We start from the raw sequence: 144,179 nt of genomic DNA on the forward strand, positions 1-144,179 counted from the left end.
GCAACGGACTTTTGATTCACCAAAGTCTGACGGACTTTAGAATATGGAACATGCTTCAAATTTTCCCGAAGGAACTCCGCCGGACCCGGTCCCCTTCGAAAACTCCGCTCGTGTGTATGCTACTCCGACGGACTAAAACCGACGCTAGGGCAGCTATTGGCTACTGGCTATGAACTTCCTTATTCGAGGCGGGTCGTACGTCATCACGTTCGAATTCGTCGGAGTTTAGTGTGATTGTGTGTGGCCAAGTCCGTTCGGCCGAAAAGTCTGTCAGAACTCCGTCGGAATTCCAGCAGAACTCCGACGGAACTCCTTTGGAAGTCTGTCGGACTTAAGTCCGCTCGTGTGTACGGGGCATAATCCGTCTCTACTCCGTTTAAAACAAAACAAAAAAGTTTTGCCTTTAGTTACACTTTTATCACTTCCCATCCAGCAACATACCCGTATGTCGCTGGAATTCCTTTGGTTATACCGGGATGATGCCTGCAGCTGCAGACATCACTCCGGTATAGTTTTTTTAAAGCTTGTAATAGCAATCAGAGAAGCTTACCAGCCGCTCGATTGCTATTACAAGCAGCGGGAGGAGACGCCCCCCCCGCCACCTTTCGCAACTTTCTCAGGCTCACCCACCCCACCGCCATCGTGCAAACATGTGTTGGGCAATGTTACCCAATGCAGCTGGTGTGAACAAGCCCTTCAAGAAAATCTCTTCTAAAAAACATGGAATGCTAAAGTTAATGTTTTTCTGGAAACGCACAATAATAATTAATCTACAGACAGTATAGTCCACAATGTTGCATGAATAAAAAATAATAAATTTTTGTTAGAAACTGTAGACCAGGGTTTCTCAACTGGCCTTCCATGTATCCCTAGGGTTCTTCCTAAGGTTGCTAGGTGTTCCTTGAGCAATGAGCAATTTCTGCCTCTCAGATAAGTTTCCACTGATGCCATTGATCTTTTTAGCTATCTATAAGTGGGTTATTCTTTCCAATGACCACAAGTGTAAGGCACATTCTTCCCACTGACCATCACACTAAAATATCATGAGTTGTAGATACAGTCATTTTTAGCAGGAGTTCCCTAAGACCGTATTATTTCAAGGGTTCCTCTGTGTTGAAAAGGATGAGAAAAGCTGCTGTAGACATTGTAGAAATTAGTCACATTATTCCATGTCACCCCCCCCCCCCCCCCACTTTCCCATATAACTTTATAGTTACACCCTAACCCTTCAACTGTCACTATTTTCCATTGGGCAGAGCAGAAGAGGACATGTGACACACCAGGTTACAGTTCTCACCTCACTCCACTCCAACTGACACCAAAGTTCCAACTGTTATACCAGTCCTACTCTTCACAACAAGTGTCGCCTACTGGGAGCAGGAGGTGGAATGGCTCCCTAAACGCTAAAATCCAGACTGCTACCTGCCCCTTGGGTGAGTATTAAACAGTGTATGACCCCCCTTTGATGATACAGCCAGGGCATGTAACGTGCCCTCCATCAAAGACTGCCCCAGAATAGCCAAACCCGGCTAAGTGCACACATGCAATGGGGTATGTATGGTGGTTGGTACCACTAAACAGAAGTTGAGCTCATTTCCAGAGTAGATTACATTTGTATATCATATAAAGGCAGGGCTGTCTTATCGAGCGGGCGCCATCAGGGCTCCGATCTAGGTGGATGCAGTACGGAGGTCAGGTGGTATGGTAACTGCACCACAGGCAAGTTACTTTAGTCCGGTAGCATCGCTATGGGGGGGGGCGCAAAAGGAGAGGACTGTGCTGGGGGAAGCCAGAGTGGGAGCCACACTATTCCCCTGTGCCCGTACCACCAGAGAGGGAGCCATGCTGTACCCGTACCACCAGAGAGGGAGCCACACTGTACCCTTGTACTCGCACCACCAGAGAGGGAGCCACGATGTACCCCTGTACCCGCATCTCCAAAGAGGGAGCCACACTGTACCCTTGTACTCGCACCACCAGAGTGGGAGCCACGCTGTACCCACACTACCAGAGAGGGAGCCACGCTGTATCCACACCACCGGAGAGGGAGCCACGCTGTACCCACACCAACGGAATGGGAGCCACGCTGTACCTGCACCACCAGAGAGGGAGCCAAACTGTACCCCTGTAACCACACCACCAGAGAGGGAGCCACTCTGTGCCCACACCACCAGAGTGGGAGCCACGCTGTACCCACACCACCAGAGAGGGAACCATGCTGTACTCACACCACCAGACAGGGAGCCACACAGTATCCACACCACCAGAGAGGGAGCCATAATGTACCCACAACACCAGAGAGGGAGCGACTCTGTACCCACAACACCAGAGAGAAAGCCACACCTTATCCGCACTACCAGGGCAGGAGCCATGCTGTAATACATACATGGATTGCTTTCCAGAAGCATTTGACAGGTGGTGAAGAGGTGATAACTTACCTCCTCACCACCTATTTTAACCCTCTAAATTGAAACCTATTGACCGCAATCTACCCATCAATTATGGCCAGGTGGCAGGTACTGTATAATCTGCTATTCTACTTTGCCAACCCCCAGACTGCTCCTCCCACATTGCAGAGCAGCTCATGGAAGAAACTACCTTGTATGCTGCGCTGACCCAGGCCGGCCCTTCTATCACATCCATCCCAGGCGCCTGTGTGTGAAATTACATGGGATGGATGAGAGAGGAGGGCTGGCCAGGATCTGAGCACCAGGAGAAAGAAGACTCATGTGTTGCTAGCAGTTCCCTTCTCTGCACGTGAGGAAAATGTCTGCTTTCTTGTGAGCCCCTGTACACACATATCACTGCTCTACTAACTAACCTCATCCTCTGCCCTACTTACTGACACCATCCACAGCCCTACTTTCTGACATCATCCACAGCCCTACTTACTGACACCTTCCACAGCCCTACTTTCTGACATCATCCACAGCCCTACTTTCTGACATCATCCACAGCCCTACTTACTGACACCTTCCACGGCCCTACTTTCTGACACCATCCACAGCCCTACTTTCTTACACCATCCACAGCCCTACTTTCTGACACCACCCACAGCCCTATTTACTGACACCATCCACAGCCCTACTTACTGCCACCATCCACAGCCTTACTAACTGACACCATCCACAGTCCTACTAACTGCCACCATACTCTGTCCTATTAACTGACACCGTCCTCTGCCCTACTGAATGACACTGTCCACTGCCCTTCTGACACCGTCCGCTGCTCTCTTGACCCTTATAATCTGTCCTACAAACTGCTGACCCCTGTACTCTGCCCTACCTACTACTGCCCTCTTTACACTGCCCTACCTTTTACTGACCTCTACACACTGCCCTACCTATTACTGACCTCTACACACTGCCATACCTATTATAATAATGATAACGACTAAGCGCACCTGAAGTGTGTGAAACGCATCTCTCAGCTCTCTGTTTTTGTCATTTGATCGATTACGGAGTGCAGCCATTTCTTCTACTTTGACTGCATGCGGAGGCGAGCCAGGGCAGGCACCCCTGGCTATATCATCAGGCTTCCTGTCTGACCTGGAGCAGCGATTCTTCTTGTTTGGATATTCTGCCCTACCTATTACTGACCTCTACACACCCCCCTACCTATAACTGACCTCTATACATTGACTTAACGATTTCTGACCTCTGTACACCATCCTATCTTTTACTGACCTCTATACACTGCCTTGCATTTAGGCCTGAAACTAGTTGCCTACTGAAGTCAACTTTTAAAGTAGGCTAAATTAATATTTTTACAATGACATTAGCTTTATTATAATTTTCCCCTGCTCTAAATGCTAAATCACCTGCCGGTTGTGGGGAATTTGCAGCGCAGATCCTTTTATTTAAACGGGTTGTGTTTGGTGAGTGGTAGTGCAGGCTTGTGGTGGTTCCAGTGCATTACTTTGCCCAGGGGCCCATGATGCAATTAACATGGCCCTGTATTCAGGGTTACACTGGGGCATAGTCTGTGAATTGCAGTAAAAATTCACAGTCTTAGGTCAGATGGGTGATTTATTTGCAGGGATCAGAGGCCATAAATAAAAAACATAAAATGTGTAGGAATACGGTGAAGTGTACTGGCATCTAATGCACTGCTTTGCATTTGTAGACCCAACATATCTGATATTACATATAGATATTGATATTATTATCAGATATAAAACTTAAATAAAAATGGCTGTTACAGTGATTGGTAGCTATGAGTAAAACTTCCCATTCCTCAACTTTTTAGGAGGCTACATCAGCCTTTTATTTGAATTTAAAGTAGACATTGCAAATTTACGCTTTAATGATTCTGCCCTCAATACCTAATCTTTCAGACAAAACTGATAATCGGATTTATTTCTATTGGTAACAGCTCTACATTTGCTCCATTTTAATTAAAGCAGCCCATATTCAATTAAATACATTAAAGCAGAACTCTAGCTGCAGCCCACCCACCCCCACCCTCCATTTCTCCCCCAAGACGTCATTGATGGTGACTGACCTCAACTGGACTGAGCAGAGCTTATGTAATGGCATATGAGCCCAGGAGTACTGTGAGCTGTATGATGATGCACCCCCAGGGGCATAGGTGTGCGTAGCCTATTGCATTAGGGTGTGCACCACGAAGCCCAATCGCGCATGCATGTGTGTGTATATATATGGTGTCAGTAAAGCAGTGGACATGTCAGTAAAGCAGTGGACAGTGTCAGTAGAGCAGTGGACGGTGTCAGTAGAGCAGTGGATGGTGTCAGTAGGGCAGAGGATGGTGTCAGTAGGGCAGAGGATGGTGTCAGTCAGTAGGGCAGAAAATGGTATCAGTCAGTAGGGCAGAGGATGTGTCAATAGGGCAGAAATTGGTGTCAGTAGGGTAGTGAATTATGTCATTTTTTGTTTTATTATTGTATTTTTATAGTATTATTTTACATTTTTTTTTTATAATTTTTTAAGACCCCAATGTCTCAGTTTTCAGGCAGAGAAAGGGTCTGAAGACAGAGATTCCCCAGTCACTTTCTCTGTAGCCTCAGCTGCACTGGACAGTGAATGAATGGTAAGTGCTCTGTGCTGAGAGGCTTCCTGTTCATTCACAAACTGAAGCAAAACAAACATAGTTTACTATGCTTCCATTATGAATGAATACAGTGAGTGATGGTTACCACGATTGTTGGATTGCTAACCTCTGGAATAGGGTGTGCCCAGGCACACTCAGCACACCCCATAGCAACCTAGTTCCACAGAAAGCAGGTCATTAACCTGGAAGAGAAGTGGCACTAGACCTAAGAGCAGTAAGTTTGTGGGGGATAGTTCCAGGGATGGAATGAATATTGCAAAAAGCTGCAGTTTTTTTTAGTAAGCCTATGACTATATTTTAAAACTAAAGTTTAGCTTTAATTTAGAAATATGTATTTTTATTACCTTGCAGTTAAAGGTGATTTGCTCTCTGATTCTGCACATTTCAAAACTAGAACCAGCTATAGATTACATCCAGGTCCAGAATGTGATTTCTCAGGCATCAATACTAGAACCTGTTATGGATTACAGCCAGGTCCAGAATGTGATTCCTCAGGTACCAATACTAGAGCCTGGTATGATTAACAGCCATATCCAGAATATGATTCCTCTGTTACCCATAATAGAACTTGCAACATTAGAACCTGGTATGGTTAACAGTCAGGTCCAGAATGTGATTCATCAGATATCCATACTAGAACCTGCTATGGATTACAGCCAAGCCCAGAATGTGATTCCTCAGCTACCAATTCCAGAACTTTCTATGAATAACAGCCAGATCCATAATATGATTCCTCAAACACTTATACCAGAACCCACTATGGATTACAGCCAGGTCCAGGATTTGATTTTTCAGGCACCAATACCAGAACCTGCTATGGATTACAACCAGGTCCAGAATGTAATTCCTCAGGTACCTGTACTAGAACCTGGTAGTGTTAACAGCCAGGTCCAAAACGTGATTCCTCAGATACTAATACTAGAACCTACTATGAATTACAGGCAAGTCCAGAATCTGGTTATTCAGGTACCAATACTAGAACCTGCTATGGATTACAGCCAGGTTCAGAATGTGATTCCTCAGGCACCAATACTAGAACCTGCTATGGATTACAGGCAAGTCCAGAATCTGGTTATTCAGGTACCAATACTAGAACCTCCTATAGATTACAGCCAGGTTCAGAATGTGATTCCTCAGGCACCAATACTAGAACCTGCTATGGATTACAGCCAGGTCCAAAATGTGATTCCTCAGGTACCAATACTAGAGCCTGTTATGGTTAACAGCCATATCCAGAATGTGATTTCTCAGTTATCCATTCTAGAACTTGCTATGTATTACAGCCAGCACCCGATTGTGGTTCCTCAGATACCAAAACTAGAATCTCCTATAAGTTACAACCAGTTCCAGAATGTGATTCCTCGGGTAACAATACTAGAACCTGGTATGGTTAACAGCCAGGTACAGCATGTGATTCCTCAGGTACCAATACTAGAGCCTGCTATGGTTAACAGCCAGGTCCAGAATGTGATTCTTCAGGTACCCATACCAGAACCTGCTATGGATTACAGCCAGTCCAAAATGTAATTCTTCTGGTATCAATACTAGAACTTGCAGTGGATTACAACCAAGTCGAGAATCTGGCTCCTCAGGTACCTATACTAGAACCTGTTATGGTTAACAGCCAGGTCCAGAATGTGATTCCTCAGGTACCCATAGTATAACTTGCTATGTATTACAGCCAGCTCAGGATTGTGGTTCCTCAGATACCAAAACTAGAACCTGCTATGAGTTACAACCAGGTCCAGAATGTGATTCTTCATTTAAAAATACTAGAACCTGCCATTTGTTACAGCCAGGTCGACAATGGATTTATGCTGGCATTAACTGAGTAAATAAATATGATTGGTACATTTATGTATCATAGATATATGTCTCCACCATAGAAATTAGGATTGTCTGTAACCAAATCGGTACTAAATGTAACTAATTTACATTTGCCTACTAACCTGTATAAGAAAGATATACTTACCCACTTTCAGGCCACTCCAGTCCAATCATGTGATCACCCTTGTGTCAGCCAATGCTGGCTGCATGGAGAGGAGAGAGCGCTTGAGAAAGGCTGGCAATGCCTTGGAGGAGTGACGTCACCCATAGGCTTCAATGGCCCATCTGATGTGTCAGCACTCCCTCCTTTCCCCTGCAGCTGCTGCTGGCTGACACAGGGAAGCCTGATCACGTGACTAGATTGGAGCTGCCTGAAAAAAGGGAAGTACCGGTATATACATCATTCTTACAAAGGTCAACCAGTATAGGTGTTTTTTTTTTTTGGGGGGGGGGGGGCTTTTTTTTAAGATTAGTTAGGTTTATTGTGGAATTGTGCTGGAGTATCAATGTTGATTTTCTAAAAGATGTCACAATAAGTATGGGGATTAAAATCAAAATCACAGTGTAAACCTAAACATTTCAATTAATTCATGATTCATAGATCCTGCTCATATCTGTTTTTTTCACACAGTAAGCAATTAAACCCTGGTAATAGTGCCACTTCTAAATCCCTAAATTATTTAAAGTGGTTGTAAACCCTTACAGCACACTTTGACCTACAGGTAAGCCTAAATTAAGGCTTACCTGTAGGTCCAAGAAATATCTCCCAAACCTACACGGTTTAGGAGATATTTACCGAAAAAAAGGCACTGCTGTAGACAGTGGCGCGCAGGCGCACTGAGCGCGGCACCGTTAACGGCGAATATGCCGTGCGTGGCGGCTCCCGTGCGAATGCGCGGGAGTGACGTCATCGCGGCTTCGCCGAATGACAGCGGCGGAGCAGCGAAGACCCACCGACAAGATGGATGCGCCGGACTACAGGGGACAGCGGTGACATCGCTGGCTCCTGTGTCAGGTAAGTGGCACATAATGGACTACTATGCGATGCATAGTAGTCCATTATGCTTTACCTTTGCAGGGAATGAAAGAGGAAGTAAACTCATCAGGGTTTACTTTCTCTTTAATTGTACTTAAAGCGTAACTAAAGGTAAAAATACCTACCTTCCAACTGTCTGATGTCAGCGAGGGCCCTCACCAGTGCTGGCATTTTCTCCCTGGCTTTTTCCGAGTGCCCCTTTGGCCATATTGTTGGCTAGAGCGGGATGACACTTAGGGTTGCCACCTCATCCCTTTAAAACTGAACACATATGAATAACACAGTTTCTGTGGCTGATTAAGGTGGTAATTAAACTTGACTGGCCCCTTATCTGCATTAAATTAGCCTCAGAACCTGTGTACTTCATATGTGTTTGGGTTTACAGGAAAGAGATGGCAACCCTAATGACATTACTTTCATGAATATGCAGCTCAGCATACATTCAGAACCACAGCAGGCGGCACCTGACACCTTCTTGATACTGTAATGCCCCATACACACAAGCGGATTGGTTTTCCCAACGGAATTCCGCTCAAGCTTGGCTTGCATACACATGGTCACACAAAAGTTCTCGGAACTTTTGACCGTCAAGAACGCAGTGATGTACAACATTACAACGAGCCGAGAAAATTAAGTTTAATGCTTCAGAGCATGCGTCGAATTGTTTCCGAGCCTGCGTAGGAATTTTGCACGTCGGAATTTGTACAGACGATCGGAATTTCCGATCTGAACTTTTTCCGGCCGAAAAATAGAGAACCTGCTCTTAATCTTTTGCTAGCTGGAATTCTGCCAGCAAAAGTCAGATGGAGCATACACAGGGTCGGAATTTCTGACCAAAAGCTCACATCTGACTTTTGCTGGCAGAATTTCTGATCGTGTGTATGGGGCTTAAAAGTTACTGGGCGGCTTTACAGCTGTCCGGATAATTTTTACATGAAAGCTGATTGATGCCAGAAAAAAGCAACACCGAGCTCACAGTTCCAACAGTAGCAGCTGTGAGCTTGTTTTAATCCCTTGAATAGAAGGATGTTTATTAACGTGGTAAACAAGGGGTTAAACGGTCCCATCTGTTCATTGGTTGATGCTATTTAGTGCACTTTGCATAGTGATGTTAATGAGCAGTAAAGTTACACATCAATATGATATGTAATTACAATAGCTTTATATTGTTGCACCGTGACTTACTAGAGAAGGGTGATTAGGCTATAATTTAGAACCCATTCACACTGGAGGCATTTTTCAGGTGCTTTAGCGCTAAAAATAGCGCCCGTAAAGTGCCTGAAAAAAGCCTCATCTGCAATCCCAGTGTGAAAGCCCGAGTGCTTTCACACAGGAGCGCTGCGCTGGGAGGACAGCAAAAAATCCTGCAAGCAGCTTCTTTGAGGCGCTTTGGGAGCAGTGGATACACCGTTCCTAAAGCGCCCCTACCCATTGAACCCTTTATTTGGTCGCTAACGGGGGTTAAAAGTGCCCTGAAAAACGACGGTAAATCGCCGCTAAATGTAGCAGTGCTTTACCGCTGACTCCCAGATCAAATTTAACTATTTTATGACCATCGTTAAACGAATGATTTACAAGTTTTATTTCATGTCACTAATAGCTTTTTATAAGGAAAAAATAAAACCTGAAAAACAAACCTTAGGCCCTTTTATCCCCTGCTAATGGCCGAAAAAGGGTTAAAAGTGGCAGCAAAGCACAGTTGATTTCAATGGGCAGGGGCATTGTAGGAGCGGTGTATACGCCGCTCCTACAGCGCCTCAAATATGCTGCTTGCAGGACTTTTTTGAGCGTCCTGCCAGCGCACCATTCCAGTGTGAAAGGAGAGGCGCTTTACAGTCGCTTTGTAGGCGTTATTTTTAGCGCTATAGCGCCTGTAAAGGGCCTCAGTGTCAAAGGTGTATAAGACAGCAATCACGACACTACCTGCCTGGAGTTTGCATGTTCTCCCTGTGCCTGCGTGGGTTTCCTCCGGGTACTCCAGTTTCCTCCCACACTCCAAAGACATGCAGGTAGGTTAATTGGCTTCTATCCAAAATTGGCCCTAGTATATGAATGGGGACCTTGGATTGTGGGCTCCTTGAGGGTAGGGACCAATGTGAGTGTGCAATGTACTGGGATAGGGACAATTGTAGACACTTACTCAGGTTGAACTGGATGGACTGGTGTCTTTATTCAACCTTACTAACTATGTAACTATGTAACTTATTTGTCTCACATCGGGGGGGGTCTGGTACATCCTGGTTCACAGTTGCAGGTACGATTTCAGCCTGAATTTTGGGCTGAATTCCGACCTGAAACGGACCAACAGATGCACAGTTTTTTTCTGCAAAACGAACCAGACCTGCTGCAGAGATATGTGAACTGGCTCTATAGAGAGCCGGTCAAAATCTCTATTGCAAATTGGATGTGGGAATACAACCAAGCCATGAACTTCTCCCATTGACTCATTCCAGATATGGATTTCACCCACAAGGACGTTACCGATGCAGGTACCCTGGGGCAGCCACTATTAGCGTTAGATAAGGGAAGGTCATTCTGCCATATTATGTTCATCCTGCTGCACTATAGTAAACGTTTTTAACCGCACTAAGCCTGGTCTGCAGTTACTCAAGGGGTCAACATGGGTTACTGGTGCATACACAGAAGGATCTGAGTCCACCACAGCACACAAAAGGTTCTAGGAACATCACAGCAACAAAATGTTAACTGCAACCAGTCATAGACATGGTACCTGGTAGGGTGACAGGTTCTCCGGTAGCGAGGGGGTCTGGTGTTACAGCTCCCTCCCTAGTTGTCTGTCCCTGTCGGTCCCTGGGAGTGGATTACCATTAAGGAGAATTATGGCCTGATCACTGGGTACGAAGAAACAAGAGTCTATGGGGGTTATTTACTAAAGGCAAATCCACTTTGCACAACAAGTGCACTGAAAGTGCACTTGGAAGTGCAGTTCCTGTAGATCTGAGGGGGACATGCAAGTAAAATAAAAAACAGCATTTTAGCTTGCACATGATTGGATGATAAAATCAGGAGAGCTTTCCCTCATTTCAGATCTTCCCCTTAGATCTACAGCGATGGCACTTTCAAGTGTACTTTCAGTGCACTTGTAGTGCAAAGTGAAATTGCCTTTGGTAAATAACCCCCTGTGTGTTCGGCGGGACCCCAATCTGTTACCGAGAGTGAGATAACAGAGATACACTGACTGATGGAGTGGGCATGGCTCCAGGGGCGGACTGACCATTAGGACAGTCGGACGCGGACCGAGGGCCCGGTGTCCAGCAGGGGGCCCCACGGTGTTTGCAACCGCCCATAGAGTTAACCCCTTTTTGGAGCTGGCCATTAAAATCTATTATGGGCATCGGTGCCCACAAAAAAGATGGCCGCGAGCCGACCATGGAATGGCGCATGCGCTGTTCCAAAGCCGACCGGGCTCGGGAAAGTTCGTACGCTGGGCGGCGCATGCGCAGTAACGTAATGGCACCTCCCGGCGCCATTTTCGAATAGACGATCGGGACACTGGCAGAGGAGCCGAGCAGGGGTGAGTACTGAGGAGGGAAGAGGAGAGTAAAACTGTGGGTAAACTCTGTGAGTGAGAGCGGAGGACATCGCTGGGAGCCCGGAGGTGGCGGAGGGTGAAGCTGTGGCATGCAGGGGAGGGACAGAGACTAATGTGTTCTGTCAACTATCATATTACTTCTCCACATCATCAGTGCTGTGTCTTCCTCCTGTGCCCCTTTCACCTCTCCACAGGTCAGAGAAGCACTGTGCTGCCCTGACCAGTGGAGAGGTGAAAGGGGCACAGGAGGAGGACACAGCACACTGATCATGTGGAGAAGTAGTGATGGTGGACAGAGGAGGAGGCTACTTTGAGGAGGACACTATCATGTCTTCAACCTCTGTCCCCCTCCTGCAGTATGTCCACAACCTCTGTCCACCTCCTGCAGTATGTCCGTAGCCTCTGTCCACCTCCTGCAGTATGTCCGCAGTCTCTGTCCACCTCCTGCAGTATGTTCGCAGCCTCTGTCCACCTCCTGCAGTATGTCCGCAACCTCTGTCCACCTCCTGCAGTATGCCCGCAACCTCTGTCCACCTCCTGCAGTATGCCCGCAACCTCTGTCCACCTCCTGCAGTATGTCCGCAACCTCTGTCCACCTCCTGCAGTATGTCCGCAACCTCTGTCCACCTCCTGCAGTATGTCCGCAACCTCTGTCCAGCTCCTGCAGTATGTCCGCAACCTCTGTCCAGCTCCTGCAGTATGTCCGCAACCTCTGTCCACCTCCTGCAGTATGTCCGCAACCTCTGTCCACCTCCTGCAGTATGTCCGCAACCTCTGTCCACCTCCTGCAGTATGTCCGCAACCTCTGTCCACCTCCTGCCGTATGTCCGCAACCTCTGTCCACCTCCTGCAGTATGTCCGCAACCTCTGTCCACCTCCTGCAGTATGTCCGCAACCTCTGTCCACCTCCTGCAGTATGTCCGCAACCTCTGTCCACCTCCTGCAGTATGTCCGCAACCTCTGTCCACCTCCTGCAGTATGTCCGCAACCTCTGTCCACCTCCTGCAGTATGTCCGCAACCTCTGTCCACCTCCTGCAGTATGTCCGCAACCTCTGTCCACCTCCTGTATCATGTCTGAAGCCTTTGTCCACCTCCTGTATCATGCTTGCAGCATCTGACCATCTCTTGTCTTTTATCATGCCTGCAGCTCTCTGCCCCCATCCCAGGAATCCCCCTCTGCCCCCATCCCAGGGATCCCCCTCTGCCCCCATCCCAGGGATCCCCCTCTGTCCCCATCCCAGGGATCCCCCTCTGTCCCCATCCCAGGGATCCCCCTCTGTCCCCATCCCAGGGATCCCCCTCTGGCCCCCATCCCAGGGATCCCTCTCTGCTTCCATCCTAGGGGTCCAGGGGTTTACACATGTTGCAGCCTCAGCAGAAATTATACACCCTGTCACGCTTGGCATGGGGCTTGCTCTGCAAAGGTTGTGCAACCTTATCCAGTACAGCGACCAAGTGGCTAAAGCAGGCTATAAGGAGGGGTTAACCTGCTTTAACCCCTTGGATCTCACACTAGCATGATGCTACTGCGTGCATTACACATTGTTGCTGGGTGTTTGCAGAGTGGCCCTATTCACTTGATTGGGTCATGATCATCCACCAAAAGCAACAGGGGGTATAATTCCTGCCGCAGCATGTGTACATCCTCAGCTGCTGCCTCTGCAGCTAAAGGGGGTAGAGACCAATGTATGTAATGTGGGCAGTGTGGCTGGGACACAGGGGGGCCCCATGATCTCCTATTGCCCGGGGGCCCCATGAGTTGTCAGTCCGCCCCTGCATGGCTCTGTTCAAATGTGTGTGGGATCCTTGAAAGAATTTCACATGACACTTCACACTAGCGGCTCATCTCTGCATTAGAGGACTGTCCTAATGTTTGACTTTCACATGACCGCAGCCCTTCTCTGGTCCCAGGACTGATGAGCACACCTTCGGTCAAGGTGTAATCCCGATATGGGAACTGACCCTTCTTGTGACTGGTGTAGCTCAGAAGAACCCACCCTAGGGTAGGCCTCCTGTGCAACCCACATTTGGCGCCCAACGAGTTAATGGGGAAACACATGGAGGAGGTGTCATCTTCCTATCACAACACGCACCCTATCCTTACTGGTCATATAAAGTTATAAAATAACAGCGGCTTTGGTACCTAATGGGATAGGATACTGTAATTAAGGACAACAATTAATGGGAATTAGGATTAGAGAACCTGGTGTCCACAGGTCTACAGAAAAGAGCAACAAGGGAAGGGGGGGGGGGGGGGGGATTAGTTCTTATAACTTGTGATATATTTTTTTTTTTCTGATTTAGATTCCCTTTGTTACTGGGACCTGAATGAGTGCCCCCATGGACAATGTGAAAGTGTCCCTGTTTGTCCATTGAGGTAGTAGAATGCCAGTTGCCACAGCTTGCACAATAAAACGATTGTAAACCTACTGTTTTTTTAATAACAAACATGTAAGACTTACCAACTCCGTGCAATCCTCCTCTTCTGGGGTCCAGCACCGGAGCTCCTGGCTCCTCCCCCCTGCCGAGTGCCCTCATAGCAAGCTATAGTCATAGAACTTGTATGTGCTTGCTCACGAGCCCCACTGCTCTGTCCATTGACACAGACAGCGTGACTCAGCCCCACCTCCCGGTGCCCCAGCAGAGCCAGTGAGATGGAAGTGAGGGGAAAGAGCCGCAAATGTGCACAGCACTGGAGGGCTCAGGTAAGTAAAATAAAGGGGGGGGTGATTCAGATCCCTAAACATTTTTTGCCTTAATTCAAGGGACGCATTAAGGTAAGAAAATGTTTAGGCTTTAGAACCACTTTAAATCTGTAGATCATTAATTACTTGTTTTTCTTTCTTTAATTCTAATATTTTTTTACCATATTCATACCTCTGAGTGGTCTTTTCCTCCCTTCCATTTTCTTAGCCAATGAGAATCTTGGATGAGGATTGGGCTATTGAGGGTTCTCTAAGGGGCAATATAATGAATTTGGGTATTTGATAATTCCCATGGAAGAGCATGGGTATGAGATCCCTCCTCTTTTTTTTTCTTTTTAAAGAGGAGGTAAACCCCCCTGGTTTGTTTGTACCTATAGGTAAGCCTATAATAAGGCTTACCTATAGGTACTGTAAATATCTCCTAAACGTGCACAGTTTAGGACATATGTACTGTATACGCCACTGACTAGGTCATCGGTGCATGTGCTCTGAAGCAACGACCCTTAGCTGTGACCGGTGGCTACCACGTGCATGCTCGGGAGTGATGTCATCGCGGCTCCAGTCAATCACAACTCCAGAGCCCGAAAACCCAGAAGAAACACTGGGGTAGATGTCAGACTTCTTAGAGGTGTGTATGGGCGCTGCTGGGAGGGCTTTCGTTTTAAGGTGAATATTTCATAATGAGCTAGTATGCAATGCATACTAGCTCATTATGTCCTTGTCTTACAATAAGATTAGTGCCTTGCATGTTGCACCCAAAATGTAAAGTGCCCCAGACGACATCATTATATGACGAAACGCATGTTGGGAGGAACTGAGGTGCTGATATCATCGTGTGCTGTAGTCTAAGCAGACAGGTGTTCACACAAGCCAGCCAGCTGTTTGTTGCTGTTTTTAAATGTGGATATTGTGTTATTGTACTTTTCTTAATAAATGATGGTCCATCAGAATTGTGCTATGGTGAGTTCCTTTTTTATTTTGGGCAACATCTGAGTACTCTGCTGGAACCTTCTGGCCCGGGGGGTTCGTTCTGCTTGCGGATTATACCCTAGGATCCTATTGAGGCACAGTTTTCCTTATCTGGATAAAGGCCCTGGCTGGGTAATTGGCCGCAAGTGTATTTAGGTTGCCTTATGGTAAGTGCGCATTCTATGTGGTGTTGACACTTTTTTTTTGCGGTGGAGGATTCATTTTTTGTATATACTTGGTTAATGGATTTTGGGTTATGGACAGTTCCACTACTGATGAACAGTTTTAAAACTGAACATTATCCTATATTCATTTGTGTTATCACTATGTGTGAACATTATCCCCTATTCACTTATATTACTATTTATGCAAATATGTTTTAGTAATTTTGTTATTCACTAATCAACAATCATTGTTTGATTTTGGGTTAAGTAGAAATATTATTCATAGTTTGGTTTAAACCCAGTTAATATTAATCAAGGAACGACCTGGAAGAGTTCGGCCTTGTAAACTACTGTTCATAATCTAGAATTAACATTTGTGATGAAATGTCGAAATGCAGCGCACATTCTCATCTTCTTTAATGGGATAATAATGAAGCTGCTTTGTTGGTGATACTGATTATTTATAACAAACGTATTTTAAAAGGCATTTGTTTTGTAGTGATATAAATAATATCAATATTATGGTTGTTTGATTTTTTGGGGAAGTTACCACACCGTTATCCCTGAGTTTTTAAGATCAAAGATACAACTATGTTGGTGTCCCTTGTTAATTTTCCATTGGTGTTGTTTTTAATGTAACTGCCTACTCCCAAACTGTAATTTGAAGAAAAACACATAGCCAAGTTTTATTCTACACAATTTTTTATTGTGCAGAAAAAAAACAACAGAAATTCAATTAGAGATTCTATCTGCCATTCAAATAAAAATAACTTAACAAAGTGCATTCCATGCAAAAAACAAAACAAAGAAAATATAACAAAACAAAACTAAAAAATAAACAAATCTGAAAATTGTGAATCAACACTCACCAAACTTCTACTAACACAAAATTAGAAGAGGAGAAGAGGCCCAAAGGGTGGCGCTCAAGAAATGAACTTCCTCTTTATACTCTCGTAGTACATCACTAGGTTCGTGTTTGTGGAACAACAATTTGCGGATAGTTAGTATGCTAGACAAAATCCTGCACATGCGCTTTTGACAAAAATCAGACGCTCAGTCGTATGACAATCGAACCGTGTGTATGAGGCTTTACTCTCTCTCTCCAGCACAACGCTTAACTCCAGGCACAGCTAGCACATGGTTAGGCCAAACTGCCTTTTGCAGGCACTTCTCCCAGTAAGTCCTCTGCAGGCCCTACCAGCCATCCTGGCTGCAGCTGTCTCACTTCACTGCCCGTGACATTGCAATCCTCACTGGCTCCACACCCAGCTCTGACTGTTTCCTCTCAGTCCTCTCTGGCTTGCCTCTCCAGTCCTTCCGACTGCCCACGTCACTCAACAGCCCCCCTGGCTGCAAACCGGTGGTTCCCTCCTGAAAACTTGCCCAGTAGTATTAGCGCCTGCTGTCCTCTCTGACTTCTCTCTGTGCCTCCTGTTCAGATCCTCCATGCGTTCTTGGAAGGATCCGCCTTGCACCCGAGTCCCAGGCCCAAGATCACCTGGGGAGCTCCCTCAAATGCTCCAACAGCCTAGCACTCCATCCTCAGTTCTTACACTCAACAACTCCTCCCCAGCACGGCTGACTCTGGGTATTTAAGTTAGCCTGCCCCTTGCCAATCCTAGTTAGGGATTGGTCAGGGCTCCCTGAAACACCCCAGACTGCTTCTTCCCACTTCCCCTCCTCTTCTTCTAGAATCCTCTAGAAGCAAGTGGGAGGTAACGGTGGCGTGATGCTCTCTGTGAGCCACAGCTGCTGCTCTGAGCCACTCCCAGCCCACAAAGATCAAAACAAAGAGCTAGGACTGCTTAAATTTACCTGCTTTCACAAAAATCCTAACTCTAGCACCTACCTAAGCAGAAGGTGCTACATATGTGAACCCAGCCTTATAGCGAAATGGTAAGTATACACCTTAACCTGGTGGATAGCACAGTGGTTGGGATCCTTGCCTTATATTGCTGTGGTCCTAAGTTAATTCCCGTGTGATCCCCTTGCTTATGTGGGTCATCTTGTGTGGTCTGGTTTTATGGAAACAATGTAAAAATAATAACGTAGCTGACATGCATGTAACAAGAACAAACTCTACTAGAGCAATATCATCATGATTTGCAACTCAGACAACCTTGCTCAGAAATTGTTATCTAAAGTGAAATGACAAGGACAAGCCTTTACAATGAGTCAGCAGAATTGCTCAGCTTCTTCTGTTTGTCACTAGAAATGAGTAATAGGGGAGAAATAATTGAATTAGTCATGCTTTTAGACAAATCTCTGAGAACTTGGTCTTTTTGTACATTATTTTAAACCGATCTAGAGGCTCTTTGTTGCTGGGCACTCCTGGTAATGCATGCGAAGTGCAGCGCAGGTTTTGTGAACCTTTGTGCTTGTGACATTTTGATATAGTGAACTGGGTTATAATTTAATTCTTTTGTGCATTTAATCAAACACCAGCTTGCAGTGTCCAAAGAATAAACAATGTGGACAGAACTGCTATAAAAACCAATACCACTCAAAAATGAATGCTTTACATTCGGTTGGTTGCTGGAAAGCTGAGTCACAGGCTTGCTTCTTACATTTCTCAGGACTCCTCAGTAAAATGTTCATCAGAATTCTCAGATGTTCTCAACTAACACTATTATTACAAAGCCAAAGGTTGAGTCACTCTCATCCAGTGGATTCTTCATCATGTAGTTGGGAAGTCCACAGACTCATACTGCTGAGTGGAAATTGCATCCCAAAGGAATGTGCATTTGCTTTGTACATATTTTCTTTACTTGTTATGATCTGGACTAAAAAAATTTAAAAAAATTTTTTTTGGTTAGGTAAATAAGACATCTATTTTTGATATTCTCCTTTTGAATCAGCAGGTGGTGCTGTTGGCTAATTTTCACATGTTTCTCTATATCAGCTTTTTTCAACCAGGGTGCCTTCTACGTTCTTCAGGGGTGCCTTGGCAAATGCCTAAAAATTGCCACAAATTGCCCAAAAATTGTCCATAAGCCAGCAAGTGGATAAAGCCTGGTATTTGTTACACACAGTTACCATTTTTTATTGTGCAGCATTAAAAATGTTGGCACTGTGCAGGCAAGCCACTAGCATCCTAACAACCACTAATATCATTGATTAAGGAGGACACCTGGCACGACACAGCATCTTTGTTTGCCCCTCCCCTTTCCCTCTCCTTCAGCACTGGGGTCATGTTAGCAGAGAGGGAGTGAAACTGAGGGAGAAGAGAAAAGCTAGAATACCAGTCAGTACGAGTTTGTGAAAGTAGAGGAATAAATCACCTCTAATGTTGTGTGGCCCACATATGTGAATGCTGCTGTGATTAGTAAAAATATTAGTTTAGTTGTTTACATTTTAGAGTGGGTGCCCCTGACATTGTGCATAAATTTAAATGCTGCTTTGCTTGAAAAAAGGTTGAGAAACACTTCTCTATACCTACTGTTTAAAATCTGTTTACAGAGTGCAATAGCTCAAGCTTTGTCAAAACCCCACAATGTAGCAGGGCAGTAACTCCTCTCCCTATCTCTTGCTACCTCCAGAACCCTTCCATTTGAGGCTTTATTGGGAGACTGCCTGCCTAAAAATAAATAACTTCTGTGCCGTGCTATCTTTTTAGCTACCCACAGTGCTCTCATTGTGTTTTTTGTTTTTGCATAAACCAAGAGAGTCCCAGTTTCTTTGTGTTGTGCACAAGGTTTGTGAATGGGCTCCTGGGATCAGCAACAGGCATCTGTAGGAGGGGAAATAGGGGGTTATACTGAGCGGCGCCTTAATTTGAGATCCCCAAACTATAAAAAGATTGTTTATATAATAATATATATCGCTAGAGAGTAACCATATTTTAACCGCTTGACGACCGCCGCCTGTATATTAACGTTGGCAGAATGGCATGGCTACCTGTACGTCATTTCGAAATAAGCACCGTGTGCATGCACGCACCTGCCACGAGCTCCGCAACTATGTCCACGGGGCCAGCGGACTTGATCGCCACTGGGATACCCACGATCGTGTCACGGAGCTAAAGAACGGGGAGATGCTGATGTAAACACAGCATCTCCCCATTCTGCCTAGTGACAGGACACCGATCGTCTGCTTCCTGTCATCGGGAGCAGTGATCAGTGTCGTGTCACTGCTAGCCCATCCCCCAGACAGTTAGAAACACGCCCCAGGACACACTTATCCCCTCCCGCCCCCTAGTGGTTAGCCCCATTCACTGCCAGTGGCATTTTTACAGTAATCAATGCCAATGGTCCCAAAAATGTGTCAAAATTGTCCAATATTTCCACCATAATGTCGCAGTCATTATAATAATCGCTGATCGCCGCCATTACTAGTAAAAAAAAAATATTAATAAAAATGCCATAAATCTATCCCCTATTTTGTAGATGCTATAACTTTTGCGCAAACCAATCAATCTTATTGCGTTTTTTTGTTTTGTTTTTTACCAAAAATATGTTGAAGAATACGTATCGGCCTAAACTGAGGGAGAAAAATGTTCTTTTTATATATTTTCTGGGGATATTTATTATAGCAAAAAGTAAAAAATAATGCTTTTTTTCAAAATTGTCGCTTTTTTTGTTTATAGCGCAAAAAGTAAAAACTGCAGAGATGATCAAATACCACCAAAGGAAAGCTCCATTTGTGGGAAAGAACAACATCGCACGATTGCGCAATTGTCAGTTAAAGCGACGCAGTGCCGAATCTCAAAATGTGCTCTGGTCAGGAAGGGGGTAAATCCTTCCGGGGCTGAAGTGGTTAAACATGAGTTTAAAAACGTATACACCTAAAATAAAAAAAAACTGACTACAGGCATACCCCACTTTTAAGTACACAATGGGGTTTATTTTATTATTATTATTATTAGTTTCCAGGTTTTATTAACAAAGCTTAATTGAACAAGCTGGGGTTAGAATCTCATTGGTTTCTATGCAGAAGTGAGCCTGATTTTACACTTTCCAGCTTTAGTAAATAAATCCCATTGGGTACTTAAATGTGGGGTATGCCTGTATGGACTGCCTTAGGCCTCATTCACATAAATGGCAGTTTTTTTTGACAACTCTAAAAAGCGATCCAGTAGACAGGCAGTTCAGATGGGATATGTCTCCTAGGTTCATGCACTGCAACTGCATGCATTCGTTGCGGTTGTGGTACAGTCCCTTTCGTTTGAGTGGGATGCGTTTTGCAACAACATGATTGTGATGAAGGGTACAGACATGTTCATGAGCAATGCTAACTTGTCAGTGGGTGGTAGGGGGACAATAAAAATGGAGATCAACTGCCTATTTTATTGCCCATCCTTTGCTTGTGTGAACAAGTCATTACCTGCAAATTTGTTCAAACTAACCTAAGATTCAGGAAACCCTACCAAACACCATAACCAGGCCAATTTTTTTTTCTGCATTGAACAATACAACTTTGACCGTTGGCTCTGTGACAGTGTAGTAGTGCCTGTTTTACTTGTACTGCTTCCCTTTCTCTACGGTTCTGTTTATGCAGGGGACCAAAGTTAGCTAATATAAAGTTATGTTCAGGTACTCAGATTCTCAAAATGCATACAACTTTTTTTTAATAATACATAGCAAGATAAAAGATCATTTTTTTAAATGTATTTTATATATATATATATATATATATATATATATATATATATATATACCTGTAGCTCAGCTTTATGGTGAATAAACTGAAAATAATTTCCTTTATGAAATCAGGCTCACATCCTCCACATTAAACTTATGAAAGCAGATATTTCATGGGACAGCACAAAGGACTCAAGGATAACTGAATAAAGAGACATAACACAATTTATTTCATGTTGGCTATAACGGCCACTACGTTTATTATCCTCCCTGGCGGTACGATTATTTCGGATTTTAGGTGCTAAAAGCGGTACCATTATTTTGCATGAAAATTTGGCGTTTTATATTGTAGTCCTGTAATTCTTAAGAATTAAAACTCTTAAATCTGTCCAAACCAGAGTCTAGCAGACATTCCGGGTATGATAAAGTTTGAAAAATTAAATCATAAATTATAATATAATAAATAACTATAAATAATTGTACCAAATAATAATATAACAATAATAAAAATTATTCAATAATGTAATCAAATCAAAAACACTGAAATTTGCTCAGTTGCAGAATTGTCACTATCATTACTTTTCAGTATTTGATGACGGATCTCCCCACAAATCGTTATCGCTCAATTCTGCGAGTGATTACAATTTATTATCGCTGTTTTCTAGCTGGTCTAAAACCATTTTTGATGTAAAATGACAGTTGGGTTGCTATGGACAATCTCCAGTTTCCAGGCATAAAGAACAGTTTTTATTATATAAAACTGCATGCAGAGCACTGGACAGACAACTAGGGACAAAGGGGATGTGAAATATTTACATACAGCAATGTAATCTGTAAGATTACATTATACTGTATGTATACTGTCTGTTTCACTTTTTGAATTTGGCGCCGATCTCCATCCCCGTGCGTCACAGCGCTCGCAGGGCACGGAGATCGGCTCCGTGATAGATCGAGCGAGACAGGGCTCGCTCGTACAGCGGGGAGACAACGCTGGATCCGAGGGAGAAGGTAAGTAAACATCCTCCTGGATCCAGCGATGCAGTCCCGAGTCTGGCTCGGGGTTACCGCTCTTGGTATAAAAATTCCACCCCGAGTCAGACTCGGGAATACCGTCAGGGGGGTTAAGGGGTTAGCCAAAATGAACAATAATCATCCATAACAGCAAAATATTTAATCTTAAAACTACATAACCATAAATTATTTAATTTATTAATACTATCATGTAGTCCATCCAGAACTGAACTGGATGACAAATCCCACCAGCTGAAAGCTACTCAGAGTGGCTTAAGTCCCCCCAACACCGTGGCCTGCTCAATCATGTTTTGTAAGCTTAAAACAAAAATGTCTAAACCAACATCCAACAGGTGTACAAAATCAATTCTGCATAGACCAGGAAGGAAACCCTCAAAGTCTATGTGGCGGTAAGAAAAACCACCTTAGGAAATTACTAAATTGCGTATAGTTCTATTTATGCATTTAAAAAAACTTAAAAGAAGATAAATCCCTCTTCATCTCGCAAATCAAATCCCAAGTTTTGATCCTGCCCAGGTCATTAGCCCCAGCATGAATTATAAGTATATCAGGAGAAGGCCATTGTCCTAGTAAGAAAATTAAATTATTCTTTAGTTTTCGCCATCTCAACCCCCTTATCCCCCACCATAAAACATGAAATCGTCCTTCGTCCAAACCAAGATTTATTTTGTAATTCCTAGTGGAAGTTCTCCTTTTGGCCCAAAATATAAAGGAATGTCCTACTATCCAAATGACACGCTTGGTAGAACCTAAGGAAAAATAAACAATAACAAGATCAGGACGAACATACAATTTAAAACTATCACTATCCCAACGCTCCGATTTTATTAAACCATAATTAAAGAAACCGAGAAGGCTGGCTTCAGTAGCGGCACCTATCCTGAAAAAATTTGAAGAAAAATTAAAGCCAGAAAGGTTACATTTTTTAAGGAAAGAAGACAGGACAGATGAAAACTGGAATCTTGTTAATGGAGATAGATTAATATGAATAAAAAATGAACCTGAAAAATGGGGTTGAGCAGAAAGATATTTATTAACTCTAAAAACTGGACAGATGATCTGAAAAGGAGCTCTATAAAGAGTTATCCAATGATCCTTCCCTAATTGGTCCATCTTGGATCTACGGAGAAAAATCTTAATCAAATCTTCCGTAGCAGAGATGTCTGAAAACACTAAAAAAAGAGGAAGAAGCTTTATTAGGTGCTGTGAGCTCCCCTATTCTAAAAGCACCAAAAAAGGCAATGACGAAAGCCATTCTGAACAGCGAAGTCTTGAATGAGGAAAAGCAAACTGATTGAAGTGTAGACAACAGTTTCACCAATAATTCAGATGAAATAGGGCATCTAATGTCAATAGCTGGGGAATATCTTCTGAAACCGTTTGGCACTTGTTTGACTGGAAAAAAGGAAGAAAGAGCAGGAAGTCCAGAAGTTTTTAAAAAGAATGAGGCCCCCGCTAAAATCTTGTTAACCGTAGCAGGACTAAGTTTCCTTTGAATTAGAGAGGAAACAAAGCATAAAGCCGTATAACCATTAACTGAATGGAAGGAAAGATTAAACTCTGAACAAAAATTACACCATTTAAACCAGGCTTGTGAGTATTCTTCCCAGGTTTTAGGAGTGATGGAATTCCTTAGATTTGCCTCGATTAGTCCCAAATCAGGCCCCAGAGAAATTCCGGGCATGGGAATCCTTCTTGGTCCGCCTCTGGAGCGAGTTCCCAAAACCTCTGGAACTGCAAACGAGATAATGAATTGGCAATCTCATTAGTAAAACCAGGGACATGCTTTGCTTTAAGCCAAATGTTAAAAGTCATACATTGCAAAACAAAAAAACTGAGTAATTTTATTACTAATTCAGATTTTGATGATAGACAGTTTACAGCAAAAAATACTCCTTTATTACCCATATGAAGGATAACTCGTTTATTCTCAAAATTGTTTTGCCAAATAGTAATAGTCACCACCACAGGGAATAATTCTAATAAAACCAAATTACAGTTAATATCTGGTGACCCCCAAGACTCAGACCATTCAGTAGCACAGCAATGAACATCCAGAAAGGCACCAAAACCAACCGAACCGGATGCATCAGTAAATAAGTGAATATCAAAATCTTTAATGAATTTGCTCTGCCATACTGCGCGACCATTAAAATTGACCTGAAATTGGTCCCAAACCTTCAAATCCTCCTTAATGGGACAGGTAATAGAAACATGGAAAAGAGGATTTTTAAGCCCCCTAGTGGCTAGAAAGTCCCAACAAGGACTGAACATCATGCAAAAGAACCTTTCTTTGTGACAAAAAATTTGAGATAAGTAACCTCATTTTTATAATTTTAGACATTGGCAAATGGAATTCCATGGCGATCGAATCAATTGTGATGCCCAGGAAATCACTGTCACTGGGCCCACCGTTTTGTCGTGGGCTAGGGTAATGCCAAATAACTCACAGATGTGAAAAAACAATCCAACATATCGGAACAAACTTAGACTTCAGCTGGACCTATAAATAAAAAAAATTGTCTAAAAAATGTATAGCGCCACCCTGGGGGGAATTCTGTGACAAAACCCACTGTACAAAATAACTACATGACTTGGAAAAACCCATGGGCATGCTCTTATCAAAATAGAAATGATCCTCAAAATAAAAAACAACAGAATTAAAACCTATGGGATTGACAGGTAAAAAGCGAAATGCGGATTTTATATTCACTTTTGCCACAAAACATGCTTTGCCAATTAGTTTTAAAAGACAAAAACCTTCATCAAATCATACGGCACAGATGACTCAAAATCTGCTATTTCATCATTGAAGGAATTGCCATGAGGAAAGGATAAATGGTGAATCAAACCAAAGGGGCCTGGCTCCTTTTTTGGGACCAGGCCTAAAGGGGATAAATGAGAAGAAAAAAGAGAGAAGGGGGGGAGAGAACCAGGGAAGAGAGGCAGCCCTCTTTACTGTCCCAAGGAGCCCCGCATAAGCGCTAGGGGCTCAGTAATTACTGGCAGCCGTAGGTGAGATCACTTCCCTATCTTCAGTGATCAAGCTCCTGTAAAGGTCACAATTTCTTCTGTAGCCATGGTGTTGCAGTTAGTAACAAACAATCTGCCAAATCACCCCACTGCCAGACTTCATACATCCTTTCCAGAGACAATGAACAGTCTTTTACGGGCTTTGTTTTTGTTGTTTTATTGGGGGGGTGGGGGTGTACAACTTGGATAGGGATAGGAATATGGGATGTCCATAGGATAAGTCTTTGCCATCATATTAAGGGATTTTAGTACACTTTGATAAAGTTATAGCCAGAAGATATAATGTGCATAAAGGATTAAGTATTAGTTTCCTCCTGCATCTCCATACAGACTGTTGCTCCTCCTGCGGCTCAACCCCCACAGACTATTCCATCTAAGAGTTCTCTTACCATCCAACCGTGTGGTGGCAGAGACATCACTAATGACCATGTAAAAGCAATGTTCATAGATCTTTCACCTCCTGCCCATAACTTGTTTCCTCCTGTACACTTGGTTCCTCCTGCACAAACTTGAAGTTACTATGTGGAATATGACACATCCTCTTCTATTGAATAGTAGGGGCCCACTCTGAATAAGCCTCCCTCCTATTGCTCTTGTTGCTTACTGCCACTAGGCCTGAGGCCTGCAGAACCTCTCCCCAGAGGCCCAGTGGGTTAAAAACATATCTTCTAGGAAATATGGACTACTGTTCCCAGCCAGCCCAACTTGCAAATCATGAGCCCACAGGCTACATCGACTTTACACAGATCCTTACAGTCTCTTTTCTGATTCAGGACTCCCCATCATTCACTGTGTGTATTGATGAAGACTCCACTAGTGACCATGTAACTAGCAGAGTTCCCTTCACAGACTCCTTGGCACTTCCAGCCCTTGGTACCTCCAGCCCCATTGTGGTAACACTCACTGACCTTCCAACAGCCCAGAGTCCTTGATGAGGATCTTTGACTGGACCATGCATACTGCCAGTTTCACCTGCCCTTCTGCTCCAGGAGTTCCATCCGACCGTGGGGTGGCACAGACACTGCCAATGACCGTGTAGAGGCAATGTTCCCTCACAGCTCTCACCGGGCTTCTCCTACGATTGGTGCACCCCCCCCCCCAGATAGGGATGGAGAATCACTTCAGCTTATATATGAGGCCCACCCCCCAATCTCGGTTGGGGATTGGTCAGGGCTCACACACAAGCTGCCTGCCACTCCAGTTCTAGGCCCAGCCCCTTTTCCAGAACCTTATCTCTGGAAACAGGGGAGGCTGCTCAGCACTAGAGCGCAGGTGGTCACACCCATTGCTACTCCAAACACTCCCAGCCCCCAGATCAAAACAGACAGCATACCTACCAACTGTCCCTGATTTCGAGGGACTGCCCCTGATTTGGAGCAAAGTCCCTCTGTCCCTCATTCCTCCTCATTTGTCCCTCATTTTGGTCTGATCTATATAGATATATATATAAAATGCACTTTTTATCTATCAAAAAGTTTTTTCCAGTCATCTGATTTCTAAATAGCTGCATTTGTAAAGTCCAAAAGCCAATATAAAGGAATAGTAGTGGTAAAAAAGCACTTGTGGGTTTAACCAATCTTATTTTTTTGTACAATTCTCCTTTAAGGGGGCATGGCAAGAGGTATGTCCTATGCCTGCATACTATTGCTGATAGGTGTCCCTCATTCCCATCTCAGTTGGGAGCATAGGCCTGTCTTAAATTGCCTGTGCTGGAATAACCTAGTATAAATACCTTACTAGCACCTATCTACTGGTAGAGGGTGCTACACTTCCTTCAGCTGAAAATTTTAATTTCAGTGTGCAATCAATCAAATGTTCTGTCTCTGTTGTTTTTGTGAATAAGAGAAAAAAGCTACTAGGTGATAAATCTCTAAAACATTATTTAGCCCATGGGTACTTAAAATAATTATTTCACTAATGGTGAACATCTTTTAATGATAGGATTTTTAAAGTGTCATTCCACTTACGCATTAACCATGCCAAATTGTGCCCCCCCCCCCTCAAGATGTATAAGCATTATGTGTCAGCAAAAATCCCCCCCACCCCCCAAAAAAATCAACCACTAATCTGCATGTCAACCCCCTAAATCCCCCCCCCCAGTACAAATCCACACCTTGCTAAAAACCCTCCCCCCAGCACAAATCTTTGCCACCCCCCTCCCCATTAACCCCAGCTCAAATCCTCTCTCTCTCCAAATATGCCCCCAGTCCAAATCCCCCCCTTCCAAAAAATAATTCCCCCTATTAGCATAAATCCTCTACCTCCTAAATTCCCCCTCCAAGCACAAATCCCACCCCCGCCTATTCCAAACCCCCCCTTCCAGCACACATTTCCCTCCCCCATCCTAGCATATATCATTCCCCCCCCCCACACACACACACAAACATTTCCCTTTCTAGCACAAATACCCCCAATCATCTCTACTAGCACAAATCCCCCCCCCAAAAAAAAAAATCATTTCCCCTCTACCATATGACACACCTCCCTAAATTTGCCATCCTAGAACAATTCTTACCCCTACAGCTTCCCAAATTCTCCTTCACAACATTAATCCCCTCCCCCCAATCTCCTTGAGGTCCCCCTCCCCCCCACCTCACATGATACCATAGTTGCCAGGGCAGCCACCCCTCCTGCCCACCTTTTATCCTGTCCTTGCCCCCACTGTACTGTGTGCCTTCTCACACCCCTAGTTCTCACTTGCTTATATTTTGGTTGCACATACCTGGCTCATCGGGAAGTCCAGGAATGGTGGTGGCAGCAGCTGGCCATAGAGATTAGCAAAGGAAAGATGGCCTCTGCTCATCTCTATGACCTAGGAGGAAGGGAGTGTCGTTGTGATGTCACTTCCAGTTCATGGTAAACAAGGCCAATTTTTTGGGGGGAAAGCATTAGATCAATGATTTTTTTTTTTATCTGATGCTTTTCATTATAGAGGAGAGATGTAGGGTCTTATTGACCCCAGATCTCTTCATAAAGAGGACCTTCCATGCTTAATTGTTGTCACAAGAGATGTTTACTTGCAATAAAAGTGATCCTTTTTTTTAAAGGGACAGTGTAATATTCCGACGGAAAATGTCCAATCGGACCGTGTTGTCGGATAATCCGACCGTGTGTGGGCTTCATCTGACTTGTTCCGTCGGAATGTCCAACCAATAAAGTTTGAGAGCTGGATATAAAATTTTCCGACAGCATGATCCGATCGGACTTTGTCCAATCGTTTGTAGAGAATTCCGATCGGACAAAGTGCCACGCATGCTCAGATCAAATTCCTAGACCAAAGCTATTGGCTACTAGCCTGAACGTACTCCCGTCATAACGAAATAACGTCATCACGTTGCGAACGATCGGATTTTCTGACAACTTTGTCCGTGTGTATGCAACACCAGTTTCAGACAAAATCCATCGGAAAAAGTCAGACGGATTTTGTTGTCAGAATGTCCGACCGTGTGTCTGGGGGCTAAGACCCCTTTCACACTGTAGCGTGGCCTCTAGTTTTAGCGGCGCTTTACTGTTGTTTTAGCAGCGCTTTTAACCCCACGCTAGCAGCCGAATAAAGGGTTAAAAGCACCCGTGTTAAGGGGTCTTAAAGCATCACCTATGGAGATTTTGAAGTACTGTAGTTTGGTGCCATTCCAGTGTACAATTTCAAAGCATGACATGTTAGTATCTATTTACTCTGCGTAACATCATCTTTCATATTTTACAATATCATTGGGTTATAAATTGTGTTTTTTTATTCATTCCTTCAGGTTGGATGGTTTGCACTTGTGAACAGCAATCTTTAAGTCTGACCATAGATTTTCTATTGGATTGAGGTCTGGGCTTTGACTAGGCCATTCCAACACATTTACATGTTTCCCCTTAAACCACTCCAGTGTTGCTTTAACAATGTGTTTGGGGTCATTGTCCTGCTGGAAGGTGAACCTCTGTCCTAGCCTCAAATCAAACACAGAGTGGTACAGGTTTTGCTCAAGAATATCCCTGTACTTGGCACCAACCATTTTTCCCTCAACTCTGACCAGTTTCCCAGTCCTGACTGCGGAAAAACATCTCCACAGCATGACGCTGCCACCACCATGTTTCACAGTGGGGATGGTGTTCTTGGGGGATGTGATGTGTTGGGTTTGTGCCAGACATAGCATTTTTTTGATGGCCAAAAAGTTAAATTTTAGTCTCATCAGACCAGAGTACCTTCCTCCATACATTTTGGGAGTCTCCCACATGCCTTTTCACAAACTCAAAACGTGCCATTTCGTTTTTTGCTGAAAGTAATGACTTTCTTCAGGCCACTCTGCCATAAAGCCCAACTGTATGGAGCGTACGGATTATTGTCGTCCTATGTACAGATCATGAAAGATTTGGATATTTTTTTATAACCTAACCCTGAACTTGTACTTCTGAACAGCATTGTCCCTTACTTGTTTGGAGAGTTCCTTGGTCTTCATGGCAGTGTTTGGTTAGTGGTGCCTCTTGCTTAGGTGTTGCAGCCTCTGGGGCCTTTGAAAAAGGTGTGTATATGTAATGACAGATCATGTGACACTTAGATTGCACACAGGTGGACAAAATGTCACTAATTATGTGACTTCTAAAGGTAATTGGTTGCACCAGAGCTTTTTATGGGCTTCAGAACAAAGGGGATGAATACATACGCACATGCCAATTATCAGTTTTTTATTTCTGAAAAATAGTTTTATGTATATATTTTTCTAATTTTACTTCACCAACTTAGACTATTGTGTTCTGATCCATCACATATAATTCAGATTAAAAAAAAACATACTACAACTAAAGGCTGTAATGTAACAAAATAAATAAAAAGCCAAGGGGGGTGAATACTTTTGCAGGGCACTGTAGGTCTGGTCCTTGAAAGCCTTCAGAGACAAACGAAATGCTCCCTTGCTGCCTCCCCACACTGCAAGGGTTAAATGCTTGCTTAGGATTAGGGGGCGGATAAAAATACTTTTACTTACCCAATCCTTGGCTTCCCAGGCAGTTGGCGTTCTCCTGTACTCCTACACTCTTGCAGTGGATTGTCCCTCAGGACCCTCACGATCAGTGCAGGCCTATAGGCTCTGCATTGATCATGATGATAATAGAAGGCATCCAATCACTAGAATGTAGGCCAGTTGAGGCTGTGAAGATCGGGAAAATATAACTTCTTTTTGTGGCCCTCTGGACTTAAATGTGCATTGGGGCAGCAATTTTTTTCTTTCCCTGGAATGTATCCTGATCCTCTAAAGCTGCTTTTACAGGTTTTTCCTGCTGCTTCAGTAGCCCATGTAAGCTCTTAGTTGCTCTGGTTGGAGATTACACAGGGCTAAGAACACTTTCCTCTGCCTCCACATGACAGCGATGAGGCACATGCTCTTCATACCAGAAAGTACTTAATTATTTCTCTTAAGTCTGTGGCAGACTGGATCCTTTGAAGCCCAACTCCAGGTTTAGTAGAAAAATTCTAATAAATGTGCCCAGGAGCTCCTAAAACATGAAATTACATTTGTGCTGAAATACTATATTTCACCCAGTGCTGCCTCCCATTGACATTCTGCTCTGTGCACTCAGTTTGTGTTATTTGACTCAGTTCAGCTTCTCCTATGGCTTCATGTATACCGCCATACATTATCACGCCAGCCCAGGCTCACTTTACAGATGTGCTCCACAGAATGAAGCTCAGGCTACATGTGTGTGGTTCTATACAGAGGTAAGGACTTCCCACTGCTATAGGAGAGAAGAAGAGGACTCCGCTCCTGGGGGAGTTTAACCCAGAGTTTTACTTTAAAGTAGAATTCCAGCCTAACCTACTTTCTTTTTAAGTCTGGTCTGATCACAATGGCTAAAAATTCCGTGAGTTATAACGTCACTGATAGGCCCCCATTTCCCAGCCGCTGTTGGTGCTCCCTCCTCTCCCCTGCATCTGCTGCTCACTGGCACCGGGGAGCCAGTGCTGTGGGATCATATGGCCGGACCAGAGCAGATCACAAATAGGTAGTATACACAGGGATTTTTTTCTCAGAAATGTGTGCTGTGCAGTAACTCAATCCCAATCCCCCCTTCCCACAAGCACCCTCCAAACCACATCAAATAGAGGATGTGGTCAAATTTCAGTGGGAGGGTCGTAAAGGGGAATTAAATACCAGAAGTGCATAATATCAATGAGTGTAGTGTAGTGGTGGAAGAGACAACCTCAGCGTGGGCTCCTGCCAGGCCACGCCCCCACTAAGCTCTGGGGGGTGGGAGAAAATGTGTTGAGGGTATGGCCTGGCCTGGCGGGAACCTAGGCTGAGGTTGCCTCTTGCACCACTACACTACACACAGGGATGTGCGGCACCGGGGATTCCTTCCTTCCTCTCTCTAGGGGGTCACAGGAGCTGAGACGAGCTTCACTTCCACTGCTGCAGGAGTGCCGGCAAGAAACTATGCACCATCTACACTGCTCCCAAATCATTATACGAGTCTGAGCGGCACAGCAATCTTCTGTGGGTCCCATTGCATAGTACAGTGCATAGTCATTATAGAGTGCAGCGTTCAAGGGTTTTACACACAAAGTGCAGAATTCAGAGTTACACTATGTGCAGAGTTCAGGGGTGCGCTATATACATAGCGCAGAGTTCAGGCGTGCACTACATACATGGTGTAGAGTTCAGGGGTGTGCCGCACACAGAGTGCAGAGTTAAGGCTTCTTCTACAGCTGCTTACTTCTGCATCCTCCATCCACATTTAACGTTCACCCCTCTTCTCTAGTACCTCCCCACATCCTGTAGGTGCCTCCACATCTCTCACGTGCAGGGAGATCATCCAATGGGGCTGTTGACATCCACACTGCCCCACAGGAACCTGCATCTCCCTTGTTTCCATCTTGCACTTATTGGGCACAGCTCAGGAGATCAGATCTGTGGAAGCCGCTGGGAGAAAAGCTGTCACTTGTAAACACAGAAGCCGGACTTCTGTGTTTATAAGTGATAGTGGTGAGCAGGGAGCAGAGGGCCTGAGCTACGGGTGGTAGAACTGAGTTCTATCAAGTTCCAGCTAAAAAAAAGCCCTGAATATACACATCTTTTTTACACAGGTTAGGCAGGATAGGTAGATTGCAAGCTCTAATGAGCAGTGCCTTCTGATTACTCCTGTATTAAATTGTATTGTAACTATACTGTCTGTCCTCATAATGTAAAGCACTACGCAAACTATTGGCGCTATATAAATCCTGTATAACAATATAATAATAGGCAGGAGCGCATGGGGGCATTTTGAAGCATCGTTGGTATTAGACTTTAATTCCACTTTAGGCAAACATTTTGATTTGTAATACACAGGTAAAGTACAAGTTTACTTTAAGAATCTAAAAATTGATTTACAGCTTGCTTTAATAATCCTATATGTATATAGTATTCCATAATGTTCAAGAAAGTATTGTGTGTGAAGGTCAACAATTATCTCTGTAGCAGCAAGCATGAAAAAGCATTGGTAACTATGGTGTAGGTGGCCAGCTACATCAATCAAACAGGTACATAAATGGTTCTGTTACTATGTGCAGACTTATCACCCTCTATGATGCTGCCCCAAAAATCGCATCTGTACTTTGAGCAGAGGGTCTCAGAGGTGTGGATGGGCTCCGTAGAATATACCAAGTGCCAGTCAGAATTTTCAACATTCCTAATTGCAAAATAAAAAACACAGTTGGAAGTGTGAATATACTTTCATAGCAGCAACTGGATATACAATAACGTTTATGCTCAACTTGATTCTTTTTTAATCAATTGTAAAATGAGAATCAGAGCAACTGGAAAACAAGGACAAGAGTGACCCTACAGGAAATGGCACCCTGGCCAACCCTCTGTAGACAAAACTAAACTATAGCTAGTGTAAATACCTGTTCCACCCAACCCCCACCCCCTTCTGCCCTCTATTGTTGTGGTTCTTCCCACCGACTCCTAAGGCACTATAGGACATAAGAGCATTCAGCAGGGGAGCTAGTATTTGAAATACACAGAAATGTCAAGTACCTGCAGCCAGGACTGCTGATAGAAATCACGGGCCCCATACAGCCTACCTGACAGGGCCCCCCTCCTCTGAAAATATCAAATGATATTTTTGCTGAAATATAACAGCCATCATGCTATGCTTTGCAGGCATGGAAGAAATTATACCCCCCATCGAACAAGACCCATTCAAGTGTATAGTGGCACGGAGGCACTATCTGCACCACCACAGTGAGTGATCAGTACCGATCGCTCAATGTGTTCATTCAAGATGGTGTGTTTGTTCAGGATGGTGAGCCCCCCGCTCACCATCCTGAAATAACCACCCTGTAGGTGGGGGAGGAGTGAAACTGGCAGCACTGCGAGCAAAGGGGCACACAGGGGTTCCAGACAGCATGTACTAGAACTGATCCCCCTATAGTGCAGCTGGAGGGAGAAAAGAAAAGTAGAAGCCGGCAGCACCGCTCAAGAGTCACAAGTGTTAGCAATAAGGCAGTACTGCTCTGCAGGTGCCAGGGCCCCCCTTTAGAACTGATGAGGCCTGCGTCCAGTACAGGGGGGCTGGCTGTACTGCCTTATGAGCAGCCCTGCCTGCAGCAGGACTGGGGATCATCATCAACCTAATGGAGTTTGGAAATGTGACCCACTGGAAAAGGTAAGTATACAGCATCTTGTTACAAAGGCTGTCCTTAGTTTAGTTTTGATGCCATATTGACAGGGTCACGTTCAAAAATATTTAAGCATTTACCCAAATATGACATTTAAATTACAGATAGTCTTATAGACTGTAACCCATTCCTTTCCTACATCTCTATTGGACATGTCAGTAATGAGATCTGAAATAAAACTGAGGTGCTGGATTTGACTTTTCAGTGGATCTTGGTTTGAGGAGTTAAAGCAAATTTATACGAGGCGCAATGGTTCTAGTGAAGCTGTTCCCAAAACAAAAATGGGTGCCCCTTAAACCAGGGGACCCAAAGTTTCTAAACCACACGTATAAAGACAAAAACCATTTTGCTCTTAGGTGCTGTATCACTTTGTTTCATTTTTCAAACAACACCCATTTTGAGTCCTCCTAAGTTTATATCATATCTGATCCTTGAAGGAGGGGGTACTTCTGTGCCCATAAAATGTGTTGGCTTTTCTTTACAAATAAATTGTAAATGTAGTATCTTGCGTAGTGATAAAGATAATTACTCAAAAACAATAAGTGACATCCACAAAGGGATTTGATAAAGGGCCTATGTCATAAAGTGCAGATAATGATGTCTCCATCTCGAGGTGTAGACGATAATGCAGACAATAATAAAAAAAGATGACTGGTGCAAAGGAATATGCAATAACAATATAACATCCAAATAATGTGCAAAGTCCTTAAACAAAGTGTATAACTGAAAGATCTCAAAAGAACATAGGAGAGGCACAGTGGTGTAGTGGTTAGCACTCTCACCTAGCAGTAAAAAGGGTCGCCTGGAGTTTGCATGTTCTCCCGGTCCTCCAGTTTCCTCCCACACTCCAAAGAGATGCAGGTAGGCTAATTGGCTTCTGTCCAAAATTGGCCCTAGTATATGAATGGGGAAACTGAATTGTAGGCTCCTTGAGGGTAGGGACCAATGTGAGTGTCCAATGTACAGGGATAGGGACAATTGTAGACACTCACTCAGGTTGAACTGGATGGACTGGTGTCTTTATTCAACCTTACTAACTATGTAACATACAATAAATTCCATCCTGCAAAACAGAAATAGCGCTTTTTTTACACATTTTCTTTACAAACACCAGTATTCAACGTTTTTGGACTCTCAGCTCTTTTTGGGGTTTGTACAAGATTTGAGGTCTGGACATCACAGGTCCCATTTCTCTTCCCACTCCTTATATTATGTCCCTAAAAATATAAAATAAAGCTCAACAGAGAGAGAATTGTTGGTTGCACATCCCAGGAAATTAAGTACAGAAATCAAACCAACACCTGCCCGATGAGAATTCATTGGGTGCTTTTGTAACAGTCACCCATAAGGACTGACCATTAACAAGAGCCTGTGTTAACGGGCTTTGAGCTGTTTTGGATACATCAATCTAACATCGGTTTGAGATACTTCTGAAATCATTCAGAATTAATTGACAGGTGCACTGGACCTGCAGTTGACCTCTCTGACTTTGGTGCTAATCAACACTGCCTCAGGCTGGGTTCACATATGAGCAGCTTACGGCAAGGGTCCGGTGCGTCCTGGTTCACTGTTTCAGCTCAAATTTTGGGTTGAATTCAGACCTGAAACGAACCAAAAGACACACATGTTTTTGTGCAAATCGCACTGGACCCCCTGCAGAGATATGTGAACAAGCTCCATAGGTTAAAATCTACTGCTATTGTGAATTGGATGCGAGAACCCACATCCAATTCGGAATGGTGTGAACCCAACCTAAAGCTTTGTCCCAGTTCCCCCTTATCCACTGGGAGCACCTTAGTGGCCAACATAGTCAGTCCCAATGGATGCAGTAGTGGCAGGCTTGGGGTTAGGGGGACAACCCATTGGCTTTCTGGTAAGCAAAGATAATAGTGGAAAATAGCAGAATAGTGTGGTGCCTGCATGTGGGACTTACTGTACCTACAGTAGCTCACAGAGTAATTTTGAAGTACACCTGTATAAAAAAAAATAGATCTCAAATAACACAGAAAGAAAGAAACTCCATGAAGTGCCACATTATACTGTTTTACTATTTTAAACCCCCAACTGGCCCTTTTTGGAACCAAATCCCTCTGTTTCTCTTTTCCTCCTCAGTTCTCCCTTTTTGGTCTGATGCATAGGCCTCTATAAAAAAATGTGTTATTATGAAAAGAGTTGTGCTACACTAAACCTTTCATGCAACTTTTGAAACGTAGATCAGTGCAGCTCAGCAAAGATAATGTGAACAAGCCCCGAGTGACAGTTAGTACGTGTGGGTTTAAACCATATATTTTTTTTTTTTTACAAATGACTTCTTCATGGTCTATGCATTTTGACCCCTTTTTTTGCCTTACCTGCAAGGCAATGGCATAATGTGCTAGTATGCAATGCATACTAGCACATTATGTGAAACTTACCTGAAAATGAAGCATGTGACTGGCTGGAGCTGCGATTATATCACCCTTACACATTCACATGGGAGAAACCGGTCACGGCACACTGCTCTGAAGAAATGGCACGAGCGGCTGTTGCTAACCAATGATGAATAAAGTACTTCTTACCGTTAATGCGACTTTTGGTGCTGCATGATTTTGCTGATGGCTTTGTAGTCTGGTTGATACGTGGTGCGGTTAAGCTTCATGCAGGCGTTGAGACTTCCATCCGTTAAACGTGGTCGTAGGTTGGTCTTAATGTTCTTTTTTTAAATCAATTAATCGACTAATTTCGATTAATTGTAACTGTAATGTTGTCATCTCCCTCACTGTAATATCCACATCTCCCCCCACTGTAATATTCACATCTCCCCCACTGTAATATCCACGTCCCCCCACTGTAATATCCACGTCATCTCCCCCACTGTAATATACATGTCGTCTCCCCCACTGTAATATCCACATCTTCCCCACTGTAATATCCACGTCATCTCCCCACTGTAATATCCACGTCGTCTCCCCCACTGTAATATCCACATCGTCTCCCCCACTGTAATATCCACTTCATCTCCCCCACTGTAATATCCACGTCATCTCCCCCACTGTAATATTCACATCTCCCCCACTGTAATATCCACGCCCCCCCACTGTAATATCCACGTCGTCTCCCCCACTGTAATATCCACGTCGTCTCCCCCACTGTAATATCCACGTCATCTCCCCCACTGTAATATCCACGCCATCTCCCCCACTGTAATATCCACGTCGTCTCCCCCACTGTAATATCCACATCGTCTCCCCCACTGTAATATCCACGTCATCTCCCCCACTGTAATATCCACGTCCCCCCCACTGTAATATCCACGTCATCTCCCCCACTGTAATATTCACATCTCCCCCACTGTAATATCCACGTCTCCCCCACTGTAATATCCACGTCATCTCCCCCACTGTAATATAAACGTCGTCTCCCCCACTGTAATATCTACGTTGTCTCCCCCACTGTAATATCCATGTCGTCTCCCCCACTGTAATATCCATGTCTCCCCCACTGTAATATCCACATCATCTCCCCCACTGTAATATCCACGTCATCTCCCCCACTGTAATATCCACATCATCTCCCCCACTGTAATATCCACGTTATCTCCCCCACTGTAATATCCACGTCATCTCCCCCACTGTAATATCCACGTTGTCTCTCCCACTGTAATATCCACGTCTCCCCCACTGTAATATCCACGTCATCTCCCCCACTGTAATATCCACGTCGTCTCCCCCACTGTAATATCCACGTTGTCTCCCCCACTGTAATATCCACATCATCTCCCCCACTGTAATATCCACATCTCCCCCCACTGTAATATCCATGTCATCTCCCCCACTGTAATATCCACGTCATCTCCCCCACTGTAATATCCACATCCCCCCACTGTAATATCCACGTCTCCCCCCTCCCACTGTAATATCCACGTCTCCCCCACTGTAATATCCACGTTGTCTCCCTCACTGTAATATCCACGTTGTCTCCCCCACTGTAATATCCACGTTGTCTCCCCCACTGTAATATCCACGTCATCTCCCCCACTGTAATATCCACGTCGTCTCCCCCACTGTAATATCCACGTCGTCTCCCCCACTGTAATATCCAAGTCATCTCCCCCACTGTAATATCCCTGTTGTCTCCCCCACTGTAATATCCACGTCTCCCCCACTGTAATATCCACGTCATCTCCCCCACTGTAATATCCACATCCCCCCCACTGTAATATCCACGTCGTATCCCCCACTGTAATATCCACGTCGTCTCCCCCACTGTAATATCCACGTCTCCCCCACTGTAATATCCACGTCATCTCCCCCACTGTAATATCCATGTCATCTCCCCCACTGTAATATCCACGTCCCCCCACTGTAATATCCATGTTGTAATATCCACGTCATCTCCCCCACTGTAATATACACATTGTCTCCCCCACTGTGATATACACGTCATCTCCCCCACTGTAATATCCACGTCCCCCCCACTGTAATATCCACGTCTCCCCCACTGTAATATCCACGTCTCCCCCCACTGTAATATCCACATCTCCCCCACTGTAATATCCACGTCTCCCCCCACTGTAATATCCACATGTCCCTCACTGTAATATGCACATCTCCTCCACTGTAATATGCACATCTCCCCCACTGTAATATGCACATCTCCCCCACTGTAATATGCACATCTCACCCGGCCCCACTGTAATATGCAGATCCAGGATCAGATGAGGCGGGCGGTGATGATGACATCAGCGTGCCCCTCACCTAGGCTGCTGCCGGGTGTACCAAGATGGCCACGGCTCCGGAGCTAGGCTGAAGACGCAGCTTTTCCTATGGGCTCAATCCGTGGATTGACACACCACGCAATCCACGGATTGAGAGGCGAGAGCCAGATGTAGCCATCAAAAGAGCCACATCTGGCTCGCGAGCCATAGGTTCCCAACCCCTGGTTTAAGGACTGGTAAGCTTCAATATTATACATTCTTAGGTTATTTAGCAAAAAAAACAAAAACCCAGGGGTGATTAAATGTCACCAAATGAAAGCTTTATTTATGTGAAAAAAATATATAAAATGTCATATGGGTACAGTGTTGCACGACTGCGCAATTGTCATTTAAAGTGCAACAGTGCTGAAAATTGGCCTGGGCTGGAAGGGGTTGAAAGTGCCTGGTATTGGAGGTGACCAGTATTGGCTTGGGCAGGAAGGGGGTGAAAGTGCCCATGATTGGAGGGGCCCAGTATTAGCCTGGCCAGGAAGGGGGTGAAAGTGGCCAGTATTGGAGGTAGCCAGTATTGCCATGGACAGGAATGGGGTGAACGTGCCTGTTATTGGAGGTGCCCAGTATTGGCCGGGGCAGGAAGGGGGTGAACATGCTTGGTATTGAAGGTGCCCAGTATTGCCCTGGGCAGGAGGGGGTGAATGTGCCTGGTATTGGAGGTGCCCAGTATTGGCACGGACAGGAAGGGGGTGAAATTACCTAGTAATAGGAGGTGCCCAGCATTGGCCTGGGCATGAAGGGAGTGAAAGTGCCCAGAATTGGATGTGACCAGTATTGGCCTGGGCAGGAGGGGGGTGAAGAGCATTGGAGGTGCCCAGTATTGGCCTGGGTAGGAAGGGGTGAAAGTGCCTGGTATTGGATGTGCCCAGTATTGGCCAGGGCATGAAGGGGGTGAAAGTGCCTGGTACTGGATGTGGCCAGTATTAACCTGGGCAGGAAGGGGGTGAATGTGCCCGGTATTGGAGGTGCCCAGTATTGGCCTGAGCATGAAGGGGGTGAAAGTGCACGTATTGGATGTGGCTAGTATTGGCCTGGGCAAGAAGGGGATGAAAGTGCCTGGTATTGGAGGTATTGGCCTGGGCATGAAGGGAGGGGGAAGTGCCCAATATTGGCCTGGGCAAGAAGGGGTGGAAAGTGCCTGGTATTAGAGGTGCCCAGTATTGGCCTGGGCAAGAAGGGGATGAAAGTGCCTGGTATTGGAGGTATTGGCCTGGGCAAGAAGGGGATGAAAGTGCCCAGTATTGGCATGGGCAATAAGGGGGTGGAAAGGCCTGGTATTTGAGGTGCCCAGTATTGGCCTGTGCATGAAGGGGATGAAAGTGCCCAGTATTGGCCTGGGCAGGAAGGGGGTGAAAGTGCCTGGTATTGGAGGTGCCCAGTATTGGCCTGGGAAAGAAGGGGGTGAACGTGTCCAGTATTGGCCTGGGCAGAAAGGGGATGAAAGTGCCTGGTATTGGAGGTGCCCAGTATTGGCCTGGGCAAGAAGGGGATGAAAGTGCCTGGTATTGGAGGTATTGGCCTGGGCAAGAAGGGGATGAAAGTGCCCAGTATTGGCATGGGCAAGAAGGGGGTGAAAGTGCCTGGTATTTGAGGTGCTCAGTATTGGCCTGGGCATGAAGGGGGTGAAAGTGCCCAGTATTGGCCTGGGCAGGAAGGGGGTGAAAGTGCCTGGTATTGGAGGTGCCCAGTATTGGCCTGGGAAAGAAGGGGGTGAACGTGTCCAGTATTGGCCTGGGCAGAAAGGGGATGAAAGTGCCTGGTATTGGAGGTGCCCAGTATTGGCCTGGGCAGGAAGGGGGTGAACGTGCCCATATTGGAGGTGCCCAGTATTGCCCTGGGCATGAAGGGGTGAAAGTGTCCAGTATTGGCCTCGGCAGGATGGGGGTGAAAGTACCTGGTATTGGAGGTGCCCAGTATTGGCCTGGGCAGGAAGGGATGGAAGTCCCTGGTTTTTTATAGGTGCCCAGTATTAGCCTGGCCAGGAAGGGGGTGAAAGTGGCCAGGTATTGGCCTGGGCAGGAAGGGGGTGCAAGTGCTTGGTATTGGAGGTGCCCATTATTGCCCTGGGCAGGAAGGGGGTGAAAGTGCCTGGTATTGGAGGTGCCCATTATTGCCCTGGGCAGGAAGGGGGTGAAAGTGCCCTGTACTGGAGGTGCCCAGTATTTACCTGGGCAGGAAGGGGGTGAAAGTGTCCAGTATTGGAGGTGCCCAGTATTGGCCTGGGCAGAAAGGGGATGAAAGTGCCTGGTATTGGAGGTGCCCAGTATTGGCCTGGGCAAGAAGGGGATGAAAGTGCCTGGTATTGGAGGTATTGGCCCGGGCAAGAAGGGGATGAAAGTGCCCAGTATTGGCATGGGCAAGAAGGGGGTGAAAGTGCCTGGTATTTGAGGTGCCCAGTATTGGCCTGGGCATGAAGGGGGTGAAAGTGCCCAGTATTGGCCTGGGCAGGAAGGGGGTGAAAGTGCCTGGTATTGGAGGTGCCCAGTATTGGCCTGGGAAAGAAGGGGGTGAATGTGTCCAGTATTGGCCTGGGCAGAAAGGGGATGAAAGTGCCTGGTATTGGAGGTGCCCAGTATTGGCCTGGGCAGGAAGGGGGTGAACGTGCCCATATTGGAGGTGCCCAGTATTGCCCTGGGCATGAAGGGGTGAAAGTGTCCAGTATTGGCCTCGGCAGGATGGGGGTGAAAGTACCTGGTATTGGAGGTGCCCAGTATTGGCCTGGGCAGGAAGGGGTGGAAGTCCCTGGTATTGGAGGTGCCCAGTATTAGCCTGGCCAGGAAGGGGGTGAAAGTGGCCAGGTATTGGCCTGGGCAGGAAGGGGGTGAAAGTGCTTGGTATTGGAGGTGCCCATTATTGCCCTGGGCAGGAAGGGGGTGAAAGTGCCTGGTATTGGAGGTGCCCATTATTGCCCTGGGCAGGAAGGGGGTGAAAGTGCCCTGTACTGGAGGTGCCCAGTATTTACCTGGGCAGGAAGGGGGTGAAAGTGTCCAGTATTGGCCTGGGAAGGAAGGGGGTGAAAGTGCCCGGTATTGGAGGTGCCCAGTATTGGCCTCGGCATGAAGGGGGTGAAAGTGCCCGGTACTGGCCTTGGCAGGAAGGGGGTGAAAGTGCCTGACATTGGAGGTGCCCATTATTGCCCTGGACGGGAAGGGGGTGAAAGTGCCTGGTATTGGAGGTGCCCATTATTGCCCTGGGCAGGAAGGGGTTAAAGTGCCCGGTATTGGAGGTTCCCAGTATTGCCCTGGGCAAGAAGGGAGTGAAAGTGCCTGGTAGGCAAGTGGTTAAGAATATACGTGTATAGAACAGTTTTTTTTTTTTTGCAGTGTCACTTTAAGAAATGCTCAGCCGCACAATGCTACATTTTTGATTTGGGATACGAGTTGTAAAGTTCTTCTGATGTCTTCTCTCACAATGTCACATTGTACTTCTTGATGTCACTAAGTGTTGTGCTGTATCAGTGAATATGAACTCTTTATAATAATTATGGGATGTACTGTCACAGCCAGAGATCAGGCTAATAAAAATCAGGCTCTCCTGATGTCAGTGTGCCCTCCCCAGGGATGGGTTACATCACACCCCAGCCTGACTCTCCCCTGATCATTATTCATGTGAAGGGCAATGACGTCACGATGATGTCAGCGCCAGGCACTAGGACGCACACATGAAGGGGAGGAACAGCTGCGCCCCCTCTGGCCATGCAGTGGAGGGGGGTGACCAGGGTTGGCACTGGGGCAGTACCTGCTGGTGATCTCTTGTAGGACTTGTATCTCAGTTTTTTGGAGGACTACAAGTCGCAGCACAGGGCGGGGCTCTTTACAAGCCTCAGACAGGAGAGGAGTGTCGGGAAATGTCAGCGGAGAGGAGTGGCCCCTGTCAACAACTTGTTGGGGCCCCTCCTCCCCCTCCTCCTCCTGAAAATGGTTTATTCTTCTGCTAATTGGGCTGACAAGACTGACGTCATGTGATTTCCTGGAATCGGGTTACAGCCGGGGAAATGGAAATGTTACACTCTAAACAAGATGCACATTGACGTCAGCAGCCCAGGGCTGACACGGTGATTGTGGGAGCTGCTCTCTGATTCATCATCATGCTGCTGCCTTGCCTGGCCTCATCCACTGTGCAGGGCTAGTGCCTAGGAGCTGACACTCAGCTGGGGGACCATGTGGGGTGAGTGCATCCAATCCCTTCCTCTCTCTGCTCTTACTTCCTACACATCCAGTGTTGCATGCCTCTCATCTCTTCTACGATAGGACTGGCCACCAAGGGGTGTCTGTGATCAAGGCTCATCCTTCTTCTGGGACCTGCCCCAACTTTTCTTTTTTTTCCTCCTTCTAGATACATGGTGGAAAGGGGTTATTCCTTTTTTCTGATTGGCCAAAGGGTTTGGAGGTTTTCCAGTATATTTGATGACCCCCCTCCAGTGATTACAACACTTATACATTCCTGTTGTCACTTACAGAAGTTAACCCATTGACTCACTGATGTGTTACCCCTAAAGGGTGTCTAAACTCAAGTACACAAATGTAGTATAGTGTAGCTTACCATTCTTTAGATGTGATGGCTGCATTCGTTTTCTTATTTCAGGCTAAGTACTCAGCACTAATGGGGTGTCCACAAATGGGCACATAGCTCACTCAGAATGTAAGCTTGGGAGAGATTGGCTTATCCTTCTTCTGGGACCTGCCCCAACTTTTTTTTTTTTCTTCTCCTGCTGGCTACATGGTGAAAAGAGGTCATTCCTTCTTTCTGATTGGTCAGTGGGTGTAGAGGTTTTCCAGTAGACTGGATGATCCCCCCCACCGCCAGTGATGATGACACTCGTACGTTCTTGTTGTCTCTTACAGAAGTTAACCCATTGACTGTTGTGAGCTGTGTTCGGAGTGGTGCTATGGCTTAAAGAATATAAAGGCAAGAACAAGAATGATTACCAGTCTTTAGATGTGAAGGCTGCATTCTTTTTCTTATTTCAAGGTAAGCACTTAGGGGGGTGTCCATAGATGGGCACACGGCTCACTGGGAATGAAAGCTGGGGGGGGGGATTTGCTCACCCTTTTTCTGGAACCTGACCCAACTTTTTTTTTTTCTTATCCTCCTGCTGAATACATGGTGAAAAGGGGTTCTTTCTGATTGGTCAGTGGGTGTAGAGGTTTTCCAATATACTGGATGACCCCCGTCAGCGATGACGACACTCGTACATTGTTGTTGTCACTTCCAGAAGTTAACCCATTGAGTGACTGCTGTAAGCTGTGCTTGAAGTAGTTATGAGATGAAAGGAAATCTAAGGGCAAGAACAGGAATGTATTCTATTGCAGCTTACCAGTCTTTAGATGTGATTGGCTGCATTCTTTTTCTTATTCCAGGCTAAGGACTTGGCACTAAGGGGTGTCCATAGATGGGCACACAGCTCGCCGACAATGAAGGCTGCTGAGAAATTTGCCCACCTTTCTTATGGGACCTGCCCTAACTTCTTTTCTTTTCCTAGTGGATACATGGTGAAAAGGGCTCATTCTTCATTCTGATTGGTCAGTGAGTTTAGAGATTTTCCAATACATTGGATGACCCCCCCTCCCCCCTCCTTTCCCTCCAGCAATTACAACACTCATACGTTCTTTACAGAAGTTAACTCATTGACTACTGTACTTTGGTGTTACAGCTTTAAGTGGTAGTAAGCCCCAGGGCATTTTTATTTTTTTGTACCCTGCGAGGTAATGTGATAATGTGCAAGTATGCGCATACTAGCACGTTATGTTAAACTTACCTGAAAAAAAAAAATCCCTTCTAGTACTGAGATGTCAGAACTGCAGACACTTCCATCTTCACCCATCTTCCTTCGGGTTTACGGACTCCAGGCTGTGTGACTGGTTGGAGCCGCGATGACATCACTCCCATGTATGCATGCAGGAGCCGCGGTTTAAGGCACATGGCTCTGAAGGAACGGCACGAGGACTGGTTCCTCCAGAGCGCATGCACCAGTGATGTCACTGGCTGCTCGTACAGCAAATATCTCCTAAACGGTACACTACCCATAGGTTAGCCTTATGATAGACTTACCTATAGGTAAATGTCAGAGATGGGAGTTTACTCCCACCTTTTAAAGGTTATTTAAAAACAAGAACAAAAATGTAATAGAGTACAATTTACCATTCCTCAGATGTGATGACTGTACGAGTTTTCTTATTTCAACATTTTCTGTTGATCCTGATAGAAATCCAGTGTCCTTGCCACTTCTTATGAGCTGAACTGAAATCCCAAACAATGTTTTCAACCTTAATGAAAGGAAAGTCCAGAGGGCTGCACACTAAACTGAGATCCAAATGCCTTTATTCACATAAAACCATGAGGAGCACTACATGTATAAGCAAGGGAGAAATGGCTTACATCTTTCACACACAAATTGTGCTTTATCAAAGCCCTTTTCAACCTTCCCAGCTATCTTCTGTGAACTGCAAAACCACTCCTACCCATGAAGATGAACAGGGGAGGGGTTTGTAGTCCAAATTAAGTGTGCAGCCTAGGGTGACAACTCTGCTCTTGCAGTGAGTGAGCGTTGTCACTGTAGGATGGGAAATGTGTTATTGGCAGGATCACCAGGTGAAAAAATAGGTAAAAGCCTTAAAAAGGAAAATAATGCAGCCACCACATGCTTAAGGCCAAGATGGGGGGGAAAAGTTGCAGCAGTTCCCAGCAGCAGTTTATCCCCGCCAAGCCTGCACACTGCCTTATTTAGCCGTGATAGTGAGTTGATCTGGCTTTGGTTAGCCATGGTAAGACAAAGCTTCCAGCAACGGATTTATTGCAAATTAAAAGGCAAGCTGTCATCTGTCACCAAGGGGTTGGCACAGTTCTGATTCTGAATCGTGAGCAATGTGACATTACTGGACTATCTATACACATAGAGGAAACCTGCCTGTCATATGCTGGGACTGTCATTCGGCAAGAATTGCAGATTTTGTTCAACTTGCTTCAATGTTTTATGTTCGATAGTCAATGTTATTAAATGCATCACATCCCCAATTGTAAATATAAACCACAAAAAAAAAGAGCCCCACTGTTTTCTTTGCTGTTTTGAAAATAAGTAAAAGCTACAACAAGGAAAATAAGATCAACAATTCGATTTTTTTTATTTTTATTTTTTCATAATTTTCTAGTGAATATTATAATTTTAATCTTAAATCCTAATTTGTTATTACAAGCAACAACTTCTGCCCGTGGCAGTCAATTCGATTTTGTCTTTTTTTCTTTGATCTGCAATGGGAACATAAAGACCCTGACTGGTTGTTTTGGCAAAAGCATCGCTTTTCTTCTGGTTTTCTTATATTTTTCCATATAGTGTGTATAATGCTATTTCTGTTTATTATATAGCTATTCTATGCATATTTGTGTTTTTTTTCTGGACTACATATGTCTATTAATATGCCTTTAAGGAATACTAAAGTTGTAAATGTTGCGTAAACAGCCTCGGAGGCAGTAAGAAATTCTTGCAGTGTGCTGTTGGCATTGGTTAATGTTTAAATAGTGACATTTCAGATGGGAGCTCTCAGATGTATGAGATATGTCGTCACAGTGCTTCTAGAATTTGCTATGTATTGTACACAGGAAATGCATTCACCCGTACCGCCCTCTTTAGCCTTTTGGAGCAAAACAAACCTACACATGCAGAATAGCCACTCCTCCTGGATATTGGCAGAAGACAAACATGGCAAACAACCAGCCTTCCTTGTGACTGAGTGGGCAGCTGTTGGGATCTCATCTCGGTGCGATCGATCATCAAAAACTGTCAAAATCCCATAGATCATAAAAGAAAAGAGTGGGCATTCTGAGTACTGTCCTTACCCCAGCCACCTAAAATATAACCTAAAGGCAAAACTTTTTATTTTATGTGTTTATAATGCAAACTGTTGGCGCTAAATAAATCCTGTATAATACTAATAACACACTTCACAGTGACGGCCCGTCCATTATGGGGGCACAGGGCACCGCCCCCCCCCTCAATCCATGCGTCTGGCCCTCTAATCTACATGTACATTAATTCCAGAGGCTCTAATATTCTTCAAAATAGGGTGGGCTCGGGTGCAGAGCATTGCGCCCAAAGCCCACCCAGTTGTGTATGAATAGTGAATGATGGGTACCACATTCATGCTTGCTGTTTTTTTCAGTGAAATAACTGCCTGACTATGGTATGCTTTGTATATGAAGAGACAGGCTGGCCATGAATGGATGGGTTTTCATCACCCACTGTCTGATCTTTTCAAAAAATGAAGAGATTCCCCTATTCACACAAGCAAAGTAGATGGAGGAATTCTCACTGTGCTGTTTTATTCCGACAGCGAGGACTCCTGTATGGCCAGCTTTATTCTCTGTATACTCCGCTTTTCTGGAGGCCTGTGTCTTCTACTTCTCCTCTGCTCCATTATTGGAGTCTTAGATATGCAACATACCAAAACTGTTGAATGCCAGTGTCCCATGCCATTTGCTAGTGTTCCATCCAATCCAAGATACTGATGGAGACTTCAGTTCTGGGATAGAGGGTAGGTAGGAGACACTGGATCCTGAGAGGCAAGTATAATGGCTTTTCTGATGCAGAGAACTTTGGATTCTTTTTAATGCTCTCCATACTCTAATGCCATGTACACACGATTGGAATTCCAGCCATAAAAAGAACGATGAGAGCTTTTCATCAGAAAATGCGACCGTGTGTATGCTCCATCGGAATTTAGCTGTCCGAATTCCCGCCAGCCAAAAATTGATAGCATGTTCTCAATTTTCCCGACGGAAAAACTTTCTATCGGTAATTCCGATTGTGTGTATGCAATTCCGACACGCCAAAAATCATGCATGCTCAGATTCAACTACGAGACAGAAGCTATTGACTACTGGCTATTGAACTTCCTTTTTCATAGTTGCGTCGTACGTGTTGTACGTCACCGCATTATAAACGATCGGAATTTGGTGTGACCGTGTGTAGGCAAGACAGCTTGAGCCGAATTCCGTCAGGAAAACCGCCAGCGCTTTTTCCGACGAGAATTCCGATTGTGTGTACGCGGCATTAAAAGTGAAATGCTTTGTCTGCAGTAAAACTTTACAAAACTCACATGGGTCACTGAGGCGTAATAAAGAGCCCTTACCATGGCAGAAGTGAACTCTTTGACTTTCTTTGTGTGTGTGTGTGTGTGTAAAAGGCTGTTATCTGATTATCTGTTATGACTGTAGTTAAAATTCATCTTAAATTTGTAGTGGTGAGGGCCCGTTCACACCAGCTGCATTGGACAGCCTTTGCCAGAACAGTCTCACTGCATAGATAAAGCAATTTGCCTTATTACTAATTTAGGTTTGTCATATGGGTGACCACCGCCAGCTCCTTGTAAAAGTGGCAGTCTTTATTAAATGTTTAAACAAGCCAGAAAATAAAACCGCTTACTTGCAGCAAATGAACACAGAATAGTCCATAACTCTGGTTCAAATGGCATAAACAAGGTAATAGTGCACTGGCTCCATACTGGTCCCACCCTTGGACCCCTGAAGCAGATTGGGAAATCCCAGATCCCTAAAGAGGAGGTTTTCACAGCTCTGTACCCATGGATCAATCCCAGGCTTCATTCACCCTGCTCACTAAGGTATGCCCAGCTCTCTCACTGCCCAGTGTCGGTGCCGACTGTTTCCTCTTTATTTTCTGGAGTCTGAGGCAGCTGGGTTAACTCCTTTTTAGGACCAAAAATCTTTGACATTCCAAAATTCTGGGTCCCTAAAGCCCCATACACACTATCGGTTTTTCTGCTGAGTTTTTCCTTCAGATTTACCAAAACCATATAATGTGAGGTCAAACCTTAGGAGTTTCAATGTGTATGCAATCAGGCAGGCCCTTGCACTACATGGTTTTGGTAAACCTAAAGGAAAAACTCAGCAGAAAAACTGATAGTGTGTATGGGGCTTAATATAAACTTGGCAATCTGGGGAATACTTGAATGTCAGTCCTCTCTTCTCTAGCTGGACTACCCCAGAACCCTTCAGCCTGCATGTGCGAGAATCATTGAGCACTCAACATGTCTTCAAATGTCCCCTGTAAAGGGACCACAACCTGAATAGTTAGGAAATATACCAGCCATTCAGGACCCAACCCTGGGGTCCTGCACTCGTTAGATGTCACTGTGACATCACAAAACAAAGGTTACAGTTGGATGCTCTGTTTTTAGCAAATTGCCCTACTCCATGCCGGCATCTGCTTTCTAATACAAGCTGGTATGAAGAAGCCTTAATATTATATTTTATTCCTGGTCCAGAGTCTTTGGCCTATTGCAGACTTTATGTGACGGTCTGAAAGGATATACCAGGCCTCTTTGCACCCCCATAGAAATTGTATTCATACCTTTTTTATATCTGCCAAGCTGACCATCGCCCCAGCCTGGAAGATCCCAGCTGTTACCTTCCAGGGGTTGAGAATCAGAATGACTTTAAAGCCTCATACACACACTCAGATTTTCTGCTGATTTTTGTCTTCAGATTTACCAAAACCATGTAGTACAAGGGCCTGCCTGATTGCATACAAATTGAAACTCCTAAGGTTTGATCTCGTATTATATGGTTTTAGTAAATCTGAAGACAAAAATCAGCAGAAAATCTGATTGAGGGACTCGCATGCAAAATTTCTGAAATTCTGGGAACCATGGATAAGTTATTCTTTTCCGTCCCTACCCTGACTAGCTTGGTCAACTTTAAAGCTTGCTTGTATAGGTCCAGTGTCCGTGGTGCTCATCCTCTCCTGGGGCTGATCTCCTCCTCCTTTTTTCTCTTTTCTTTCTCTCTCTTTTCTCCTCTTTCTGTTTCTTCCTTTTCTCCCTTAATTTTTGATATAAAGGCTATCATTCAGATTGCTGTTCTCCAATGTGATATCTACCTAATACTTAACTTGGACCTCTGTGGTCCAGGTAACATTTTTTTTGTTTTTGTTATGCATTACATGTTCATACGCTGTTTCTTCACATGCATGTCAGTTGCTGCCCCTACGTGGGCAAACCATGGCTTGCTATGATTCTTGAAACTTCAATTGATGTGTGGGTAACACCTAGGCCTTGGAAATGTTAGTGCGTCAGTTTCGTTTTCCACCTAAGATACCAACTCGGTTTCACAATTCAAGACACTTTTTGAGTTTTTGCATGACCCGTTTTCCTTTGAAATCAATGTGTCATCGTGCACTTCCATGCTACCTTGGATCGATGTGGGTTATAACTCTCATTGTGCTGAAATGTAAAGTACAACCAATGCGCACCAACATGTTTTTGGTGCATTTTATGTTTTATATGGATGTTTGAGACAGCACCACTAAGCAGCCCAGGATCCCATCACTAAGGCTGGATTCACACCTATGCATTTTTAGTGCTTTTTGCATTTTGCAGATTTGCACTACAGAACGAGTTCAATAGGAAACCATGTTAAATGGACTGTAGTGCAAATCTGCAAAATGCAAAAAGCACCAAAAATGCATAGATGTGAATCCAGCCTAACACTGAACCCAGGGGTGGTTCATATGCGTGTAAAAGAAAGAAGGAAATGATACTGCGCTATGGATTATATAAAGGAAATGGGGAAAAAATCTTTTATTTGTGCAGTTTTATGCTTTAGGGGGTTGTAGCTGCCTCTACAGTTTACTTCTACCCGTAGGTAGAATAAAGGATGAAAAAGAAAGGAAAGTAGGAATGGCGCTACCCTCTAATTTACTAAAGTGAATATTGTGCTAGAAAAATTATACTATCGGGATACTGTGTCCTTAAATTAAATTGAAAAAAGTGAAATTAAAATTAAAAGAAAAAAAGTTTCTTTTTTTGTCCATACTTGAAACCAAAGTGCTGTGTTAGACCCTCTGTCAGGAGTTGGTGAAATGTGTAATATATGACCCAAGGAAAAATAACTAAATAGAAATATGAATAAACTCACTTTTTTTCCTGTATGAAAGTGCTATTTATTTTATTTTTTTCAAGGGTGTACCATGTGTAGAAAAAAAATATTATTTGTGTGTTAGACCCCCTGTGCTAGGTTTAAGAATGCCAGACAGAATATAATATTTATATTTAGAAAAATGCAGAACAAAATGTATATTTATATTTAGAAAACCCACTTATAAAATACTACCTCTGGTGAAAGGAACCTATTTATTTGGGAGATCACCAGCACCTGACAGAGGGTCTAACACAGCACTTTGGTTTCAAGTATGGGAAAAAAATGTTTTCTTTTTAATTTTAATTTCACTTTTTTCAATTTAATTTAAGGACACAGTATCCTGATAGTAGAATTTTTCTAGCACAATTTTCTCTTTAGTAAATTAGAGGGCAGCGCCATTTCTACTTTCCTTTCTTTTACATATGTGTGTACTAACTGAACTTAATTGTGAGGTCACACACTCTGAGGTGAGCGTATACACATAAGCACCTGTGTGGACACGAGAACACTTTTGAATCACCATTACAAGATTTGACAAATTTTTGAATAGACTTCATTATCCAATTATGGTGTTTTTTTTTTTGTTTTTTTTTGATTCACAAGATTTTCTTCTATTGTATTAATTTTTGCGCATGCCACTTTTTTAGTTCACTGGGTCACTTTATACATTCATGCATGTGCTTGGATTATTAAGCTGTTTGATTATATGCTTTATATTAATTTGATAATTTGATTCACAATAAATATATATATACACACACACACACACACACACACACACACACACACACACACACACACACACACGATCAGTGTCAGAAGCTGTCCAGATAGGAGTTGATATATACTAGTGGTAGCTCGCAAGGTTTTTTTGTTTCTAATGCCACGTACACACGATCAGACTATCCGGTGGACTTAGCCTGGCGGGCAAACCGCCGGAAAGTCCGCCAAATTTCCGAACGAGCGGACCTGCCCACAACACGGGACTTGTCCGCTGGACTATCCGCCGTACTTTTGAAATGAACGGACTTGCCCACACATGGAGCAAAGTCCGTTCATTTTGAACGTGGCTCCAGGTAGCCGGGACTAGCAAAGGATGTCAATGTTGCCGCCTTCGGCGGCGAGATTGACACATCCCTGGCCCCATCACCTGGTATGGACTTAAAGGGGAAGCCCTACGCCAAAAAAAAAAACGACGTGGGAGTCCCCCCCCCCAAGGTCCATTTAAGACCCTTATCCGAGCACGCAACCCGGCCGGTCAGGAAAGGGGTGGGGACGAGCGAGCAGCCCCCCCCCCTCCTGAGCCGTACCAGGCCGCATACCCTCAACATGGGGGGGTGCTTTGGGGAAGGGGGACCCGCGGCCCCCCCCCACCCCACCCCAAAGCACCTTGTGCCCATGTTGATGAGGACAAGGGCCTCTTCCTGACAACCCTGGTTGTTGGTTGTCGTGGTCTGCAGGCAGGGTGCTTAGCGGAATCCAGGAGCCCCCTTTAATAAGGGGGCCCCCGGATACCGGCCCTCCACCCTATGTGAATGAGTATGGGGTACAATGTACCCCTACCCATTCACCTGTGGAAAAAAATGTAAATAAAACACAACACACAAGGTTTAAAAATTTATTGCACAGCTCGGATGGGTCTTCTCGCCAAAATATATATATATATAATTTCTTTCTCAGTTTAGGCCGATATATATATTCTTCCACATATTTTTGGTAAAAAAATCGCAATAAGCGTATATTGGTTTGCGCAAAAGTTATAGGCGCGTACAAAATGGGGGATAGATTTATGATGTTGTTGTTATTATTTATTATTATTATTATTATTTTTTTTATTAGTAATGGCGGCGATCTGCGATTTTCATTGTGACTGCAACATTATGGCAGACACTTTTGACACTATTTTGGGACCATTAAAAAATGTACTAATTACTGTGTAAATGACACTGGCAGGGAAGGGGTTAATCAATGCAAAATATTCCCCTTAGATTCCACAGTAAGTATAACAAGCATGCTTTACTGCATATATAGACTGATTTTACTGTTGTGGGTTTAGCAACAATTTAACCACCTCAATACAGGGCACTTACACCCCCTTCCTGCCCAGACCAATTTTCTGCATTCAGCGCTCTCTCACTTTGACAATTACTCAGTCATGCAACACTGTACCCTTACTTTTTTCCACACAAATAGTGATTTCTTTTGGTGGGACCTAGCATGTGTCTTTTTAACCTGAAGACTTGCATTTTTTTCTGCGATACGGACCGGCCGAGCGACTTGGAGTCGCATATTTCCAATAAGCTCTAGCTACTAGTGGAGTATGGAAAAGGGGCATATGGAAGAGGCGCTGAAGAGGTGTATGCCTGGTCACTGACAGGTGAAGCCGCGTGTTAGTCGTGAGCCTAGCTACTAGCAGGTGACTATCGCCCCCCCCCCCCCCCCCCCAGAAGTCCGGCATGTGTTTGGGGACCTACCTCGGCTGGTGTCCGTCTACAGGAGTGGTGAGCTGTATGTTGTCCATGGCAGCCTTTCTGTGTCATTTTCTGTGTGTTTCTTGTTTTATTGCGGTGTGTCTTTTTTTTCCCCCATACAGCGCTGTGCGATGTATCTGGCTTGCTGGGCGGCTGGTTTCCTTGCGTTCCAGCCACCCAGTTACTTCCTCGTTCACCGCTCGGTCACTCTGCGCATGCGTGAGACCGGCGAGAGGACGAGGCTTGGTTCACGCATGCGCGTTGCGGGCTTCGCGCATGCGCACTAGCGTTTTCATGACGTAATTCGTGACGTCATTAAGGCGGCAGTTTTAAAAACAGAGAACAGCTTGCAGAGACTCTGGGATGCTTGTAAAGCCTGCAGTGCCATTCCTGAGCCCTGGTTTCTTCAGCATTAGGTATGTGTCTTTGATAAAGGTCAGTTTATCTTTGCTTACCCTAGCTGTTCTCTGTGTTTAATTGGGGCTGTTTTATTTCCAGCCCTGATGGATCCTTTGGATGCCTTGCCGCCTGCTAGTGGCCAGCCCTCTCGGAGAAGGAACATTAGGGGATGTTCCACTAACACTGCTGGGTTTTCCCTTTTTCAGCCCTTCTAGGTCTACTCAACGCCGGAGTTCTCACCGAGGAAGTTATTCGTCTAAGTCCCACCGCCGGCATTCCTCTTACAGATCCAGACGACATGATTCTCCTGCGAGAACCAGTCTCCGTAGCTGGGAATCTTCCCGCCCTTCAACAGCTTGCCCAAGTCACGCAGCTGAAGGTTTATGCTGGGGGTGCAGGACGCAGGTTCCTGCTGACAAGTCCCTTTGTGATGCCTGTTATGTTAAAGCGACGGGTGAAAGGAGTGACTCTGACCAACAGCTGAAGTCTATGGTGGAAAGATTGGTCAAGGACAGTCTAAAGAAATTTGAAGCCCCCCAGTTGTCTCCCATAGAGTCTCCAAGGTCTCCAGGGAGGGATGCTCAGGCCCAGGACACATGGGATTCCTCTCTGCCTAGCCATCCGTCTGCTGTCCTCTCAGATAGTGAATCTGAGGAAGAAGAGTCTGGTTCGGGTTTTGACTTTGCCCTGCTTCCTCCTTTGGTCAAAGCCATCAAGGAAACGCTGAACTGGGAAGAGCCGGTAGTGGCTCCGGCGAAGCAAAGAAAGTTTTTTTTTTTTTAAGCAATTAAAGAAGTATTTAGCTTCCCTTTCCTCTCAGAGTTGGGAGAAGTGATCTCGGATGAGTGGAGCAAGGTAGAGAAAAAGAATTCTCTTCTATCTAAGATCCAGAGATTTTACCCTTTTAAGGAGGAAGAAGTTAAAAATTTGGAGTCTTCCCCTCTGGTGGATGCGGCTGTAATGAGATTGGTCAGACATGTGACCCTTCCTCTTGAGGACACGGTCTCTTTTAAGGATGCTCTGGATAGGAGAATTGATTCTGACCTGAAGAGGATCTATCTTACGGCTGGCATGGCCTGTAAACCGGCTCTGGCCTTAGCCGCTCTGTCTAGAGCGATGGAAGTTTGGTCTGATAGTGTTGATGAAACACTCAGGAACATCTCAGAAGATCTGGCCAAGAGTTCTCCAATTCAAGAACTAAGACTGGCTTCAGCTTTCCTGGGAGAGGCCTCGATCGATATTATCCGACTGGTGGCTCGAGCTATGCTCTTGTCTGTAACTGCCAAGCGTGCCCTGTGGCTCCGTCCTTGGCTAGCCGATCCCGCTTCTAAGCAGGTTTGGTGCCGTATTCCTTTTGATGGTTCTTCCCTTTTCGGCAATAAGCTGGATAGTGCTATAACTCGAGCCACCGGGGGTAAGTCAGGGTTTCTCCCCCAGGATAGGCGCCTGCAGAATCAAAGGAGATCGTTCCCAAGAAAGCAGGGTCAAGATCGTGCCAGGGAGGTACGCACTTACAGGCCTGGACGGGAATTTTCCAGATCTTGGAGATCCAGACAGACATCTCTCAAAAAATCTGCAAAGAGCAGTTCAATGGGGGAAAAGGAGCCTACTAAGTCCTTTTGAGATCCGGCCCGTCCAGGCGGTCCGGGTAGGAGCTCGATTGTTCCACTTTCGGCACGTCTGGGCGGCCTTGATCCAGGATTTTTGGACCATCAAGACGGTCTCCTCCGGGCACACTTGGTCGTTCAGCAGTGTCCCCAAACTCAAGTGTGTTCCCACATCCATTCCAAGGTCGGAAGAAAAAAGACAAATTCTTTTAACCTACATAAAATCTTTGTTGGGTCAAGGCGCCACTATTCCTGTTCCTGACAACCAACGCGGCATGGGAATGTATTCCCCTCTTTTCCTGGTTCAGAAAAAGAACGGTACGTGGAGACCCGTAATAGACTTGACGCGTCTAAATCGCTTCATACGAAAGGAGAAGTTCAAAATGGAAACTCTGTCCACGATTCAACAATCAGTGCAGCCAGGGGACTGGCTTGTATCAATAGACCTCAAGGACGCCTATTTTCACGTTCCAGTGGCCACAGAGTTCCAACAGTTTCTTCATTTCTCCATTGGCCAGCTTCATTTACAGTTTACCTGCCTTCCTTTCGGTCTGTCAACCTCCCCTCGCACATTCTCGAAGGTCCTTCTAGCAGTCGTAGCATTGTTGAGAGTCAGGAAAATCCGGATTCATCATTATCTGGGCCATTTACTTCTTCTTGCTCAGGACAAGGATTGTCTCTTGAAACACAGGGATCAAGTCATCGCAACCCTCAAGGAATTCGGGTGGCTCCTGAATTTAGAGAAAAGCCAGTTAGTTCCTACACAGTCTCTCGTGTTCCTCGGCGCTCTGTTCAATACGGCAAAAGGTACCATCTCTCTGCCCGAGGAGAAGATTGCAGTAGTACGGGACAGGATCCACCTGGCTCTCTCTTCGTCTCGTCTCAGTGCTCTTCATTGCCTAAAGATCATAGGCACCATGGTGTCTACCATACCGATGGTGAAGTGGGCACAGTGGAGGATGCGCCCCTTTCAAATGGGTTTTCTTTGCCAGTGGTCGGGAGAAAAGGTCCAGTCCATCGAGATTACTCAGACCATGAGAGGTTCCCTCCTCTGGTGGCTTCATCGGGAGAACCTGTTGAATTGCCACTCTCTTCTTCCAATCAAATGGATGTCAGTGACGTCAGATGCCAGCAACAAGGGCTGGAGGGCACATTGTCTATCGGAAGTGGCTCAGGGCATTTGGGACTTTCCCTCTCGGGGAATAGTGTCAAATGTGTTAGAACTACGAGCAGCCTTCCTAGCGCTGTTGGCATTTCCACATCTGATAGTGGGAGCATCCGTAGTCCTCAGGCTGGACAATACGACTGCGGTCGCATACGTAAGGAAGCAAGGGGGCACCAGAAGTCGGTCTCTGCTGAGGGTAGTGGATCCAATAATGCGTTGGGCCCAGAGGAATCTGGCCAACTTAACAGCAGCCTATGTGCCTGGAGTAATCAATGTCCAAGCGGACTTTCTCTCACGAGTCCACTTGGACAACAACGAGTGGACCCTACATGAAGATGTGTTTCAGTGGGTTCTATCCCTGGAGATGTCTCCAGAAGTGGATCTCTTCGCCTCCCGTTTCAACAGGAAGCTAACGAGGTTCTATTCGAGGTTCAAGGATCCGCAGGCCTACGGGATAGATGCCCTAACAGAGCAGTGGTGGTTCCACAAGGCATACGCCTTCCCTCCAATTCCAATTATCTTTCAGTTCCTGAAGAGACTCAGATGGGAAGAAGTAGAAGTGTTGGCAATAATTCCGCATTGGCCCAACAGGCCTTGGTTTCCTCTCCTATCCCTCCTCAGCTTTCGGGACCCAGTTCCTCTTCCATCCAGACGGGACCTGCTCTCCCAGGGTTCGATTCTCCATCCATGTCCGGCTCACCTTCAGTTGAGTGCCTGGTTCTTGAGAGGGGAAGGCTGGAAGCACTAGGGTGTCCTAAGGAAGCCATTTCCACCCTCTTAAGTGCAAGGAGAAGAAGTACTAATAAGGTGTATGAACGGATCTGGGCCAAATTTGTATCTTATGTGTCCTCCAGAACTAGTTCCTACGTTTCACCCACAGTTCAAGAAGTTTTAGGTTTCCTGCAATCAGGCTTGGACTTACCCTTGTCAGTTAGCTCCCTTCCGGTTCAAGTCTCGGCTATCTCCGCATTTACAGGGGTTCAGTGGGCCAAGCATGCCCTTATCCAGCAGTTCTTCAAAGGCGCAGTAAGATTGAGACCCCAGAAAAAACCCAGATTCCCTAAATGGGATCTGCCTCTAGTTCTGGACTTCTTTTCTCTTTTCAGTAAGGCTCTTTCCATCAGAGAACTCGCCTTGAAAACTGCATTCCTGGTGGCGGTCACCTCGGCAAAACGAGTATCAGAGATTCAAGCTCTAGGAGTCAAGGAGCCTTTTCTAACTTTTTTCCAGACAGAGTGGTCCTAGTTCCAATGTTGGGGTCCAACCCTAAGGTCGCTTCGGTTTTTCATGAAAATCAAGAAATCTCTCTACCCATATTCAGATCCTCGGATTCCTCCGAAATTCATCCACTTGATGTTGGGCACTCATTAAAGCTCTATTTGAAAGCTACAGCTCCATTCCGGCAGTCAGACTGCCTGTTCATTCGGTTCTGTGGGAAGAACAAGGGCACTAGAGCATCAGTCAGGTCAATTGCGGCATGGATAGTTCAAGCAATCCAGTGGGCATACAGAGAAAAGGGCTTGGCTCCTCCTCAGGAGGTGACGGCGCATTCGACCAGAAGTCTTTCTACCTCGTGGGCAGCCTCTTGCCACGTGGCTCCTGACGTGATATGCAGGGCGGCCTCGTGGTCTTCAATACACACCTTTTATGTCTCATTATTGTGTTGAGCCGGCGGCTCTATCCTCAGTTGACTTTGGAGTTAAAGTTTTGTCTGTTGACGGTGTCAAATAAATCTTTGTTAAGCAGCATTTTTGCCCACCCGGGTGTGTCTTGGCGAGTTATTTCCCACACCTAAGCTGCCATGGAGTCTGTCGGGAAAACGGAAAATTTATGTCAAAATACTTACCGTAATTTTCCTTTCCTGATGGACTCCATGGCAGCAGGAGTTCCCTCCCAAATGGCTGGAGTAGGATAGTTACCGAACACGGCCTCTGGCAGGGAGCAAAGATTTATGGGAGTATCGTCCTATAGAGTAATGGAGGCGGGACTAAACCCACACGTAGGCTGCCATGGAGTTCATCAGGAAAGGAAAATTACGGTAAGTATTTTGACATAAATTTTCAGTTTTTTGTGTGGGTTTTTTTTTTAACAAAATTGTCATATTATCGGGTTATTTTTCACACTCCGCATATGCATACAACAAATTACACCCCAAAATACATTCTGCTACACTTCCTGAGTATGGCGATAACCACATGTGTGAAACTTTTACACAGCCTGGCCACATACAGAGGCCCAACATTTAAGTAGTACCTTCAGGTGTTCTAGGAGCATAAATTACACTTCTCATTTCATTCCTGCCTATCACACTTTTGAAGGTCCTTGAGCACGAGGACAATGGAATTGCCCACAAAATGACCCCATTTGGGAAAGCAAACACCCCAACGTATATTCAATGAGGCATGGGCTGCAAATAGGTACTCGGGTAACTTGATGAGTTGCAGACAGGTACTCGGGTACACTGATGGGCTGGTGACAGGTGCTCTGATGGGCTGTTGACAGATACTCGGGTATTCTGATGGCCTGGTGACAGATACTCTGTTAGTCTGATGGCCTGGAGACGGGTGCTCTGATGGCCTGGAGATGGGTATTTTGATGGCCTGGTGACAGGTACTCGGGTACTGTGATGACCTGGTGACAGGTACTCAGATGAACTGTGACAGGTACTTTGATAGGTGGTGACAGGTCCTTTCTATTGGGGGGGGGGGGGGGGCGGCAGCAATCGGTGTGATTGGTGTACACTAAGCGTTAATGAGATGTTACCGCAATCTCCTCCTCGCACACGATTGGTGTGTGAGGAGGAGAACCCGGTAACATCTCTTTACCGCTCTATGGCATTTAGCCGATCACTAAATGTAAACAAACAGCCACCGTCCATTGGCTATTTACCAGCGTCTGTGGCGAGCAGTGTTCCCGGAAATACGCTGCCACCGATATGCGCTGTGCAAAGTGAGGCGGTGACATCTGTGATTGGCTGTGTTTTCACCACGGCCGATCACGTGGTAAACAGCCATGCCCGATGGCTGTTCACCCCCCTCAGAGGTGAGAGGTGTCTCCGACGCCACCGAAGGTACAGGGCTGCGCACACGCGATCGTGTGCTTTCCCTGTACAAATGAACGGATGTCATATGATGCCTGCCCAGAACGAGAGCCATACAGCCTGGCCGTCATATGGCGGGCGGCAAGCGGTTAAGGTCAAAGTGAGAGGTTATGTTGAAAACTTCACCCCCAGCCATTTTGTAACATTCCTTCTCTGGAGTACTTGGGAAAAACCTAGTGTTTATGGGTATTGAGGAACTTGTGTCCTTCTCTCCTTTCTTTAAAGATGCAGTGCCTTGGCTTGATCAGTCAGTCTTTAGGCTTGAATAGCGTAAGGGAGGAAGGGAGTTAGTCATTTGGATTGAATCCTTTGATGTAGGAACTGAGCAGTGGTTGTGCGTGGGGAAACAAACACGTTCCTTTACCAGGCTCGTCAACCTTACAAACCACTCAGTGTCTGCTCCCCCTCTCTGCCAATCCCTCCACTGGCTTCTGCTCACCCAACAAATTAAATTCAAGATACTAACAATAACTTGCAAAGCCATCCACAACTCTATCCCCAGCTACATCACTAACCTAGTCTCAAAATACCAACAAAATCATTTTCTCTGTTCCTCCCAAGACCTCCTACTCTCTAGCTTCCTTGTCACCTCTTCCCATGCTCGCCTCTGGGACTTCCCCAGAGCCTCTCCTATCCTCTGGAACGCTCTACCCCAATCTGTCTATCTTCTATTCTGTCCACTTTCAGATGATCCCCAAAAATACTATCTGGCCCCCACCTAACAACTGTACATTTTTATTTTCTCCATCAGCCCATCCCCTGCAGTTATTACCTTTTTTGTGTCTCTTGACCCTCCCTCTTAGATTGTAAGCTCTAAGGAGCAGGCCTCTCTGATTCCTACTGTATTAAATTGTATTGTAATTTGCCCTGTCTGCCCTAATTTCATAAAGCTCTGGGTAAACTGCCAGCACTACATAAATTCAGTATAATAATTGATTATGGGGAGCTTGAATTTTCAAGAGATTATGTCCCTGAATGAGCAACTGACAGATTTTCTTTAAAGCCGAGTTTAAAGTGGTTGTAAACCCTTTAAAGTGGCTTTCACCCCCTCTCTGCAGTGATCTTTGTGTAGACTTGTTTGCTGAGCAAGAGAAAGGGGCATATCAGACTGGTTAAACATTGCTGCCTTTTGGACTGTGCAGTCACATTTGGAGTATATCTAAAGCCCAAATGTTTTTTTTTTTTTTTTGTTTTTTTTCCATTTGGATAGAGTAGGGGGTTGGGCAAAACCTGCTGTCAACTTTATTTTATTTTTTTGCCATCTGTATTTATTAGAGAGATTTTCCTTTGCTTCCTGTCCTGTAGACTCAGTGTGAGGACATCCTTTTTTTTTTCAATGTAAGGGAAACCCCCCTCTTAGGTGTCACAGGAACAAGTGTCCCCAATAGAAGATTTAAAGTGGTTCTAAAGGCTCAAGGTTTTTTTTTTTTTTTTTTTTTTACCTTCATGCATTTTGATGCATGAAAGTAAAAAACCTTCTCTGTGCAGCAGCCCCCCTAATACCTACCTGAACCCCATCGCAATTTGGCGATGGGGCTCTCTGCTCTTTTGGGACTCTCCCTCTTCCTTGGCTGAGACAGAAATGGGAGCCATTGGGTCCCGCTGCTGTCAATCGCAGCCAGTGAAGAGAGAGGGGACGGGGCCGAGTCATTGTTCTGTGTGTGAATAAACATGCAGAGCAGAAGCTCAGGAGCAAGCCTGCTTGGGTTCACTCATTGCAAGCTGATTGCTCTGGGCTCACTTGGCAGGAAAGAGGGGCCAAGAGCGTCGGCGGGGGACTCGAGAAGAGGATGAATGGGGCTGCTCTGGGCAAAACCACCACACAAAGCAGGTCAGCATAACATGTTTGTCATGTAAACAAAATTGCCTTTTAATATCACTTTAACGTCTATCCATGTTCTGGGGGCACCTCAACATTTTGTTTCACCCTCCTTCCTGGTGATATTGTTGATCAAGACAGTTAGCAAATCTCCAAAAGCTAATACAGATAAAAATAATCCATCACACTATCCATAGCCCAAAAAAAAGTTTGTCTTTAGTTATATTTTAACACATTCCAGCCAGCAATAGCCAGCCCTTTAAAAGTTCATAATGCCAGAGGTGTTACATGGGCTTCCCAGTCACATGATCAGTGTTTGGCTGTCACAGTGGTTAAGTGTTTGGAAGCCCACCCCCATTGGCTTCTGATCATAAATAGCCTACTTGGGTGTTGATTAAAGCAGTTGTAAACCGTGGTTGTTTAAAAAACAAGAAAAAAAACAAAAATGCCTGCATCACATACTAGCACATTAAGAAATACTCACCTTGGAATGAAGCCTTCCAGCGTTGTGCTGTCACCGCTAAGAGGGCTGACATGTTCCCCCCCCCCCCCCCCCCTGGCCTTTCTTCCAGGTTTGCCGTCTAGAGCTGCAATGACGTCACTCCCACGAGTGTGTGCCAGAGCCCTCGGTTCTGGCACGAAGCTCTGAAGGTCCCGGACTTTCAGAGCGCATGCACTGGTGACATACCTGGCTGCATTCCAGGTGAATATTTCCTAATGGTGCTCGTTTAGGCAGGGGTGTACCTAGAGCATTTGGCACCCGGGGTGGATCCTATATTTGGCACCCCCCCATTAAAATGTAAAAAATACCCCACTGTGCCCCCTGCATCCTTCAATTTCTCTTTGTCACTACTGCCTACCCCCTCTCCACAACTGCACCTCTGGACCCCTTTACATTACATAGCACCCTGAACCTCTAGACCCCTTTACATTACACAGCACCCTGCACCTCTGGACCCCTTTATATTACACAGCATCCTGCACCTCGGGACCCCTTTACATTATATAGCACCCTGCCCTCCTGGACCCCTTTACATTACATAGCACCCTGCATCTCTGGACTCCTTTACATTACACATCATCCTGCAGCTCTGGACCCCTTTACATTACACAAGACCCTGTACCTCTGGACCCCTTTACATTACACAGCCCCCTGCACCTCTGGGCCCCTTTACATTACACAGCCCCTTCGCCTCTGTTCCCCTTTACATTACACAACACCCTGATCCTCTGGACCCCTTTACATTACACAACACCCTGCAGCTCTGGACCCCCTGCATTTTACACAGACCCCCCGTTCAGTGCAGCCCTCCTCTTCACTGTAGCCCCCCCGTTCAGTGCAGCCCTCCTCTTCACTGTAGCCCCCCCGTTCAGTGCAGCCCCCCTCTTCAGTGTAGCCCCCATTCACTGTAGCCCCCCGTTCATTGCAGCTCCCCTCTTCAGTGCAGGCCCCCCTCTTCAGTGCAGGCCCCCCTCTTCAGTGCAGGCCCCCCTCTTCAGTGAAGCCCCCCTCTTCAGTGAAGCCCCCCTCTTCAGTGAAGCCCCTCTCTTCAGTGCAGCCCCCATTCAGTGCAGACCCCCCCCCCCCCATTCAGTACCTCAGATCAGCGCAGCGCAGTGGCACATGCTCAGCAGATCCCCTCCCCCTGTTTACACATAAACAGAGAGGAGGAGGAGGCGGCTGCTCGGCTGTGCCTGTGTGACATCAGTGATCACACAGACAGACAGCCCGCGGCCACGAGAGGAGGGGATGGAAGGTGCACCTGTGTTACCCTGCACCTCCCGCACACCCCCTCCCCCTTGTTGCATCACAGCGATAGCTCACCTCTCCTCTCCCTGCCTGTGCCTATCACTGTGTGCTGCCGCCTAATCCCGCAACGCTGCCACTGCTATAATCGCGGAAGGGGGTGCCGGCCTGACACCCCCCCCAGTGTGTAGTACCCGGAGCGGCCCGCACCCCCCGCCCCCTACTTAGTACGCCTCTGCGTTTAGGAGATATTAATTTTACCTAAAGGTAAGCTTAAGCTTTATTATAGGCTTACATGTAGGTAAAAAATCGCAAAGGAGGCTTTACTACCACTTTAGGTACACAAACAAGGGATGCTGGCCATAGACGTATGTATATGTAGCTCACCGTTAAAGCCCACCACTGTGTTGCTGCATATTGGCTTACAGCTGGCAACGTATTAAACGCACTACACAAAAAGTGCAATTTAAGACTATGGCGGGGAGATTGTTAGTAGCGTCTGTTAGTCAAAATTTCTATTTCTGTGATTTCTGGGCCTTAAATCTGTATCTGCATTAAAATGCCCTATATAGGATGTAGGGATATAGTTGTGTGGTCTGTAATTTTGGTTATAGTTTCCTATTTGGTTAGTCCATATAAACAGGAGGCACATTTTGAATGTTGCAATATGTTTAGTTTCCCACTTCTGCTTTTTGCATCAATGCATTGCACCTTTTCTTCCGAAACAGCCTGTTTTGAAATTTTCAGGCGTATTCTTGAAATCATCCCGACCTTTCCCGTATTAAATGTGTCGTCCGTCCATCTGCTTAATGCATGTTATGAAATTTTATGAAGTATTTGATTTGCCTAGGGCCGAAAAAAGACAACTCCTTAAAGCTGAACTCTGGGCATGAAAACTAATTTTAAATAAAAATCTGTAAGGTGAACTTAGAGATTTTACATTGACGTAGATCTTAGCAACCAGTCATGTTGTACCTAATATGCTTGCATTGTAAGAAACTGTATAAATTAGACCTGCATCTTGTAATACTTTGAACATAAAGCTGTATGTTCCCAGCTATTAATAAACCTGCATCACTGAAGTTCTGCCTGGTTCGATACTTTATTATTGTACTTCACTATGCGGCTTCTGATTGGTCGTCACCACCCATATGATGGGTCGACCAATTAGAATGCTCCGTAACATCCCTTCTGAGGGGGTACGTTTTGGAGATTCAGCTGTGGGGATTTCTAAACACCTGACTTCTGATGCGGATATACCAGGGCTCAGAATGGGAGATTGCTGCAAACCAGGTCAGGTCAGCAGGACTGGGGGGTGTGAGGAGGGGATCCTGTGTAAGTTCACCTTACAGATTTTTCTGTAAAGGTGAAGAACTTACCCTTTAAATACATATCTCATGAGCCACTCAGGATATAAATCTACTTTGTATGCACCAAATGCCTTTGCAAACCAAAAAATTGCCTAGTAAAAGTACCAGTGACATTGTCCCTGTGCTGTATATAGCCTGTGCAGAGAGCAGAGCTGTGGGAGGGGACCAGCAGGTCCCACCCACTATGGGCTGCCTGCAGAAAACTACAGGAGGGGGCGGAGTAAAGGCCAGTCACCCTGCACAAGGAGAGAGAACGTCAGTGACCGGGCTTTACAGGAGGCTGCTGCACAGAGGCAAAGTTTCACTCTGATTTACTGTACAGATCTGGAAGAACATAAAAAGTACATAAAAATTCATGCAAGAATATGCATGATGAATGTACAGCAAAACCTTGGATTGTCAGAAGCTTGGTCTGCAAGTGTTTTACAAGACAAGCAACTTTTTATATATATATATATATATAATTATTTTTTTTTTTTTTTTTTTTTTAATAAAATTTTAACTTTATAAACGAGCGAGGTCTTGCAATATGAGTAGGGTCACATCCCATTTCAGTCAATGAGAGCTGTCTTAATTAGCACTACTGAAATCGCTTCATCTTTAGAAAAGTTTCCTGTACTACTTCATAGGCGACTTCTATTCAACTTGTGCCCACAGACTTTAGGCTGTGTTCACACCGCAGTACGGAGCGACTCACAACAGGGGTCCGGTGTGTTCCTGTTCACCATTTTAGGTACAATGTCAGTCCGAATTTTTGCCTGAATTTGGACCTAAATTGGACCAGAAGATTCAAGGACTCAATCTCCTGACATGCGAATGGAATGCGGAGAAACCCAAAGCCCATTCGCAATAGTGTGAATCCAGCCTTAAAGTGGTTGTAAACCCTTACAAACCACTTTGACCTACAGGTAAGCCTAGATTAAAGTGGACCTTCCGTTCATTGGAATCCTCCCCCCCCCCTCCGGCGCCACAATTGGCACCTTTCAGGGGGGAGGGGGGTGCAGGTACCTGTACAGTACAGGTATCTGCACCCACTTCCGGCGTAGATTCTGCAGAAGGTACGCCCCTTTCCGCAGAATCTACGCCCCTTTCCGAAAGTCCCCCGCTGCCTGCTGGGAAACAGACGGATCCCAGAGACAGCGGGGACCATCCTTATTGCGCAGCGCGACTCGCGCATGCGCAGTAGGGAACTGGGAAATGAAGCCGAAATGCTCCACTTCCTGATTCCCATACCCAAGATGGCGGCGGCAGCACCCGAGAGACGATCGAGAGATCGGCTTCGGGTGCCGACATCTCGGGCGCGTTGGGCGGGTAAGTGTCACTATTTTAAAAGTCAGCAGCTGCAGTATTTGTAGCTGCTGGCTTTAAAAAAAAAAAAAAACGGCGGAATCCCGCTTTAAGGCTTACTTGTAGGTCCAAGAAATATCTCCTAAACCTACACGGATTAGGAGATATTGACTAAAAGACAGGCACTGCTGTCTACGGCGCATGCACTGTAGACAGCGGCACGCATGCGCACTATCGCCGTTAGCAGCATGCCGCTGCAAACGGCGATATGGCGTTAGTGGCGGCTCCCTGCTCATGCGCGGGAGTGACGTCATCGCTGCTCCGTAGCTGTGAGTGGCTGGAACAGCGATACCTAGAAGAAGATGGATGCTCCGTACTACAGGGGACAGCGGTGACATCGCTGGCTCCTGTATCAGGTCAGTGACACATAATGGGTAGTAGCCCATTATGCTTTACCTTTTGCAGGGAGACAAATAAGGAGGGTTTGTGAAAAAAAAAATTTAAAATACGCTTATGCTCAAAAAAGCTCAAGGCAGCTTGAAGAAGCTCAATAAAAACATGCACCAGAGCACAAAAAAAGCACAAGCTCAAGCTGAAATAATAGTTTAAAGCGGAAGTCCATCCTAACATAAAAAATCACATTAATATTTTCAAAAATATATCTAAAATAAATTTGGAAACCTGTGTGTGTGTGTTTTTATATATATATATATATATATATATATATAAAAACATATATATATATATATATATATATATATATATATATATATATATATATATATATATATATATATATATAATATAATTTTTTTTACTTACCAGAAACTCCTGTTGCTAGGCAGTCTTCCTAATTTGCCTCTTGTTCCGCGGCACTGTTCCTTCACTTCCTCCTCTTCAGTGAGCTGCCCTGTTGTCTTCTGGGACTATTCACAAAGGGCTGTGCGACTCACGCATGCGCAGTAGGAAACGGACAGTGGAGCCGCAAGGCTCCACTGCCTGTTTCCCTTCGTTAAGATGGCGGCGCAGGCACCCGATCCGATGGATGGCTCGGTCTTGGGGGGCCGACATAACAGGCTCCCTGGACAGTTAAGTGTCCTTTTTTTAACCACTTGCTTACTGGGCACTTAAACCCCCCTCAGTCCCAGACCAATTTTCAGCTTTCAGCGCTGATGCACTTTGAGTGACAATTACGCGGTCATACAACACTGTACCCAAATGAAATTTTTATCATTTTTTTCCCACAAATAGAGCTTTCTTTTGGTGGTATTTAGTTACAGCTCGGAGTTTTATTTTTTGCTAAACAAACAAAAAAAGATGCAAAAAAAAAAAAAAAAAAAAATCATGTTTTAATAGTTTGTTATAAAATTTTGCAAACGGGTCATTTTTCTCCTTCATTGAAGTGCGCTGATTAGGCGGCACTGATAGGCTGCATTGGTGGGCACTGATGGGCTGCATTGGTGGGCACTGATGGGCTGCATTGGTGGGCACTGATGGGCTGCATTGGTGGGCACTGATAGGCTGCACTGGTGGGCACTGATAGGCATAGTTAAGGCGGCACTAATAGGCACAGATAAGGCGGCACCGATGGGCACAGATAAGGCGGCACTGATGGGCAAAGATGGGCACAGATAAGATGGCACGGATGGGTGGCACGGATAAGTGGCACGGATGGGTGGCACGGATGGGCACTGATAGGTACCACAGATAGATGGGACTGATGGGCACTGATAGGTGGCACTGATAGGTGGCTCTGATAGGTGGCACTGCTGGGCACTGATGGGCGGCACTGCTGGGCACTGATGGGCGGCACTGCTGGGCACTGATGGGCGGCACTGGGGTGCAGCACCTTTGAGGCAGATTTTGGGTGGCACTGTGGGTGGCACTGCTGGGTGGCACTGCTGGGTGGCACTGTGGGCACTGCTGGGTGGCACTGTGGGCACTGCTGGGTGGCACTGTGGGCACTATGGGCACTGCTGGGTGGCACTGACAGGGGGGCACTTACTTTATTTCAGGATGGCACTGCGGGTGGCAGGTGGGCACTGGCAGGGGGCAGGTGTCCGCTTGAATTGCTGGCCGTGATCGGGACTGATGTCCCGAACACGGCCGCCGGCGATCGGCTTTTTTTTTTTCTCCTCGCGCTGTCAGCGCGAGGAGGAATACTAGCCGATTACCGGCTCCGTTTTATCACATGATCAGCTGTCATTGGCTGACAGCTGATCACGTGATAAGGGGTCGGGATCGACCCCTTACACGGATCGGTGATCAGGCGAGTCTCACGGACTCGCCGATCACAGAGCGCGCCGCGCGCGCCCCTCAGGGGGCGCGCAGGCCGCTCGTAACCGGGACGACGTCAATAGACGTAGTCCCGGCAATCTAGGTCCGCGCTAATGCCGTCATTCGGCAATAGCGCGGATCCCAAGTGGTTAAAGTCAACAGTTACAGTGTTTGTAGCTGCTGACTTTAAAAAAATAAAAATAAAAAATCGCGACTGAAACGCCGCTTTAAATGCCTGTAAAAAGCAGCTTTTTATTATTATTTTTTTTTTTTTTTTGAGCTGCATTGTGAATGAGCTCTAAGTCTGATTCTCATCTTAATTGATGTCATTTGGATCTGACATTACAGGAAGATTGCCCAGGCATTCCCTGAAGTTGCCTTGAAGTCCTAATCTTTTTATATGGATTATAGACTGAAGGACTTTTGAATAATTGTTGTGGAACAAATCATCGGAGTTTCCATTATTTTTTATGGGGAAATTTGCTTTAATAAATGAGTGCTTTGGATTACAAACACATTCCCAGACGAATTATGCTCACAATCCAAGTTTACTGTATTTATATTTGCTGATCCCAGACTTGAGCTTTAAGTTGGCCATACACAGAAAGATTTCTCTCCTTCAAGCTAAACAAAGTAAGCGAGTAGATTCCTCCGTCCATGCTAAACAGCAAAGATGGAAGAATTTTCTTTGCTGGTTATTTAGCTGCTGTGGGGACCTCACGGCTGTTGAATACCCAAAAAAGTAACTGCATCTGATTGGAAGATGAAACTGTATGGCAAATCATTTTTCAATTTTTCACCCAGCTCTTTCAAAAAAGTTGATTGAAAAATCTAGTGCTGACAGTGCCATCCACTACTTCTCCTTCTGAACTGGCCAAAATGGAAGCTGTATAGGGCCAACATTAGAAAAAGCGATACGAAGAAAGCTAGCCATGCCGGAAAAGAAGTCCCTCTAAACAGGTGGTATATAGGCAGCCTGGATTTACTTCCTTTGCTGCCCCAAGGTCGTATCCTTCAATGCCGCCGCCACACACACACACACACACACACACACACACACACACACACACACACACACACACACCACCACCACCACCATTCTCGTCCTTTATCGACAACTGCTACAATAGATCAATTAAAAACATCACACACGAGAACGCTGAAAATAACTGGCTTTAATTGTGCAGACTGAAAATACTCTGTAATGCAGAAAATGCCTTTTAAAAATTATAGCAGTAGAAACTCTCTACAATTTTTTTAGTTCTAACTTTTCTTTTGGCAAACTCATCGATAATATCTTCGTAGGACAAAGTATTTAAAAGTTCTGACTCAATGGTAAGTAAAGCTAAACTGTTCAGTCTTTCTTGACCCAAAGATGATTGATAACGCTGCCAGTGTGCCCATTATATGCTGCCAGTGTGCCCATCAACTGCAGCCAGTGTGCCCATTAAATTTTAAAACGTTCTACACATGGGGTGTGGGAGCCAGGGGAGGAGAAAGAAGACCTACCTTGTCCTCCTGGCCAGCTCAGCTCCAAATCTGATCAATTCCTCCACACTGCTGCTAGTTTCACTTAACCCCACTCCACTCTGCACCATGGTCAGACTCCTCCTACCGAGGGCTCTGTTCCGCCGAGTCCGATCGCGTTTGCTTGCAGGCAGCATAGCAAGGGGCAGGTCCAGAGCGTCAGTGGAGATCAAGGCCCTGCCCACCCGTGGCCCGTTCCTTGATCAAATAAAAAAACAGCACTGGCACTGCATGTGCTGCTCATGCCGGCTGTCTGTCTGTGACAGACAGTGGGGATTTTCAGCACCGATTTGTGGGCAGCACATGCGGCGCCGTCCCTGCACCACTACCGCCCCGAGGCCTGGCCTCAGTGGCCTTGTGGGAATTCCAGCCCTGTATATAGGCAAATATAATAACATCACAGGTATTTTTCATAACTTGTGTTTGCGTTTTCCATAATAATACAATAGTCAGCTATAGTACTAATCGCAAAACAATCTTCTGACCAAAGGATTATAATCAATCTGTTTCCAACATATCCTTTTCTTAGTCATTGATTCTTTCCCCCTGGTCCTATATTTAACGTACTCTGACCCCATATTTGACATCCCTCAAACATGGTTGTATATGGAAACCTCCCCAAAAAAATATGATTAACCAACACCCCCTCCCACAAAAAATAAAATTAAAAATTAAAAACAAAACAATTTTTTTAATTTTTTTTTTTTAAAAGAAGCAGGCCCTCTTTAACAGGAATCCTATTTATTCATAAGGGAACCTGAACTGGTGGAGTGAGTTGTTGTGCTTAAACATGCAATGTACAACTCATCTGACCACCGACAGATTCCAGCATGATATTTGAGAGCAATGATGTCAGTGTTATACTACTAAAAATTATCCCTTGGTATTATCGGCCTGAGAGCTGTTGGCTGCTACATCTGTGGGTGCTCATGTCATCTGAATGATGCATATCCTGATGTCAGACTGGCAATCTCTGCTCACAACAGCATATCCATATCTGCATGTGCACAAAGGACCAGGGACATATATGGACACTATGGGATATTTGTGAACTGTTCCCAGACAACTGGTCTATTTCTATAGTCAGACTCTGTACAAGCCAGCTTATTTTTCTTTTTCTATTTGGGAATGGTGATGTGCATGAATTCTGTAGCCTGGCTGCGACGTGTCCCAAATTAAGAATTGTAAAAAAGACTGGCAATAACTGCTGCAAAAGGAGAACAGAGACTGTCACCCTGTAGTCTCCTAGGTAAACTTCAGGCAGATAATAAAATACTAGCTTATGCAGTTTGTTTTGTTTTTTGATATGAATAAATGTCAATGCATATTTATAGCTAAACTCATGGGATAGGCCCATATAGGCTCATATGTAGCACCCAGATAGTAGGCAGGGTTGCTAACAAATGAAGCTACTAGGTGGTAACTAGCCTGGCTGATAGGGGATTCACTGTTTTTTTTTTTTTTTTTTTCCTAACATTGGATTTTATGCACAACTCTCTTCTGTCACTAGGTGGCATTGTTGCCTGTGGCAGTGGAATGTTAAGGGCATATGCCATAGGGAATCCAGACTAGGAGTGAATAGTTTGACCCCAATTGGTAGGAGTCTCTTTGGTCCCTTGGCCTGCTGGGAGCGCCTATTTATTTGGGAGGAGTCAGTTGATCAGAGTTCTGTGCCACCTGGTTGGCTGTCTGGGTGGACTTGTGTTACAAGGCTCTGGGCTGCTAGGCCAGAAGCCTGAGGCTTGTCTCTTGAGCACCTGACTGCTAGGCTGTCCAAGGCCTAGCCAGGTTTGACAGTGGCAGCATGAGGTTGGGGCTTCTGGCTGGAAGCCCAACCAAGTTGCAGAGGTTCCACCGGATGGGGGAACTGGATCATTGCCAGCGATGAGGGAGATGCAGTTGTCACAAGGGACGACCACTCCTGTCGCCAGAGGCAAGTGATAAACAAGGCCAGATGTAAAGGGAGGAATAGTCGCCAGCAAGGGACAACCAGTCCTATTATCAGAGGCCAGTGTATGGAAGTCTGAAGGAGTACCAGAGCAGCCTTTTCACTAGCCGGGGACAGTGAAGAAGTGGGAAAGCTTCAGCACAATGCCAAGAAAGGGACCCAGTGGGTTAGCATAGGTGAAGCTTGAGTTTTACAGCAGGCTAGCTGTGGAAGAGCTCAGGGGATTCAGTGACGACTGGGATCTTTAAGTCTAGTGAGAGACCGGGAGTTCAGTGAGTGAAGATCTACAGTAGGATACTGTGAGATGTGAGAGAAGATCTATAACTGGTTACTGCGCGTTACGTGTAATGGGTCTGTATTGACTGTTCAATGTTCAGTTGCCATAGGAAACAGCCGTTCTATAAATACAGTTGCTGCAGCCAGCTTAAAGGCCCTCTACATGTATTGCTGTCTGCCTATTATTTTTTTGGAGTCTGCCAATTACTATTGCATGTGCCTAAGGGTGTCCTGGCCCTAACCCTCTCTCTCCCAGTTCTGTTAAAGAGGCAATAAACCTTTTTCTTGCATTCCAAAAAGTGACTGGAGCCCATGTTTGCAACTTGCAATACACCCACCATGCCTAATAACCCACACTAAAAGGAAGTATGTCAGCTCTCCCTTACTCTGGAGGTCACCTTTTTGGAGGTCGGAGATGCTGCTACATATATAACAGTAGGAATAATTTTGCCTTCCAAACTATTTTGTCAAGTCAGTCCTGAAATTCACGCAGTACTGCCAGATGTTTCAGGTGAGTTGGTGACCTGTCGTTTGACATGTTGGTACCCTCCCTGTTGCCACCTGTGATTGGACAGTGAAAGAGCAGCAGAATAACCCTTGAGTCTTTCATTATTACCTCCTGGCAGCATGTTCCTTGTCAGCACATGCCTGGAGAATACCTCATTCCCTCCTAGTCCTCCCCTCTCTCCCAGTATGGGTGCTGCTGTACAGCAAATAAAAAGAGGCTAATATCAAGACTGGTTATTTACACTTGCATCTAAAAGTCTTGCATTGTATAGAACTGACCTTTAAAAAGTTTTTTCTTTTTTTTTCTTTTCTTTTGTTCTATAAAGTAATCCTAAAATGATTCTGATTTCAAACATAATTTCTTATATTTCAGCTGCTACTGGAGAGATGCCAGCTTATCAGATCCATACAGCAAGCTCTGCTTTGCCACAAGCAGTTGTAGTGGCAGCAGCACCAACAAACCTGCACAGCCCACAGCATCTGGCAGAAGAAGCAACACGCAAGAGGGAAATGCGGCTTATGAAAAATAGGTGAGAGATCTATTCCCTGTGCAGGTAGTTGGCTGAAACTCATATAAGATATATACTATTTTGTCTTCTTTTCCATGTAGAAGTTATTCTTACACCAGTGCAAGTTGTTGGGCTTCTCAGTGAAAAGAAAGTTCTAGCAGAAGCTTCAGGTTTCACCTGTAGCGCTTTAAAATAATGGCGCTTTATGACTTTGGTATCGTAGTTTCCAAGTTTCTACAAGACGGACACCCTTCTTTTTTCGGCAAATTTTACCCTTTACCATCTGAGGGATGTTCTGCCTGGTATGACTGGACACAAGTTGCAAAGCGCATTGCCTTTTTATGTTCCTGTTGCAAGAAAATCATCTCCCCTCCACTGTCCACACGACATGCTTCTGTTTTAAGCCCTCCAATCACCCCAGTAAATCTACAAAATACAGTCTGCAACATTCATCATACACACTATATCTGTACTTTGTACAGAACCTAAACACTGTGGCCTTGTCACTGATTTTTGTGTTCCAATGTCTCTGTTTTACCATAGTTGGGACAATTAGACTCTCAGCCCCACTTTACCTATTCTAATATTCCAAAATCTGATCATAATACCATCTCTCTGCCCCCCCATGATCAACTGCTAACTGATTTTCCTTTCTCTCATTCTCCTGGGTGCACATACTGTCTCCATTCCTTTTTTATTTTTTATTTTTTTTCCATATGAGTTCTTGTATTCTGCTCTGCACGCTTAAGCCGTGTACACACAACGATGGGAATTGTGTGATGACAGGCTGTTGGCGGAAAATCCGACCATTTGTACGCTCCATGGGACAATTGTTTGCGGATTTTTTTTGCGGACAAATGTTGGATGGCGGGCTTTAAAATTTTCCGAGGACAAATGTGTGTTGTCGGATGTCCATCGGACAAAACTCAAAAGTACAAACGCACATGCTCGGAAGCAACGACGCGTTGGAAGCGGTCGGTCTTGAAAACTAGCATTCGTAATGGAGAATTAACATTCGTGACGTGGCAAATTTTGAAATCTCGACATGCAGCGCACAGTTCTCTTCCTTATTTAATGGGATAGTAATGAAACTGCTTTGCTGGCGATACTGATGGAGTTATGGCAAACCGTATTTTAAAAGGCTTTTATTTTCTAGTGATATCAAGAATGATGATATTATTATGGTGTGTGTTTTTGTTTTTTTTGTTAGGCAAGTTACCACAACATCATTATCGTAGTTTTTAAGATCAAAGATACAACTATGTTGGTGTTCCTTGTCAATTTTTACATTGTATTTTTTTAAATGTAACTGCCTACTCCCAAACTGTAATTTGAAGTAAAACACATAGCCAAGTATTATTCTTCACAATTTTTTTTTATTGTGCATTGAAAAAAGAAAAAAAAATTATACATGCTATCTGCCAATAGAAATTAACCAAAAAGTGCATTCTATGCATCCAAAAATATAGAAAATATACCAAGTCGATCATCATTATTATTCATCCAAAAAAATAAAATAAAAGCCTCGTGCATGTGTCCTGCTTCTTAATATAGGGGGTCATCAATGCCAAGAGTTGGTGAAAACACGGGTCCGTCATCCAGAGATAATTCCGAAAATCATCCAGATTATTCTGCTGAAGCTCCTGTAGCAAAGGCATATGACATAATTGGTCACGATTAATAAAGCAACCAGTTCTTCCTCCCTTCCTCCCTCCCTCCCTTCCTTCCTCCCTTCCTTCCTTCCTTCCTTCCTTCCTGAGCTGAAAAACCATGTAGCACGTCACTACATTCGTGTTTGTTGGCCGACAATTCCATGCCATTTGTATGCAAGACAAAATCCAGGCGCACGCCTTTGAATAAAAATCCGAGGTTTTGTCTGCCTAAAATCCGATCGTGTGTACAAGGCTTTACTCTGGTCCACAACCAGCTGCTGTTTTTGCCTCCTCTACTTCACCTCCATCCCCTGTTCTATGTTCAGGCAAAATGACCCCTCAACTCATGCACTTCACCTTTTATGACAACTGAATCAGGGACAAAAGCTGTAGTTGGTCCCAGCACTGTGTGACTTCAGCAATACAGGCAGATACCAAACCTGCTTTTTTCAGTTACAGATCTTTCTGTGTAAAGCAATTCCAAAGTCCTCTGGGTGTGAGCGCCATTACATGCTGCTATATCCGGTAACCGGAATCTGTTAGCCATGCCTTGCCTGTAAGGTGGAGGTGTACTGCACAGGAGCTATGATAATAAATAAAATAAAAAATATATATATATATATATATATATATATATAATAAATTTGATTTTACATTTGAAGTGCCACCAGCTCCTTAATTATCTTACATTGCTCTGGGGAGTCTCTTGAACACAGTGAGCCCTTGTACACATGGTCGGACATTCCGGCAACCAAATCCGACAGATTTTGTCCGAAACTGTTGCATACACACGGTCGGACAAAGTTGTCAGAAAATCCGATTGTACATAACGTGATGACGTTATTTCGTTAGGACGGGACTACGTTCAGGCTAGTAGCCAATAGCTTTGGTCTAGGAAGTTGATCTGAGCATGCGTGGCACTTTGTCCATCGGAGTAGGCTACACATGATGGGAGTATGTCCGATCGGGGCATTTTGTCTGAAAATTTTACCGGCAAGTTGGAAAAGTTGGTCCGTCGGATATTCCGACGGAAACAGTCCGATGGAGACCACACACAGTCGGAATCTCAGACAAAACGGTCCGATAGGACACATTCCGTCGGAATCTCTGACCGTGTGTACAAGGGCTAAGATGTCAGGCAGGAAAAGGAGTGGTCTCTTTGCAGTAAAATCATCCAATTTGAAGCATGCATATATGGCATACTAATGATGTTGTGCATAAACGTGGTTCCTGCACAGCCTATCTCTCCTCTTCCTTTTTTTATTTTTATTTTTATTTTTTTATGGTTGACCTGCAGGTTGTAGTGGCTGTAGACTACTGGCAAAGCACAATGATACCATGAAAACACTGGAATAACCCATACGGTTAGGCATGGTGAACAGTTCCTGTTGTCATAATATAAATGGGGGACATAGCATAGTAAATCTAAATATTAACAAGCTAGAAAAATATTGAGGACTTGAAAATCTGTATAATTAGAAGATTTGGTATTTTAAACAGCTGTTTTATTGTGATGGTTAAAATGGCTATGAACCTAAACCGACTTTAGGGTCTTCGCTCCCACATCTATGTCCCCCATTCGGTGTGTTCCACTGAGGGTGCAGGTCAGGCTAGTAGTTAGCCATGACTCCATATTAAAATTGCTATATGCATAGTAATGGTTATTTTCTACAGCTGAAACCTTATTACTTATTAGCATTCCGTAGATAATAAACCTCATAGTTGCTAGGGTACCTTTTACATGGGTGTTAGCAGACCTGCATGTGTTTGACATTCTCCAGCACCTTTCCTGAGACTTTCATTGGCACAATGGCCATGGTTTGATAGTAAAAGTTACAGTCAGCCGCCTGATAACACGCACTTCATTTTATTAGCTCTTCTAATAGTGCCTTTAACTTTCTGTCTGGCTTAGACTGATAACGACATATGCATTTCCCCACCTCAACCCAGGAATTCTGACAATCTTGAAGAGACCTGTAGCCGCACTTCCTTAACTGTTTCCAACTTCCCCTGGAGATGACAATACCCCCTAGAGTCCTGTGCCTGCTTGTGAGCAAGGTGCATCATGGTGTGGCAGGCAGTAAACGCACAGAGTCCAAGTTTGGCAGTAGCAATATATTGTAGAGCGTTGAAAGGTACTGACAGTCTGCTGCAAGGAGAGGAATGCGGCCTGTTCGGTCTACACGCAAAAGGGAAGCATCTTGAAGTGAGGTAGATGTAGTCCCTGCACTGTCCCTACTCCTCCGGAACCTGTCTTTTCATCCAAGCACTGTCCTTACCAGACAAGGAACCTGTCTTTACACTAGCCACTCACAGAAAGCGAGCCTAAACCAGAGTCTTAAATAGACTCTGCCTGACCCAAGAAGCCACGTGGGGCACCAGCGTCCAAGTCACCTTGTGACTGCAGGAAGTCATAGATGAACCAAGTTCCTCACAACCTCCTTCCCCTCCTGCATTGCTGCTGTGGTCGAGTGCCACCTGCAGTGGGGAATACAGAATGCACCTGCCTACATGCTTACATGCACTTGTATTTTTTTCCTTCCTCCCTCCCTCCCTGAATCCTTATGTGCACTCATATTTTTAATTCCTTTCCCTTTATTTCTGACTTCCCACACCACAACCCAAGGAATTTGCCTATCTTAGTGAGACCTGTGATCTCCTACCTTCCACTGATTCCAACTTCCCCTGGGGATGACCTGCCCAGAGCCCCATACTGAGAACAGCTGTGCCTTCTTATGGGCAATTTTTGTCTTTGTGCTTCCGTCATCTAGTATATTGGCATGTTTTTGCGACCGATATTCTTGCTAAGTTGTTGTTCACTCTAGAATAACATCAAGGTTTTATAGTACATTCTAAATGCTTTTCTAGGCATTCTCTAGCTGGTTACCTTTCTTTTTTTATTTTTATCTTTTTATTTTTATCTTTTTATTTCAATATAGTGTTTTTAGTTTTATGTTTTTAATGTAATACCTCATGCAGAAAAGTACAACTTTGTTTAAAAAAAAATCAAAAATCAAACCTTTATTATCATTTTGTTCTATTGTTTGCTGCCTTTGCTTGCCCAAGTAACTTGCATGTCAAGGTTTGCAGTTAGGAAGTGGAGCTGTGTATTCTGTTTTTTCCATATTTTGTAATCTTGTGCTGTTGTGTTGTATAATCCGAACTGACGTGTCACCATGTTCTTTCATTGTTGAGCTGTGATTTGCCTCCTTGCATTGTTCATGTGTCCTTGCATTGTGGCAGTGAGTCTTTTCCTTCTCTCTTTGGGTCCTCCTGTAATTTCATATCCTGTGTTGGTTCCAGAGAAGCAGCTCGGGAGTGTCGTAAAAAGAAGAAAGAATATGTCAAGTGTCTTGAAAATCGAGTGGCCGTGCTTGAGAACCAAAACAAGACTTTGATTGAGGAGCTGAAGGCACTTAAAGATCTATATTGTCATAAAGCAGAATAAATTTTTGACTTTGAACTTTGTTAGAAGCATAACACTGAGCGTTTTGCAATCCGGATCTCAAAAATGGACTGTAAGCCCAAGACGGACTCTATGCTGATTTGGGTTTCTTAAGAATTAGTAGTGTTTCTTACCGGTGTCAATCACCACCTTTTATTTTATTCTTCCTTTTTTTTAATTTTTTATTTTTATTGCTTTTATCAGTACAATTGCATGCACGTTTGTTTGGTATATTTTTGGATTTTACCTTCTACAGGGCAGCTGCAAAGGCCTCTCCAGAAAAAAAAAACTCTACATTAGACGCTTGGAGAGTTGTGCTGCTGAGTCCAAAAACCAGATATTGCAAGAAATGTTATACCTCCTCAAAAAGATGTCTTCTTGCAGCAGAAATTAAAGCAGTTTAACTATGTATAAACCTTCAGACCAGAAATCCTCATTTTGCCACCATTACACTCTAACATTCCTAAAGCGTTCTGCCGTGTTCCCACTAATAGCATTAATCTACATTTTTTTATATAGTAAAACCAAAACCATAAAAAAAAAAAAGAGAGAGGAAAAAAAACTATATGTATATATTGTATTAATATATTGTTCAGATGGGTAGTTTCTACACACTCTAGTTTTGCTACATCATGTGACACAAATTGTGACTTAAACAGTAAAATATTTTTTTTAGAGATTGTAATTTCACAGCATACCTCAGGAACAAATGTCTGTACAATACAAATATTGAAACTTACATGTATGACAAATATTTGATTTCCCATGATTTTACCGATTTTTTTTTTTTTTTTTTTTTGAATTTTATTTGGCGAGCCAGGTCCCTGTGTTCCTGGTCTCAATGCATTGGATATAGCTATGTGTGTGTCTGGAACAAGACTTCACAACTCCAGTCCTCAAGGGTTATAACTATCACAGAGACATAAAGAGCCTGCACAGTTGTAATACTAAGGCCTCATGCAAACTGGACTGGACCTTGGCTTCAGGCATTTTTTTCTGCAGCCAGTGAACTCCCCAGCATGTTATCCCACGCGTCTATCCACAGATAGACTTTTATATATATATATATATATATATATATATATATATATAATGTATATGTGTGTATTATACATACCTTTTTAACTGGTTTTTAAACCTGTAAATCCTGCCAGTATATCTGTTCATTTTTTTCACTTCCATTAAGAAGCCAAGCTGCCCACCAAAACTTTTAGTTACAGGTTGTGACAAATCGATTGACACTGCTGGGGGTGCTTACAACAGTCAGCTTTTATTCATATGGCGAAGGAAGCAGGGCAACATGTCATGTCTTGTTGCCCCCTGCCTCCTTCCCACTCCTGTGTCTCTTGCCTATTCGAAAATTCCTGTTTTTACTCCTTGTCCCCTGCAGGTACAGAGATACGCTGCAGGGCATCAGGTCCTAAGCGAGCCGTGCAGCATAGCTGTGCACACACTGGTTTTCTCAACCATCTGCGCATTTGTGGGGTTTCCTGTGTTGGCGTAAAGATGGCTATCGGGGCAGTCCCTGGTTTTTGCGCATGCATGGAAAAATACTTGCACGTATGCAGATGCACCAAAAGGCTTTGCCAGGACCTGAAGCCCGGGCACAGCCCTTTGGTGCATTGGCACATGTGCTGTGGTGAGCGTTGAGCCCCCTGAGACAGACTAAGTATCCACTTTAACTATCTGACATCACACACTTCCAGAAGTTGGAGTTGGTGTGTGTGTGTGTGTGTGTGTGTATAGCTAGCCATAAACGCTTCAAATTTTTCTCATTCTGCCTCGTGGGCTAAACGAAAGAAATCCATTGTTTTCCCGTCTCCACTTAGCAGGTGGATGAAGAAATATCATCTGACAGATGCTGTATTCAGCAGCCCCTGCTCCAGTGGAAACCTAAAAGCAATTTGTCTTCTTCCCTAAACGCCATTCTAAACCAAACCCAGTCACACCAAAACCAACCCTTTTTCTAAACATAAGCATGATTCAAGCAGTTTCAGTCAGCTTTTGATCACATTGAGGATACATGCATTAGAACATCCTATTGCCTACAATTTTGTAAATTGATAGAAACTGTCGGTTGTACTTTACTTTGATCTATTCGGTCTCTTGATTGAAAAACTTCTCAAAAGTGGTTGAAAGTATAAATTTAACTGAAATTGTAACCTTTAACCCAACCCTTAATCCTAATTTTTCATTCCTAAATAAAATTTTACAGTATCCTTTATTATATACTGTTGACTATTACCAAAAATATATTGTGCCATGCCTGAATATATAAACAGAAGTTTTGGCATCAACCTGGCAGTTACATTATAGCTAAACATTTTATAAAATGTTTATGATCAGGCCAATTGATTCAGTATATTTGTATACACTATATTGGTAACCCATGCACAGAAAAGTGTCTCATGGCTCCCTGGTTAATATGAATAATGAGCTAAAATGAACAGGGTTGATTTAGCATAGCCTTAGAGGCTTTGGAAAGTTTGTTTTACTTTACAAAATTAATTTTCACTTCTCTTAGTAAGTATGGTAAAGCTGTACTTGCTTTCACATGTAAAGCCAGCCATAGATGGATCAAATCTTGGTCAGTTCAGCATGGACCAACTGAGATTTGATCCCTCTTTCGGTTGGCTGGTTGTACTGAAGTCAATCCATTGATCAACTTCAGTACATCCAGCCTGTCAGATTTTTTATTTTTTTTGCCTGCGACTATAGATGTTAGTAGTGTGTTCTGTCAGCAGGGTAGGCTCCCTACCAGCAGAACACAATAGCACTGTGGGAAATAAAATTAGCTGGATTCCCCCATCAACACAGTCAGTGTTGATGGGGGAACAAGCAAATTTTCTTTCCTGCGACCCATGGCCCTGCTTTAAAGTGGTTATAAACCCCATTTATGAAATGTGACCTAATCGCATATAACTGTAGTGTTAACTTATCTGTCTTCAAAGCTCTAAGTGCTGTTTATTCCTACTGCTTCAATCCTCTATTATCAGCAGAGTCACTTATGACAAGTTCTCCAACACATGATAATAGCTGAAAATTTGTGTTGGGGAGGGATCTTAGAGGGAGATAAGCAGGGAGGTTGTCTAGTCAGACTACAGCTCTGCATGTTCTTTTGTTCCTCTGTGAAGTGGGAGTGTGTCCCTTTCCTCCAATCAGCTCTCACACAGTGTATTCCCAGACTCTACACCCACTGTAGGAAGAGGAAGCAAGATTTCTAACAGATCTGCACTTTCCAAAGAATGTAGAACGGGGAAGACAGCAGATATACAAGTAAAACTTATGTAAGAGGACTTGTTTCATCTCTGTGTATCATCTGAGGCTATTTACTTCACTGGGTATAGAAGAGGGTTTACAACCACTTTAAGGAAAAAATTGTATTGTTAAAGTAAACACAGCTTCACGGTATTTACTAAGCCAGGTGACCATTTTGTAACTCCTTTAGTATATCACTACGATGTTTTCACCTGTGTGTTTGCCCCTCTGGACTGGAGTTTTACGGGTCTGTTCACAAACCGAAATGTACATACTAACCTGGTATGCATGTTTTATATAAATGGTGTTTCCTTCTGTTTTACTATGCATTTTTATGTGATGTCCTCCCATTCCATTATGCTTTGAGTATTAAAACAAACATACTTTTAGCACTACAGTTATTTTTTTCTAGAATCTGAGTGAAGCTTCATGCCTGATGATTGTTTCAGTGTTATTATGCATATTTATCATTGCCATTTCTGTATAGGGCTTGTTCACACTTTTATTTTCCTACAGTAAGATGTAATGGATTTAGTGCATGAAAATGCCTTCCCATTAAAAACTCATTTACTACTCTGTAGCCAACTCATATCGATGTGCTGCAGGTTGGTGAGGTTTTGGAAAAAAAATATCTGTAATATTTTTCCGTGTTCATGCACACGTTTGTGAAGGTCTGTTTAAAATGCATGGTACATTTTGTTTTATCACAAAGTTCTGTGTAGTTTAAATGCTTCTCTTATGTCGATTTTAAAGATTTTATCACTTTTAAAAAAGTGCTTAAAGACCCAAGAAGTTGCACGTGTCAACCACATGCTTTACTATATACACACAGAAGTGTGAAAGGGCCCTGAAAACTGACCATAGCGACAATTTTAAATTGTTACATTTCTAAAAAAAACGGATTGTTTGTTTGTTTGGCTCAATGTGGAAGAAATCCACTTTTATTTTTTTTGTTTGTTAGGTGTATGTGTTTATTGGGTTTCTGAGGTCAGCTGCATCATGCCAGAAAAGTGAATGTGATCTGTGCCAATCGAAATGACTCATTCAAAGGTGTTACCTTCTTTTTTTTGTTTACACCCTTTAAAAGTGAGCCTAACCTACCCTAAAAGATAACAGTACTAAAGTACAAGTAGCGTATTCTGGTAACTGTTTGTGGTTAATATTTATAGATGTAAAAAAATGATAGTATAGCTTTATTCAACATCCCTCTACTTCTACAATGTATTTCTATTTTTCTCTTAGGCCCCTTTCAAATGGGCAGTGGGTGCTACCACCCTCTGTAAAGTGGTCCGTGGTGCATTGATTTTCAGAGAGTGGTAGAGGAGCCAATTTCAGGAGTTCAGGAGATGATCCTGCTGCCTTTTGAATATGCGCTGTTTTTTTTTTTGTTTTTGTTTTTTTCCAGTCCCAAGGTGGGGAAGAGTTTGCATTGAAATACTGCACAGCAACTGCAAGCTAAGCCTTTGGCTCGTTGGTTGTTGTGCGGGTTCCGTTAACCTCAATGGCCAAGTTTTACAGGCGGTGCTGATTGTCAAACCTGACACGCTATCTCTGTTAAAAAAAAACAAACAAAAAAAACCTGACAAACTGTGTTTTAAATTTGAAGATTCATGTGAATCACCCCCTAAAGCCATGGTGGGCTTTAGGTAGGTGGGGGACAGTAAAAAGGCGGACCAATAACCTATTTTTTACTGGCGAGGAGCTTCAAACTGTGTATGGGCAGGCTGAATGTACCAAGTTGAACGATCAACCAGCTTGGGTACAACCAGCCTGTCGGATTTACTAGCCGCTAGCAATAGTTACTGTCTTCTTCCGGTGGGGACCCCTCTCCCCCTCCCAAGCTGGTAGAATACAATGTCTTAGCAGAAGGGATTCTTCTGCCAGCACTATCTGTGCAGATTTCTTTCCTGCAGCCCGTGGTTGCAGGTAAGAAATTTGCACAGTCTATGTTCTGCTTAAGTTTCAATGGAACGCTGTTTGAGAAGGGCTGATTTATACTAAAAACAATGAATTTCATTCAAATTGAGTTACTATCCAACACTGGTGAACATAAGATTACTTGCACTGTTATAATATGTGATCACATCAATAGGCCCATGTGCATATGTACAGCAGAAAGGTCTATGCATTTTGTGGAACTGGTCTGCTTCCTCAGGACCAAAAATTTTTCTTTTTCCATCGAAGTGCTTTATGCCTCAACATTTAGGTATCCTGAATGAATGAAATATTTGTATAGCGCACAACGCAAACTGAATCTCCTCAAGGCGGGGGTATCCTAATCGAATAAATCACAATAGGGTGTTTGTTTTGTGTGAAAGGTAACTTTGTTTTTAGGTTTGTTTATTTTCAGGGATACGTGCAGACCAAGCTGTCCATGGAAAGCGACAGGTTATCCACATGGTTTACATGTTTAAAAACCATTCCAGTTAACCAGAGACAGAAGTGGGACCCATCCAATTACCGCTGCACTTGCATCCCCATGACATTTGAACAGAAGGAAAGACATTTAAATGGGGATTTTATCTTGAAGTGAATGCAACAATAGCTGTTGAAACATGGCAAAAAATGTACAAAAAAAATCAAAATGTAAAAAAGGTAATCCATTATTAAATACCTCCTACAATATGTAAAAAAAATGTTGAAAAAAAAAAATATATATATATATGAATATTATCATTGCACGTGCTAGTCACATACATTTTGTTTTGACAAACTAGGATATTTTTGTTAACATTGGTCCTTTAGGCTGAATTCACACCAATGCGTTTTTAGTGCATTTTGCAGATTTGCGCTACAGAATGTGTTCCATAGGGAACCATGGTGTATGGGCTGTAGTTCAGATCTTCAAAATGCAAAAACCACTAAAAATGCGTAGGTGTGAATCCAGCCAAACCCTTTACAACCACTTTAAACTACAGGCAAGCCTATAATTAGGCTTGCCTGTAGCTTTACTGCATATCTCCTAAACCTGCACGCTTTAGGAGCTATCCCTATATTTGCTTGTGCCAACGTCATGCGGCACATGCGCACTTAAGCCAACTGAATCAATGGCAGTACATGCCGTTGCTTCAGTTGTACTTTGCCGTTCGCTGCGGCTACCACACGTCATTGCGGCTCCGGCCAATCACAGCGCTGGAGCTGTGATACCTGGAAGCAAGCCCCGGGCGACAAGGATGGCTGTGGGGGATTCGTTCTTGGGTAAGTAATTCATAATGAGCTAGTATGCTATGCATACTAGCTCATTATGCCTTTATCTTGCAGGGTGTGTTTTTATAAAAAAAATTTGAAGGAGAGTTTACTTCCTCTTTAAGTTTTCCTAGAACTAAACTGCACATGTTAGTATTGAAATGCTATAGCCCCTCCAGCCTACTAGGGTTCTGGCATTTGGTAGTTGAATAATTGGGCATTTTATGTGAGCACTAGAGAGACTATTCCTCACTTGGAAAATGTTAAGATCTTGGATTAGAATCCAAGAGGCTCCACAGGGGAAATTTCCTTTTGCTTTCTGGCTTGGAAACACAACAGAAAATCTCCCCAAAGTGAAGAGAATTCCCATATAAAAAAAAAAAAAAAAAAAAAAAAGTGCATCTTGCACAAACGCCAATATAAATTTTACAGACGTTCTAATCCTTCTGAAAACTCTAGCCAAAACTGAAAAAAAAGGTTTTCCTTTGAAAAACTCTTTACAGTATGACTAAAAGTAACATTTGTTTTAGTTTTGGGCAGAGTGAAGAGTGATTAGAACACCTATCAGGTTTTTATTGTTGTCTGTGCCCCAGTTAGGGAGATTCACCATTGTTTACCATTATCCCCAAAAGTGAAAGTAAGAAAATTTACACATTTGGGTTGTTCCCAGAGCAGGAATAGTAGGGATATCTTCTGGTGGGTTATGGTGTCAGTTATGGTGACAATCGGGGGTTCCCTCACTTTAGAGGGCTTTCCTCTCACATTTTGGCTAAAATGAAGGTGAATCTACCCAATGGGACACAGATGGAAAAATAAACCTTACAGGGGTTATAAACCTCTTTTATCCAAAACGTAAAAAAAAAAAATCTGTAATTGACTAATTTGGGTACTAGAAAGCACCAACAAAGCTGTTATCTTAGATACTTTTTAGGCCAGTTCACGTCAAAGTGATCCTGTACTTTAGTGAAAAGTTGTCCTGCCTAACAACAGACAGACAAAACAAGATGTCTGCTTTTACCTTTATTAGCCACAAAGCCTACTTTTGTGCCACCCTCTAAAATAATTTTACTTTATTACTGGTCCCTGACTTATTTTCTTCAGTATCTGAAATTAAATTTGTAAGCCCAGCAATAGACACCCATTATCAAAGGGTACCATTAAAAGAGGGGTATGTTTTTTTTTTTTTTTTTTTTTTTTTAAATCCCATAATCCTGTTTACCTAGGTGGATGCAGCATCGGTCCAATGCTCCATCTGTCCCCCGCCGCCTCTTCACTGAGGACTGAGCTACGAACGCTGCCAATGGCTTGGTTCTCTCACCTCCCTGAGTGGAGAGCTGCTGCCTGTCAATCAGCAGCTCTCCTCCTCTGCTCCTCCATGCTAACTGAAGCCTTGAGCTGTGGAGGGGGTGGGGAGCGGCCGTCTCAGCGGCTCACTGAGAGGTTGAGACGCCTATCAGTCCAGGCACCTGGCAGATCCAGTCTTCCAGAGTCAGGATGACACGGTGCCTGGACTGATCTTAGTGACATCAGCAAAGTGTGGACTTCAGACCGCTGTCTGTTAAAAACGGGACACAGGAGTGCAAACCGCATTGTACTCCTGTGACCCATAGGAGAAGCCCAGCCAAATGAGGCCAGGCCGGACTTTTCCTTGTATATACTTGTATGTATTTGTTCCAAACTTATGGTGTTACTCTGAGATTTTCATCACATTTACAATGTTTGGTTTGGTTATTCAGTCCTTCATTTTGGTATCTTTGATATTTTATGTTTAACCTTTTAAGCATCACACAGGACTGAATTTAATTTGGCATTGTATGGAACTTGGGTGTTATGCTAATATGATGGTGGTTTGACATGTAGAATTTTTTTTTTTTTATAATAAAGAAACTGTGCAGACTTTCTGGTAGAACTGAAAAGAATGGGGACTGATCAGATTCTGCTGTCTGAATAACACAGGAAAAAGTCAACTCTCAAAAACACCACCAGTGATCAGAGCTGGCTTTTTACACCCTGCTGTCTCTGATGCAGGGGCGTAACTAGAAATCACAGGGCCCCATAGCAAAATGTTGTATGGGCCCCCCCCCCCCATCAAAAAAAAAAAATAAATGAACTAATGCCATTGAACAACAGACTACCACACCCATGTGGCACAGTACCCAGGCAACAGCTTATATTAATTTTGAACAACAAAGTATGCAGTATACTCTATGCAGCCCCTGAAGGGAACACATTGCTGACCTCCTGGCCTTCTAACCAATTTCTGTTCTGTTATATAAAATGAAATAGTTCAACTCACCATAATGCAAAATCAGTGGGATCCCTGAGCGTGTCACTTGCCATCATCGCCTGCCACCAGATGCAGATTGTAACTTGTCACAGGTTGCGGAATGTCACCTACCACATGTTGCAGATTGTCCACTTGCCACATCCCAGATTGTCACTTGCCAAGATAGATAAGTCACACATTATGCCACACATTATGGATTGTCACTTGCCACGTCCTGGATTGTCACTTGCCACGTCACTTGCTAAACATTATGGATTGTCACTTGCCACGTCCTGGATTGTCACTTGCCACATCACTTGCCACACATTATGGATTGTCACTTGCCACGTCCTGGATTGTCACTTGCCACGTCACTTGCCACACATTATGGATTGTCACTTGCCACGTCCTGGATTGTCACTTGCCACATCACTTGCCACACATTATGGATTGTCACTTGCCACGTCCTGGATTGTCACTTGCCACACATTAAGGATTGTCACTTGTCACATCACCTGCTACATGTTGCGGATTGTCCACTTGCCACATCGCCTGCCACCAGATGCAGATTGTCACTTGTCACACGTTGCAGAATGTCACCTGCCACATGTTGTGGATTGTCCACTTGCCACATCCCGGATTGTCACTTGCCACGTTACCTGCCACACATTACGGATTGTCACTTGCCACGTCCTAGATTGTCACTTGCCACGTCCTGGGTTGTCACTTGCCACGTCACCTGCCACACATTACGGATTGTCACTTGCCACATCACCTGCCACACATTACGGAATGTCACTTGCCACGTCACGGATTTTCACTTGCTACGTCCCCTGCCACATGTTACGGATTGTCACTTGCCACATCCAGGTTGTCACTTGCCACGTCACCTGCCACACATTACGGATTGTCACTTGCCACGTCATTACAGATTGTCACTTGCCACATCCTAGATTGTCACTTGCCATACATTATGGATTGTCACTTGCACGTCCCGGGTTGTCACTTGCCACGTCACCTGCCGCACATTACGGATTGACACTTGTCACGTCACGGATTTTCACTTGCCACGTCACCTGCCACATGTTATGGATTGTCACTTGCCACATCCAGGTTGTCACTTGCCATGTCACCTGCCACACGTTATGGATTGTCACTTGCCACGTCCCGGGTTGTCACTTGCCACGTCGCCTGCCACACATTATGGATTGTCATTTGCCACGTCATGGATTTTCACTTGCCACGTCACCTGCCACACGTTACGGATTGTCACTTGCCACGTCATTACAGATTGTCACTTGCCACATCCTAGATTGTCACTTGCCATACATTATGGATTGTCACTTGCACGTCCCGGGTTGTCACTTGCCACGTCACCTGCCGCACATTACGGATTGACACTTGTCACGTCACGGATTTTCACTTGCCACGTCACCTGCCACATGTTATGGATTGTCACTTGCCACATCCAGGTTGTCACTTGCCATGTCACCTGCCACACGTTATGGATTGTCACTTGCCACGTCCCGGGTTGTCACTTGCCACGTCGCCTGCCACACATTATGGATTGTCATTTGCCACGTCATGGATTTTCACTTGCCACGTCACCTGCCACACGTTACGGATTGTCACTTGCCACGTCGCCTGCCACACATTATGGATTGTCACTTGCTCTGCCACTTTCCTGCTGTGTCACTGAGTCAGGCAGCAGATTATCAGTCAGACAGCAGAGAGATAATGTCAGCTCTCTGCTTCCTGGCTGCCTGCCCAGTGAGGGGGGAACTGCACTGCAGGGATGCAGGGCGGCCAGAGATGATGTCATCTCTATGCTCCCCGCCTGTCAGCTCCCTGATTGGCCAGCCCACTCTCTCACCAGCGAACTGGCCACTCTCATCCGCCTCCCACGGATCCTCTGACCGCCCGCTCTCACTCACTGAGCCGCCTGTGGACCACCCGCGGAGCCGCGGCGCCACCCGCGGACTACCCGCGGAGCCGCCCGCGGACCACCCGCGGAGCCGCCCGTGGACCACCCGCGGAGCCGCCGGCTATCTCCCGCGGAGCCGTGGCGCCTGTCCTCACCGGGCCCCACTTGACTGCGGGCCCCATAGCGCCCGCATGTGTTGCTATGGCGGTAGTTCCGCCACTGCTCTGATGTATGTAGCGCTCACTCCCACAGGAGCCCAAAGTACAAGGTCCCATGGATCTTTTCCTCTGGTTTCATCCACAGCCAGACACACCTTCATGGTAATTCCTTTGGCTCAATGATCAGTCTAGAGCAGGGGTCTCAAACTTGTGGCCCTCAAGCTGTTGCAAAAAAACAAGTCTCATCATGCCTCTTCTTGTGGGAATCATGCTTGTAACTGTGAGCCTTGAAATGTCTCATGGGACTTTTAGTTTCACAGCAGCTGGAGGGCCGCCTGTTTGAGACCCCTGGTCTAGAGGTATGCTGCTTTGTTGGAGAACTTGAACTTGGATGATAATAGGGTAACCGTGGGATACTCTAGTAACTTGAGGACACTAATCTTCCTCCTATTATTGTGAACAGAGTCCTTGCACAAGAGGTTAGTGGGCTGAGCTATTCCAGGGCACCAGGCACAGTGTCCCCTTTTTGAGCAACGCAGAATCTACAAGGCATAGCAGCAGCAGACAGTCTCTGGGATCTCCAGTCTGTACTCACTTATATCCTTTGATAGTTGGACGCCTCCTTCCAATATCTTCCAGACACCTTTCTTCAGTAATACCATACCAGATCCCCAGACAAAAGTCCCTCAGTCACCTCTGGTAACTTTCAGCAGAATAGGCCCCACAGCCAGCCTAGCTGGGACCTTGATGAACAGTAGACACATGGAAACACTGCCTGGAAGGGCAGCAGCCCTCCAGCCCTCCAGCCTGGGATCTCCAGGTCTGATAGTATTTATGCTCGATCCCAGCCACTGTCTGGGAACCTCTCCCTAGGGATTAGTTGGAGCTGAAAAAATATTCAGCTGCTGATTTGACTCTCCCAGCCCAATATCTTCCATAACCTTTCCAGACAGATGGGGGAAGCTGTCATCCCTGCAGCCAGTGCAACACAGAACAGACCAAAACAATCAAATGCAGCTTAACTGATTACAGTGAGCAAGTAACTAAATTTACCTAACCCACACCTATTTAGGAGGGCACTACAGGTGATGATAAAGTCCCTTGTCATGTTATGACTTCAGTAAAAAACAATGGCCATAATGCACTGTTGGAGTAAGCAAGCTTTCAGCTTAATATACAGGCTTAAGGCTATGTTTTAACTGTGCCAACCTACGAACAAGAGAAAGGAAAGATGGTTTTGTGTTTTATATTAAAACTATAGTGAGTTTTATGACTGCTCTCAAAATCACATCTGCCCCTTTCTTTTTACAGTTCTAATGCTGAGTTTTGCCATAGGGAAACAAATAAAAATGAAACCAAACTATCAAAATTTGTAAATTTTTTAGGCTTTCTGCTGGCTCAGGCACTGGCTCACGGTGCCATTTGGGTCAAGTGGAATTACAAAAGATGGTCTCTCACTCTTCTTGAAATCCGCAATAAAATAAAAAATTTATTCTACAGCCAACTCTGATTTTCTGCAATTGACAGAAAATTCAATTTGTCTTTCATTACGACTTTAACCACAATACTCTGTGTACAGGACTTTTCAGAATTCTTACTCCCTCCATGCTATTCTCAGAAGTCTGCAAAGAACAGCTAGCCCCAGAAATGTCCTTAGGTTTCATTTTCAGTATGTTTGTTTTTAGTTTTTAAAGATTGACTTGGCAAAAAAAAATTGTCTCTCAGATTTTTTGGCATGAATAAGCATTGCCGTGTGTTGTAAATTTATCACAAGTGACAGTACTTTAATATCTTTAATATCCTCCTGCTTACCCATAAACCTAATGCTGAAGCTTAACCACAAACTTAAAGCGGAGGTCCACCCTAAAGTGGACCTTCCGCTCATTGGAATCCTCCCCCCCTCCGGCGCCACAATTGGCACCTTTCAGGGGGGAGGGGGGTGCAGTTACCTGGATAATCCAGGTACTCCCGGCGGACTCCCGCTTTAAAGAAAAATTATGATCATTTTATTTTTTACAAAATATTTTACTGACAGTTTTCAGAGAAAATTCATATAGAGATGACAGACCTGGCAATTGCTTGATTGAAAAAATGATAGACAAGCGGGTGGGGGAGTTTCTTTATCTGGCTGTACCGACCTTTCAAGTCTCACAAACATGTCTTATTCATAAGACTAAGTACCAGTCTAGGTGTAAAACGTGTTAGCTGTACCTGTTAGTTCACCACCATTTTCTGTATCGTGTACTGCTTTTACTACACGGAATAAAGGTGATTGCATCAGAGTGCAGCCTTTCTTTTCTCTCCAAGTCATATTCATAAATAGGATTCATCAGTGGAGAAAGGTGGTTCTCTGTTGTTGCTTCTTATATGAGTCTTCAATATAGGCTCTCAATATTGATTAAATAGGGTTGAGGGGTTGTTGAGGAGGAGGCTAGGTCAATGACTTTTGGGTATTCATAAGATTCCCAGAGTCCCACCTGAAATTTAAAAACAAAAATAGCTCTTATGCCACGTACACACGATCGGAATTCCGGCCAGAAAAAGACAGATGAGAGCTTTTCATCGGAAAATGCGACCGTGTGCATGCTCTATCGGAATTTAGCTGTCCGAATTTCAGCCAGCCAAAAATTGATAGCATGTTCTCAATTTTCCTGACGGAAAAACTTTCTATCGGAAATTCCGATTATGTGTATGCAATTCCGACATGCCAATAATCACGCATGCTCAGATTCAACTACGAGATAGAAGCTATTGGCTACTGGCTATTGAACTTCCCTTTTCTAGTCCCGTCGTACGTGTTGTACGTCACCGCGTTATAAACGATCGGAATTTGGTGTGATCGTGTGTAGGCAAGACAGCTTGAGCTGAATTCCGTTGGGAAAACAATGTGATGGAGGACGTTACGTAAATAGATTACACCTATAACAAGGTCATTGTCCAACTTTAGTCAAAGCTGTGCAGTTTGTTTTTATCCTCTAGATAGGCGAAGACTGTAAACCATCAAATTTGCAAAGCCCATACACCTTGATCACGTCTCAGTAAAATGCGTATATATGTACCTTGCAGAAAAAATAATGGAAGCCTCCAATAGCGTAATACAGTTTCAGCACTTTAATAAATAAAAAACAATCTCAATGCACTCACATGAACAGTAAAAGAACAAGCCAAATCATAAACCACTCCACTTCACACTTGAACTCATCAGATGCCTAAGTATACTGGGGCATTGGTGGTCACGGCGGACCTCTGATTAGGGAAACGAATGACTCCTTCTCACCCCTCCTCACACATCACGCCTGGTCTCACACAGCGGATCCATGTCTGATTAAAGAGCTTTAACCACTTGCTTACTGGGCACTTAAACCCCCCTCAGTCCCAGACCAATTTTCAGCTTTCAGCGCTGATGCACTTTGAATGACAATTGCGCGGTCATACAACACTGTACCCAAATGAAATTTTTATCATTTTTTTCCCACAAATAGAGCTTTATTTTGGTGGTATTTAATTACAGCTGCGAGTTTTATTTTTTGCTAAACAAACAAAAAAAGATGCAAAAAAAAAAAAAAAAAAAATCATGTTTTAATAGTTTGTTATAAAATTTTGCAAACGGGTCATTTTTCTCCTTCATTGAAGTGCGCTGATTAGGCGGCACTGATAGGCTGCATTGGTGGGCACTGATGGGCTGCATTGGTGGGCACTGATAGGCTGCATTGGTGGGCACTGATAGGCTGCACTGATAGGCATAGTTAAGGCGGCACTAATAGGCACAGATAAGGCGGCACCGATGGGCACAGATAAGGCGGCACTGATGGGCAAAGATGGGCACAGATAAGATGGCACGGATGGGTGGCACGGATAAGTGGCACGGATGGGCACTGATAGGTACCACAGATAGATGGGACTGATGGGCACTGATAGGTGGCACTGATAGGTGGCTCTGATAAGTGGCACTGCTGGGCACTGATGGGCGGCACTGCTGGGCACTGATGGGCGGCACTGCTGGGCACTGATGGGCGGCACTGGGGTGCAGCACCTTTGAGGCAGATTGGGTGGCACTGTGGGTGGCACTGTGGGTGGCACTGTGGGCACTATGGGCACTGACGGGGGGCACTGACGGGGGGCACTTACTTTTGCTTTTATTTTACTTCAGGATGGCACTGCGGGAGGCAGGTGGGCACAGGCAGGTGGCAGGTGGTCCCTTGTATTGATGGCTGTGATCGGGACTGATGTCCCGATCACGGCCGCCGGTGATCGGCTTTTTTTTTCTCTCCTCGCGCTGTCAGCGCGAGGAGGAATAATAGCCGATTACCGGCTCCGTTCTATCACATGATCAGCTGTCATTGGCTGACAGCTGATCACGTGATAAGGGGTCGGGATCGACCCCTTGCACGGATCGGTGATCAGGCGAGTCTCATAGACTCGCCGATCACAGAGCAGGCCGCTCGTAACCGGGACGACGTCAATAGACGTCGTCCCGGAAATGTAGGTCCGCGCTAATGCCGTCATTTGGCAATAGCGCGGATCCGAAGTGGTTAAACTGCTCCTTTCGTTCGCTCCGTCCAGCGCCACCTCACGCCACCCAGTTCTCAAAATCGCTACTAAGCTATGTTCGCCAGATAGCCATGCCCCGACATGCTTCGTCATCAAATGACTTCTTCATGGGAAATGGTCCGCTGGTGGAACTACCGGCTGCATTCTTGGGTTTTCTGATGGGACAGGAGAGCCAGAGAAAACAATGGAAGATGGCTAGGTGGACCCTTCCCTCCCACTGCTTGTAAAAGTAGTCTAGCAGCTAATTAGCTGCTAGGATTGTTTTTACGTGAAAGCCGACCTCTGGCTGAAAAAAACAATACCAAGATGGTACCTAAACCTGCAGGCATCATTCTGGTATAACCACTCAAAGTCCCACATACCAGTACGTCACTGGTCCTTGTTGGGCATATATTGTAATGTTCTTTTTTTCACGCAGCCTGTGGGTTAAATGAAAAAAAGAGAACCTAAAAGATTTCTCCATTCACATCGATTGATCTGTGATATGCCCACCATTAGTATACTGCCCTGCATTCACCCACTTCTGATGATGGGCATACATGCACTCTTGTTTTTTTTTTTTGTTACTCCATTCACTTTGAAAGTCCCAGGCGGCCGAGGCACTCGTGCACTTGGCAGGATCGAGATGGGGCTCAGGTAAGTATTAGGAGGGCTGCTGTACGCTGAAGGTTTTTTTATCGTAATGCAAAGAATACATTAAGATTCAAAAAAAAAACTTCTGCCTTTAGAATCACTAAAAATGGTACAGTTTCTCAGTTTAAACATTTGATATGTTTTTTATTTTCTCGTCAAATTTGTTTATTATTTTTTAAATATAACAAAGATTGACAAATTGAGTACATACAAGGATGGTGGCACAATATTCAAATAGCAATAAAGCTAAACATATCGATTTATGAACAGGATGAGTACATAACCATGTAAAAATGTAACAAGTAGTTCAACGAATAAACCAATAAAGTATTACATCGAAAGCATTAGCAAATTCCATCAGAAGGAAAAAAGTAAACTGACTATTGGTTCATTTATTGGTTCATTTTACAAGAGCAGTAGTAAGGAGATCAATCTAATAAGTATGTATTAAAAACAGAAGAGATAATGTGTTTAATAGTACCACACAATAAAGAAAGGTAGAAAACAAAAAATAGGAGTAGATAGAGAAAAGGAGGGAAGGGAATGGGGGGATATTTCTATTTTCTATTGTGAATGAAAAATGGGTGTATGACATTTGCAAATTGTTGAATCCTATTTTTATGTACATTTTACACAGCGTCCCAACTTTTTGAGATTCGAGGTGGTACAATAAATTAAATAAATAAATAAATAAATAAATAAAATACAATATTTTCACAAATTTTCTTTCTTTTTTTTTTAAATCAAAGGCTGTTTTCACTATTATTTAATTTCTTTGTATCTCAGTGTTTTTGATTTCCTTCAGTCTCTTTCAGCCATGTCCTCTCTATATGCCGTCACTCCTGCATCACACATAATTACTCTGAATCTGCTTCCTGGTAATAATGATGCTTGTAGTCAGCACCAGGTATGCATGTGACAAGGTGACAGCACAATTAGGAAATAAAGTGCCTAAACATGGACCTTTATAGCTGTATCACCTGGTATGTATGTTTTTAACCACTTAAGGACCAGCCGCCACAGTTATACTGCGGCAGATTGGCTCCCCTGGGCAAATTGCTGTCATGATACGTTAGCTGCTTTAAGAGCTGTAAGGGGGGGGCGCAATGCCAGAGCGATGCCCGCCGGCCACCAGCGATTGCTCCTGATAGAGGCAAAATGGGGACCCTTCAATGTAAACAGACAGTTCTGTCAGGGGATGCTGCTGCTCCTAAAGATTAGGAAAAGTGATCAGTCTCCTCCAGGCAGTCCCATCCCCCCACAGTTAGAACACACACGAGGGAACACATTTAACCACTTGATCACCCCCTAGTGTTAACCCCTTCCTTGCCAGTGACATTTATATAGTAATCAGTGGCTATTTCTAAAGAGTGTCCAATCTCGAATGTCGAAGTTCTGATAAATATTGCTGATTATGCGGCCATTACTAGTAAAAAAAAGTTATAATAAAAATAAATATATCCCCTATTTTGCAGATGCTATAACTTTTGCACAAACCAATCAATATATGCTTATTGTGATTTTTTTACCAAAAATATGTAGAATATATCTTGGCCTAAACTGATAAAGAAATTTTTTGGGGGATATTTATTATAGCAAAAAGTAAAAAATATATTTTTTTCTTCAAAATTGTCGCTCTTTTTTTGTTTATATTGCAAAAAATAAAAACTGCAGAGGTGATCAAATACCACCAAAAGAAAGCTCTATTTTGTGGAAAAAAAATACGTCAATTATGTTTGGGTACAGCATCGCACGACTGCACAATTTCCAGTTAAAGCGATGCAGTGTCATATCACAAAAAATGGCCTGGTCATTAAGGGGGCAAATCCTTCTGGTCCTTAAGGGAAAGCTGCTGATGTTGAAAGAATGACAGCAACTTTTGAGATTACATTAACACTTTTTAAAGCTGACTGTATAAGCAATTTTAGTGATTTCAATTATAATAAAGAATTGCGCAACTACATTAAATTGTGTTTTTTTTTATATCTGCCTGGAGGTCAGATTTAAGCTTTACACTTTTAACATAGAAATATGATGTGTATTCAGTCAAAAAAAAACTGTAACAAAGTTACAATAACAAAAGGTGGGTAAACCTGTTTTTAGGATTCGTTGATTGCCAGATTCTTACGTCAATTCTGTTGCGCAACTGCTAGTGATCCAGAAAATGAGCATTTTTATGCTAAACTCTGAATAGCTCTACATGGCAGACTAAAAAAAAAAAACATGCAAACCTGTAGCACATTACCATGGTAGCTGTAGAAGATGTAAATGACATTGTCTATGGAACTGTCATATCTTGTTTGCATAGTTTGTCCTTGGCAGTCAGAATTATCTTGTTTTTCTTTCACACTTGTCATTTTTCAAAGCACACCTACTACAATACCGAAATATAAATGACGATGGTGTCCAAGGCAAGAAACGCCATAGTTTTGGTTAGTTTTAGTGATCCCTCAGATACCTTATTTCCTTCTCCCAATTCTATATAGGAGAATAAAAAGAAGATGCATGTTGCTAAGGGCATCAGAAGATTTTTGGAAGAACAAATTGTCCTTTTCCATGCTGTGCTACATTGCCACTGAATCCCCCTTGCTAGGAAGACAGTCAGCTACATCTTGCTAGCTCCGTTAGCAGGCGAGCGATTCCTTCCATAACGACTGGAAAGCTGTATCTTAGCGATCCTGACACTGGTGATTTCTGGTCAGCATTAAGAGTAATATCAACCCAACCAGCCGATAGGTATTTCATTCATTCCATTTCCCCAACTATTAGTTTGACTTAAAGAGCTGTTAAAATCATAGTGAAGGACTATTAAAAAAATTACAATTCTAATATAAACTTTAATGTATATATATGTAGCACTGACCCCCGAAGGAGCGGCTGGTTTTGCTGGGCTTACCATTCACCTTCTGCACTTCGTTCTTGTCCAAGGGTTCCTGAGGTTGATGGCCCAATAACTGCAGAGACCGACACTTGAATCTCCTTTTAGGAATTTTTATTTGCATAAAACGTTGAACAGAACACAGTCTCTCAGTTGGGAATAGAGGGTAGTAAAGCTCAGGTACTTTTTGGAAACTGCTGACACTTGAAATGTCTCTCTCTAGATGATCCAGGGAATAGCCATTCGCAACTGCATATTTCAACTACCGGATAAATCCCTGTTTGTGGATTAGCAGCCGACAGGTGATTTAAGATTAACAAAGTCTCTGCCACAGACTTGATTGTAGAAGTTTAAGTTAGCACAGAAACTTGGGTGTAACCGAAGGATGAAATTAGGAATTTTCTTACAGTACCAGTATCGTGCAGCCGGTCCGGCGATATCGTAAGAATGCGGATTCGCTTGGTGTCCTTTCAGCTCAGCTTCCAGGCTCTTACCGAGCAGCCAGCCTTGTGCGTGGCCCTCTTCTGAAGAGTCCTCCCCTGGTTGCGTTTTGAGTTACTGGGCCTCTCCAAACCCGAGACGGCACTGGACCACCTTGATATCCTCCTTCCAGTTACTGTGCCTCGGACTAGCCAGTCCCGAAATGGATGGATCCGCACCCCAGGTCATGAGGGCCTCTGGGGGCTGGTCAGGAGGACCAGAACCCCTGGAGTCAGAACATACTTCTAGACCGGAACCCAGAACCCGGAATACACAGCGAGACAACGCACCCACTGATTGGCTCAAAGAGAGAGATTGGTACCCAATGCGTCCAACTAGACTGCGTTCCAATGCCTGTCAAAGGTGATACATGCACCTATGACCAGGCAGAACACAATACAGTCCAGCCAAACTGATGCCAGAATCACAATTTACATAATTTAACCCTAAGACCCAACTACGGTCTTAGAAAAAACTAAATTTACAAAACATAGTGCGTCCTCTTGAGGAGTACCGGCGCTACATATATTTTACATATTGTACCATTGGAAACCACATTGAAAATGTTGCTTTTTTTTTTTTGCAATACACCATACGAAAAGCACAGATGCAAAATGTACCTACAACATGTAGGTATAAAAAAAAAAACAGCATAACAGTTGCCCTTTTATACAATTAACATCATGTAAGTCTATCTCTAATAATAGTCTATTGTAGACTAGTCTATTATCAATTAATATATACATAGATTTCATAGTGCATATTAAGAAGGACAAAAACTGTAAAAAAAAAAAAAAGTGTAAACAAGAATCAGAGTTTCAAAACCAGTCCCCAAAAAGTGCAACAAAAAGAAGAAAATGTATTTCCAATACACCAAACTGCCTGGGCTGGACATGTGGTGGGATGCTCTCCCATACAGCTTCCATACTGACAGTCCCATCTTGAGCCATCCTGGTGTTAAAAACATTGCCACTAGGGATGAGCTTCGTGTTCGAGTCGAACATACGTTCGACTCGAACATCGGCTGTTCGCCCGTTCGGCGAATTCCAAATGTTATGGGCCGTTTGCGCCAAATTCGTGTGGCGCTCACGGCCCACAATGCACTGCGTCATCACAGTGCATTGCTGGCTCATGATTGGCCAAGCATGCACTGTGACCCCGCATGCTTGGCCAATCACAGCGCCAGCAGCGAGGAGAGCCATGATTGGCCACAGGCAGGATAACTGTGGCCAATCATAGCTCAGGCTGTGTAGTACACGCCCCACACTATATAAGGCCGCCAGCGCGGCGGCCTTGTGTAGTGTGTTGGCGTCTGAAGCAGTTAGTGGGTGTTCTGTGTACCTTCAACACAGTATACACTGATCGTTATCGGCCGATTTTCGATCTTGCTCTTCTGTAGTGGTTGTTGTCTGTGTGCTCTGACCGCAGTATACACCGCTATATTCACCTCACCTATATAGCTAGTGATCTATCTTTTATAATAGCGCTTGCAGTCAGTAGTGTTAGGAGCTTGTGCGTGCTGTTTGCATGCTCTGTACCCTGTACACACCACTATATCCACCTACATAGCTCTTCTCTATTTGAGCCCACTTGCCATCTGCAGGAGTTATTGAAAGTTGTGTATGCCTCCAGCACAGCACAGTATACATCTGTATATACCCCTTTATCTCTGGTGTTCTATAAAAAAGGCATCTGCAGGAGTTAGTGGGTGTTTTGTGCCTCCAGCACAATATACACCTGTATCTACCCTTTATTGCTGTTCTCTAATAGAGCCATCTGCAGGGCTTAGTGGGTGTTGTGTGACTCCATTACAGTATACCCCTTTATCTCTGGTGTTCTATAATAAAGGCATCTGCAGGAGTTAGAGGGTGTTGTGTGCCTCCAGCACAATATACACTACCCAACTGCTGTTTTACCCAACTCCCTTCAGGCCATTACCATGTCTGGAAGGCCAGCAAGGAGAGGCAGACAGGCGCGAGCCGATAAAAGAGGGCAAGCAGGCTCTGTGTCTAGAGACAACAGTGCTGGTCGTGGACGCAGTGCATTGTCATCAGCACGTGGCCATGGGACACGCTTGTCCTTCTTTTCAGCAGCTGGACATGTTAAACGGCAACATGCTAATGACTTGGTAGAGTGGATGACCAAGCCCTCTTCATCCTCCTCATCCTCTCTCACCCAGTCTCAGGGTACTAGCAAAGCAGCTGCCAACGCATCGTCTTCCCTCGTCTCAATGTCATCATCAGTGACTCCTTCCCTAGACCCACCACGTCCTCCTGAGGAGTCTCCTGAACTCTTTGAGCACAGTGTTGGGTACATGCTCCAGGAGGATGCCCAGTGTTTTGTAGCCTCTGATGATGACACTCAGCTAGAGGAAGGCAGTAGCCTGAATGCAGAGAGAGGGGATGCTCAAGAAGGGCAGCAATCTGGCAGTCATGTTCCACAAGCTGCAGCATATTGCCAGGTTTGCTACAGCGATGAAGAGGGAGGGGATGATGAGGGCACTGACTCCACGTGGAGCTTAGGGGCAGCACACCGACTGAATCACACCGCAGAGCTCCGCCTGTGCAGGGCGCTGAATCTGCGCGTTATTCTAAAAGTTCTTTGGTGTGGGCCTTTTTTGAGACGAGTGCATCAGATCGCACCGCTGCTATTTGCAACATATGTCTCAAGCGTATCTCGCGTGGCCAAAACATCAGCTGCTTGGGCACCACATGCTTGACCAGACATATGTTGACCTGCCATGCAGCTCGTTGGCAAGCGTACCTCAAAGACCCACACCAAAGAACAAAGCGGACCTCTCCTTGCTCCTCATCAGCTGGCATCTCCAACCCCACTAGACCTTCAGTCCTCTCTGAAACCTGCTCTGAGAGGAATGAAGGTGTAGAATTAGGTGTGTCACAGCCAAGTGCTTCCGGGCACTCTGCTAGCGGTACACCCACGTCCGATTATAGCAGGCAAATGTCCCTGCCCCAGCTGCTGGACCGGCGAAAGAAGTTCACTCCCAACCATCCACATGCCCAGCGGTTGCATGCTAGCTTGGCTAAATTGCTAGCACTTCAACTGCTGCCTTTTCAGTTGGTAGACTCGGCCCCCTTTCCATGAGTTTGTACAATGTGCGGTTCCTCAGTGGCAGGTCCCCAAACGCCACTTTTTCTCACGGAAGGCGATTCCGGCTCTCTACCGGCATGTGGAAGGCAATGTCCTTGCCTAGCTGGACAGGGCGGTCAGCGGTAAGGTGCATATTACCGCTGACTCATGGTCCAGCAGGCATGGACAGGGACGTTACCTGTCTTTCACGGCCCATTGGGTCACTCTTCTGGCAGCTGGGAAGGATGCAGGACAAGGTGCAGTAGTGTTGGAGGTTGTTCCGCCACCACGCCTCCAAAATGCTACTATTGGTTGTGACACACCTCTCTCCTCCACCCCCTCCTCTTCTTCTTCCTCTATGGCCTCTTCCAGTGCTCTGTCCTCAGAACCAGCGGTGCTCCGTAGGCGTTCCAGGGGCTACGCAAGTACGCAGGCAAAACAATGCCATGCCGTGCTTGCGCTGGTTTGTTTGGGGGACAGGAGCCACACTGGGGCGGATGTTTTGTCAGCTCTGCAGGGGCAGGCCGAGAGGTGGTTTACGCCACGCCAGCTTAAGCCAGGAATGGTGGTTTGCGACAATGGCACCAACCTCCTCTCCGCCCTCCGACAGGGACAACTGACCCATGTGCCCTGTGTAGCTCACATCCTTAACCTGGTGGTGCAGCGGTTCTTGGGCAGGTACCCGGGCTTACTGGATGTCCTGAAGCAGGCCAGGAAAGTCTGTGTGCATTTCCGCCGATCATTTAATGCCTGTGCTCGGCTGGCTGAGCTCCAAAAGGAGTTGAACCTGCCCAAGAACCGCCTTATATGTGACATGCCCACCAGGTGGAACTCAACGTTGGCCATGCTGCAGCGGCTGCACATGCAGCAGAGGGCCATCAATGAGTACCTGTGCGACTACGGCACCAGGACAGGGTCAGGGGAGCTCGGTTTTTTCTCACCACGCCAGTGGGGCATGATCAGGGATGCATGCACTGTCCTGTCACCGTTTGAGGAGGCCACAAGGATGATGAGCAGTGACAGTGCATGCACCAGTGACACTGTACCTCTTGTCCACCTCTTGGAGCATACACTGCGTGGAATAATGGACAGGGCACTTGAGGCAGAACAGAGGCAGGAAGAGGAGGACTTCCTTGCCTCTCAAGGCCCCCTTTATCCAGACAGTGTTCCTGCTGTGCCACCCATCACACCGGAAGAGGATGAGGAGGAGGAAGAGGAGGAGGAGGATAATTGTGTCAGCATGGAGGTGGAGGCTGGCACTCAGCATCAGCAGCAGCAGCAGCAGTCTTGTAGGGATGATTTACAGTCCCAAGAAACACGTGGACTTGTACGTGGCTGGGAGGAGGTAGCTGCGGATCATGTTGTCCTTAGTAACCCAGAGGACTCCGGACCGAATGCCTCAGCTAACCTACGCTGCATGGCCTCCCTGATCCTGCAAAGCCTGCGGAAGGATCCTCGTATTCTTCAGATCAAGGAGAGGGACCATTACTGGCTGGCCACTCTCCTTGATCCACAGTACAAGGGTAAGGTTGCCGACCTTATCTTGCCAACGCAGAGGGAGCAGAGGATGAGACATCTCCGGGAGGCCTTGCAGAAAGAGACTGGGAGTTTACAAACTCCTGGTCCTGGACAACGTGTTGCTGAGGCATCGGTCAGAAGGAGCGGTGGAGAAGGTGGCCGTCTGACTGATGCTTTCAGACAATTTTTTAGTCCGCAGCCCCAAGGTATGATCGGTTCCAGCAACCATCGCCAGCGTCTGATTTACATGGTGCAGGAATACCTAGGGGCAAGGTCAGACTTGGACACCTTTCCCACCGAAAATCCTCTGGCTTACTGGGTCTTGAGGATGGATCACTGGCCAGAGCTTGCACAGTATGCAATAGAGCTACTGGCCTGTCCTGCATCCAGCGTTCTTTCGGAACGCACCTTCAGTGCTGCTGGTGGTTTTGTTACCGATCACAGGGTGCGCCTGTCCACCGAATCAGTTGATCGACTGGCCTTCATCAAGATTACTCAGTCTTGGATCACCCACAGCTACCAAGCACCTGAAGCTGATGTAACCGAATAATTTTTTTTGAAATATCACATCCCTTCAAGACTGCCTATGCTGATGCTGAGTGACTGTCCTGTTATGTTGATTGTCTATCCTCTTCCTCCTCCGCTGATATGTTGGAAGAACATTTCTGGCTCTGGGTGATGCCATCAGCCCAATTTTTCTGCCCCTGTTTAACAGGGGCGTTTAATTACAGTTTTTGATGCAATGCTTTGCAGCAGGTCTAATTCCTGCAATAAAACTAGAGTATATGGGAGAGGTTGCAGTGTCGTGGCACCAGCACCAGTGCCTAAGGCCCAATTTTTCTGCCCCTGTTTAACAGGGGCATTTCATTACAATTTTTGATGCAATGCTTTGCAGCAGGGCTAATTCCTGCAATAAAACTAGAGTATATGGGAGAGGTTGCAGTGTCGTGGCACCAGCACCAGTGCCTAAGGCCCAATTTTTCTGCCCCTGTTTAACAGGGGCATTTCATTACAATTTTTGTTGCAATGCTTTGCAGCAGGGCTAATTCCTGCAATAAAACTAGAGTATATGGGAGAGGTTGCAGTGTCGTGGCACCAGCACCAGTGCCTAAGGCCCAATTTTTCTGCCCCTGTTTAACAGGGACATGTAATTACAATTCTTGATCTAATATTTCACAGGAGGGCCCGTTCCTGTGCCCACCCAGAGTAACTGTGAGGACTTATAGTGTTGTGGCACCAGCACCACAACCACCAAAGGTCAATTTTTCTACCACTGTTCAACAATGGCATGTAATTACAATTCTTGATATAATCGTTCACAGCAGGGCGCTCCAGCGCCCACCAAGAGTCACTTTGAGGGCTTACAATGTTGTGGCAAAACCAACACCTTGTTCTGCCATTTCTGCAGAGCATATAGGGCAGGCCCCTACTTTCAAACATCCAACTTACAAACATCTCCGGAAGGAGACAACAGCAAGTGAAATGAAAAAAGATGTACGACAAAACAAATTATACAGGGGTGATAACCCTTCCCTATGTTTTCCAAAAAGCTTAAAAATAGTTTTTTTGACTGGAGCTACATTTTAAAAATGTACCAGTTGAAAATTACAAACAGATTCTACTTAACACAACAAACCTACACAGTCCCTGTCTTGTTTGCACCGCCTGTATACTGCTGTTCTGAGTATATAGGGCCTGGGGGCCACACGCATTTCCTTTTTTTAATATGGGTACGGGGTTCCCCTTAATATGCGTACAAGACCCAAAGGGGCTGGTAATGGGCAGGGAGGGCTACCCATGCCATTTTTCTCAATGATTTTCAACCATATTGCAGGAACCAGATGAAGTCATGTGACCCGTGACGAACACGCGTCGGGACACAGCAACCAGGAAGTGACGTAGACCGAGCCCGCAGCTCGTTTATACACTGATTGTACAGACTGTTTGTTTGTGAGTATTTTTAAACTGTTTTAATAACAATAAACCTGTTGAAGCACTTTACACTATGGAGTATTCTTCCTCCATCTCTGCTTAAACCCATGTATATGCCATACCACTGAGGAACCCTCACTGCAATACCACAGAGGAAACCCCCTTAAAGGGACCATATCATTGGTCAGGACCTGGGCACCCCACATTAAAGGGAAAACCCTTTACCCTTACAGCGGTAAGGTAAGGGGACATCTATTACTGGTATATACGGGACCACCAAGGCCATATCCCCTTCCACCAGCACCACTGCCCTTCCCATTGCAACAGCTCCACATCGTATATCTTGTTGAAGAAGTCACATCCTATGCGATTTTGAGAATAATCGCAGCACTTTGCACTGAAAACGGACTTTGTGTCTGATACACTTATATTTTTTGTCACTTAATTATCATTTATGTTTGAAGGTTTGCCTATGTGCACCACAGCTGAACATCTGCACTTTATGCGATTTTAGGATCGCAACACGCTGCACTTTTGAATGTTATATTGTGTTTTTTCTTTTTTCTTGTTTTTATTGTTTCACGGTTTCATGTTGTAGATTTTACACTAATAGCAACGAGCATTATTGTTTTATCAGCCACAGCGGCACATTGGAATATTTGCACTTTTATGCGACTACAGGATCGCAACACGTTGCACTTGGATTTTATATGAATTTTCACTATTTTATGTATTTATGTTGTGGACTATTAGTAGAAATGAGTGTTGCTGTTTAAACTAGTCACATAGACATACCCAGACCTGTATTGTTTACTTGATATCCCCCCATTGCGAATTTTATATACTGCTTTTATCAATAGATATATCCTCTTTGTGTACAGCGCACCACTACCTTTCTTATTCATTATTCCCCGGGGTTCAGATATTTCCCTTTCAGTGTGTGCAGCAGTACCCTATCTCCCTCTATTTCCCTGACGTGGCGCAGGAATACTTCTTTTCCACAGATATAACATTAAAACCGCAAGCAGTTTTAAATGATGTTATTTCTGTTTAATGTAATTTTGTGCAGGGACTGTTCTAAACACGGGAAACACGTGGTACTTCACAGGCATACTACAGACACCCCCCAGGCACGATATTTAAAGGAATATTTCACTTTTTTTTTCACTTTAATCGTGATTAAAATCAGTGCTCCCGCCAAAACGGCCATTTTTAAAAACATTTTAGGCATTGACCCATGTCCCCTGGGGCAGGAGCCAGGTCCCCAAACCCTTTTTAGGACAGTATCTTGCATATTAGCTGTTAAAATTAGCACTTTTAATTTCGAACGTTCGAGTCCCATAGACTTCAATGGGGTTCTAAAGTTCGTACGAATTTGGGGTCCGTTCGAAAGTTCTGGTGCGAACCGAACCGGGGGGTGTTCAGCTCATCCCTACTCACAATATATATATATGCTTAAACTGCACAACCTGATGCTGAGTAGGTGTCTAAGGTTTGCCTGGATCCATTCCCCACGGATGCTTACTGCCCACAGCTCCTATGTCTCCACTTACAGCCCCCTGACGCTCTGGGCTTTTTCAAACTGCCGCCTGGCGCCTGCGCAGTACAGCGCCGTGCACACCAACGTGCACGGCTCACAACCACACTCCCCCCTTCTCCATTAGGCTGGGAATGTGTGCGTGCACGAGGACCGCAGGATCCAGGGGGGCAAAGGAGAACTCCACCGGAGCTGCGTGGGACCCCCAGAATGCGTGGGACCTCTGTGTTACCTTGTTGTGGCAGGGATTGCAGTGGAGACGTGAGACAGCTGGAGAACCAGGCTTCACTGAGCGTGTGTACTGAAAGGCATGTAAGTATGCATCAGGCTGCTCTTACTCCCTCTAGTGGTGGAAACCAGGTAAGACATACAACTACTCACAATGAAGAAATCCATCATATAATAATATATAGGATTAACTTCCCTTACCTGTCCCCGCCGCAGGAATTGCTGAACCAGACAAATTCCAGCCTTCACCCATTACGGTGGGCAGTGTTAGCCAACCTTCAGGTTTATCTGGGGCTCTTCCTCGGAAGAGCCTCCTACCTGGACCATGTAAAAAGCTCTGCCAGAAACTTTTGTGTGCTCTTTGTAAACAGTACACCAAGTCTGGTTTTCCCAGAGCCCAGTCTTCCAATGGAGAGGACTTACAGGCCAAACCTCGCTTCTTCGGCTGATGAGGCCCGGGTACCATACTATCTTGGGAGTCCAATATCGGCCCGAGGTATGGATCCGGTTTGTTGTAGCCCTTAGGCCCCTGCAGGGACCTGCACAGAGCTAAAGTTTTACGTGACCAACCACCATAGACACTGGCGAAAAAACTGAGGTGCCTCCCATATGGGAGGGGTTATATAGGGGAGGAATTCTCCTTAATTGGGGCCAACCAGTGTCCAATCACCAGAGGTGTCTATATAACCCACTATGTAATGAAGCTCCTGTGTCCCGTGATGTATGATCAAGAAATATATATATATATATATATATATATATATATATATATATATATATATATATATATATATATATATATAGCAAAGGATGTGGTGCTAAATAAAATAACATAAAAAATCCATTTGGTGAAAATAATGATTAAAGTAATATGCAAAATCCAACATAGCTAAAATTTCACCAAAACTGTCAATTAATATTAAAATGTGCATAAAAATATTTTCAGCAAAAAATTAATATATAAACCATGCTTATAATTAAAATCCCCCCCCTTTTTTTTGCACTCTTTTTGCACTTTAATACCAAGGACATAGTTTGGATAAAATGGTTTTAATTATAAGCATGGTTTATATATGAATTTTTTGCTGAAAATTTTTTTTATGCGCATTTCAATATTAATTGACACGTTTGATGTACTTTTAGCTATGTTGGATTTTTTGTATTATTTGAATCATTATTTGCACCAAATGGATTTTTTTATGTTATTTTGGTTAGCATCACATCCTTTGCTATATATTCAATTTATCTGTGGGTTTGTGTTAACCTGTTTGATGTTGGCAGCTTCTCATTACTGCGGTTGATCAAAAATAAGTGTGCGCATTAGTTGTTTATTTTAAAATATATAATGCAGAGCCAGGCTTTGGGCAGGTGACAGGGGGACACCAGCGGGTGGGGGGGGGGACTGGAAAATAAAAGATCACCAGCAGTGTGCTGTCGGCTTCTGAGTTTGCATACTCCTGCTATGTGTCTAGCCGGGCCGTGATGACGTCACTCTCATGCATACTGTTTTTGTGCGTGTTTGCAAAATTGGAGTGGGCCGGTCTGGATGAAGTCCAGGGCCAAATTTTTGACCTAGTCCAGCCCTGGTGGATGTACTGATTTACTGTTAACTGTCTGTATTTGAACCCTACAGACCATATATATCCTGTTTAACCCCTGATGAAAGAGATGACAATCAGATCTGAAACGTGCCGGATTAGCATATTGTATCTACACTATTGTATATTTTGTTGTTCCAGTATTCATGATCATGTTCAGTATTCTTGTCTAAAATTATTTTGTAATAAACAACTTTTTTTATCAATACTTGGACCTTTTTGCGCTCCCTATTATATGTGCTCCTCAGGCCTCAAATTTTACACATCTGAACGCAGGAGCACTAGTGTGTGACACCAGAACACTCTTTTTAGGGTGTCTCACGCAGGTGCTCCAGTGGATACTAGGGGTCTCTCTATGTGTGAGACTTTAACAAAAAAGGCAAGTATTCCAGCTTTAAGAAAGGGAAAAAATCATGTATTCAGCTTGGAAGTCTGCCAAAACAAACAATTGTACGACACTTCCAAGCAATGTTTCATATTACTATTTCTTGCCTCAAAATATCTGTGTGCTAAGTATACCTCTTTTTTAATTCACTAGGGGAGAAAAAACTTGGGACAGCAGAGGACACCAGGGACCCCCAACCTCCTAAAGAAGGGGAAGTCACCACACCACAACCTGAGGATGTGGAGGGAGGAGAGGTTCATTACTTGGTTGAAATAGTGATCACAACAGGTGTGTGTCTGAGACCACAGCTTCAGGTAATAGATGTATGCCTGCATATTTATAATACATGGTGTGTTTTATTCTTTTTAGGTGATCTGGATGTTGTGGAAGAAGAAACTAATTTCACCAATGCAAGTCCTCATCAGGGAGATCATGGTGTGCAATGATTTAGAAAAGATAAAGGAAAACATCAATGATGTTCAACAAAAAATGAAGAACATTGATGTTTTAGGCAGAGTTAAAAACACACAAATATTGTACCATTTTGTCATGAAATTTGTTATTTTAAATCCATTTTTAAAGTATTTCTAAAGCCAAATTTTGAAGAAGCACACAGTGTGTCAACATGTGCTATTTGCCATCACAGGATATAAATGTACACATTTTGTGGGTGCAACCCCTTCCTCCCAACTCAAGTAGGTGAGAGGAAGGGGTTGTATCCCCAAAACACGTCCATTGATCCCCCATGATGGGAGCTAGCACATGTTGTCATTATGCATGGGAACAGGAGTGAAATCCACATTTGACTCCCAATTTGTGTGCATCTTTAAAATTTGGCTTTCACCCCATCTGATGAAGGCAAGATCAACACAGTTCTAACATACTCAGGTCTGATATTGCTGTCACTTTTTAAAGTTGAAATTTGTAAGTTCCTGAGTTATGGTTTTAAACATGCCTGTTTAACCAAAAAAAGGCTATTTCTAATGTCAACCGTAAAAATGTTATACACCAAAAATGTTGGTTTGTTAAAAAACCCTTTTCAAATGCACATGTGAATGTGCACAGAGTAAAATGTTTTCTACTCAACAATGTGTGGCTTCTTATTTCAATTCTCAATACCAGTTTTTGGAGTAAATTGTTTTAGTTTACAGTGACAATGGGGTATTTACTAAAGGCAAATCCACTTTGCACTTTCAGTGCACTTTCAGTGCAGTTTTAGTGCACTTTCAAGTGCACTTGCAGTGCAAAGTGGATTTTCCTTTAGTAAATAACCCCCACAGTGCTCTAAAATGTGCCTTAATCAGTCCATTTTAGGGACTCAAAACAATTAATTCATAGTGCTAAAAAAGGATGATTCTTTGCAATGCATTACATACATTAACAACAAAAACAAGGTGTGTGTGTAGCAGACCTACAAACCTAATAGTGAGCTAAAGAAAAGATTGTCACCTCATTTATCAAATAAATGTTTACATTATTGAAGAAAATGGCCAAAAAGAAAAGCCCATTGGAGAACCTAGGAGATAGCTAAAAGAAACACAAGCACTAAAACAAATGAAATTTAAGTTCAGTTTAAATAAAAATGTACCCTCAAAAACACCCTACCCGCAAAGTACTCCAGATATTTTCGTCTCACTTCGCAGGTGCTTTGGGGGGGCAAGCCAGGACGGCCAGCTTCAAGTGCCGTCAGGGTTAAACGATCAGGAAAGCTGGACTCAGTCCCAACTGAGGCCACATGCATTTTTGCGTAGATAATTGTGCATAATGCAGCAAGCACGCACAATATGGTTCAGTATATATTCCGCCATGTGGATTGGTGTCAGAAATAGGCAGAACCGGCTGGCCATTTTGCCGAAAGCATTCTCCACCACTCCTCGTGAGATGGTCAACCGCTTCATCAGCGACAAACACAAATGGAAGACCAGCCACGTTGATTTCCTCAGGTGGCAAGCCCAAGCCACCATTATGGAGCTGTCTGTAAAACTCTGTGTGGGCGGTGACCCCCCTATCGGACATCTGCCCATTCTTCCCCACGTCCACATACAAAAACTCATATGTCGTGCACACCATTGCCAACATCACAATACTATTAAACTACTTATAATTATAATAGTATGACCCCGAGTTGGGGGATGGGAAGATGTGGACGTGTTTCTCATCTATTGCCCTTCCGCAGTTAGTCCCACTGCTGGGCAAAGCTGGATGCCACAGTCTGCCTTTCCTGTGGGTTTGAAGGAAACTGCGGAGTCAAACAAGACAAAAGTAAACAGTACTTTTACATATAGCATTGCAAGCAGATTAGACACAAACATTCTTGGCCAACATCAGTATAACATTTATTGAAAGTATTTAAATACAAAGGTATAAGGTCCACTTATCAGATTCCTCACCCCTTCTGATGGCCCAGTGTAAAAATTTTAGGGGGGGGGGGTACGTTTTGGACAGGTAACCCTCTCCACTATTGGCAGCCCACTGGACAGGTAAGACAAAAACAATTCCATAGCTCAACTCACCAACCAGTCTGCTCACCAACCAAATTAATCTGTCTAACCGTCTGTTAAAAGCAGGGGTTTAGTTAGCAAACGCAGGTGAAAGCTGCAAGGCCTCGTCACGGCACCCTGTGTTGCTTGCAGTCCTAACACTACAAATTTATAAGTGTCTCTACAGTGGAAGCACATGCATGGAATGGATAGATGTGGGACAGGTGAGCCTGGAGACTGCCCAAGCCCCCTTAAAGGAACAGGAGCACACTGAACAACCAGCAAGAGCACAATGGCAGTGAAGGTGCCTAGTGTGTCCCCACCATATATACAAACAGTAACAAACAGGTAAGAAGTGTCATAAAATAAAAAATACACACTGTCCAAATTGAAGCAAATTTTTACATCCTGCAATTATCAAGATAATAGGAGCACAAAACTTTAAACAGTACCATGTGAAAGTATTCAGGCAGGCCCTTGTACTACATGCTTTGGCTGAATTCATCCATAAATATGACAACAAAAGAGGTAGGTATAATGTGTATATTAAAAATAAAACGTAAACACATTTTAGGGGGTGTTTAGGCTAAGTACTACAATGGAGCAGACAAAATGCATTGTTAAGTGACTAGGCTAGGTGTGTATGGACCCAGAATAGCATGCTGCGGAGGGTCCGTCATCCGGAGTTAATTCCTGAAATCATCAGGATTATTCTTCTGGATCTCCCGCAACAAAGGCATGTGAGAGAATTGGTCACGCTGGAGCAACCAATTCTTCGTCCATGAACTCCTCCTCCCCCTGTTCATGGACTGGGCTTGGGTCAAAGTAAGAACCACAACACCAAGCCCCTGCACAGCACAAACTCTACGATGAGTATGTACCCGCAACATGGCTAGAAAATGGTCAGCTGGTCAGAACGATCTAACAGAACGCACTCAAAATCAGAAAGAACCTGAAAAGAACGATCTGAAAATCAGAAACGAGTGGACAAGAACGCACTGAAAAACAGATACGAACTATTAAATAGAACACACTGAAAGACAGAAACGAACTGACAACACGTACCGAAAAACAGATACGAACCCACAAGCACAAACTGAAGAGTAAGGATTGGAAAAGCACGAGGCTGAAAAGCACGAATCACCTCTCACCAAACTTCTACTAACACAAGATTAGCAGAAGGAGCCCAAAGGGTGGCGCACTGGCTATTGAAATTCCTCTTTATAGTGTCGTCGTACGTGTTGTATGTCAGCGCGTTCTTGACGATCGGAAGCTCCAACAACATTTGTGCGACCGTGTGTATGCAAGACAAGTTTGAGCCAACATCCGTCGGAAAAAAATCCACAGTTTGGTTGTCGGAATGTCCGATTGTCTGTACATGACATTGGTCTAGAATTTCTGCACTTCTCTCTTCTGCCGCTGGGTGGCCGGGCACCTAGTGGCATTAGATAAGACAAGATCAAAGCAAGAACATATCAGGAGTATATGGGGTATCTTAGCCAATGGGCAGGGGTTTTCTTAACCACCCCAATACAGTGCACTTGCACCCCCTTCCTGACCAGACCAATTTTCAGCTTTCAGTGCTCTCACAGTTTGAATGACAATTACTCAGTCATGCAACACTGTACCCATATGAAACTTGTGTCCTTTTTTCCACACAAATAGAGCTTTCTTTTAGTGGTATTTAATCACTAGTGGGTTTTTTATTGTTTGTGCTATAAATTAAAAAAAACATAAATTTTGTGGAAAAAATGCCTTTTTCTTTGTTTCTGTCATAAAATTTTGCTAACTAGTAATTTTTCTTCATAAATTTTGGCCAAAATTTATACTGCTACATATCTTTGGTAAAAATAACCCACATTAGTGTATATTATTTGATCTTTGTGAAAGTTATAGAGTCTACAAACTATGGTGCCAATCACTGAAAATGTATCACATCTGATCAGGCCTTCAGTACATCAGGTGTATCTCATTTCTTGAGACACTAACAAGTCAGGAAAGTACAAATTCCCCCCAAATGACCCCTTTTTAGAAAGTAGACATTTCAAGGTATTAAGTAAGTAGCATGGTGAGTTTTTTTAAGTTGTCATTTTTTCCCACAATTATTTGCAAAATTAAGATTTTTTTTATTTTCTCACACAAAGCATATGCATACAACAAATTACACCCCAAAATACATTCTGCTACTCTTCCCGAGTATGGCGATACCACATGTGTGAGACTTTTACACAGCATGGCCACATACAGAGCACCAACATTGAAGTGGCACTTTCAGACGAGCAAAAATGACACATCTCATTTCACAACCACCTATTACAATTTTGAAGGCCCTGGAGTACCAGGACAATAGAATTGCCCATAAAATGACCCCATTTTGGAACGCTAACACCCAAAAGTATAATCTGTGAGGCATAATGAGTCTTTTGAATGGTTCATTTTTTTCCAGAAGTTTTTGGAAAATGTGGAAAAAAATGAAAAAGCATTTTTTTTTTTTACACAAAGTTGTCAATTTATAAGATATTTCTAACACATAGCATGTATATAGCAAAAATTACACCCCAAAATACATTCTGCTACTCCCCCTGAGTATGCCGATACCACATGTGTAGGACTTTTACACAGCCTGGCCACATACAGAGGCCGACCATTGAAGTAGTACCTTCAGGCGTTCTAGGAGCATAAACGACACATCTCATTTAATTCCTACCTATCACACTTTTGAAGGTCCTGGAGCACCAGGACAATGGAATTACCCCCAAAATTACCCCATTTTGGAATGCAAACACCCCAACGTATATTCTATGAGGCATTGGCTGCAAATAGGTACTCGGGTACTCTGATGGGCTGCAGATAGGTACTCTGGTACTCTGATGGGCTGGTGACAGGTACTTGAGTACTCAGATGGCCTGGTGACAGAAACTCGGGTACTCTGATGGCCTGGTGACAGGTACACGGGTACTCTGATGGCCTGGTGACAGGTACTCGGGTACTCTGATGGCCTGGTGACAGGTTCTCTGATGGGCTGGTGACAGGTACTTTAGTACTCTGATGGCCTGGTGACAAGTACTTGAGTACTCTGATGGCCTGGTGACAGGTACTCGGGTACTCTGATGGCCTGATGACAGGTACTGGGGTACTCTGATAGCCTGGTGACAGTTTCTCTGATGGCCTGGTGACTGGTATTAGGGTACTCTGAAGGGTGGTGATAGGTACTCAGGTACTCATATGGACTGTGACAGGTACTCGGGTACTCTTATGGGCTGTGACAGGTACTCGGGTACTTTGATGGGCTGTGACAGGTACTCGGGTACTCAGATGGACTGTGATGGGTACTCGGATGGACTGTGAAAGGTACTCTGGTACTCTAATGGGTTGTGACAGGTACTCAGGTACTCTGATGGACTGTGACAGGTACTCGGGTACTCTGATGGACTGTGACAGGTACTCAGGTACTCTGATGGACTGTGACAGGTACTCGGGTACTCTGAAGGACTGTGACAGGTACTCGGGTACTCTGAAGGACTGTGACAGGTACTCGGGTACTCTGAAGGACTGTGAGTGACAGGTACTATAGTGGGTGGTGACAGGTCCTCTTTATTACTGTTCACCCCCCTCAGTGGTGAGCGGTGTCTCCGTGACAATGCTGCTACCGAAGGAACAGGGATGTGCGCACGATTGTGCACATTCCCTGTTTAAACGGGAGAACGTCATATGACAGCCTCCCGCCACAATAGGTGCGCCGCCTGGCTGTTATTTGACGGCTGGCGGTCAGCGGTCAGCATCTAGTTAAATAACTTGGCCTACTGGGAGGACCTATATATTAGGGTGGAGTCAGGTGAATCTGTGCCACCTGGATGGCTGTCTGGGTGGACGTGTGTTGTACTGTCCGGGCTGCTAGGCTGGAGCTTGGGCCTATCCTGGGCACATCTGGCTGCTAGGCTATCTGAGGGCCTATTCAGAAGCAAGAGAGCAGCATAGGATTGGGATTGTGGCTTGCAGTCCAACCAGATGTGACAGTTCTGCCAGCCGGAGAACCTGTCGTGGTCGGAGGTAGAGGGGAAGCTGTGGCCACTAAGGGACCAACCACCTTTTTACCAGTGACCACAGTGAGTAGCTGAAGCATATACCGGAGCAGTATTCTCACTAACCGGGGATGGTGAAGAATTGGGAAACTTCAGCAGATGTCAAGCCAGGGACCCAGCCAGCGGAGGTGACGCATGCAGAGCAGTCTTGTGTGTCCAGCCAGGGACCGAGCAGGCCAGTGGGGTGAAGCTTGAGGAGTATCTGGAGTGCCAAGCTAGGGACCGAGAAGAAAAGCGGGGCTGATGCTTGATGAAGATACTTACGTGAAGATTGGAAGTGCTCAAGGGATTCGGTGGCAGTGAATCAGCAAGTCTAGTGAGAGAGACTGGGAGCTCAGTGGGTTGAGAACCTACAAGAAGTGACTGTAGAGAAAGTAAAGGAGTTCATTACAATTTGTGTTATGAACTGTTCTAAGACTGTTGCCCTAGGAGGCAGCATTCCTACACATGCTGATGTGGTGTCTTGCTGGATGCCTTTCCCTGCATGGCTGTCTACCTGTAGAAGTCAACACTAACTGACACTTTTGACACCTTTTTGGGACCAGTGACACTAATACAGTGCTTACTCACTATGTTGGAGGTACTTCTACTAAAGGAAGGCATAGATCCGTGTCCCTAATTAGCAGGAACACAGGATCAATGTCTTCCCTAATGACAGAATGGCGGTCTGCCTTGTGTACTAAACAAGGTTCATAAAGACATGGATGAGCGAGTTTGGGCTGGAGGAACTTGACTGGCCTGCACAGAGTCCTGACCTCAACCTGATGGAACAATTAGAGAGGAGAATTAGAGAGGAGACTGCGAGGCAGGCCTTCGCATCCAACAGTGCCTGACCTCACAAATGCGCTTCTGGAAGAATGGTCAAATATTTCCATAGACACATTCCTAAACCTTGTGGACAGCCTTCCCAGAAGAGTTACATTGTAGGTGAGGTTTAAAAAAGACACAAGTCCATCAAGTCCAACCTATGTGTGTGATTATGTGTCAGTATTACATTGTATATCCCTGTATGTTGCGGTCATTCTGGTGCTTATCTAATAGTTTTTTTAAACTATCGATGCTCCCTGCTTATACCACCGCCTGTGGAAGGGAATTCCACATCTTTGCCACTCTTACAGTAAAGAACCCTCTACGTAGTTTAAGGTTAAACCTCTTTTCTTCTAATTTTAATGAGTGTCCACGTGTCTTGTTGAACTCCCTTCCGCAAAATTGTTTTATCCCTATTGTGGGGTCACCAGTACGGTATTTATAAATTTAAATCATATCCCCTTTCAAGCGTCTCTTCTCCAGAGAGAATATGTTCAGTGCTCACAACCTTTCCTTATAACTAATATCCTCCAGACCCTTTATTAGCTTAGTTGCCCTTCTTTGTACTCGCTCCATTTCCAGTACATCCTTCCCGAGGACTGGTGCCCAGAACTGGACAGCATACTCTAGGTGCGGCTGGACCAGAGTCTTGTAGAGCGGGAGAATTATCATTTTATGTCTTGAGTTGATCCACTTTTTAATGTATGCCAATATTCCGTTTGCTTTGTTAGCAGCAGCTTGGCATTGCACGCCATTGCTGAGCCTATCATCTACTAGGACCCCCAGGTCCTTTTCCATCCTAGATTCCCCCAGAAGTTGTCCTCCCAATGTATAGATTGTATTCATATTTTTGCCACCCAAATGCATTATTTTACATCTTTCTACATTGAACCTCATTTGCCATGTAGTTGCCCACCCCATTCATTTGTTCAGATCTTTTTGCAAGGTTTCCACATCCTGCAGAGAAGTTATTGCCCTGCATAGCTTAGTATCATTCGCAAATACAGAGATGGAACTATTTACCCCATGTGGTTGTTTATGAACAAAATAAATAGGATTGGTCCCAGCTAGGGATGAGCCGAACACCCCCCGGTTCGGTTCGCACCAGAACTTGCGAACGACCCCCGCGTTCGACACGAACGTTAGAACCCCATTGAAGTCTATGGGACTCGAACGTTCGAATTGGAAAGTGCTAATTTTAACGGCTAATATGCAAGATAGTATGCTAAAAAGGGTTTGGCGATCTGCCTCCTGCCTCAGGGGACATGGGTCACTGCAAAAAAAAGTTTTAAAAACTACCGTTTTGGCGGGAGCACTGATTTTAATGACGATTAAAGTGAAAAAAAAAGTGAAATATTCCTTTAAATATGGTGCCTGGGGGGTGTCTATAGTATGCCTGTGAAGTGCCACGTGTTTCCCGTGTTTAGAACAGTCCCTGCACAAAATGACATTAAACGGAAATAACACCATTTAAAACTGCTTGCGGTTTTAATGTTATATCTGGTTCCTGCAATATGGTTGAAAATCATTCAGAAAAATGGCATGGGTAGCCCTCCCTGCCCATTACCAGCCTATTTGGGTCTTGTACGCACATTAAGGGGAACCCTGTACCCATATTAAAAAAAAGGAAATGCGTGTGGCCCCCAGGCCCTATATACTCAGAACAGCAGTATACAGGCGGTGCAAACAAGACAGGGACTGTGTAGGTTTGTTGTGTTAAGTTGAATCTGTTTGTCATTTTCAACCGGTACATTTTTAAAGTGTAGCTCCAGTCAAAAAAAATATCTTTAAGCTTTTTGGAAAACATAGGGAAAGGTTATCACCCCTGTATAATTTGTTTTGTCGTCCATCTTTTTTCATCTCACTTGCTGTTGTCTCCTTCCGTTTGCAAGTAGGAGATGTTTGTAAATTGGATGTTTGAAAGTAGGGGCCTGCCCTATATGCTCTGCAGAAATGGCGGAACAAGGTGTTGGTTTTGCAACAACATTGTAAGCCCTCAAAGTGACTCTTGGTGGCCGCTGGAGCGCCCTGCTGTGAACGATTATATCAAGAATTGTAATTACATGCCATTGTTGAACAGTGGTAGAAAAATTGACCTTTGGTGGTTGTGGTGCTGGTGCCACAACACTATAAGTCCTCACAGTTACTCTGGGTGGGCACAGGAAGGGGCCCTCCTGTGAAATATTATATCAAGAATTGTAATTACATGTCCCTGTTAAACAGGGGCAGAAAAATTGGGCCTTAGGCACTGGTGCCATCACACTGCAACCTCTGCCATACACTCTAGTTTTTTTGCAGGAATTAGCCCTGCTGCAAAGCATTGCATCAAAAATTTTACTTAAACGCCCCTGTTAAACAGGGGCAAAAAAATTGGGCCTTAGGCACTGGTGCCATCACACTGCAACCTCTGCCATACACTCTAGTTTTTTTGCAGGAATTAGCCCTGCTGCAAAGCATTGCATCAAAAATTTTACTTAAACGCCCCTGTTAAACAGGGGCAGAAAAATTGGGCCTTAGGCACTGGTGCCATCACACTGCAACCTCTGCCATACACTCTAGTTTTATTGCAGGAATTAGCCCTGCTGCAAAGCATTGCATCAAAAATTGTACTTAAACGCCCCTGTTAAACAGGGGCAGAAAAATTGGGCTGCTGGCATCACCCAGAACCAAAAATGTTCTTCCAACATATCAGCGGAGGAGGAAGAGGATAGACAATCAACATAACAGGACAGTCACTCAGCATCAGCATAGGCAGTCTTGAAGGGATGTGGTATTTCAAAAAAAATTATTCGGTTACATCAGCTTCAGGTGCTTGGTAGCTGTGGGTGATCCAAGACTGATTCATCTTGATGAAGGTCAGTCGATCAACTGATTCGGTGGACAGGCGCACCCTGTGATCGGTAACGAAGCCACCAGCAGCACTGAAGGTGCGTTCCGAAAGAACGCTGGATGCAGGACAGGCCAGTAGCTCAATTGCATACTGTGCAAGCTCTGGCCAGTGATCCATCCTCAAGACCCAGTAAGCCAGAGGATTTTCAGTGGGGAAGGTGTCCAAGTCTGACCTTGCCCCTAGGTATTCCTGCACCATGTAAATTAGACGCTGGCGATGGGTGCTGGAACCAATCATACCTTGGGGCTGCGGACTAAAAAATTGTCTGAAAGCATCAGTCAGACGGCCACCTTCTCCACCGCTCCTTCTGACTGATGCCTCAGCAACACGTTGTCCAGGACCAGGAGTTTGTGACCTCCCAGTCTCTGGGAACGCGTTGCACAGAGCTTTCTGCAAGGCCTCCCGGAGATGTCTCATCCTCTGCTCCCTCTGCGATGGCAAGATAAGGTCGGCAACCTTACCCTTGTACCGTGGATCAAGGAGAGTGGCCAGCCAGTAATGGTCCCTCTCCTTGATCCGAAGAATACGAGGATCCTTCCGCAGGCTTTGCAGGATCAGGGAGGCCATGCAGCGTAGGTTAGCTGAGGCATTCGGTCCGGAGTCCTCTGGGTCACTAAGGACAACATGATCCGCAGCTACCTCCTCCCAGCCACGTACAAGTCCACGTGTTTCTTGGGACTGTAAATCATCCCTATAAGACTGCTGCTGCTGATGCTGAGTGCCAGCCTCCACCTCCATGCTGACACAATCATCCTCCTCCTCCTCTTCCTCCTCCTCACCCTCTTCCTGTGTGATGGGTGGCACAGCAGGAACACTGTCTGGATAAAGGGGGCCTTGAGAGGCAAGGAAGTCCTCCTCTTCCTGCCTCTGTTCTGCCTCAAGTGCCCTGTCCATTATTCCACGCAGCGTATGCTCCAAGAGGTGGACAAGAGGTATAGTGTCACTGATGCATGCACTGTCACTGCTCACCATCCTTGTGGCCTCCTCAAACGGTGACAGGACAGTGCATGCATCCCTGATCATGCCCCACTGGCGTGGTGAGAAAAAACCAAGCTCTCCTGACCCTGTCCTGGTGCCGTAGTCGCACAGGTACTCATTGATGGCCCTCTGCTGCGTGTGCAGCCGCTGCAGCATGGCCAATGTTGAGTTCCATCTGGTGGGCATGTCACATATAAGGCGGTTCTTGGGCAGGTTCAACTCCTTTTGGAGCTCAGCCAGCCGAGCACAGGCATTAAATGATCGGCGGAAATGCACACAGACTCTCCTGGCCTGTTTCAGGACATCCTGTAAGCCGGGGTACCTGCCCAAGAACCGCTGCACCACCAGGTTAAGGACGTGAGCTACACAGGGCACATGGGTCAGTTGTCCCTGTCGGAGGGCGGAGAGGAGGTTGGTGCCATTGTCGCAAACCACCATTCCTGGCTTAAGCTGGCGTGGCGTCAACCACCTCTCGGCCTGCCCCTGCAGAGCTGACAAAACATCCGCCCCAGTGTGGCTCCTGTCCCCCAAACAAACCAGCGCAAGCACGGCATGGCATCGTTTTGCCTGCGTACTTGCGTAGCCCCTGCAACGCCTACGGAGCACCGCTGGTTCTGAGGACAGAGCACTGGAAGAGGCCATGGAGGAAGAAGAAGAGGAGGGGGTGGAGGAGAGAGGTGTGTCACAACCAATAGTAGCATTTTGGAGGCGTGGTGGCGGAACAACCTCCAATACTACTGCACCTTGTCCTGCATCCTTCCCAGCAGCCAGAAGAGTGACCCAATGGGCCGTGAAAGACAGGTAACGTCCCTGTCCATGCCTGCTGGACCATGAGTCAGCGGTAATATGCACCTTACCGCTGACCGCCCTGTCCAGCGAGGCAAGGACATTGCCTTCCACATGCCGGTAGAGAGCCGGAATTGCCTTCCGTGAGAAAAAGTGGCGTTTGGGGACCTGCCACTGAGGAACCACACATTGTACAAACTCACGGAAGGGGGCCGAGTCTACCAACTGAAAAGGCAGCAGTTGAAGTGCTAGCAATTTAGCCAAGCTAGCATTCAACCGCTGGGCATGTGGATGGCTGGGAGTAAATTTCTTCCGCCGGTCCAGCAGCTGGGGCAGGGACATTTGTCTGCTATAATCGGACGTGGATGTACCACTAGCAGAGTTCCCAGAAGCACTTGGCTGTGACACACCTAATTCTACACCTTCATTCCTCTCAGAGCAGGTTTCAGAGAGGACTGAAGGTCTAGTGGGGTTGGAGATGCCAGCTGATGAGGAGCAAGGAGAGGTCCGCTTTGTTCTTTGGTGTGGGTCTTTGAGGTATGCTTGCCAACGAGCTGCATGGCAGGTCAACATATGTCTGGTCAAGCATGTGGTGCCCAAGCGGCTGATGTTTTGGCCACGTGAGATACGCTTGAGACATATGTTGCAAATAGCAGCGGTGCGATCTGATGCACTCGTCTCAAAAAAGGCCCACACCAAAGAACTTTTAGAATAACGCGCAGAGGAAGCGCTCTGCGCAGGCGGAGCTCTGCGGTGTGATTCAGTCGGTGTGCTGCCCCTAATCTGGCCCCCGGAGGGCATCCTGCCTCGTTGGACATGTGCCTCCTCCTCCTCCTCCTCCTCCTCCTCCCTCCTTCCAGGCACCCACGTGGAGTCAGTGCCCTCATCATCCCCTCCCTCTTCATCGCTGTAGCAAACCTGGCAGTATGCTGCAGCTTGTGGAACATGACTGCCAGATTGCTGTCCTTCTTGAGCATCCCCTCTCTCTGTGCTCACGCTACTGCCTTCCTCTAGCTGAGTGTCATCATCAGAGCCCACCAAACACTGGGCATCCTCCTGGAGCATGTACCCAACACTGTGCTCAAAGAGTTCAGGAGACTCCTCAGGAGGACGTGGTGGGTCTAGGGAAGGAGTCACTGATGATGACATTGAGAGGAGGGACGACGATGTGTTAGCAGCTGCTTTTCTACTACCCTGAGACTGGGTGAGAGAGGATGAGGAGGATGAAGAGGGCTTGGTCATCCACTCTACCAAGTCGTTGGCATGTTGCGGTTCAACATGTCCAGCTGCAGAAAAGAAGGACAAGCATGTCCCATGGCCACGTGCTGATGACAATGCACCGCGTCCCCGACCAGCACTGTTGTCTCTAGACACAGAGCCTGCTTGCCCTCTTTTATCGGCTCGCGCCTGTCTGCCTCTCCTTGCTGGCCTTCCAGACATGGTAATGGCCTGAAGGGAGTTGGGTAAAACAGTAGTTGGGTAGTTTATATTGTGCTGGAGGCACACAACACCCACTAACTCCTGCAGATGCCTTTTTTATAGAACAGCAGAGTTAAAGGGGTATATACAGATGTATACTGTGCTGTGCTGGAAGCACACACAACTTCCAATAACTCCAGCAGATGTCAATCGGGCCCAAATAGAGAACAGCTATGTAGGTGGATAATAGCGGTATGTACTGGGTACAGAGCAGGCACACAGCACGCACTATCTCCTGAGTGACACTGCTGACTGCAAGCTCTATTGTTAAAGATGGACCACTAGCTATATAGGTGAGGTGAATATCACGGTGTATACTGCGGTCAGGGCACGCAGACAATAACCAGAAAACAGCAGAGTTAAAGGGGTATATACAGATGTATACTGTGCTGTGCTGGAAGCACACACAACTTCCAATAACTCCAGCAGATGTCAATCGGGCCCAAATAGAGAACAGCTATGTAGGTGGATAATAGCGGTATGTACTGGGTACAGAGCAGGCACACAGCACGCACTATCTCCTGAGTGACACTGCTGACTGCAAGCTCTATTGTTAAAGATGGACCACTAGCTATATAGGTGAGGTGAATATCACGGTGTATACTGCAGTCAGGGCACGCAGACAATAACCAGAAAACAGCAGAGTTAAAGGGGTATATACAGATGTATACTGTGCTGTGCTGGAGGCACACACAACTTCCAATAACTCCAGCAAATGACAATCGGGCTCAAATAGAGAACAGCTATGTAGGTGTATATAGTGGTATGTACTGGGTACAGAGCACGCAGACAGCACGCACTAACACTACTGACTGCAAGCTCTATTATTAAAGCTAGATCACTAGCTATATAGGTGAGGTGAATATAGTGGTGTATACTGCGGTCAGGGCACAGACAGTAACCACTACACAAGAGCAAAATAGTAAATCAGCCAAAAACGATTGGTGTGTAACTGTGTTGAAGGTACACAGAACACCCACTGCTTCAGATGCTAACAAACACTACACGAGGCCGCCTGAAAGGCAGCTTTATATAGTGTGGGGCGTGCACTACACAGTCTGAGCTATGATTGGCCACAGGCAGGATGCCTGTGGCCAACCATTGCTCTTCCCGCTACTGGCGCTGCGATTGGCCAAGCATGTGGGGTCACAGTGCATGCTTGGCCAATCGTGAGACAGCAATGCATTGCGCCATCGCAGTGCATTGTGGGCCACACGAATTTTGCCGCGAACGGCCCAAACGTTCGGTATTCGGCGAACGCACGAACGACCGATGTTCGAGTCGAACATGCGTTCGACTCGAACACGAAGCTCATCCCTAGTCCCAGCACAGAACCCTGGGGGACTTCACTACCCTCCCCTGATCATTCCCAGTACTCCCCATTTATCACCATCCTCTGAACTAGCCCCTGTAGCCTAGTTTTCAATCCATGTACTCACCTTATGGTCCATGCCAACAGACCATATTTTGTACAGTAAACATTTATGGGGAACTGTGTCAAATGCTTTTGCACAATCCAGATACACCACGTCTACGGGCCTTCCTTTATTTCGATGGTAACTCACCTCCTCATAAAAGGTTACCGTATATACTCGAGTATAAGCCGAGATTTTCAGCCTCTTTTTTGAGGCTGAAAGTGCCCCCCTCGGCTTATACTCGAGTCACCGCTGTCTGACTGCCCGAACAGCGTGTCGAGCAGACAGACAGCGGCCATTCTACCTTTCAAAAGCCGCGCCTCCGGCTCCGCCTCCGCCTGTGATAGGCGGAACACTCAATTTCCCAGCAGTCAGTGTTCCGCCTATCACGGACATCGGCTCATCCTCGTACTACGGACGAGGATGAGACGATGTCTGTGATAGGCGGAACACAGACTGCTGGGAAATTGAGTGTTCCGCCTATCACAGGCGGAGGCGGGAGGCGCGGCTTTTGAACAGGGGAATGGCCGCCAGGGCGCCGACGAAGAGCGGCGATCCTGGCATGGGACGACACGGAGGCTCGGGACGGGACGACACGGAGGCTCGGGACGGGACGACACGGAGGCTCGGGACGGGACCGGACGGAGGCTTGGGACACAGGTAGGCTGGACACACAAGGCTGCACGGACACACACACACACACACACACACACACACACACACACACACACACACACACACACACACGGACACACACACACACACACACACAGGGAGGGATGGATGGATGGACACACACACACACACAGGGATGGATGGATGGATGGACACACACACACACAGGGATGGATGGATGGATGGACACACACACACACACACACACACACACACAGGGATGGATGGATGGATGGACGCACACACACACACACAGGGATGGATGGATGGACGGACACACAGGGATGGACGGACACACAGGGATGGACGGACACACACAGGGATGGACAGGCATATCTCACCCTCGGCTTATACACGAGTCAATAGGTTTCCCAGTTTTTTGGGGGTAAATTGGGGGCCTCGGCTTATACTCGGGTCGGCCTATACTCGAGTATATACGGTAATAGATTGGTTTGGTAAGAATGATTCTTCATGAATCCATGCTGATTATTGCTAATGATACCGTTCTCGTTACTAAAATTGAGTAAAGTTGAAGCTGTTATAGCTGCAAAGGGTGGGCCAACTCAATATTGAACCTGCCATTAAAGTTCATGTGCGTGAAAAGGCAGGTGTCCCAATACTTTTGACAATATAGTGTACATCGGTATCACCTGACATAACATAACAGAAAATGTGTATGTTGGTGGAACAGTAGTAGTTATGTGATAATAATATAAAGGTTTCAAGGTGTTTGTTTTCAACCATCCCAATGCTATCTACCTCTATTATTATATAACTGATGAAAAGGAGGCGCTCTATTTCTGAAATTTTTTCGCTCTACATATTCAGCATCCCGGTGTGCACACTCCCTCTAGTGGATAAATACAAATTTGTGTCTGCTTAGTCATGAAAATATTTTCTCTTCAAGATTTCATACATTTATTTATTTTGTTTTGGACACGGTGGGGAAAAGTAAAATTTGCTGCCTGTTCTTTTTTTATTTCTGATTATGACCCCCATTGAGAACCTTTGTACAATCATGGTGCCCCACTGAGAAATATTTTTGGTCTTGAGGCACCCCAGTGTAAATCTTGGTTTGCAATATTGTGTGTGTGGAATGCATTTCATTTTTCAGACAAGCTTGCAGCTTTTAGGCAGACACGCAGGGATGTCATTGACAATCATGGTGCTTTCTAGCACATTGCCAAATCAGTGTCAGTAGGGCAGGAAAATTAAATGAATGGGCTGTCCTACATTTACCACCCCCAAACTTCTCCCCTTTTAGTTGCAGAGGCAGCAGCCAGGGAAGCACACATGCTGTAGCCCTGCCAGGAAAAATTCCCACCAGGTGAACAAGTCGCGCTGAAACCGACCTGCAAACCTGAGCATTGCATGTGGTTGCGGTATGGTAGTGCTGCATTTAGGAGGTTAAAATAGGCTGTGAACAGGCAACATATCGCTTCCTCGCCATCTGTCATATAACTTTGAAAAGAAATTCAAGCATGGATTGCTTTTCAGAGGAGCAGCAGTTGGCTGAAGGGGGAGGGGGAGAGGTCAGGACTCAGAAAGACACCCCCCCCCCCCACTAACTATCCTGATCTAGCTCCCGCTATCCTGATGTACACTTTGGCAGACAAATGGGAGCTCGATCACAGACTTTCTAAAACACGTAGGCAGGTTTAGTCTATTTTCTACACTGTAGGTGGTGCTTGACCACGGTGGCATTGTATTTGGAGGGGAAGTCAAGAGGAACTTGGTTTCCAGGGTCACTGGGGACGTTATCTGATTGGTTGCTGCCACACCATGTGACTCTAGCAGCCATCATAGGTCATATTTAATATCGTAGAAACAGGGATAGTTTCCCCAGACCGAGCTAAAGTGCAACTGGCATGCCCCCAAAGATTGTTACTGAGCTAAGCTCCTTTCTGGGACTGGTGAGTTATTACCGAACATTTATTTCTGAGTTTGCTCACATAGTATCCAACTTACCTAGCTGCTGAGTGACCACGCCACCCAGAAGAAGACATTGAAAAAGCCCCTGTCCTGCCCATGGCAGTCACCTTGTGCTCCCTCAAGGAGCAGAGAATGTTTCCCCACGTGGAGTCCACCAAAATTTACAGCCAAGAGGAATGGACTAATTCAACAGAAGAATCCAAATCTCATGCAGATGCAGCACTTCCTCTCTCTGTGGCATAAGCCATAATCCCATGAGTATCATAGTATGTCCAACACAGTTCAAGTGATTCTGAGGCAGTGGGAAGTTTGCTGAGTACTACATACTGCGAGTGGACACTTTGGAGTTGACAAAACGGAGTCCTTGGTCAGAAGATACTTCTTCTTGGCAGATTGGCACCAGAAGGTTTGTTGGGAATGTGAAGCTTGTTGTGTACATAAGACCCCAATTGAAAATACCATGCCTATGACCATCACCACCTCGGAGCCACTTGAGCTGGTCACCTTGGACTTTTTAATATACTCCAGGATTTCTCTATGCCTTAGTTTTTGTTAACCACCACTAAGTTCACAGAGGTAGTCCCCATTAAGTGCCAGATGGCCCCAACCATGGCTAAATTGTTCTAGGAACATGTGGTCCAACCCTACGGGTGCCCCAAACTGATGCTCTCAGACCAAGGCCCAAACTTTAAGTCAGTGATTATGTCCAAGCTGTGCTGCCTCAGTGGTATCCGGAAGTCACATACTACCCTCTACCATTCACAGGGTAATGGAGCTTGTGAATTGTTCAACCGCACCCTGCTGGGCATGCTACAGACTCTTGAACAAGGGCTACGAGATGAATGGAACTAACATGCGGGGGTCATGAGTGGACCTACAACAAAACCGTTCACCAAAATACTGTCACGTCTGACATTAATACAAGTTCTGTTCTCTGCAACTGGACTCTGAATGTTTACTGCCGCTGCACCATGTTTCCATGTCTGGTTGAGAAAGGTTGATCTCTAGGGGATGATCACAGAGTAATAGCTAAAGCCAGGGTCCTGCAGCCCTCCTCCTTGCAGGGTTTGGTTTTGACGGCTCGCCTCCTACGTTGGTCTTCTTACCTCTTGCTGATGTCACCACATTCCCGTATTTTACATGATGACACAGGAATGCCCGCCCACATTCCAGTTTTGAAGAGAAGAGGACCAGGTTGGTGTAAAGCTAGCCATACATTATACAAATTTCATCTGAAATTTGGTGAACAGGTGGCCGTGGCCCAGCTGACCCCACTACATTCAACAAAAGTCAAACCATTTTATACATTTTTGACAAAGAAACCAGCTGAAAATGTTCAGCATACTTCAGTAACTGCACCCAATCAGATTCAGCCCTATACAGAAATGTTTTTTTTTCTACTGTCTGGCTGCCAAAATACAATAGCTGCAAGTAGAAAGAGATAGCTGTTCCTGATTACTAGGAACAGCAGATCTCTCTCTATTTTCCTGCCAGAACGGGGATACCTTTTGGTTATTCTGAAGAAATCCCTGTGTGTTTGTCTGTATCCACGTGAGAAAGTGAATCTATTGGGAGTGGTTTCATAATTATTAATCAGCTGCAGCACCTGCAGGGCTCTAATGAAGAAAGCTGCTAGGCCTGCATGCCTTTAGATGTAATTTCCTATTGGGAGTATCTTACCAAATATGACATATTTTTTCCCGGGGGATGCCTGATATCTGACTTGTATCTTAGTATAGACTTCTGGGAAAATCAGTGAACCAATCACACAACCAGGACATGATGCTTCTGGGGGGCGCTCTGTAGACATTCTGTGTACAGAACACCTCTAGGTAGCCACATTGCATTACATTTTCAGAAAATACAGTGACTGCAGATTGAAAAGGAAAGGTTAACAACATTTAACCACAATATGACTTGTGTCGCAATTGTATATGCTATTTTATTTTTTCTTTATTTGCTATTTTTTTCCCCCACAAAACTGAAGTTACCCTTTTAAGTGCCTTGTCTAGCCTTGGTTGGACATCTCCAGCGGACACATTTTAACCGCTTGCCAACCAGCAGTTGTACTGCGGCAACATGGTTAGGCTGCGCGAATCGCTGTTATGTTACACCACTTCCTTTTTTGGTCACTAGGGGCCCGCTCGTGCCCCCCCCTGCTTGCCCACAGAACTGATGCGAGTGCCTGGAGGTCGCAATCACCACCGGGCTCCCGCAATCACTCAGGACACACCAAGAACCGTGATCTGTGTGTGTAAACGCACAGTTTCTGGTTCTCTGAGGGGAGAAGAGACAGATCCTCTATTCCTACAGAGTATGAACAGCGATCTGTCATCTCCCCTACACAGTCCGCTCCCCCTTCAGTTAGAACAAACACTAGGGAACACAATTAACCCCTTGATCGCCCCCTGGTGTTAACCCCTTCCCTGCCAGTGACATTTTTTCACGGTGAATAAAGTTCGCTTTATTGAGAATTGACACACAGGTTACAAGCCAGAAAAACAGTATTCAAACATACAATGAGAAAAAGGAATACAGTATACATCTTGTGAAATAAAAGATTTTTGTACAATCTTCTCCGACATTATCAAGGTGAGACCAGTGGATATCCACATACGGTAAAACAGTCAATGTAGCAAGGTAACCACAGTACCCCCCATCAGACCCTCCCAAGGGGGAAGAAGGGGGGGGGAGAGGGCGGGGCAGGAAAGGGGAAGACGAAGGGTGGAGGGGAAAAAAAGGGGGAAACATAACAAGGGAAAGAAAAGGGAAAGGGGGGAAGAAGAAAGGGGGGAGGGAGGGAGACCATCACCTGCGGACCCAGCAGTAGCAACTCTGGTTTCTTATGTATCCTCTCTATCCCCTCCCATCCAGGGCATCCATATGCCGTCAAATTTCTTAGGACACTTCCTGCTTATATATGTCATTTTGTATAACGGTAAGGCCTTATTTATGATGTCTTCCCGCAAAGCCACCGACGGGGGGGGGGACGCAGAAGTCCAGCGAAGGAGAATGGCCTTCTTGGCATAATAAAGCAAAAACGCCACCAGGAGTTTGGAGTAGCGAGACTGCTGGTGCTCCTCCTGAATGCCAAGAAGAGCCAGCTCCGGGGACCGGGGTAGGGACAAGCCAAGGCGCTCATTGATGGTGTCGAACACTTCAGCCCAGAAGCCGGCCACAACCGGGCAGCTCCACAACATATGGTAGAACGTTCCCATATCCTTTTTGCACCTGGTACAGGTAGGGTCTCTTTGCTGGTAGTCTGTGCAGTCACTGTGGGGTATAATAAACTCTATGTAGAAACTTAGTCTGTATTACCTTATCCCTAGATGAGATCACCAGGCCTAGGCTATCCTCAAAGCAGTCATTCCAATCCTCTCTCTCCAGGGTAGGAATATCCATTTTCCAGGCCTCCCACAATTTCTCCATCTTGGGAGAGTCCACACTAATTAGCGAGATGTATAAGGACGAGAGAGGCTTGGAGAGCAGGTCCTGAGTCAATAGCTCCTCTATGGGGTCCACACAGAGGCTCGTGATTTCTGGAAGCTGCGCCCTAGCTGCATGTCGTAATTGGTGGTAGCGGAAGTACATCCACCTGGGTAAGTTAAATTTGGTGGCGAGTTCCCCATAAGACCCCAATCTTCCATCTATTATAATGTCCCTGCCAGTGACATTTTTACAGTAATCAATGCATTTTTATAGCACTGATTGCTGTATAAATGCCAATGGTCCCAAAAATGTGTCAAAATTGTCTGACGTTTCCGCCATGTCACAGTCCCGATAAAAATCGCAGATTGCCGCCATTACTAGTAAAAAAAATAATAATAATAAAAACTGCCATAAAACTATCCCCTATTTTGTAGACGCTGTAACTTTTGTGCAAACAATCAATATAAGCTTACGGCATTTTTTTTTACCAAAAATATGTAGAAGAATACATATTGGCCTAAACTGAGGAAAAAAATAGTTTTTTTTATATATTTTTGGGGGATATTTATTATAGCAAAACGTAAAAAATATTGTGTTTTTTCAAAATTGTCGCTCTTTTTTTTTTATAGTGCAAAAAATAAAAACCGCAGAGGTGATCAAATACCACCAAAAGAAAGCTTTATTTGTGGGAAAAAAAAGGACGTAAATTTTGTTTGGGACCGCGCAATTGTCAGTTAAAGCGATGCAGTGCCGAATCGCAAAAAGTGCTCTGGTCAGGAAGGGGGTAAAATCTTCCAGGGCTGAAGTGGTTAAGCTGCGTGTCCTCTTCATCATGGCTGTCATCCTCCTGTGTATGCCTTCTCCAATGTACATGGCCTTAATAACCACTATCCTATGTAAAGCAGGCTGTAATTTACTGTACCTTATAACAGAATATTTACCAATTCTCAGTGATACCTTCTTTCTTGTGCCAGAAATAACAAAATCTGGTCCAGGTTACTTAATGCAACTCACTTGCTATTCCCATCTATACCTCTAATATATAACATCCCAGAATGGTATCAAAGCAACATTGTTTGGGCATACAGCAACACTCAAACCTCTACTCAAGAAACCAAACCTGGACCCTCAGGATCCAAACAACCGTAGGCCGATTACAAGCCTCAACACCATTTCTAAGATCATGGAGAAAGCTGTAGTACATCAGCTACAACTTCACCTGGATACTCACAAACTCCTGGACCCGCTGCAATCAGGCTTCCGCCCGGGTCATGGAACAGAAACAGCTCTCCTCAAGATTTGGGATGACGCCCTCGAAGCAGCAGATGACGGAGAGCCGTGTCTCCTCGTACTGCTAGACCTAAGTGCAGCGTTTGATACAGTAGATCACAATACTCTACTCGTCCGCCTCACAGAAGTAGCCGGAGTCCAAGACATAGATCTCCATTGGTTCGCGTCCTTCCTAGGAAATCGGTCTCAGACAGTGAAACTAGGAAAATTCCTCTCTGAAACTCGGGCAGTCACCTGCGGAGTCCCTCAAGGCTCTCCATTGTCACCCGTTCTCTTCAACATTTACATTCGCCCACTCCTTCAAATCATCAGATGCTCAGATCTCTGCTTCCACTCTTACGCTGACGACACACAACTTTATTTCCGGATCAATGGAAAAAAAGATCACCAACAACAACTTGAAAACTGCCTCAAATCAATAGAGGACTGGATGACCACCAACTCCCTCCAGCTGAACCAATCAAAGACAGAGCTTCTTATCTTACACCCAAATCATAAGCCCGCAACCAAAACCTCCTGGTCTCCACCAACCGTCTTTGGGCAGACTATCTCCCCAAAGACCAAAGCGAAGAGTCTCGGGGTTATTTTAGACGCACAAATGTCAATGGATGCGCAAATAGGATCTGTAGTCAGTCGATCTCACCATCTACTGCGCATGCTTCGCAGACTCATCCCTTTTATCCCAAAGAATGACAAAGCAGTGGTAGTTGGAACAATCATTAATTCAGGACTGGACTACGCAAACTCGCTTTACATAGGATTACCACAATATCAACTTGCGCGATTACAACTGATCCAAAACACGGCGGCAAGGCTGATAACAGGAAAAAAACCCTGGGAATCCATTTCTCCTTCGCTGAGGAGCTTACATTGGCTAACCGTAAAAAATCGGATCACGTTCAAGACCCTTTGCCTCACCCACAAATGCGTGCATAGAGAAGCTCCGCAATACCTAATGGAGAAAATAAATCATTACACACCAAACCGCAGTCCTCGATCAGCCAACAAAAACCTCCTCGTGCCCAAAGCCCGGTATAAATCCAAGGGTGATCGGAGATTCGCTGTCCAAGGGCCTCTGCTATGGAATGCTCTACCAATCAACATCCGCCTGGAAGAAAATCACCTGGCTTTTAGGAAAAAACTCAAGACCTTCCTCTTTTAGCAGATGATCAAAGCTCGCCACAGCGCCTAGAGGCGATTCAGTTCGCATTGTACGCTATATAAGTATTTCATTCATTCATTCATTCATTCACTCACATAAGTCACCTGTAATAAAGTGTATCCCATGTTCTGCTGGTTGTTTGTTACTGCAAACATCCTCCCTCTACTGACGCTGGATACTTACCACAGTAGTACGGGTAGCCTGGTTCTAGAGCTGTTTCCCTTCGCCTTCCTGTAACCTGATCCATTCATAAAAATCCTAGTATTCTTTTCACAGAATGCAAGGCATTCTCTGAATGGATGAGGGACGATCCTATTATTCACTAAAAAATTTTTTTTTATATATTATTATGACAACCCTTGTTAAGTCATTCCACCAACTTAAAAGTTACACTGGTGCAGGTTTGCAACACTAAAAGGTACCTCCAGTGTGACATAAGCTTATGAAAAATAGCTCCCTTTAAATGCCATCTATCCAGGGATGAAAACTCATGCAAAATGCATCTAAATCATGTTTAGTTTTACCACAACGCACGAAAAACGCATTAAAAATGTGACATGCGCTTTTGAAAAATCCATGTCCCATTTTTAACAGTTCCTTAGTCCAAAGTCCAATGCTTGCCTTTTTGCCATGTTGCTTTCAGTGGGGAGTTGGTTTTGTGTGCCAGGACAAGTCTGATCATTGGAGGAGAGCAGGTTGAGTTCCCAGCACAGCTAGAGAACTGCCTAGTGTGGTCAGTTTTTAATAGGAAAGCAGAGGAATTGGCAGGATCACCAGGAAAGTCACACAAAGAAAACGATACAAACAGAACAGGATACTTTCTCATACAAGTACATGGTACAGCAGCCACATATCAGGAATATGAAATGTTGCTCTTACATACTCTTTAACCACTTTCAGACCGGACCATTTTGCTGGTAAATGACCAGAGGTCTTTTTACACTTTGGCACTGCGCTGCTTTAACTGGTAATTGCGCGGTCATGCAATGTTGTACCCAAACAAAATTTGCGTCCTTTTCTTCCCACAAATAGAGCTTTCTTTTGATGGTATTTGATTGCCTCTGCGATTTTTATTTTTTGCGATATAAACGTAAAAAGACCGCAAATTTTGAAAAAAAATGATATTTTCTACTTTTTGTTATTAGAAAAATCCAATAAACTCAATTTTAGTCATACATTTAGGCCAAAATGTATTCAGCCACATGTCTTTGGTAAAAAAAAAGTCAATAATTGTATATTTATTGGTTTGCGCAAAAGTTGTCACATCTACAAACTAAGGTACGTTTTCTGGAATTTACGCAGCTTTTAGTTTACGACTGCCTATCTCATTTCTTGAGGTGCTAAAATGACAGGGCAGTACAAAACCCCCCCAAATGACCCCATTTTGGAAAGTAGACCCCCTAAGGAAATTGATAAGAGGCATGTTGAGCCCATTGAATATTTTATTTTTTTGCCTCAAGCGATTGAATAATGACAAAAAAAAAATTTTTTTTTTTTTTTTACACAAAGTTGTCACTAAATGATATATTGCTCACACATGCTATGGGCGTATGTGAAATGACACCCCAAAATAAATTCTGCTGCTTCTCCTGAGTACGGGGATACCACATATGTGGGACTTTTTGGGAGCCTAGCCGCGTACAGGGCCCCGAAAACCAAGCACCGCCTTCAGGCTTTCTAAGGGCGTAAATTTTTGATTTCACGCCTCACTACCTATTACAGTTTTGAAGGCCATAAAATGCCAAGATGGCACAAAACCCCCACAAATGACCCCATTTTAGAAAGTAGACACCCCAAGCTATTTGCTGAGAGGCATGTTGAGTCCATGGAATATTTTATATTTTGCCACAAGTTGCGGGAAAATTACAAACTTTTTTTTTTTTTTTTTTTTTTCACAAAGTTGTCACTAAATGATATATTGCTCATGCATGCCATGGGCATATGTGAAATGACACCCCAAAATAAATTCTGCTGCTTCTCCTGAGTACGGGGATACCACATATGTGGGACTTTTTGGGAGCCTAGCCGCGTACGGGGCCCCGAAAACCAAGCACCGCCTTCAGGCTTTCTAAGGGCGTAATTTTTTGAGTTCACTTCTCACTACCTATTACAGTTTTGAAGGCCATAAAATGCCAAGATGGCACAAAACCCCCACAAATGACCCCATTTTAGAAAGTAGACACCCCAAGCTATTTGCTGAGAGGCATGTTGAGTCCATGGAATATTTTATATTTTGCCACAAGTTGCGGGAAAATTACAAACTTTTTTTTTTTTTCACAAAGTTGTCACTAAATGATATATTGCTCACGCATGCCATGGGCATATGTGAAATGACACCCCAAAATAAATTCTGCTGCTTCTCCTGAGTACGGGGATACCACATATGTGGGACTTTTTGGGAGCCTAGCCGCGTACGGGGCCCCAAAAACCAAGCACCGCCTTCAGGCTTTCTAAGGGCGTTACAGTTTTGAAGGCCATAAAATGCCAAGATGGCACAAACCCCCCCCCCCAAATGACCCCATTTTAGAAAGTAGACACCCCTAAATTTAGGGGTACACTAGTGAGACTAGGTAATAAATGGCGGGTGCCCTGAAACTATAAAAAAATAACTAACCAACCAGCGTCACCTGTAACAGTTATATGGTGATCACTGGTGAAAGGGTTAACTAGGGGGCAATCAGGGGGCTTTATGCGGTAGTATATGGGGGTCCCTGGCGCTATAAAAAGCTGCGGCGAACCTAAATACCTACCTGCCTAACTAGCGTCACCTGTGACACTAATACAGCGATCAGAAAAACGATCGCTTATTAGGCTGGGTTCACACTGGAGCGATGCGGGAACGCCACGAATGCGCGGCGGGTTCCCGCATCGCATGCCTCCCGGCGGCAGTTCACACTGCCCTATGCGAACTGCTGGGAGTGTCAGTGAAATGTTAATGACACCCCCAGATCAGTTCGCATATCGCAGTGCGATCTGCAAACTTGGATCGCATGGTGTGAACACCCATGCGATCCGATTCTGCTGCGGACCAAAAAAAGGGTCCCGTGCGAGTTTGCGGCGGGTGCGGCGGGTGCGACACGAATTCAGCCATACTATCTGTATAGCTGAACTCGAATCGCACAGAGATCGGATGTGATTTGCACTGCAGTGCGGTGCGAATCACATCCGTTCTCATAAACCGCTGCAATGTGAACCCAGCCTTAGTGACACTGGCGACGGGGGGTGATCACGGGGTTAAACCTTTATTGGGGGGGTTAGGGGGGTACCTTAGAACTAAAGGGGGCTAACCCTAACTGCCCTAACAGTTATTAGTCACAAATGACACCTGCCGGGTGATCAGGGGGTTAAACCTTTATTAGGTAATAAATGGCGGGTGCCCTGAAACTATAAAAAAATAACTAACCAACCAGCGTCACCTGTAACAGTTATATGGTGATCACTGGTGAAAGGGTTAACTAGGGGGCAATCAGGGGGCTTTATGCGGTAGTATATGGGGGTCCCTAGCGCTATAAAAAGCTGCGGCGAACCTAAATACCTACCTGCCTAACTAGCGTCACCTGTGACACTAATACGGCGATCAGAAAAATGATCGCTTATTAGGCTGGGTTCACACTGGAGCGATGCGGAAACGCCGCGAATCCGCGGCGGGTTCCCGCATCGCATGCCTCCCGGCGGCAGTTCACACTGCCCTATGCGAACTGCTGGGAGTGTCAGTGAAATGTTACTGACACCCCCAGATCAGTTCGCATATCGCAGTGCGATCTGCAAACTCGGATCGCATGGTGTGAACACCCATGCGATCCGATTCTGCTGCGGGCCAAAAAAAGGGTCCCGTGCGAATTTGCGGCGGGTGCGGCGGGTGTGGCGGGTGCGGCGGGTGCGGCGAATGGCTGAACTCGAATCGCACAGAGATCGGATGTGATTTGCACTGCAGTGCGGTGCGAATCACATTCGTTCTCATAAACCGCTGCAATGTGAACCCAGCCTTAGTGACACTGGCGACGGGGGGTGATCACGGGGTTAAACCTTTATTGGGGGGGTTAGGGGGGTACATTAGAACTAAAGGGGGCTAACCCTAACTGCCCTAACAGTTATTACAGTCACAAATGACACCAATGCAAAAAAAAAAAAAAAAAAAAAAAAAATGACATTGGTGTCACTGTGACTGGGGGGGCAGGGGTAATTGGGGGGGTGATCGGGGGGTAAAGGGGGGGTGTGAGTGTGCCTGGCATGTTCTACTGTGTGTGGGATGTGTTGGTGCAACTCACTGATCCGCTCTCCTCCGTGTCGGAACGAAAAATACCGACACGGAGGAGAGAATACATCACTTCCTCTCCTGTGTTTACATTACAGGAGAGGAAGTGATGTCACCGGGGATTTCCATTCGTCGGGAGCGATCGCGAGGGGGTGGCCATGAATGAATGGCCGTCCCCTCGTCCGGGATCGCTCCCGAACGAAAACCGACCGCCGCAGGCACCGGGCGGGGGCCCGATCGGGCCCCCGACCCGCGGGAGGCAAATCACGTACATGTACGTGCTTATGCCTGCCCGTGCCATTCTGCCGACGTACATCGGCGTGAGGCGGTCGGCAAGTGGTTAATGCTGGTAACAGACATCATGTCATTTATTTTTTGGTGGTCGTTACACTTTATATTTAACCACCTTAGCTCTCAGACTTGTACACCCCTACAGATCAGAGCAAGTTTTATATTTCTGCTATGCGCCTGCTTATTCGACAATAACTTTATCATTACTTAAGAACAGCGATGAGCTGGATTTGGTCTGCAGGAACCAGTGGGAAGCTGATGCATTATGTTAGGAACCTTAGATTGTAAGCTCCTTGTGGGCAGGGACTGATGTGAATGTACAATATATATGTAAAGTCCTGTGTAAATTGATTGAGCTATTGCGATTGTACCTGAAATAAATCAAATAAATAAAATTATCACCAGCCCAATCAGCTAAGTGTCGCATCACAAATACGGGAGTGCTAATTTAATTAAAAAATGTCCAGCTGCATGGGGAGCTCTCTGTGTGTCTGTGTATACTCTGCCTGCATGTGTCTGTGTCAGATCTAATTACTCTGTAGCTCTCACCTGGACCAGCGCTACATGGAGAAACCCAGGGATCGTAGGATATGTAGTTTCTTCATAGAAAGTGTCAGTTCTCACACTACACACAGAGGTCATGCATTAACCTGGGAAATGCCATGCCACATGCCTCATGTTTCTACACAAATAATACAAAATAAAATATAAACTCATATTTACACAATGTATGCACACGAATATGTATAAAATACACATATTACAGAGAAACTCAAGGAAATTATACATTTTAAAGAAGAAGTAAAACCTTACTAAACATGAAAATAAAAACAGACCCTGCAAGGAAAAGGCATAATGAACTAGTATGCATAGCATACTAGCTCATTATGAATAACTTACCTGAGATGGATCACAGCGCCGGAGCCGCGATACCAGGAAGTCACACCGGGTATAATTGCGGCGTCGGAGGAAGACAACGAGGGTCGCTTCGGGGGCTTCCATCTCAGGTAAGTTATTCATAATAAGCTAGTATGCTATGCCTTGCATGATTGCCGTTAGCAGCGGCATGCTTAGTGCGCCTGCGCGACTCTGTCTACGGTGCATGTGCCTGTCATTTGCAAATATCTCCTAAACCGTGTAGGTTTAGGAGATATTTCGTGGACCTACAGGTAATCCTTAATCTAGGCTTACCTGTAGGTCAAAGTGGCTTGTAAGGGTTTACAACCACTTTAAATAATAATCTAGTATTCTGGAATTCCAATTCTGGAATCAGAAATCGAAACCATTTGAATGTTAAGATCCTAAAGGGTAAGCTCATCTTTTCACGAAAAATTAAAAGGTGAACTAGCTCCATATATCCTGGCAACCCTTCTGGAGGCCACTGCACATAGTAGCTGTGATGCCCTGTGGTACTGCTGTAGTAGTCCTTATGCTGTACACTGCAATACACAGCCCTGGAGTGAGTCTCCCTCATAATGCTCACAATAGCAAGTGCTAATTGGTCAATGCAGCCACGTGACTGTGCTGGCCAATGAGATGTGCATCTGAGGCTTCTTCTTCCAGTAAGGTGCCACAAAAGAAAGAAGCATTTTTCATTGTTTGGTGTTGTCACTTGGTCATGCTGAAAAATGATCACTTGCCATTGTGGGACTTATAATGGATATTTCCTCCAGGGCTGTGTATTGCAGTGTATGTGGTACAGACAGCTGCAATCTCAATACAAGGCATCAAGGGCATTATATGCCAAATATCTTACTTACTTAATTACCCTGTGATGTGAGGCAAAACAAGGTAAGGAGGAAGGAATACGTTTTGCTGGCCAGCATAGAAAAAGATAGAAAATTGGAAAAGAAAAGTCCAAACAATATAGGCATAAACACCCCCACCCCCCCTTATCACAGACAAAATATGGTAACTATCAATGGGAATATAAACTTTAAAAAAAATGTCAATGTTTCAATAGTTAGAAAAATATGAAAAATAAAATAGTAGAAAGTAGAAAAATAGTAGCTAGAGTTGAAGGGAAAGAAGGAGCTAATTAGGGACAATTAGAATAAAATATATGGTTAATAAAGGGTTAAATGGGAACACATTTAGTTAGTAAGGAAAAAAACTTTTTGTTTTTTCCTTCTTAGGTTGTTTTAACTGATAACACACAGTGCTTTGAAAAAGTATTCATACCCCTTGAAATTTTCCACATTTTGTCATGTTACAACCAAAAACGTAAATGTATTTTATTGGGATTTTATGTGATAGACTAACACAAAGTGGCACATAATTGTGAAGTGGAAGGAAAATTATAAATGGTTTTCAAATTTTTTTACAAATAAATATGTGAAAAGTGTGGGGTACATTTGTATGGCGCCCCCCTGAGTAAATACTTTGTAGAACCGCCTTTCACTGCAATTACAGCTGAAAGTCTTTTTGGGGATGTCTCCACCAGCTATACACATCTAGAGAGTGACATTTTTGCCCATTCTTCTTTTGAAAAATAGCTCAAGCTCTGTCAGATTGGATGGAGAACATCTGTGCAGGGGCCGATCCAGAGTCTGGTTTTGGGAGGGGCACTGCCAGAAAATACGTTTTTTGTGGGCAGATTATCAGGTGCAATAGCTGGTGTTTCAATCATCAGGGCACCATGGATGATATGGTGTCAGGAAGACTGAAGCGCATTATTTCTATTATTACATTGGAAAATAAATTGAAATAGTTCAACTCACCCTAATGCAGAATCAGTGGGAGCCCTGAGTGTGTCACTTGCCATGTCACCTACCACAAGTTGCGGATTGTCACTTGTCACGTCACCTGCCACCAGGTGCAGATTGTCCCTTGCCACATCACTGCCACAAGTTGCGGATTGTCACTTGCCATGTTACCTGCCACATGATGCAGATTGTCCCTTGCCACATCCCCTGCCACCAGATGCAGATTGTCCCTTGCCACATCATCTGCCACCAGATGCAGATTACCATTTGCCACATTACCTGTTACAAGCTGCGGATTGTCTCTTGCCACATCCCCTTCCACAAGTTACGGACGGTCACTTGCCACGTCACCTGCCACCAGATGCGGATTGTCACTTGCCATGTCACCCGTCACTAGTTGCAGATTGTCACTTGCCACATCACTTGCCACCAGATGCAGATTGTCACTTGCCACATCACCTGTCACAAGTTGCAGATTATCACTTGCCACGTCACCTGCCACCAGATGTGGATTGTTACTTGCCACGTTGTCCTGCCACCAGATGCAGATTGTCTCTTGCCAAATCACGTGCCACACATTACAGATTGTCACTTGCTGTGTCACATGCCTGCTGCAAGGTGCGGATTGTCACTTGCTGTGTCCCAGAGTGAAGAGAGATAGTGTAACCTCTCTGATTCCCACAGCTGCACAGTGAGGGCTGAACTGCAGTGATGCAGGGCGGGCGGTGAGAGATGATATCATCTCTCTGCTCTCCTACCCGCTCACCTACTGACTGGCCTGCTCGGCCGCTCACCCGTGGGCCCGCTGACTGGCCGGCCCACTGACTGGCCCCCCTGCTCACATACAGACCCGCTGACTGCTCCACCCACTTATGCACCGGCCTGTTGACTTGTCCTACGACTCACTTGCCGGCCCGCTGACTGGCTCACCCGCCTGCCCATCACAAATTTCTCACCAATTACCAGCAGAAACATTGTGACTGCTGCTTTGTCCCAGAGAAGTGACAAAAGAATTTAAACTCAGAGCTGCACCTATAAACTACTAATATACATGTATACAAACATCAACACGTGTAACATAATAGCATATATAACAAAAATAAAGTGCTCAGTGACAATATAGCACAGATAAAGTGCAATCAGTGAAGTTCATCAGATTGGTGACACATTGGAATATATTTCTGGTGACTTCCTGTGCCAATATAGTGCAGATAAAGTGCAATCATCAAAGTTCCTCAGATGTGAGTTACAGGCACGTTAGAGTGTATTTCTGGTGACTTCCTGTGCTCCCCTCCTGGGTCCCCACTCACCAGATGAAAATGATATATAAGCCTGTGTATCAAGATGGTGTCTCCCAACCACCGAGTAGGTTGGTGTATCATGCCTTTAGGGAATAGAATCTCCTTTCTTCCACCACATAGTCAGGGTCCATCACACTTTACACGATCAACGATGTAGCAAAGTTTGGACAAATGAAGGAAAGGGGACATATAGTATAATACTGCGAAATTTTATTAAAAAGGTTTAAAATCATTACACTTACATTAAAATCTTAAAAAAGTGCAGAAAGTGCCGCCTTGGTATCCAAACAGCCTTCACAGATTCTCCTTAGCTTGACACGTTTCGCCCCTCCCAGTGGGCGACATCAGAAGAGTCTCCGTACTGCCGTGCTCTAGACTTAGCCCTTGTACACACGGTCGGAGATTCCGTCGGAATGTGTCCGATCGGAGCGTTTTGTCGGATATTCCGACTGTGTGTGGTATGCATCGGACTGTTTCCCTCGGAATATCCGTCAGACCAAATTTTCCAACTTGCTGGAAATATTTTCCGACAAACTGCTCCGATCGGACATACTCCGATCATGTGTAGCCTACCCCAACGGACAAGGTGCCATGCATGCTCACAATCAAATTCCGACACGGAAGCGCTCGTTCTTGGTAAAACTACTGCTCGTAATCGATATAGCACATTCGTCACGCTGCAATGTTAAAAATTCTTTCATGAAGCGCATTCTCTTGTTCTTTACAATGCTGCAAGAAGGAACTTCTTTTGATGCTCATAGTCACACACACTTCTCCCGAACGTATTTCCTGACTCTTTTTTAACCATTTCGGCAATACAATTTTGGATTTCGTCACATCTACACAATTTTAGATTTTGTTTATTCTTTTTTGGATGCATTTTTTTTTGTTTTTTCCTAAACATCTCCTTTTTTGTCAGTTTGGTCATTTCTGCATTTTTTAGCGTTTTTTTTGTGTGTTAACTTACCACAACAACATTATTGTATTTTTGATATTTTATTTTTATTTTTTAATCTACAGGAGGTTGTTTAGTGTTGGTGCCCCTTGTTATTCATGTCACTTTGTTTTTTTGAAATGTACCTGCCTGCTCACAAATAAACTGGCCTTTTGGAAGTAAAACACATACGCAAGTATTTCTTCAAACAAAAAATACCTTTATTTCGGTGTCAGTAACAGATAAAGAGGGAGGCAGCAATGACGAAACTGGGGAGATTAGCGAAGCCTTTGGCCCCCAGGGCACACATCAACTATTTAAACGTAAAACTTGGTGGCCTGAGGAGTACATATCTGAGGGAGAGAAGTCTGGTCCTGAAGTCCATGAAACCCGGAACAGCAGCAGATGACATCTATGTTCCCAAGCTGTGGTACTACAAGAGGCTGCATTTTCTGTCAGACCAGACTGAACCCAGGTCATCACACTCTGGTCTTCCTTCCACGCTTCCTTCCAGGCTGTGGCTGTGGTGCTGGAGGTGTGGCAGAAGGAGGAGGAGGAGGAGGAGCAAGGGCATGGGCCAAACCACACAAGTGTGTTTCTTGTGTCATTTGGCCCAACAGACCCTTGTTGAGGGTGTGTATAATAACCTCCTCACACAAGAGCTGTTGCCTCTGCTCCATTTTATCAAGCTTGCACGCAACCAAGGCGGCAAAGGCCTCTTGGTAGGTGGGTTTTGCTTGGAGGGCCGCAGAAACCTCACCAATCAGCTTCAGGGCCGACTCCTCAACATTCCCCCCCTTTCTCACCCTTTTGCGTGGAAGGCGGAGGGGAGGGACCTGGCATTCAGTGAGGCTCCTTTGCCTGCCCACCGCCTGGCTGCCGCTTACCCCCGCCTCCTCCTGGCTGCCACTTTCCACAGCCACCTCCTGGCTGCTGCATTCCACACCCTCCTGTTCCTGGCTTAGTTCTTCCTGTGTATGAAAAAGTTACATAGTTTGAGTTTTTGGTTCATCAAACACACACAATTTTCACATCAACACTGTTGCAAATTGTTAACCAATAGAAAAGACTATCATTCTGTGCCCAACATTTTTATTTCTTGTCCCCAAGGTTTTGGCCACTACTGTCTATTGATATGTGAAACACTTTCAAAACTCAGCAATTAGTGAGCAAAAATCAAGTTAACATCATTCATTTTTACTCCCAAAATATGTACAACAATACTATACCTGGCTCAAGCTGGGCTCCCCCAGTTCTTCCTGAGTGGAAGGCCCAGGTTGGGCGTGAGAAGACTCATCGGGTGTGGAATGGAGCATAGGACGCGTAGAAGGAAGAGTAGAGAAGGATTCTCTGACCTCAGCCTGGTCTGACAGAAAATGCATCCTGTCATAATACCACAGGGTGGGAACATAAACGTCATCTGCTGAAGCTCCAGATTGCATGGACTTCAGCACCTTCTTCCTCTCCTTGATATATGTACTCCTGAGGCCACCAATTTTCTTTTTTAAATAGTTGACGTCTGCCTTGGGGACCACCGGCTTCACAAACTCAACCAGTTTCAACATTGCTGCCTGCCTCTTGTGTCTGTTACTATATTGTGGGTGTGTTGCTTGCCACAGGCAGGGCATGTCTCTGTATTTATCGATGAACAGAGGAAGGAAGCTATGATCGTTGAACCTGTCCATAATGTCTGCAAGACACAACACAAGACAAACCCTAATGTCAGTCTAAACCCCACTAATGCAGGCCTCAATCTAGAAGCAGTATAGCCTAGTGATGTACCAAGTTCAAAATTTTACCTTCGTTTGCACGTTCGTCGCGTCAGCTTCTCCCTCTTTTCACCGATCGTACGGACAACACACGCATGTTGCGTTTTATATACAGTGCACATGCATGAAACTCCGCCCGCCCCTGATGTTCTTTCTAGACTATTCCCCGCCCCTTCGCTTCCGGCGCAGTGGGGAGAGCACATGGCGGAGAGAACGCAGGTGCGCACTAATAATAGTTCCACTAATGAGGAGGAGGGTGAGGAAAGCCCGGAGCCTGAAACGTCCCAATCCAGGAAGAGAAGATTTAAGGCCTTAAATATGTCTTTTGGAGAGATGTTGGAGATGGTGGACATATTGAACAGGACCGACTATGATGGGAAGTATGGACCTTACCCAAACTCAAATATCAGAAAGGCCAAGATCATGAATAAAGTTGTGAAGAGTCTTCATAAGAATTTTGGGGTATGCCGATCCAAGGATCAACTGAGAAAACGCTGGTCAGACCTGAAACTGAGGGAGCACGAGCAGTACATAAGGATCAAGCGTGCTCTTGACAAAAGTAAGTAGTTGTCGTGTGTTCATATGATTATTATTGCTTGCATCCTGCTCCATGTGCTTTGATTTCATGTTGTGCAGTTTAAAATGGCCACTTTCAAGTTCATGGTTTCATTCGTTCGTAGGAAACATCGTTCTGCAGGTAAGTATTCCAGCTGAACACAGTGTCCCCAATAATGTTCTGACCTTGAAGCTCTGCCAAAAGAAACAATTGTACAACACTTCCAAACAATGTTTCATATTCCTAATTATGCCCTCTGTGTGCTAATTATTCTTTTTTTTTCATTCTCATAGGGGAGAGAAGACTCGGCAAGTATGAGGACACCAGGGACCCCACCCCTCCCAAAGAAGGCCAAATTCCAAAACCAGAAGCAGAGGAGCAGGAGGAGGAGGAGGAGGAGGAAGGAGAGATCGTTGAGGTTGGGCAAATTGTCACCACAACAGGTGAGTGTCGGAGAACACAGCTTCCGGTAAGCTCATCAATGTATCTCACCATATTTTTATTACATGGTGTGTTTTTTTGCTTTGTTTTGTAGGTGATGTGGAAGAAGATTCCTGTTTTACCAGTGAAAGTGCCCAGATCCTGATTGGGGAGATAATGGGGTGCAATTGGGATTTGGAAAACATACAGCAAAACATCAATGATGTTAAAAATAAAATGAAGAACATCATTGATGTTTTGGGGAGAGTGTGAAAGACCAAAAACTAGCTCGTGTTTTAGTTTTGCTATTTTAAAACACAACTTTTGTATTTGAAAATAGAAATTTGGAAGATGCACAGAGTGTGTAAACATGCGCTATCTCCCATCATGGGGGATCAATGTACGTGTTTTGTGTAAAGTGGCTAAGATGAAGGGGTTGCAGCCCCAAAGCATGTACATTGATCCCCCATGATGGGAGATAGCACATGTTGACACACTGTGTGCATCTTCCAAATTTGGATTTTCCAGGGGAGACACCCCATGTGATGAAGGCAATATCAGCCCAGTTTGTACATACTCATGTCTGATATTGTCTTCACTTTTCAAAGTTGAACTTTGTAAGTTCCTGTGTTCTGTATTTTACGCTTTGATACATGCCTGTTTACACAAAAACACAAAGTAAACCAAAATTAGCTGAAAGTCTGTTTTTGATACATACAATTTCTTGTTTTGTTGTAAAAACCATTTCTAAACGCACATGTGAATGTGCTTGGATTAAAAAGTTAAATTATCAACAATGTGTGGCTTCCTTTTTCATTGCGCCAAACATGTATTTGGAGTAAAATTTTAGTTTGCGGTGAGAATGGGTGTTATTTACTAAAGGCAACTCCACTTTGCACTCCAAGTGCAGTTTCAGGTGTACTTTTGCAGTGCACTTGTAGTGCATAGTGGATGTGCCTTTAGTAAAAAACACCCACAGTGATGTGTAAATTTGGACAATCATGCCATTTTCCTGCCATGGTGCTGAAAATGAGCACGATTGTGGTCAGTAATGCACTACATACATTAGTTACCAAAAACAAGGTGTGTGTTTAGCAGACCCACAACATAATAAGCTTATCTGAAGAAGAGACTGTCCCCTCATCTCGCTCAGAACTTGGGTTTGCACTGTTGTTGAAAAAGGCACAACTTGAAAAAACCTAAATATACCTAGGAGACACCTAAAACCAAGCTAAGCAGTAAATGAAGGAGTTTCAAAGAAAAATGTATTTTGAAAATGCCTCTCAGACATTGTCTGGCATATCAATGGCCCCCCTAACCACAAAGTAGTCCATGTATTGTGATCTAACCTCACGGGCGCTTTGGGGGGGCAAGCCAGGATGAGCAGGTTCAAGGCCCGTGAGGCTATCTTCATTTTCCAGCAAGTCTGCTTCTTGTTGGCCAACTGAGACCGCATAGTTCGCAGAAACTTTTTTAAGAAAATTATGCAGAACATAGCACGCCAGCACTATGTGATTGAGTTTG

The 144,179-nt window shown here is 44.9% G+C and overlaps 1 protein-coding gene and 1 long non-coding RNA gene across 3 annotated transcripts; one reads left to right on the forward strand and one right to left on the reverse strand.

The window, feature by feature from the left end:
- Positions 1–22,950: 22,950 nt before the first annotated feature.
- LOC143996182 (uncharacterized) lies at positions 22,951–43,033 on the reverse strand. Its single transcript, XR_013277514.1, has 2 exons — positions 42,906–43,033; positions 22,951–23,670 (listed from the first exon to the last, which is right to left on the reverse strand). It is a non-coding gene; the product is annotated as an uncharacterized LOC143996182 (long non-coding RNA).
- On the forward strand, positions 42,372–81,047 carry CREM (cAMP responsive element modulator). Of its 2 annotated transcripts, none has more exons than XM_077491104.1 (3): positions 42,372–42,530; positions 72,168–72,324; positions 77,259–81,047. In XM_077491104.1, exons 1-3 carry the CDS (start codon positions 42,524–42,526, stop codon positions 77,401–77,403), a joined length of 309 nt encoding a protein of 102 aa, XP_077347230.1. In that variant the 5' UTR covers positions 42,372–42,523; the 3' UTR covers positions 77,404–81,047. The 2 variants fall into 2 exon arrangements, with proteins under 2 accessions (XP_077347230.1, XP_077347231.1); XM_077491105.1 differs by lacking the exon at positions 42,372–42,530 and adding an exon at positions 43,187–43,334.
- Positions 81,048–144,179: the final 63,132 nt, after the last annotated feature.

The sequence above is a fragment of the Lithobates pipiens genome, unplaced genomic scaffold (assembly GCF_037356315.1).
Source record: "Lithobates pipiens isolate NorthernLeopardFrog02 unplaced genomic scaffold, aLitPip1_a1.2 Scaffold_19, whole genome shotgun sequence".
Taxonomy (NCBI): Eukaryota; Metazoa; Chordata; class Amphibia; order Anura; family Ranidae; genus Lithobates; species Lithobates pipiens.

Bases quoted from the DNA above. Each gene is read 5' to 3' on its own strand.
- CREM (XM_077491104.1), top strand. The intron at 72,325-77,258 runs GTGAGAGATCTA...TGTTGGTTCCAG, and splicing joins ATGCGGCTTATGAAAAATAG to AGAAGCAGCTCGGGAGTGTC.